The 144,179-nt window shown below is 37.2% G+C and overlaps 1 long non-coding RNA gene across 4 annotated transcripts; it reads left to right on the top strand.

The window, feature by feature from the left end:
• Positions 1–45,211: 45,211 nt before the first annotated feature.
• Positions 45,212–100,394, top strand: LOC124964292 (uncharacterized). Of its 4 annotated transcripts, none has more exons than XR_007104917.1 (8): positions 45,212–45,340; positions 47,453–47,526; positions 94,473–94,621; positions 95,254–95,370; positions 96,008–96,106; positions 96,921–96,973; positions 97,732–97,913; positions 99,878–100,394. It is a non-coding gene; the product is annotated as an uncharacterized LOC124964292 (long non-coding RNA). The 4 variants fall into 4 exon arrangements; XR_007104915.1 differs by lacking the exon at positions 94,473–94,621 and adding an exon at positions 76,170–76,785; XR_007104914.1 differs by lacking the exons at positions 94,473–94,621; positions 95,254–95,370 and adding an exon at positions 76,170–76,785.
• The last annotated feature ends 43,785 nt before the right edge of the window (positions 100,395–144,179 follow it).

Raw genomic sequence — 144,179 nt, 5'->3', positions numbered from 1 at the left:
TAGGCACTCAGTGAATGAAATTAAAATGAATGTATAGATAGAAATAGTGTCTCGTTTTAGTAAGCTATCTGTGTATTTTCAGGGTAATGTAGTATTTAAAAAGAGACAGTGGTAACACATTTCTAAAAGTGAGGAGATGACTAATATATTTAATACTTCTCAAGAAGAAATTCAGCCTCTCACTTGGTCTAGGTTTTCAATCACAGAAGCACTGAGAAATCCTTATGGCTGAATATGGGTGAATCTTTAAGGTATTTTGAAGGCCCAGGCTGATCTTATAGATGTCAATATTCCCCAGGGCACTTTCCATAAAGAAAAGTGTAGGCTTGATGTTTTTTCCAGAACTCCTAGAATTTGGCTGACTGCCTGGTTTGTCCCAGGACATTAGTCAGCCCACAAATCTCACATTTGTTTATTCAGTCCAGAGCAAGTGAATGCTGCCATTCTTCCATCCCCTTTGTCGGGGAGAGCTTTGTTACCCTGAACTGAGTTCCGCCACACAAAATGAAGTGACTAATCTTTTGGGGGTTCTCCCTTCTCAGGTTCTTGTGTGAGCAGCTCAGTCTATAGACCACACACCCCAAGCTGTCATTTTCCTCACGCTTCCCTTTTTTTTTCTGATGGTTTCACATTGCACTTAAAGAAACCAGTAACTTCCAGAGTGTGACTGAACTGGCACCATCATTAAGAAAAGGTTACTGGAGTTCCTGGTATTGTGAGAAAATGTTAGAAGTAAAGGGAGATGAGGTGGGCTATTTCTACTTTTATGGTCTTCTACCATGCAAGTATAGTACTCACTGCCATCTCTCTCAAAAGCTTTCGGGTGCGGAATATGTGGGTCTGAAAGTGCAGGAAGGAGGACTGTCGATATAAAATAATCACTTTGGATTATTGCACAGTTAATGTGTGGAATCTGGAATATGAAAATAACAGAGATACATGTTTTTCTTTTTTTAAAAAGTCACTGGGCTAGTTGTCTATCTACAAATATCTATAAAGATTTTGATTTCTTAGCAAAATATTGAGAATCTATGTTTCTGAATATACATTGACTATGAAAGACAAAGTGACTGTGGAATTGACTATGGAAGACAATTTTGGCACAGCATAGTGCAAGACAGAAGAGGAGATAAAGGAAACCATAAGGCTTACCTTTTTTTGGCATAAGCCCTCACCATTTTTATCGCATGTTGCACATAGTAGCTTGGCAAAAATTCTTACTGATCAGTAGGCTTGTGGAAATTCTATTTGTTCATAAAGTTTTGACTTTGACATAGTTATAACTGATAACTGTTTTTCTCTCTCCGCTTCCTCCAATACTAATCCAGAACTACTTTCTAGTTCTTTCTATCATTCTTCCCCTCCCCATTGTAAGAGACTGTAAGTGTGTGGTAATGTTGGATACAAAAACATTCAAGAATTTCCTTATTAATCTAAACTTCTAATAGAAATTTACTGGTATGGAGAATAAAAAGGAGAAATAAAATAACACAAGTTCACTTTAAACTCAATTGCTCTTTTCTTCCTGAGGCCTTTCCTGATGTTTTTGTAGACTGTCTTTGCTAATTGTCATAGCCACCAAAGGGAAAAATAAGCATTTTTTACCTAACACATAACAAAAGATGAGATGACATAGTGAAAAAGCACAGGTTTGGAATCAGGCAGACTTCGATTTCAAAAGCAAACCAACCCATGGCCAGGGATAAGTTACTTACCTCCTTTAAAAGAGGATCAGGTTCTTAATATATGCCATGGAAATAATAATCACAACATTGATATTTATTGTGCACATACTATATCTGGTGATCAGCCATTTATATGCATTGTTTTCTTTAATCGTTAGAGCAATTTTATGAGATGGATACCTTATCGTTTCCTCTTTACAGATGAAGAAACCAGACTTAGGGAGAGAAGCTAAGTAACCTCCCCAAAGTAACACAGCTGGAATGTGAACTTGGCAGTTTGATGCCAGCGTGTATCTTAGTCACTGTGATACCTATAAATCTAGACCACATGAGGCTAACAGGAGGTGCTCATCAGTATGTGATGACTAGTTCTAAATCAGACTTTATAAATAATCACTAGGCAATGTTTTAAAGGCCACAATTTCTTAGGACTTGTCACAGTACAAAGAGCTGCATCTTATGAGCCTACCTTGTGTTGGGCACTTATTTTAATAGTAATTTGTTGAATCATTATTAAAGAGAATTATTCTTATCTTTCTTTTTCTAATGAGGAAACTAAGGCTCAGAAAGGCTAAGAAGTTGTTCAGGATTACATAAACAGCAATTCCAGAGATATCCTATGTGAAAGTTCACTTTTTTTCTGCTCTGCTCTTTGAGTTTTTTTTTTTAATGATAAACTCATATTATGTATCTGATGCTTCTGCCACTTTACCTTTTAGACACTTTTTTATTAAGGTATAGTTGAAAAAATTGTATATGTTTATGGAGTACAATATGATATTTTGTTATATGTATGTATTGTAAAATGCTTAAACCAAGTTAATTAACGTATGCATCCCCTCATGTACTTATTTATTTATTTTGTAGTGAGAGCATTTATAGGCCTCTCTCATAGCAATTTTTAAAAATTCTAACCCAAGGTTTGGATTAGGATGGTCTTTGCAGCTTGATAATTTGGAGTTTAGGGATCTTAAAGGATGTTTCATCCATGGGACTTTTATAACTTGCTGTATTTTCAAATGTGAGATTTGGGGGATACATTACTTTAAATGGTTTTAAAAATAATCATTGGATTAGGACGTAGACATATGACAGGACATTGGCCACATTACCTTGTTTTATCTGCCCCCCCCACAGTCTTTGAAAAAAGATGATTTTTAAAAATCTTAATTTTTTAAACAAAATTGCTCTGATTATTTTTCTATAGAGGGTCAGGAAAACAGATAAATAAGTCCTGGGCTTGGTGTAAATGATCCACGGGCTGGCAAACAGAAATCTAAAATGTTTGAAGAGGCTGCCCTTTTAAATACACTTTGCCAGCCATGAGAGTTATACTTTTGAATTTGATTTAGTGAAAATCCTTGTTGAGCACCTACTGCATGCCAGACATACTGCTACATTATGAGGGATCAAGTGCCTGTAATATAGTGCAATTGGGATACACAAAGGATGCAGAAAAAATATGCATAATCATAGAACAAAGCAGAATAAAATTGAATAGACAATGGTATGCCAGATACTGTGGAGAGAGAGCTTATTTTATTAGTGGAGTCGGGAAATGCATTACAAAATTGAGGCATTATTTTTGGATCTTAAAGGGTGGATAAGATTTTGACAGATAAGGAGGCATCTTAAAGAGCAAAGGCACAGGGCTGAGAAAATGGAATGGAACCATGAGTGTTGCCATTTAGGGTACAGGCAGGGAAGGATGGCCAAGCAGATGGTGACTGGAGTGCCACATGGGCATGGTTGACCGTTTCCTCCTCTTGAACTACCGCTTACTCCAGAGTCACTATGCCCACCTGGCTCCTTGCCAGTCTGCCTGGCTGTAGTTTCTCAGTCTTCTTTCCTAGCTCATCTTCCTTGGCCTGGAGTCCTGCTGTTAAATGATGTCAGCATTGTTTTATTTTTTTCCCCCCAACTCTCTTCTGCTAAGGTGATATCATTTAAATTTGCTTAAATATTGTCTGTGTCCATGACCTTCAAACTTCAGAGTAACACAGGTTAGCCATGACCTGTGTCCTAAACTCCAGAACATTTATCAAAATGCCTTTTCAACAGTATCATGTTGTTGTCTTAAGTTTTTGTGTCCAAATTGTAACTCTGGAGTCTTTGCTTTCCTCTGTCCTCTGGAAAGACTGCTGTTCTGTCCCCCACCCCTGCATCTTAGTCAATGGGCCTGTCACCTACCGAGTTGCTTAAGGTCCCCCAACTAGGAGTCGTGCTAGATTTAGCCTTTTCTCTCACTCTTGTCATACCATAATTTACCTTGAGTCCCCTTCTACCCAACCCCAAACAGGTGACTGGTCTTTTGTTTTAAGGTAGCACTATTTTTTCCAACTGTACATGGATTACTTTAATGAAAATAAATATTAAATTAAAAAGATTACTTTTATAGAGATTGTATTCTGATTCCTTTCCAGAAGCTAACTTATAAGTTGTCAAGATCAGTCATGTATTCTTTAGTTTATGTGTTAGAATTTTCTCTCCCCATTTCGCAAGAACCTGCGCATTCTTTTGTCTAGTAGCTGACCCATGCCCAATAAATTAGATGCAGAATACATGTTCCTACGTATCTGTCATATTGTGAAAGTAACAATCTTTGTTTGTCATCTTCCAAACTCATACTTTTAATCAAAATTCATTTGAAATCCTGAACTACTGAATAGAGATAGATGTCATCTCTAGTGCAGGTGATATTTGGCTAGTCACACTCAGGAAGACAAAAAATATCTCTAGAAAGATGATATAGTATACAAAATGAATTCTATTTACATGACCTTTCTTGCTTCATTGTTTGCTCTTTTCTTTTTGGAGGCAGGGATACTAGGGATTGAATGAACTCAGGGGTACTCAACCACTGAGCCATATCCCCAACCCTATTTTGTATTTTTATTTAGACAGGGTCTCACTCAGTTGCTTAGCATCTCATTTTTGCTGAGGCTGGGTTTGAACTTGCAATCCTCCTGTCTCAGCCTCCTGAGCCACTGGGATTCATTATTTATTCTTAAGATTCAAGTAGGTTCACTTGGGGGGTGATACATTTCTTAATTTTTTCCCCTTAGAGTCCTTTCCTCTCAATCTCTCCAATGAATACCTTCACTGACATCAGAAGTGTAGAGAGAGAAACCAGAGAGAAGCATGAACTGAAAAAAAGGAAAAAAGGACATTTTCTAGGAGGACTCTACTTTCCTTCTGAATTTGACAGTGAAGGTAACACAGAAGCCCACAAATAAACAGGAAGAGGTTGAATCAGTCAGGATAAACCTTGTGTTTTAGTTAGCTTTTGTGTGGCTGTCACCAGAAAACTCTACAAGAACAACTTAGAGGAGTAAAGTTTATTTTGGCTCATGGTTTCAGAGGTCTAAGTCCATAGATGGGACCAAAGTGAGGCAGCACATCATGGGGGCAGAAGGTCCCTGCAGGGTAAGCTTCTCAGCTCATGGCTGGGTCAGGAAGCAGAGTGTGTGTGTCGGAAAGGGTCACAGGGAAGAACAACCCTTCCAGCGAATGCCCCAGTGACCCACCTCCTCCAGCCATGTCCCATTTGTCTACGATTACCACACAGTCAATTCATTCAAACTAGAATGGAACAATTAGGTTACAACTCTCATAATCTAATCCTTTTACCTCTGAATATTCCTGCACTAAACGGAGTTTTGGGGGGGACACTTCATATCCAAACCATAACACCAAGTTATGTGGAGGTAAAAATCAACCTCAAAATCTTTGTTCTTAAAGAACAAAGGATAAGGGGTTGAGGGTGTAGCTCAGTTGGTAGAGTGCTTGCCTCGCATGCACAAGGCCCTAGATTCAATCCCCAGCACCATCAAAAAAAAAAAAAAAAAAAAAAAAAATGTGTGGCATGGATCCATCCATCTGTGATCTGCACGGGACCTGGTTCCCTGAAGTCACTCGGGAGCTCAAGCTGATGGAGCAATCACCTTTTAATCATTATACTATGGTGATTAAAAAATAAAAAGGTTTGGAGAGTCTCATACTATAATTTATGTCTGGTCTGGAAATAAACCCATTCCTTTACTACAACGGATTGGTCAGGACTAGACACATGGCCCTACCCAACAGGGTCTGGGGGAGAATTGAGATATTTGAAAATAGCACCTATGGTCATTATAGTTGTAGGCTCAGTCTGTCACTCCTTCCAGGCTTCCCATTTCTGGAACTCTGGAAACAACCTATATATCTGAAGATATTCTTTCCTTTACTAGCCAAAATGGAAAACAATAAAGAAATTAACTCAATTTCCTTTCATTTTATATTTTAAATCTGAAAATGAATTCTATGTTTTTAAGGAAGCAAGAATTGAAAATCAAGCCTATTGGGCCACAAACATGGATTATTAATTAATACATATCTGAGCCGGATGTGATGGTGAACACCTGTAATCCCAATGACTTGGGAGGCTGAGACAGGAGCCTCCCGAATAGCCTGGGCAACTTAGCAAGACCCTTTCTCAAATTAGAAAATAAAAGGGGATGAGGACGTGGTTCCGTGGTAGAGAGCACTCTTGGGTTCAATCCCTAGTACTGAAAAAATGGCAAACAAAACAAAAATATAAGTGGAATTATGTTTAAAACATATCAAGCCTGTTAGCTATAAAGATTCATCTGTTAAAAAACATCTAATTATTGTCAGGCTGGTAGTAGTTCTGTGTTTCACAGCATGTTTTATTTGAAAACAAGAATTAAGAATTGTATAATGAATATTTTCTACTGTATTTAAAAATTAGATGTTTACTTCTTTCAACCTATACAAGTTGTATGACCACAGTTATTCCCCCTCTACCTCAGTTTTCTCCTGTTTGAAAGGGGGGAAATAGTAGCATCACTTACATTGTTGTTGGGAAGATTGAATTTGTTTGTTCATATGAAATATTTAGCCTTGTGCTGACATTTAGTAAGTGCTCAAAATTATTAGCTATTATTTTTTGTCTGATTATTATGATCCAACACAGTACTCTTATCATTGAAAGTGAAAGCCCTATAGGAACTCATGAGTTAAATGAAGATAGAGAATAACCCACTAGAGAATGAATTTTAGAAGAGTTCTTTGAAGTCTCTAGACATTTGCCACAGATGTTCTGGGTGAACTGGCCTGTGGAGGGTGTCTCCAGCAGGCCCTGGTATTTCTGTATTTCTCTCTTTCTCTGTTCCAGGACTGGTTCAGATGTTTCCATAACATCCCCGAGCAATAAAAATGCACAGCATTCTTGTTAGCATAGTGAATGAGTTTCTCTTTGTTCAGGAGACAAAAAGAAGTTTCAAAAAGATTCTTAGGTATGGAAAGGATACTTCTTGAAAATGATAACTTAACTGCACACAAGCCCTAATCCCAGTACCTCATTTCTTGGCACATCTTGATTTGGAGGCTTAGTCTGTGGTCTGTCAGAAGTAAATTTAGGTTGACATCATGTTTGGGTCTGGCTCTGCTGAAAGCCTTACTCCTCTTCTGAGACTGGACTGTGTCACTTGTGACTGGGCGGTCCTTACTGGTGCTAGATGAGGAGGTTCTTCTTTACGAGGCTCTAACCATCCTTTCCTTGGGTTTGTGGCCATCCTGAAGTGAGATCGTCTCATCTGTTTCTGGGAGATATCTTTGGCTCCAATGCCTCCACCAAGTGAGTCTCTGATTTCAACCTTGGGTTTTGATGCAAATGGGAGTTTGAGTTGGCTCTGCCACCTACTTGCTGTGTGACATTGTGCAATTTCTCAACCTTTTCCAGCATTAGTTTCCTTATTTGAATAGGGTCGTTGTTCATTATCTGAACAAAGAAAAGGGATTGGACTTCAGAGAAGGTTAGGAGTTAATATTGGTAGATGATATCGATGAATTGGGTGAGGCAGAGGGACGGGACAAGGATGACTACCAGGTTTCTATCTCAAGCACCTGTGTGGTGATATCTTTTGCTGAGGGGGAGATAAGGGAAAAGATCTGAGTGTGTGTGTGTGTGTGTGTGCATGTGTGTGTGTGCATGTGCGCAAGACAGAGAAAAAGAGATCAATTTTGGATGTGTGGTTTTGAAGTGCTTTTTTAGAGGATGTGGACATTTTTAGTTGAAGTTTTAAGGGTGCTTGGTCTGGATTGGTAATAGAGATTTCAAAGTCCTTTATGTATGTGAGGTAATGTGACCTATAGTATCACATAAGGAATACCTCTGAAACTGAGAAGCAGTACATAGGGTAAGCTCTGAGAACATCTTTATTTAATGGTCTCAGAGGGGTAGAGAATTCTTTAGAACCACATCTTAGCAACTTGGGAGACTAAGGCAAGAGGATCTCAAGTTCAAGGCCAGCCTCTGAAACTTAGCAAGATCATGGTTCAAAATTTAAAAAAATAAATAAAAAGGATTGGAACTATAACTCAGTGGAAGTGCCCCTAGACTTGAAAAAAAAAATAGCTCACTTTCAAGACACCATAGTCCTTTTACTTTCCTCTTACCTCTGAGAATATCATTTTCTTTTTTAATGAAGAAGAAATTAAGTTGTCTGTTTAGAATAAAAGGGACAAACTTTTGCAGGATTCCTTAATACATATGTATAGATTAGAAACATCTATCTAAGAGAGTAGAGAATATAGTTGGTCAAGTAACAGGATTGAGAAGATTTATTGCAGCCCTGAGATCAGACACTGTGTTTGTTGTGACAATAATCTGAGTGGCTATAACATTTTCCTTAGGAGTGGTCATCTTTGTAGGTGCCAAAAAAACATTGATCTTGTGCTGGGAGTTTGCCAAGAGAGTGCAATAGAGAAACATTAATGAATTTGTAGGTGCTAGTGGGTGAGTAGTTCTGATGGCCAAATACTTGTAGTGTGTTTCAAAAAAGACTGATAGCCTGTGGGGAAACTAGAATCTAGGAGTTGGAGGACTCGATGAGCTTGAAGAGCAAGTGTGAGCAACTGAGGGTCCTGAAAGCATAGGAGGAAAGGCAGCTGGGTCAGAGAATGGAATACTTGCAGTTATGATTTGGGCTGTGAAAAACTTCAGGATGTGTCCCTGACAGTGTGGAAGTGTACAGTGAGTGAAGGTTAGATTTGTTCCAGTCAAGGAGTCTTGTAGGTCAAAGAAAGGGATTGTGGGTGTTGGATGGATTGTGCATGAAGATACCAAAGTTTTCTAGAATGATGGCAGAAGTAGGGGTGGAGAAGAGAGAGGACTGTTAGGTTTGGAATGTGACCAGAGTGTCAATAGGTGGTAAAAACACAGATGCATATGTGGTGGTATAGGCAGGTGGCATGGAGTATCACATGTGGAGGTCCCAGAGTGGCATTAAGGATCCATAAATTGTTATCTGTTCTATGATACATGAAATATAGAGCATTATGTGGGGGAGAGGATGTTGAACTTACAGGGGAGTATTGCTCTTACATACAGGAATAAGATACCAGAGGGCATAAAGGTTTAAAGAGAGGAGAAGTCAATGGAGCAAAGAGAGCAATAAGGGGTTAAAGATGGGCCGTAAGTCAACTTGCTTCTGGCAAATGAAGATAACAGGAATGAAAGCCTTAATTAGAATTAGTCGACCACAAATATTCCAGAGATGGAGTGAGTCACTTGGTGACAAAGATGTCTGAGGGTCTGAGGTGAGATCCTGGGTGGGCCTGTTGTATGGAGACACATGGGCTCTTCCTGTGGGCAGAGTGGAGGGATCTGGCCTGATCTCCCTGGGGTGGTCTCAGGATGTGCTGAGTGACCACATGGAAGATAGTTTCATTTAACATCTCATTTCTAATCTCTTGATATTACTGAAAGGTGGACACAACAATAATGATAAAATATCTGCTTTTCTTCCATTGTTGAAATTATGAAAAGTCAACACAATCATGTGTGGGAAAGCACTTTAACAACTGTCAATCACCCATATGTAAGCTACATTTTGTTGTTACATCTTCGATGCATTTCTCTGTGTGTTCCTCAGTGTATCTGTAAAATGTTTCCTAGGATAATGAGGATTTCCCTATAACACAGCCAAATGGGCACTTGGGAAGATTTTCTTTTGTGATTATGTGGTCTTGATGTAGACTGGCATCTTTCCCTGGGATTTGAGCACCTCTCTCAGCAGCTTTTCATGACCAGAAGCTTCATCTCTGTCTTCATATTACAAAGCCCAGACTTCCCATCCAGGCCACCCACCAGGTTTCTCTTCCCAGTCCTAAGGATGTCTCCAGCCTCTGACTCCTTTGCAGAATGCAGCTGACTGGACGTGCTCTAAGCAGCTTGCCGTGGTCTAGTTTTCCAGTTTCCCCTTGATGATTCAACAGGAAGATATCCTCTTGACTTTGAAAAATGCACTTTTACAATGTCCAAAGCCTTTCAGACTTTCTTGAAGACATGTGGATTGGATTAGAACCATGAAATACAAATTCCTTTATTAATAAGCTTTTAAAATTTCACTGAGACTATACTTGAAATTTTGGATTTTAGATTTTCTTGGAAGGAAGAAGTTTTTGTTATGGAATGACTTTTTTTATTTTTGCTTTGTAAAAGTGGTTCCCAAGCTGTTTTATTAGCTTTTTTCTGTCATCACTATTTTACTGACAGTGATTTTTTTTGTTTATTTGATTTTTGATATATGGGTTGGGTCATAAAGACTGTTCTACAGAAACCACATCCCTTGGAGTAATTGGGTGAACCTATCTCCATTGTTCCATGTGACACAACACACCTGGTCATACTAAGATGCCCTTACAATATATTTAGTAAAATGTGATTCGATCTTGGGAGGAAAAAAAACTATACTGTACATCATCTATCATCACTTGATTTACAATGTTGTGTGACAGTGTCTTTCTGCTCAGCCTTTTTGTGCTCCTGTCTCTTTATTCTGAGCCCAAGCGTCACTTTTTGGCTTCAGGTAGAAACTTTGCCCCAGGAACAGCCCCTGGATATGGACATTCTTTGATCTTGCGCTGCTTTTGTTTGGGGCTGTAAATGCTTCCCTGGGAGGCTGATTTTCCTTGCTGCCTTTTTCCTCTAATAGCTCATATTGAATTTCTTCCAGTTCTCTGATTTTATCCATTTGAATCACCCCAAGCTCCTTACATGTCTAGAATTAGCACCCTCTGGGTGATGAAGAGCTGACATCCTCCATAAACATTAACTTGTTTAAAATTCTTGTTCATCTTACATTTTCTGCCTTGGGGAATGCTATTTCCTGACTTCTTGAGAAGTTCCCAAACTCTGTTTATCCTTTATCATATCACTCCAAACTCCAGGGACATCCTTAATAAAGCATAGAGATTTGAGAGGAAAGAAGTCTTCTTACTGCCTCCCTCTTCAGAATCAGCTTCTTTTAGAAAAACCCCAACTGCCAAAAATAAATAATTTTTTGGAATCATCCTCCTTTTTTATTTTTGATTGTTCAGCGAAAACTTAAATATGAGTGTTATTTGTGGAATTGCTCAGGCTCTATTATTCATATGGAGATTAACATAGTTTTCCCTACCAAGGAAAATAGATCTAGAATATTTTATCTTTTATTCAGGAGACTGAACTTACTCACTGTCATCTCAGGACTCAATGCTGCTGCCAAGATGGTGTGGTCAGGACCAGGGTGGGATGTCAAATAAGTGAGGCTCTGAACATGAGTGAGAATGAGTCATATAGGCAATTCTCAGTTCTCCTTGCCTAACTCAGCACCAGAAGGTGTTGGGATGACAGCATGCTGATTTAAAGGAGAATAAAAGGATGAACCCAAGGAGCTTTGTGTCTTGGAAGGATGTGAAGAGCTAAGACCCGAGAATGAACTAAGACATCTCTGAAAATACACAGCCTATGGGGATTAGCACGGTGCTGGCGACATAGTACAGCTTCCATAATTGTTCTTTGATTGAACTCACTTTTAAAGAATATAATGATGTACTAAATTAAGAGCCCAACATGACTTCATAAATTTTAAGAAGTAGGTCCTTATGTTCCATATTCAACTATGAAACACAAAACTAAAAGCAGATGCCAGGGTTCAAATAAGGAAAGCAAAAGGAATCAATGAAATCTGCAAATGCTCAAAGTCCCCTTTCTCCCCAATTTGTCTCTCCCTCATTCCCCGTTTTCTATTTCAGAATCCAAATATTCTGCTTCCTCAGACTTGTTCTTTGACTCATGTAAGATTACAACTACATTGATTAAGCCAGCAACCATGTCTTTGCAGCCCCCAAACATCATAGTTCCGTTCCTGACACATAAGAGCGGCTTAATATATATTTAAAAGTTAATTTTATCCTTGGTCATCTTTCTTTTTCAGATACTTCCCCTTTTCTATATTTGTATAAGCATAAAGAAAACTTCCTCTTCATTCTTCAAAGCTTAATGAGACTACTCCATCCTCATACTTCCTTGTTCACAGCTGTTAACAAGACAGAAAGGGTCCTGGACCTCATACACTTTATACCCAATTAGTAAAGGCAAACATTGTAAGAATAACTTCTGATGTGATAAGAAAAAGTTCAGGATTCAAGGGGGTATATCTAACCCAGGAGATCATGGGATGCATCCCTGGGGAGTTGTGAAGGAAAAGTGAAGTTGACTAGGAGAAGTTGAGGGATGAGGGGGGAGAAAGTGTCTCAGGAAGATAGGACAATATATGACAAGCCTAAGTTTAAGAGATAGCATGGTTCACTGAAGGAAACTAGAAAGTGTGGATTCTGTAGCAGAAGCACAAGAGTGTTACTCTTTGGAGAGTTGTGTTGAACCTTTTACAGTGCTGTCATCTGTGGTCTCTAAGTGACTTTGCAACGCTAATAACATCAGTATTGCAATAGTGAATTAACTCTTTCAGTTAACATAGATACATGCTTTCTGAATCTGTTTCCAAGTTATGAGCAATGAATTAAGCAAATAAGACATCATCAAATATGGATAGTATATTAGTCAACTTGTTATTACTATAACAAAATACCTGTGTCTGGATAACTTTATAAAGAAAAGAGATTTAGTTTCACTCATGGTGGTGGAAGTCTGAGCTTTGGGGCTACTCTACTGCTGGTCTTTTTGCTGTGAGAGTCCTGCGGTGATGCAGGACATCACATGGCAAAAAACAAGGAGTGTGCATGTATTGTATGATCTTTTTCCCTCTTTTTCCTCTGATCTTTTTCCCTCTTCCTATAAAACAGGAACAATTCGTCAGACTCCTCCCTGGTCATCAGGCTCTTCTTTGATGATTTCATCTAATTCTAATCACTTCCTAAACTCCCCACCTCTAAACATCGTAATTGAATTCTATCCTTTTAATACCTCACAAAGCAGATTAAATTTCAACACGTGAACCTTGGAGACATACTCAGGTCCAATCCAAACCACAGCAGATAGTATCTTCTATGAAGTTCATTGGTCTTAAACAAGACTGGCAGTGAACTGGTAGCCAATTTGTTAATTAGACTTTAATAAATAGTACCCACCTCTGAGCCAATAGTATAGCCTGCCTGGAAATTATCCCAGTGACCCATGCTTTGGCAGCTCTGTGACATCAGATGTACATTTACACATTACTGTAACCAAGACAAAGGCAATGGCCTGCTCCTCCTCACTGCACGTTACCTTTCTTTTCCTTTTCTAGGCCTTTTCAAACTCCTTTTTCAAAATGTATTTCCCTGTATAAAAATAATAAGGTGGGAACAGGTGGGGGTACACAAAATGATAACCCCAATCTGAGTCTGTGTTTTTTAGCTCCTATAAGTTGTCTGTTTTGATATCTATATTTATCTTTCTCTCTTTCTGTTTTTTTTTTTCTTTTCTTTTGCCATACTGAGGATTGAACTGAGGGCTACTCTACCTCTAAGCTATATCCCTAGTCCTTTTAATTAATTATTTCTTTATTTTTAATTTTTTCCATATTTTTATTGGTCCATTTCAGTTTTCACATAATGGTGGGATTTGTTGTTATATATTCATACATGTGCATAATATAACAGTATAATTTGGCCAACATCACTCCCCAGTATTTCCCCTTTCTCTTCTCTCTTCTCTCCCTCTGGTCCCTTCCCTCTTTAATTTTTTTATTTTCACACAGGGTGTCACTAAGTTGTCTAGGCTGGCCTTGAACTTGCAATCCTCCTGCCTTTGCCTACCAAATCACTAGGATTATGGGCATGCACTATCACATCTGGCTATAAGTAATATTTTTGATCCTTTACTTTTTGGGCATAATTACCTCTGGCAAACCATGGGTAATAGAAGAATAGTAGGAATATTATGATTAGTTACCAAATTCCCAAGGCATACAGACTTTTCTTTTCTCAAGTTAACCACCATAGTAGAGGAATTTCAGCTAGTGACACAAATTGTACATGCATCGAAATGCCGTTAAAAGTTTTCCAGAATTCTGACCGAAGACTCCAAGACAATGATTCATTGAGATATACATGAATGTACAAGAATTGGAAAGTACATACTCTATGGCCAGGTTCCTCAGATTTAGTGATAATGAATTCTCATCCATTTTATGACAACCAAATAAATACTCTTGTTCTCATGATAGACAGCAAGATCAATTCTACTTTGTGAAAATATAAGAATGCAAAACCATTAATTGTTGCCAGGTAGTTGGAGTAGAGTAAAAGAGGCAGATGCATTGTTTGAAATTGCATTTTGGGTGAAAGAGTGGAAGTCAGTCATGTTCCAGTTAAGAGGAACTGGAGTTCACTGATTACTTGATTGATTTTTTTTTCATATATATTGAATGCCTGCTATATCAGATACTGTATTTGAGCCTGGGGATGCATCAATGCACAGCTCCTGCTCTCCATGTGCCAACAGTCTTTGAGAGAAGACATGTAAACAAATGAATATGACATAGTATGATACATAGTTCAGTTGAGGTAGATAGGAAGGTTTAAGAACAATTCAGTATCAGTTTCACTTGAGAGGAGGACTGTAATCAGGGATGATTTACCAGGGAAAGTGATGGTTGGGTCAGTGAGTAATATTTTCCAGAGAGGCAAAGAAGGATAAAGGCATCCCAGGTAGAGTCAAGAGTGTGTATAAGGCAAAACGATGTGGGACAACACAGTACATGAAGGAAACTACAATCAGGCAGAGCTGAAATGTTGGGTACATGACCAAATTCCAATCAAGGCAGTTGTGTGACAATTGTATGCCTCTGGTGCACAGAGAGGTGTTAAGCTTCCTCAGAACAGTTCAAATGTCCTTATAAGTTAACACAGACATTAATAGGAACACACAGAATTAAATTTTGCATATGTAAATGACCTGAGAGGCACGTTCAACTAGTGCAGTAGATGTGGGTGGGTTTTGCCCAACTCAAAGAACTTGGACTTGGAAGGACATAGACCCCGAGAAGCTGGCACCCTCTGTGACATGTAGGCCCTGAAAGCAGAGCCAGTGTTGAGGAAAACAGCTGACAGACTGAAGATTAGGGCCTGTTGATGTGTTTCAAGCTACTGGTTTTATGCCACATTTGAAATGTGTCTATTTATAGACTTTTCAGTTACAAGAGATATGTTAGTTTGAATTCTTAGTTGAAGTCAGTTTGATTGTTTTTCTTTGGTCAGTTGCAACCTAACTGATGTATCTGGTCTCTTCATTTTATGATTTAGGAGACTAATACCTAGTATAGCAAAATGACTTACCACCAAATGGCTAGTTAAAGTTTGAGACTAGTCATTGAGACAAACCCAAGTCTCTTGACTCAGAGACCAGACCTAGAAGTATTCAGCATTTTTTAAAGTGCCTGCATGTGAGGGTCTAGATATACAAGTACCTAGATACCTATTTTGCAGTAACCACATACTTAAGATTTATTCACTGTGGATTTTATACACTGCTAACATATCTTTTGAATTATTTTTGATATTATTGAGTTCAGCTCCCTAAGTACTTACTGAACACCAATTATGGGCTTGGTGTTGCAAACGCGAATGGTTAATTTATTTGGCTTCTTTCTTACTTTCGTATTCTCTAGTGCATTTCATATTGTTTGTAACCCCAAAGCATTAAATAATGTCTTCTAATTCTGGGAATGTGTGATCACAAATAAGAGCAGGACTAGAGAGAGGGTTAGACTGCCATTTTACATCACTCTGAGAGGCAATACTGTAAGTGTTCAGCAGCAGGAAAAGGAATAGGAGCAAAATCCTAAGAAGTATAGGTGGATCAGGAACCAAATATGTGCACAAGAGCACATTCTTGTCTAAATAGAATTGGATTTAGATCATAAATCTTCGGAAGATCTGTGGCTTTGTGTGGGTAACGTGTGTCCACTGATAGTGGGTGCCTCAGGATAACAACAACTAACAATTTTCTCTGCATGACCTTGTAAACATTAAAGTACTTGGTGAGTTCTTTTGGCTAATTTTTTGTAATGTAAAAATTAACTCGATTCATGAAAGCAATTTTCTATCTTGTGTAAAGACCAGCTCTGGTCTATTTCTTAGTCTGTTTACATTTGAGTAACTTCTTTCTTGGAAAATGACCCTGGAGCACTACAATCTCACTTGAAAAGTCTTAGGAAGGGGCTACAATGCTGCCTCAGCAGTTTACTAGAACCAGGTGCTACTTCCTCTCTACTTATTTTTACCTGTGTGACCCTTCACACATAATTTAAGCTCTCTCTATACCTTAGTTTTGTCAGCAGTAAAGTGAGAAGAGTGATATCTCCCTCCAAGGACTGTCCAACCTAGTAATTATTTATTGCATAACCTACACTATCAGACAATGTACAGTAAAATTTTCTTTGTACTGTGTGATGTATTAGGTTCCAAAGAAGCAAAACATCAAGAGCATTACAATCTAACTTGTAATGTTGATATCCAGTATGAAGATACAACACAGATTTATAATTTCAGATGAACACAAGGTGAAGTGGTAGGATTTGTGCCTGGAAAATAACTGTATTTCTTGGTAATTTGGGGAAAATTAACTTCTCTACACTCATATTTCCTCACGATTAAATTAGGAATATTATTCTCACCTTATTTCATGGGAACTTAAAGGAGATAATAAATATGAAAATCTTCATGAGAACAGAAAACACGAATGTGAAAGTTCATGCTAATGTGGTACAATTGACATTGGAAGTTAACATTATTACAGATCATTCCTTTTTTGCATGGTATAAATTATTTTATATCCATACTTGCCTCTGTAACATATTAAAACATTATTATTTTTGTTAATTTCTGTGAAACTAATACTGCCTTAATAGTTTGTAAAGGGACCTAGATAAACAATACTTGTCTACTTACTATTCCAGGCAAATGAGTAAAAAGTAATAACTATACTATTGAACATTGATAGCTAATTTCAAGATTTTTTCTACTAAGAAAATAATTAATTCTCTATAAAGAATTATTAATCTTTAGGTCAATATTTTTACTATTCAAGAAAATTATCTGAGCATGGGCAAAACCATTACTTACCTTTGCAAAATATTTCTAAGGGCATTTGTTTTTCTGATCTGGGAAAGTATGCAAAATTAGCAAAAATCCCCTAGCATTTTCACATCAAGCCACGTGCAGTTAATATACACCACCTCAAAGAGGAAGATCTCCACCCAAGCACTGTTTGGTGATGGCAGACAGAGAAATTTCTAAGAAATTGTTAACTCAAAATGATTGACAGTTCGTGGAAACTGTCTCCAAAATAACCTGCTTGTAGCGCCCTTAGTTTTATTTGCTATGAAGAAAACTTAGTCCATTATGTAGTTAATCCATTTGACTATCAGAAACCAGTGTACCACCCTAACTGCCTAAATCCCTGTGAAAATATTAAGCAAAATCTGTTTGAATTTCGTTTTTTTAAACCAGTGTTTATTTGACTGCTTTTACTATTTCAATTTAAGGGTTAGTTGAAATAAGATCATTATAAGTGAGAGTACAATGTAGTGTAGATCTAAAGGCATTGTACATAGTGAAGGGACTGAATAGTATTTGAGGTCTTAGCGTATTAAGATTGCATTTATGAAGGAAGGAATTTCATTTTATTTCAATTGGCAACTTATTATGCTGGCAAACAGTAATCCCAAATAAGAAAGAGGACTTGAAGTAAAAGTCGAACTGAATTAATTTTATCTGGAGAACTTGGTTTAAGGGGGAGACTATGAGTCTCTCCCTAAATAAATTCTTTTGTGAAAGGGATGTGGAGAGGTGCAGAGAAGCCCTTCAGAGATGTATCTGGTCCCTCCAGGATGCATAACACACTGTAATTAAACTTCTAATATCATGGGTTTATTTCCTAGTTAAAATTTTTATCTGGGACAATAGTCTCAGTATACTGTTCACATAGATGCCTCTGTTGAGAGATGGAAGCTGGGAGTACAGTGGGATGGGGAATGAATTTCTTGGGACCATTCTGCTTTTCTTGGACATTACTGGGTACAACCAAAGTAGAGAAACGGACTTTGTGACTCAGTAGTTTGCGAACTTTTGAGTTTTAATTTGGTGGAGTGAGGGTGAGAAGAACCAGCTTATCCATAACTTCATTCCTCAAACAGGCTTGTAAGTGTGTATTGCTTGATGCTTATTGTTTCCCCGGCAAAGGAAGGAAGGAGCAGTCCCACCCATGAGCAAACAGCAACAGCAAAAGAGGAGGAACACCTAAGGGATCTCCACCTACAAAATAAAGGAGTAGGAATGAGAAGAAATTTATTTTGCATTAAATATATTCCAGAAATGCCCCCATTTTATTGTCTGGAGTGTCTTAGCACAGGGAACCTATGACATGTATTGAGATGCCTTGCATTCTTTTTTTTTCCACATAAATATTTGGCATCTGGTGTGTATTTTCTTAAGCACATATCAATTAGGACATTAAATTGTTTAAATAATGTTAAGATTTCATAACATTTGCAGTTGAAAAAGTAGGTTCATATGTCCAAATTGTTCTCAACATAAAGTTGAGAACATAAATAACTGAGTTGAGTCTCAGATTAATAATAATAATTAAAGTTAAATAAAAGTAAAATTTCAGTTTCTATTAGCCATGATTCAGGTACAGAACAGGCACATGAGGCTAGTAGCAACTTTATTTGAATCACAGGGTGGAAGAAAAAAATCAAAAATTTTTTTTTTATTGATCATTCTTAGGCCCCCTTTTTTTTTTTTTTAATTTTTTTCCCAATAAAAAGATTTATTTGTTCCTTTTGGTTATACTTGACAATATAATGTATTTTGACATATTATACATACCTGGAGTGTAACTTCCCATTCTTGTGGTTGTACATGATGAGGAGGTACACTGGTCATGTATTCATATATGAACACAGGAAAGTTATGTCCGATTCATTCTACTGTCTTTCCCATTCCCAACCCCCCTCCTTCCCTTCATTCCTCTTTGTCAAATCCAAAGTACTTCTATTCTTCCCCCCAAAGTACTTCTTTTCTTTCTTATTGTGTGTTAGCATTTGCATATCAGACAGAACCTTTGGCCTTTGCTTTTGGAGATTGGCTTATTTCTCTTAGTATGATAGTCTCCAATTCCATCCATTTACTGGCAAATGTAGATCCTTTCCTTTCTTGATGATTACAAAGGTAAGAACTGCTCAGGAAGCTGTGTGATCACAGTGCACTGGACAAGGGCACAGAGAGTTTAATCTACACCAAGCTTCATCTCGATGTGACTCTAGGGTGTTTTCCTGTCCTGTAATTCGAAGAGGATAAGACTTGCTTTCCTGTAGTTTTGGTTTTTGCTAAAGTTACTTTGAAGATCTAATGGGATCTTTAAAAAATGAATTTCTCTATTTTTTTTTTTTTTTTTTTTTGGTGCCAGGGATTGAACCCAGGGGGTCTTAACCACTGAGCCACATTCCCCAGCCCTTTTTATTTTTATTTTATTTTTTTGTTTTTTTGCGGTGCTGGGGATTGAACCCAGGGCCTTGTACTTACAAGTGAAGTACTCTACCAACTGAGCTATCTCCCCAGCCCCCTTTTTATTTTTTATTTTGAGACAGTGTTCTTGCAGTTGCTTAGGGCCTCACTAAATTGCTGAGGCTAGCTTTGAACTTGTGATCCTCCTGCTTCAGCCTTTCGAGGTGTTGGGATTACAGGTGTGCACCACTGCACCCAGAGGTCCTTGAATATCTTGATCAATGGTTCTTAGATGTTTGTCCAAAGACGAATTTTTGCACATGAACACTCCTTTATAGATTTAGACTTTTTTCATCAACTCTTTTCTCCAATGGGCTTAACCTCTCCAAGTTCTTCAATTATTTCATCCCTCTGGGGAGTCATGGTTTCAGTTTCACTCTGCTGGGCCTTCTCTACTCGACACGTTCTCGTGTGTCTCTGTCCCTCTTCATTGTGATGTCTTGAGCTGGCTGTGCTCCAGATATGACGCCACAGTGTAAGTTGAGTGGGGCAGGCATTTTCCTTGACCTGCACCGTGTTTCTCTTAATGGAGTCCCTAGCTTTTGTATTTGCTTGCTTTCAGTTTTTCTCCCATTTTAGGGGGTAGGCACAGTCACTTGACAATATCAAACTCATCAGTGGCTGAAGCTTCCATTTACTCTCTTCTTGTACTTTTTGGACTAGTGTTGTTGCACTTTCTTGAAATGCCATTTTTCTTTGTGGGCAGGGGGCAAAGAAAAGCTGGTCCTAGCTCTACACAGTATTTGGGGCAGTTAGGCCATTTTCTTATCCTGTGTATCGTTTAAAGCCATATTGCATTCATTTTGAGCAGAACGAGTAGAAGCCCTTGAGGAATCTTAGTGAAGTGTGTCAAACATTAGTAAGCAGCAACTCCACTGGGGATCTTGTTAAAATGCAAAGTCCAGGGAAGAGTACAAGATTTTACATTTTAAATGACTTTCCATTGATTATATTTTGAGTAACAAATTCTCAGTGTGTCCAAAGGATTTTCTTAAAATTGTTACTGCTTCCATGTTTTCTTCATTATCCAGTTTAACGTGAATTTTTTCACTTTGTAAAACCTTCTGAGATCCTTTAAAATCTTAGCCGGGTTTTACTTACACAGAGTTTTGGGACTCTCATCTTCAGAGAAGGAGCCATGTATCATTTTCTGTGGGTTTCCCCGTGGTCTGGTAAGATGAAGAGTGTTACTGAATGGTGCTGATTTTGACTTGCATTTGTTTGCATCTTCTGAGACATCTGGAAAAGACCACAGTTGTGTGAGCCTCATCAGGCAAAGAGGAACAGTCAATTCTGAAGCCCTTGACAATCTGAAAAATGTTTTCCCAATTGACCTTGAATCAGATTTCATTTCCATTTTATTCAGTTCTGATAGATTCATGTGTCAACGTTAAAAAGAAACCAGTGAACAACATAAACATTAGAGATTATTTCATTTTATTGGAGGAAGACTGAAAGAGAGTGGGTGGTTCCTATCCTAGGTAAGAAAATTTGTGGAGAAGTGAATATAGGCCTACTAAATGGTTTGGGCCCCTCAACATTGTTTGCATCCTCAGAGGAAGACCCAAAGTGGGTCAAAAGTGGTTTTACAGAACAGAAATTTATTTCAAATTTTCTTACCCTTTTCTTCATTTTTTTTTTTTTTTTACCATTCCAAGGTTGATGTTCCTCTTAAATGCCCTATCCCTCCACTATCATTAGTTTTTTTCTTCTAATTTTCCTGTGTTCATTTGGCCTCCTATTTTATTTGTCACAGTTCTTTGAAAACGACAGTTTGTCAAAGTGTCTTTCTAGTAATTCAGATACCCCTCAACCGACGCCTTTCATGTGGTTTCAGTACAGTCATATAGAGCCACATTGCTTTATGGAAATGAATTAGACTGAATCTGTCTGTTCACCAAAGCAGGGGTAACAGGAGGTGGGAAAAGGCAGGTGCCCCACACTTGGAGTTCTGAGAGGAACCCTCTGGGTTCCTAGTGCTCACAACATCATCTCACAGGCAGTGCTGAGTTAATTACGTAGAAGGCATGAGATGTTAAAGAATCCCAGCTTGTCTGACTCTGTGCAGTCAAATGCAGCTGACCCTGTTTGTGTGTGAAAGAATTGGGTTTTCCCCAAGCCCTGGGTAATGTTGCAAGAACAGACTTTCCCCTCCCTGGCTCCCTGGAGTAAAATGGCTGCCAAGGTATTTTGGAACAGAAACGTAAAAATGTACTGATCACTGGAAGACACTAACAAGGGTCCTTTGATACTTCCCATGTTCATTGTGATGGTGCTGGCATCTATTTCCTTCTTAGGTAAGGATTCTGAGACACCATTGGCTGATGCAGGCTGGTGACCTGAACACTTCTGTTGAGGATACACTGTGGTGGGGGGCATTTTTATTTGGATTGGCTGTCCTTAAGGAGCAGCAGTTTTCAGATAAGTACTTGTGAAGTCCATTAGGGAGAAGAAGGAAACAAACACAACCAGAAATATTTAACAATTAAAACCAGCCCTTGCCTGTGTGGTCCTGGGTTTCACCACATCACTCTATGGAAATGGACTGCTGGGAGGAAATCTGGATTTTTGACAATTTATAGAGCCAACAAACGTGTTAAAGTCTATTTATAAGGTAGTGAGGAAAATGACAAAGCCCTCAACACTTCAGAGAAGTTACTTAACAGCTCTGATGACCACAGGCCACTAGACTGCAGTGTCATGGAATCATAGCTACATGACAAAGAACATGGGGGGGTGGACTGAGTCAGACTCAGAAACAATTCCAAAAATGCACTACAACTTTCCAGGGAGTTAGCCCTTTTTATTGTTTTAATAATAAAATTTTTGTATTGAGAATTAAAATGCTCATTAAAATTATCATAAAGTGTCAATTAGTAAAACCAATAGTAAACCTCATTCTCACCACCTAGAATCAACTCCCATTCATACTGTGATACATTCTTTTCTTCTTTTTGTTTTTTCCCCCATGCTTCAAACAAACAAACAAAAAAATCATGTGTATATGGTAGATGTAATTTTGACTCCTTTTAAAACTATCATAGTCCATTTCTTGTTGTTTCCAAGTTCCATGTTGGTTTTGTCGTGCAATTAATGGCTGCTTTTGTGCATTTGTGCCCAAAGCTATGTATTCAGTTCCGTGTTGCTAGGTAGTTTGTTGTTTAGTTTTTTTTTTTTCTTTGTATTATAACTGATGAAGGAATGTGTCTTGAGTATTTTGGATTAATTCTCCAAAATTGATCCTTAGGAAAGTTCTTTACTGAAAAGGGGATAGAATCTACTGGATTTAGGAGTGAATTCTTGTATGAATTGAAAGGATAGGATTATCCAGGCCAGTATCAGAAGTGGTGATATCAACCTAATGTTGATACTTGAGTCATTTAAATCCTTCTTGGCTCCAGCTCCATCTGTAACTAGCAAGCTTCAGCTCTGCCTTATCTGAATTGGTTTTTAAATAAATAGGAACTAGATGCTAGTCTGAGCAGTGTGCAAACAGATTCAAGTGAGTCCTTGGATAGGCCCATATTCTATGAGCTAAATTACTCCTCCAAGGGTTTCTTGACTGGGTCCCTGCCTGGGGGTCTGCTTACTCATTGGGTATTCTTGGGCAAGTCTTCCCAGGCTCAGTTTGCCCACCCAACACCCAAGAAACCTCTCGTAGAGTTGTGGTGGTTGTAAGAGAAAATATAAAAGGATTACCATAACACCCAATTCATAATGCATACTTAATAAATCCTAGTGATAATCATTATCATTATTGCCAATGTGTCCTGTTAATCTGCTTTCACAGGAGTTTCACTCTATTCCTGTCCTCCAAACACCCTAGCCACTAACTGTCATTCTGCTGCAACCACAATGTACCTTTCTTGAATAAAAATATTTCACCTCCTGATAAAGATATTGACCTTTTACTGAGCTGGCCCACCAGATCCATCTACCCTGAGAAATTTCTTCTCTCTGTAGAGTTCTCAGGTCTCTAGCTTCCTCTAAACAATTCAATTTACATGATGAGTCATCTTCCTTATAGACCAGTCTAACTGTGGATTTATTTTTACAGTTCTGGTCTTACTGGTTTGATTATACCTTTCTCACACTATTGCTCTTACATGTATTGGAAGCAGTGATATGTCATGACATATCCATCACTGTCATTATTGTGATTTTTATAATAGCAGAAAAACTGTTTACCAAATGTTTCTTTTGTGCTAGACACACAAGTGTACTAGGGTACCTCAATCTCTTGAGGGAATATTATTTCCTCCTATCAATAAGATGCATGGCCCTCTATGGAGACTCACAGACATCAAGTACCATGTCTAAGATCACATATGTGGAAAGTGACAGAACCAGATTTGGAACTGAATCTATAATACCTATATCCAACTGCACACCAAATTTGTTAAATAGAGGAATGGAGGACCATATCATTATTCTGAATTATAATATTTACTTATGTCTCAGCTTAAACCACAGGTAATGGTAAAGTAAAGAGTCACTCAGAACTTTATTTTTGGGAAAGAACATATAATTTTGTGTTTCATACTCCTGGTAAATTAGGCACTATACAAAACATGTAGAGGACAGTGTTTATTAACTCCACTTAGAGGTAGAACACTTGTTAGTTGAGAGTTGGATAAGTCATACTTTGGCAAAAGGTAAACCAAATCAGACTCAATATTCCCATTTGGCTAGGCCACATAATCTTGGCAGGCCTTGTGTGTGATCCATTGAAAGAAATCTGAACTGACAGGTGCAACCTCAGAGGATGCTTCACAACAGTGATTCTTACAGGCCAGAGAAAGAAAAGTGAATCAGAAATGCCTAACTGGGTGATTTGCTCACTGAAATGGAGTCTGGTTGCACAAGGAGGCATGAAATGTAAGAATTACGTAATTAGATTTATGTTAAAGCCTGAATTCAGATAAATGAATTTGGTCACCTCAGAAGAAAAGATTAACGTGGTAGGGTTAGGGGAGACTGGATATAAAGTACCCATTTACAGAGTGATTTCAGTTCAAGAGAGAAAAAGAGAAAAGAGAGTCTGAATTACCAGTACTACAACAGGGGAGAGGAAGGCAAATAACATACATCCCAACAGTGACTCCCAAGTCGCCCTAAGTATCCAGTTCTCATGGAGTTTTATTTTTTAGTGTAGATTCTATTGGCATACTAAAGGGTTTCTGAATCAGAATCTCTGAGATAGGGCTTGGTGTTCTTACAGAGCACCCTAGGTAGTGCTGAAGTTCTTCCAGGTCAAGAACTGTGTGTTCAAGATCATCTTTATTGTCCTTAATTTAGGTGTTTGGGGTGGAACATGAGATAGAGAGGGAGGACTTTAGGATAGCATCCAGTTTCTGAATTTTGTGACCTAGTGAATAGTAAGCATCCTTTAGTAAGCTAGAAAATAAAAATAGACGTGGAGGGTAAGGTTCAGAGTTCAGTTTTGAGATATTGAGATGGACTGGACTTGTGGATAGTTGGATAACAGTCTAAATCTTGGAGTAGAGGTTGAGAATGAACATCTAGATATGGAGAGTATTGATATTTGGGGGATAACTGCTCTATATTTTACATGGAATTTGTGAACTACCCAAACTTTCAATTTTCTCTCAATCACATTAAATACTCACTCTGCATTTTAAGTAATTGCATTTCTGACCCTTGATTCAGTTTATTGCTTTAAACTGAATTTCTTTATAGTACCATTTCTTTATAGTACCTTTAGGGTCATGCACTGTTATTAGTACTTATTTGGACCATCTCATTATATTCAAATCAACAACATCTTAAGGTAAAATTTATTATCCTTATTGTTTTAGATGAAGAGATTTGGAGAGGTCATGTAACCCACTCAATGCAACACAGAATTGAGCCAGGAGATTATCTATCTATCTATCTATCTATCTATCTATCTATCTATCCTGACACTGGGGATTAAACTTGGGGCTTTGCCCATCCTGAGAAAACACTTCTATCACCAAGCTATTTCCCCAGCTCTTGAACCAGAATTTGGACCTGACTCCAAGCTTGAAACTTGTAGGCTATATCATCAGCTGTTCCCAGGTCAGGCAGTCAACATTTACTTCTAATGTAAAGGAAGCAGTGCAACAAATGGCCAGGGCATTTTGCAGGGTAATTCCAAATTATTTTAAATACTGGAAAAATTAATTTGAAAATTAGTTCAATGCTTTTTTAGAAATGCCTTGCTTAGTAAATCATATTTAGCTAATGAGTTTATATATTCTTCCCAGGGATTTGTAGGGTCGAACTGATCAAAGAAGTTTTCTACCTTTGTCCAGCAACAAGTAGGGTAGTCTACATTTTCTATACTTTCTGAGAAATGGAGTGGGAGGGGCATGGAATTGGTGTTTTGTCTCTGAAAATTCTCTTGCATGTTTTGGTTTCCCAATATGCTTGTTTGCAAGGCATATCCAAATTTGGGTTAGAACTAAAATGTGCTCTTGGTAAACCCAAATTGAGAATATGGCTCACTAACCCTGTTTTTATTTAACTTTAGATAAATACAGACATCTCCCATGTCTTCTTGGTAGCTCTGAAAAGAATAAGAAGGACTGGTGAAAAATGTGCCAACAATTATGAAAACTAGCATGTTAAAATCAGTACACTAAAAGAATCTGAGTTCTTTTTCCTAAGGTGATTCACACAGTTGAAACTTTGTGGTGTCATCTAGACCAACAACCAAATAATGATACTTAATCTCCTTAAGTGACAGATATCTAAGATAATGCAGAAACCCAGATGACAATTCAAATTATACTGGCCCAGCTTTTTGGTGTGAGAACAGAAAAAATGTTAATAGGATGATCATTTTTGCAAAGGAATTTCAAATATGGTAACACAATTACAACTTCAGTAATTACCAATAAACTGTACTTACTATCATTCATGATAAAAAAAAAATAACCTCTATCAGCATATAGAAATATTTAGGCTATAATCAAAGAGAAAAAAAAGCCTAACAGTTAATTAAGAGGTGGGTAACTACTTTTCTCCCAGATTTATGTCAGTGTGAAGTAAGAGGAAACCTCTCAAACGACTGCCTTACCCTAGAGGTAAGCTTTCCACACCCCACCCTAACAAATGCTTTCCTTATTCCTCACATTACCTGTTACTCCCATGTCCCAACCACTCTTACTCCCTGTTGTGCCTCCATACAAAGAACATATTAAAAAGTCTTCTTTTTAGATTTCAGTGTATCTTGAAGTTACATTGGTCCCAGATCATCTTCCCTTCCCCTACCATGTCTAGACAGGCACCCACTCACTTGTCTATTCTATGCTTGGCACATAATAGTTGCTTAATATGCAGATTTTGGATTTGTGTGTGTGTGGTGGTGCTGTGGACTGAACCTAAGCCCTTGTGCATTCTAGGCAAGCCCTCTATTACTGAGCTGTATCCCCAGCTTGTGAATTTGATTTGACCCTTATTTTACTATTCTTCACATCTCTAAGCCTCAATACCTTGATTCCACCTCATAACCTCTTGATTTTGCCTTACAGAATTCACTGCACAAACTCTCAGGGATCAGGATTGTTTAATGGAAAGAATATAGGCCATGGGGTTAGAAAGGCCTGAATTCAAATCTTCACCCCACTAATTACCATCTTTTAAAACACTAGCAAATTGTTCTGCTTTTTGGTCCTTAATTTCCACATCTTTAAAGTCATCACAAAAGGCCAGGCACAGTGGAGCACACCTGGAATCGCAGGGTTGGGGAGGCTGAGGCAGGAGGATTGTGAGTTCAAAGCCAGCCTCAGCAACTTAGTGAGAACCTAAGCAACTGATCAAGACCCTATCTCTAAATAAAATACAAAAAAGGCCTGGGGATGTGGCTCAGTGGTAAAGCACCCCTGGGTTCAATCCCTGGTACCAAAAAAAGAATCATCACAAATATCTCTTTATCATATTATTTTTATTGTGATTAAAGTCAGAATAGATACAAAGAGTTTGGTACTCCTTAGGTGCTCAATCAATAATTATTTAATGACTGTACCCTCATGCCTCAGAACAGATCCTTCTCAGCCATTTATTTGAATCTGTTTATTCTCAACTGGGGAATAAACCAAGAACTATGCTTAGAAAACATTTAAAGTATAAATAACTGAAGAGTTGAGTTGGAGGTTTATATCCTGCCTCAATTGTTTTTTGAGCAAAATTTTCTTGTCAGGGTCATATTAGAACAAAGATTGTTATATTTGAATTTGTAATTTTCCTCCCAAACTCACATGTTAAAGGCATGGTCCCAAATGCAGCAAGCTTCAGAGGTGAGGCTTTTAGGCAATGATCGGGTCATGAGGACTCTGATGAGTCAGTGTATTAATCCATTTGAAGGAAAAATCCATTGATACTAGATGGGCTACTGGAAGGAGGGACCTAGTAGGAGGAAGTAGGTCCCTGGGACATGCCCTGGGCTTATCTTCTCCCCACCATCTCCTCTCTGCTCCTGGACTGCCATGAGCTGAGCGACTTTCCTTGGACACAACCTTTGCCATGATGTTCTTGCTTTTCCTCAGGCCAAAAGCAATGTGGCCAGTTGGCTATGGACTGAAACCTCTGAAACTGTGAGCCAAAATAAATCTTTCTTCCTGTAAGTTACTCTTGTCAGGATTTTGGTTGCAATGATAAGAAGCTAACAACATGTCCTGTGCATGAGGTGAGATAAAGATACCCATTCAGATATCCCACATGTAAATTGATTAAAATAAAAGTAAAATGTCTAATAAAGTCCTTATTTTTTTCACATAATGACTTTAAAACACTATCAGATTCTCCCCCCCCACCACTTTAGTACCAGCACTTAACCACTGAACCATATCCCCAGCCCATTTTATATTTTATTTAGAGACAGAGTCTCTCTAAGTTGCTTAGAGCCTTCCTAGGTTACTAAGGCTGGCTTTGAACTTGTGATCCTTCTGCCTCAGCCTCCTGAGCCTCTGGGATTACAGGTATGTGCCACCCTGTCCAGCTAAAATATCAAATTCTTAAAAACAACACCTACTGTTTTATTGCTCTGGTTTCTCCTTTTGCATCTTTTTCCTGTTTGAAGGATCCGAGCAAGCAATGTGAATTGCCTATCCAACAGTCATTCCCTTCATGATTCCTTGCTAAGGGAACCCTGATATTTCCCTTTATTAAGCCCACCATCTTCATTGGCTTCTGCTTAACCCCAATAGGTAAATCAAGATTAATCTAAGGTAGTCCTGGTAATTCCTTTTTTCTTGGCAAAGTTTGATTGAGTTGTGACTAGCAGTGCAACCTTATTTATGAAGTGGGAGGGAAAATATGGGAAACTTTGGGGTAAACTTCCTTTGCTCTTGGAAAGGGGAAGAAAGGGGAAAAGAGAGTGGTTCTTACTTTCATGAATCAGGTCATTGTTGGGGGAAGAGCTGGTGCCAAGGAAGAAAGAGACCCTGAGGAGACATGTCTGTGGACATCACTGACATGCTAAGAATGGCAGAAGAAAACATGGCAAGAACATGTGTCCTCTATGCAGTCCTTGAACTACTGACTGAATCTGCCCTGGAGCCGTTGGAGGCAGTCATTAACAATTATGATATTTTTCGTTGTGTTTTCTATTACAAGAATCAAAAAGCTTCCTAACTAACCAATGTCAAGTGTATGTCACACACTTTATATTTATCTTTTAGAAATGCTTAGTAGAAGCTTCTCTTGCTGGCTATATTTGTTCTAAATAAACTGAATTTTCCCAAGACTGTCAACGTCTTTAGAAAAGAAAATGTGCCTTGACTGGCAATTGTTTATTCTGTGTTTCTCAAATTGCTATCATTACATACCACTTTTATAATTTTGTCATATCCTTATATCATCTGTACTGAATTTTTCCCTTTTACTTTTAAAAGATCATTTATTTTAAAAAGAAACTTTGTAAATTGAAATCCAATATCATTTGCCTTAAAGAGAAGATCCTCAAAAGAAATACTATGAACAAAATAACATTATTAATTCTTGTCAGAAAACATTTACCCAAGAAGACTTTGAGCTTGGGGTTTGTTCTTTATTGAAAGAGGAGACCAGGGAGTGTCACAGAAGTGGTAAAATGAACCTTCCACCAGCTGGGTCTATTTCTTTGCCGTAATCAGAAGAACTAAAAGAACATGTCAAAGAGGAATTTACCTACATATCATGTACATTCTATCTAAACTCCCCTGGTGTACCACCATTGCTCTGCTTTCTGTGGAACTGGCAGACACAGAGAGACCTCTCTCCAGGGCATGTTATCCCAATCAGTGCCTACCAGAGCAAAGCTGAAAGTAATCCCAAGGAAAGGACTCAGGCCTAAAAATCAGCCCTTGATTGCTGGGGTTATAGGAAGTCATAAGAAGTGAATGTTGAAATGTTTTATTATACTCGATAGAAAAAAAAAAGATAGTCATTTATTATTCTCTTCATGCCAGTGGTGTTTCAATTTTTGGAATCATGTGCCCCTTAAGAATTTCTGGAAAGCTATGGTTCCTCTGTTTAGAAGAAAGCACAGTTCTGCTTGCACACACACACACACACACACACACACACTCACACACACAATTTTCACAGAAGTTCAGAAGGCCCATGGCACTAGGCTAAAAGCCAGCAGTCTGTGTGTTTTACATGTTGCCCTCCCACAGTTCACAGTGTGATTCAGTTCACTGAAAACTGTGGTTGAGTGCAAAACATGGTTTTTAAATATATGTATTGATGAGTAAGAGTGAAGTGTTAATTTAACTGTACTAAACTGGAGAATTACTTTCCCCTCAACAGCTGCTTTGAATAGTCATAAGCTTCACTGATATTGCCTTCCAGGAGGCTTTAAGACATGAGATCAGACTCTATAAAAAGAAAATCAACCAACCCTATAAAGTCATCTTCTTGAACTTTGAAACACCACTGAGTGTACCTAGTAAAATTGTCCCTGGGTAAGCAGACTCTCAGGCCTGGGTGGAGTTCACATGGGTTCCTTAGCTAAAGTAAACAAAAGTGACTGAGACCTTTGGATTGCCTGTGTCTGAATTTGAGTGTCTGGGTGGATCGGCAACAGCAGCTTACCACACAACAGCTTGTCAAACCAAAGAGAAACCCAAACAGGTTCTTGTTTCTTACATTGTCAACTGAGCAAAAATATCATAATTGCAATTTATGACGACCCATTAAGTCCTTAGGAATACTCCCTCACGTTTTTCCAGTTAATTGATTTTTTTCCTTGAAAAGGCATAGGATGAAGTAGCCTATTGTTGGATGAAGTAGCCTATTTTTAGATGAAGTAGCCCATTTTAATCTCTAATTTTGAAAGATAGCATTTAAAAATTCAACTGTAGCAACTAACACATTATGAATGTAATTAGACCCAGAATTTTTTTCAGAACAAATTTCAATGGGCTTATGAAATCACAAAGTTGATACATTTCTTAAATTCTTTCCCTTTAAACTTATTGGATTAAGCCAATATTTAATTTCAAACATTTGTAAATGGCTAATTTCAAACATATTATTTCCAAACATTGAAAAGAAAGCTTGAATTAAAAATAGTTAAAGTAATGTTGAAAGAAAACTTTTAAACTGGTGATATTTGTGTGATATAAATCCCTATATAACCAATCTTAGAAGAATATTAGAAAAATTGCTTAGAAAGTCAGATGTTCATTATTTTCACATGAAGGTACTTGTTTTATATTAGGAAGCACCCACCATTTTCCTCTGATTTCTAGTTTACTCATGACTTGGCTAGAGATATCTCAAAATTATCAAATGTCACAAAAATGCTGTTTTAAGGCCACTAGTGATGAAGTTATCTGCTGTACTGGGTTGTGAGTTTAAATTTGTCTCTGGAAGTGTTTTTAGATTTAATTTGCTAATAATACCATGTAGCAGTAGTAGCCACAAGTGAAATATGAACATCTTTTTTTTTTTTTATCTTTGAAAAATCTTTTCTCCAAAAGCAAAAAAACAATGGACCAAATTTAGTTGATGGGAGGCATTTTCCAGTGATTTGGATGCAGAATCAATTTGATGACAATTAAGTTATGTTGACTTTCTTTATGGCCTTTCTTTTTTTCTTCAGCTTAACCTGTGACGTGGGACCATCCAGGGGTAAGTTTTCCTTAATAATACTGGCAATATCCATTGGGTGAACTTTGTGAAGTACATTAAAACATTCCTGAAGAACATGTGAGGAATATAGTGTGAATAAAACAAGATTAGCTCTTTCTGGGTTATAGGAAATACAAATTCATTATCCTGTATATAACAATTGGTAAATATTTGATGTGACCAAGCAGAGACTAAAATTTAAGAATAGACTATGTGAGATCATGAAAACAGATAGAAAGTTCTTTTATGGAAATTTCCAGCTACAGAGATGAATATTCTCATGTGTATATGTATACATATGTATCTGTGTGTGTGTGTGTGTGTGTGTGCATGTGTGTGTGTGTGTAAGGAGTGTCTATTTTATTTTCAATAATTCCACTGTGGGATATTTGCACAAATGCTTTTAGATGGTGAGCACCCATAAATATTTCCTAAATAAATAATTCCCTTAAAGCAAAGGTCACTAAAAATTCCACTTAGATTCTTGGAAGTTGCATTGGTTCAAGATAATAAATACACTGATTTGATCCAGTGCTTTAGTGTGGTCCTGAGGTTCCCAGTTTAAACTCACACTAGAGTCAGTTTAAAGTCTAGTTCTCTGGCTCTTGAGACCAGACGACTTTCTTATTGCTCAGAATTTCTGAGTGTTTCCCTGCTATCTGAAATTTTTTGTCTCCCATATTACTTTATGCATTAGAAAAGGGAAACCATTGTACCCAAGGTTAGTGTCTGGAGAATCAAATCATTTTCCTCTTGAAATAACAGTAAATAGCTTTTCCATTTCTAAAAAACTTGCCATCATAACCCTTCGTAACTCCTTTTTCCTTATCTCCAGTTTGTCAATAGCTGCTGCTATTTATTGAGCATTTACCATATGCCAAGCACTGTGCTAATTGCCTCTCAAACATGATCTCATTTAACCCTCACAAGGAGTTTTATGATTGCCAATTTATAACACAGAAAGCAGGAGCTACAAGTTCATATAGCTGGCACAGCACAGGACAGAGAAGTAAACCATAAGGTTTTCAGTGGTGACTCTTCCATGGTTGCAATGACCTAAAACTAGTCACAGGAGTAATTGGGTGGAGGGGAAAGAGAAACAACACTGGCACTTTCAGCCAACCAGATTCATTACATGGGCAGTTATATTTGCTGCACTTAACAAACTGTGAAGTATCTGTTTCTATCTTCATATTACAGATGTTAAAACTGAAGCTTGGCAAGTTTAAATAACCACCCACAGTTACACTGCTAATGACAGAAAGGATCAGAGAAGACCCCCTTTCCTTCTTTTTCCTGCTCTTCCACCAGATCTCAACTTTAGGCAATGGGTTAGACTATGTAAGTTAAAATCGCCATTCTGCCACATGCTAGTTTTGTAAGTTATGGCAAATTATTCAACTTCTCTGGGCCTCAGTTTATTCACAAATAGGGATAATGTAGTATGACTGTCAGACTGTGTGTATAGAATATATCACTTAAATAAATGTTTCACAAATATAGCACCCTACAATATCAATAATTATTAAACCTTATGGAAATTAGATGCAAAATGTAAAATGAGTAACCTTAGGGAAAACTGAAAGAGAAAAATTTCTAGTGTTTTTTCCACAAACTTGTTGGAAGAAGTGAATTGTGTGCCATGTGATGTAGGACAGGATGCTGGTAACAAGAATTGGAAAAAACCCTTGCATATAAGGAATGGTGGTCATGATCAAACTCAGGAAAAAAAGATGCTTGGAGAAAAAGAACTCACTGCATGGGGTGTTGAGTTCTTGTCTATGAAAAGAAGGGGATGGAGAGGTCACTGCAAAGATTCAGATTCAACTATTGCTTCTAATTTAGAAGCTAAGAAAATCATGATTATCACTAGAAAAAAATGACAATGAAACAAAATGTTACCCCTTATTTGTACAATAATAGAAAGTGTGTGTTTGTCTCTAAAATACTATATATGGCTTTGACCTCTATAAGATTCCTACAGGATAGTTTGAATAAAGACAGGATCTGAGGGGCAATTTTAAAAATGACTAAGTAGCAACTTCATTAGACTCAAGACTTAATTTGCAGACATGAAAGTTAAGAGGACAGAGAGGAGATCACAAAGGCAATGGAGTCCATGAATGCAGGGTATTCACCAATCCCCAAAGGCACATGCTAAAGGTAGCTAGAGATGATTTTAAAACACAAAAATGAAGAACTGCTTAGAGTAGACCATGAAACCAAACAACTGCAGATGTGATAAAGTAAAAATAGATTCAAGAAATAAGACAATTAAATTTCACAAAGACTTTGAGTGTCCTTTATGATTTAGATCTAGACTGGAATCCAGTTCGAAGAATCAAATTGAAATGGTCTCTGTCCTCTAGAAATTACAAATTCAGAACTATCTACAAAGAAATTATGATACAAAATGTGACAAATGCAATAAAACCCTTATATGAGAAGGTGCATAAGCAAAACCAAGGAGCAAGTGGGTTGAGAGAAGTCTTTTGTGGGCCAGCATGGCAGTGCAGGGCATTGGAATTATAAAAGGCTTCCCCTCAGTGAGTAAAATCTGAGCTGAATGTTGAGACATAATTGGAATTCACAAGATAGACAGGAGATAGGGACATGGAATTGCAATCAGAGGATATAGCACACAAAAGGCAAACTATAGTGCATTTTGGAGAACCATACAATTTTATTGTTATAGGACATGTCTTGGGGAATGTTGGAGAGATGAGTCTGGAGAGTTAGGCAGAAGTTAGCATTCATCGAACAGACCATTATCCATTACCTACAGTGTGCTACCTACTGCATCAGCATTAGAGAAAAAAAGAAGAATGAGATTGTATACCATTCATTCATTCATTCATTCATTCATTCATTCATTCATCACTATGTACTGGAAATTACATGCAATAATGAGAAAGCAGACTTGCTCTCGACCTTCATTGAGGTTACAGTCCAGAGTGGACACAGATAATGCCTAAGGCACTCTAATATGGGAGGTCTTATGGAAACAACACTGAAATTCATGGACTGCACACCTATGAATGACCTTTCTACTACTGAAATAAATCCTGCAGTGGCTTTTAGTAGTGGCTTCAGGTTAAGATCCAAGATCGGCAGCATGACCTCACAAGGTCCTATGTCTTCCAACTCTGACCACTTTTCCAGCCTCTTATCAATACTTTTTCCCTGGCCTGTTGTTCATCTCCTATTACACTGAACTCTCTGGAGTTATGAAAGTGCCCTGTGTTAGTTTGAGATTTAAATATTTAGTGACTTAGCCTCTGCCCTTCTTCATCTGACTATCTCCAGTGCACTCATGAGCCTGTGAGACTCAGTCCTCATCTATTTGCCCTTATGATACTTCATAGTCCGCCTCACTTTGCTGTACTCACTGCCTCTGCTTGCTGGCTCTCAGAGCTCCCTGCACTTCCTTTTCTTTGCCTGTGGGGTTTGTAGTACTTATGGCCTGTGCAATGTAGGAAGTAGATGTAGGCTCCCACTTCTCTGGGCATGTGCCGAGGACAGACACAGTTCTGTCTTTCATTTCCATTTAAGACCATCAGAATATTCCTGTCCTATCCCCTTGCCCTTTCTCAATCTTCCTGACAATTTTTTTTGCAATTTGTATACATGACAAATTGAGTCTGGGTGACAGTCATTTGTTGAGTGTGAGGTGGCGGACCTGTTGCCTGAGCTGACTGACCCATTGGATTTCTCTTAATTAATTTGTTTCCCTGCCCACATTCTGTAGACATGAAAGTTAAGGCAATGACAATTTGGAAGTAGGGTGCATAGTGATAAACTGGGACTATTCAGATGTGAGTTTAAGGACTGCAGGCCATTTATTTAGGTGATGACTGAGAAAAAAAATCAAGAAAGGAAGAAAGGGAGAGAGAATAAGAGAAACCTGGGCCATAATCAAACTTGTCCACAAAATGAAGATCTATTGTTCTAATATCCATGTTTGCTAGACCTTTAATACCCTGTACTTATAACTTTATCGTTTCCTGCAATCAACATAACTGAAAGAATAATAACTGTTTAAAGCCCAAACCACCTCCTTATACTACCTGCTTTTGATTTTTCTATACAGACATACTTGAAAAAAAAAAAAGAAAATACCGCTCTGTAACTGAGCCACAACTCCCAGATGGAACTTGTTTACAATTCTAAAATTAATCTTTTCTTTTAAAGGTGAAGTCTCACTGGAGGCATGCCTTTTATGTGATGAAAAACAGGTAGGAAACAGTAGTGCTGGAGACTTACTCATCAGAATATTTGTGCTCTGTGCAACGTTTGTCTGATTTCCAGGCAGTGTACTGAGATAAGATCTTTGCAGCCCTTCAGCCTGCTTGCCATTTTTTTTTTTTAACTGTGGCCTGATATAACTCTCCAACTCTCTTTCACTGTTTTAGTCATGAAGCTTCTTTGTGGTTCCCTTTAGAAAGAGCTGAGGCTCTGAGTCAAAGCTTTTACCTCTCACTTATGGGTCAGATGGGAAGCAGTAAGTAAAATCCCTCTCTCCATGTACTTGTCTCCTTGATTGGAATCCTGGGAAAATTCAGAGGGTCACAGAGTCCATTTAGATATTAAGAAAAAAAAGCAGCATTCATTACCATATACGTGTAACATGGTGCATTTTGTGTTAAAAAGAGGAAAAATATGTCATTGTGTGCTTGTATTTATTTGAACAATAAAACAAACACTGGAAGGATCTAAAAGAAAATATTAAAAGCAACTACCCACAGGGCTTGGGGTGATGGTGTGAGCAAGAATTGGGAAGATGTGCTTTTTAACACATTGATTTTTTTTTTTTTTTTTTTTTTTTTTTTGATACCGAGGACTGAACTCAGGGACGCTCAACCACTGAGCCACATTTCCAGTCCTATTTTGTATTTTATTTAGAGACAAGGTCTCACTGAGTTGCTTAACATCTTGATTTTGCTGAGACTGTCTTTGAACTCTTGATCCTACTGCCTTAGCCTCCTGAGCTGCTAGGATTATAGGCATGTGCCACTGTGCCCAGTTAACACATTGACTTTTTTTTTTTTTTTTTTTTGGTGTAGTGCTAGGGATTGAATCCAGGGCCTTGTGCACACAAGGCAAGCACTCTACCAACTGAGCTATATTCCCAGCCCTACACATTGATTTTTAAAATATGATATGTATCATTTATTTTTCAAAAATAAAGTAAAAATAGAAAAACAAAGTCCGCTTGGTATTGCAACATGTGTTGGTGGTGTTTGATTTCTGGGTGCACAGAATCCATTCTCCAGTACAGGACATCCCAGTCACTCTAGTGAAAGCAGCCATGTTTGGAATACCAGCTCTGCCAGTTACCTTAGATCTTTTCTCCCATTTATTCTTTCATGAGCATCTTTCATGAACAGCAATACTGTCCATGTTTTTAGATGAAGAAACCAAATCTTGGAAACATTAACTAACCAAATGTCAGAGAGTAAGAAGTGTCAGTGCCCATATCTGGCCCCTTCTGACTTCAGAGCCAGCGTACCTTCCCCTATACTATGTGGACCACACCTTCCTTACTGAGATAGGTTGATTATATCCAGGGGCCAAAGGACACATTCATTCAACACATAGCACCAAATGCTTATCATGTTCCAGGCACTGACTGACAATCCTTTGTGATGTAAGAAAAATAAGAGTAGTGAAGACAGGCAAGGAAAGAAAGAGGCCTAATACTACGGAAGACTTTCTCTGGATAGAATTAAGCAGTGAGGGTGGCAGAACAGAAAGGACATTTCATTGAACTGGGGAAGTTCATGGCAATTTTCCCAGAGATGGGTCTTGGAGGACAAATGGTATTTAGCCAGGAGGAAAGGGAGTCAAGTGTTTCCAGGCAGTAGGAACAACATGTTCAAAAGCACAAAGTTTTAAAAACCTCTCCATTTTTGTGGTATAGCCAATGGTTGGGCTTGTCTAGAACATAGGGTAGTAGAGAGAAATTAGGCCAGAAATGGGAAGCAAATTGTATGCAGAACTAAGTAATTTGGACTTCATCCTGAAGCAATGGGAGACAACAGCGATTTGAAGGAGAGGAACAAAGAAGAATGAAAATCTAGAATCTAGAAAAATTACTCTGGCAGAATAGGAGACTATGACTTGAAAGGGAGCTAGGCTTGATATTGGAAAACTGGTTGGGAGCCTGTTATTATACCACATTTGATAGTTTTTAGATGCACATATGTGTGCTTTATTAGCATTTTTTGAAATTATTATGCATTGTGCAATCAGTGGTTTGTCAAAATGCAATTGGCAGCATTGTTTTTCTTTTAATGGCCCCTCAAATAACAATGTGTGCTATAACTGATGAAATCTCAAATTGGATAAAGTACACCAGTCCAGGAAAGATGTGCTCTGAGTCTCACCCAGTGTCTCTGAAGTAACTGGTAAAGAGGAAAAATATTTGAGCATAGTTAGATCTTTATATTGCATTGATTATTAAGTAAAAAAGAAAAGAAAAAAAAAGGAATGTGTATAACACTCCTGCACATTTATAGTTTTCTATATGCTGTTAAAGAAGAGGTGTGTGAAAAAAAGTGTGTGTGTAGAATATTCATCTATGTATTCATAAAGTTTATGTGGATGCATACAATGACTCTGAACAACACACAGAAACTAATAACACTGGTTGCATTTAGGGAGGGCTGGGGGTGGCAGAGAGAATAACAATTGTGTCCCATTTTGTGTATTTTGCTTCAAAATCTATGTGCTACACACTTAAAATATGTAAAAATGTAAAAAGTAAGATATTTGGTAGGGAAAATTGGAAAATTTGTGGGCTGATGTTTAGGAGTTAAAGGAGAGTATTTTATAGGGCATGTTTCAGGTATAACTTACATAGTACAATTTTAAACACACAGTCCAATAATTTTTAGTGAATTTAGTAGTGTGACCATCAACACAATAGTTCTAAAATGTTGTGTCATTATCCTAATAAGATCCTTCATGCTCACTGAGTTAGTCCCCATTCTCTCCTCCAGCCCCGGGCAACCATTAATCTACTGCCCTTTTTTATGCCTTTACTTGTTTTGGACATTTCATATAAATGGAACTGTATTAGTGGAATAAAACAGATGGAATCAATATGTGGTGCTCTGTGTTTAGTGCCTTCCCCTTGTATGTTTAATATGCTAGCAGATGGATACAGCACATTGGTTTTTCCATTCACCAGTTGTTCTTACTTTTGAGCTTTTATGAATAAGGCTGTTATACACATTCACGTTTAAATCTTTGTGTGGAAGTATTTTTCTTCTATTGGGTATACACCTAGGAGTAGAATGTTGTATGGAAAATTAATATTTGACTTTCTAAGAAACCATTCAACTCTGGCTGTACTGTTTCACTCTCCAGTCAACGATGCTGGAGGGCTCCCACTTCTCCTCAACCTTGCCAATACTTGTTGTTGTTGATCTTTTTTACAGAGTTAAACTGAAGTAATACCTCACTATGGGTTTGACTTGCATTTCCCTAATGACCAGCAATGTCCAACGGGCTGTCTTCCTGACTCTGTCATGAACTATCTTTAAAACTGTTAGAAGGGTTAGTTGACTTCATATGCTACAACTGGCCACTTAGATCATAATTCAGTCCTCAAACATGTTCAGTTGTGCTCATTAAGTGCCATTTGGCTACTTGGTTTTTGAATCAACATGTAAAATGTAGAAGATATAAAATAAGAGTTCAATAAAATGGGGATGACTTGGTCATACTGACCTCATGTTTTCCCATGGTAACAATAGGATGAATCAAAGTGATGGCATTTATTTTGCTTAGAACATCAGTTCTCACTTTTGCTACATACTATTTGTACTTTCTGTTGTTCCTCTGCCTTTGACACTATCATTTTTAGTAATGAACAATTACATAAGAAACAAAAAGCAGAATTTCCCAGGCAGGTGGTTTGCTAATTGTGTTATGATTATGATTCCTTACAAGGCATTTGAATTTGCATTTGTATTCATTTTTTGTACCTATAATAACAAATTACTATGAACTTGATATCTTTGAAGCAACAGAAATCCATTCACAGCTCTGGACTCAGTAAGGCCAAAGTCAAGATAGCAACAGGGCCTTGATCCCCAAAGAGGCTCTAGAGGAAAATATTCCTCACTCTTTGAGCTTCTGGTGGATTCAGGTGTTTCTTGACTTGAGGATGGCTACATTACTCCAATCTTCATGTGAACTTCTCCTCTTCCTTAGTGTCTCCTCTGTGTGTTTCTTATAAGGACACTTGTTATTGGATTTATTGTTCATCTGGATCATCTAGAAAATCCAGGTCCTTAACTTTTTCCAAATAAAGTCACATTTACAATAATCCCCAAATAAAGTCTGGGGATTAGAATGTGAACATATTTTTCTGAGGGGGCAGTCAACGTTAGCCCACTCTATAGCAACCAGACTGGAGAGTCCTAGAAAACATTCAAACAGAACAGGGAGTTGAAGTTGGTATCATTCATTAGAATAAAGAAATGGAATGAGAACAAGACAGCAGAGAATTAATCATATCTTAAATCTTAGTGTGCCAAGGTTATCAAACAGCCTTAAACTCTGGAACCAGCACATTTTAGTAAGTTGAATGAGGAAAGACTTAGTTTCCATGAATCATCAATTCCATCTTGGTTTAAAGTACTGTAATTGCTGGCTTGACCTTGATCATAGTCCTTACCTGGATATAATATTGCTTATCAGCTTATTGCTTTCAATTGCCTAAATCCACAAGAACCATGTAAAAGATGCTACAAATATGAACATTTTAATTAACTTGCAGCTTAGATCTCTTTTCTGCTAAATGAGGAGATGATGCAGAGAGTAGGAAAGGGGATATGAAACTAGGTGGTATACAAAAATAGATACAGAGCTACACCTGAAACTGTGGCAGACAACTTTGTCATGCCTCACGAGCATGAGGAAGTCAATCCTTTCAGAGAGTTCCTAGTTATCTAAGTTCATGGAATCATATAAGACCCCAGAGACAGTCCTGGCTCTCATCTGAGACTTCAGATGGAAAGGTCAGAACTGTGGGCGAATTGAGGCAGATCAGATAACCTGGAATATAAAACACCACACAACCATTCTGAATCCAGAAATCTTGCTCATGCCTGTTGACAGATTACTTTCTGCATTCTGGTGTTTTTTTTCTAGAGAAGTAATGTGTGTACATGCATGTGATGGAAAGGGGCACCCACATAACCATACCTAGTCTCCCACATACCTGACTGCAACTGGCCAATTATACTGCCATCAACAGAGTGTTCCACCATATAGCTGAAAGAAGTTAGTGATACTATGATAAGATTTAGATTTTCTTTGCTGGAACATTGCAGCCAGGGCAGCAAGAAGTCCAGGCAGGAGGCTGGTCAGAGGGTAAACCCAAGCAACTTTGCTTAATTCTGGGTTACAGCTAGGGTTGAGGAGGGGAAGGAGGGTGGTTGCCAGAAAGTGCCTGACATTCTTGCATGTTGACATCAAACTTTCAAGCTGCTGTCTCTGATGAGTCAACAGCAAAAGGCTCACATCGTTCGAGAGCTGCTGCCCAATCAGAAGATGTGGTGCCATGCCTCAGAAATCTTTCCAAACCTCAGCATTCTGCAGGCTTCAAACAGCTCCTTCCGAGAAAGAATGTAGAGATGATTAAAGTTACAACAATCACAGAACCTAGAATAATAGCAACAATAAGATAAACTCCACATTTTCTTTTAAAGCAATTTATGGCTGTAGTTAGCTAACTCCTTAGACTTTACTCATTAAAAAAATATTTTAAACTTTTTCTTTTATGTGGAGGCAACAGGGCATCTTGAAGCACTAATTGATACCCTGAGATATACTGTTGAAATTAAGATGTACTGGAATGACATTGATGTACTGGGTAGCATTAAGTTCTAAGACTTACTGCAATTCAGCAGACATATCTGTAGTTGACTGTTATCATGAGACTTTGATGTATAAGTATGCATATATGTAAATTCTATACTGAAATAAAAATTAATTGTAGAATGTCTCTTCTCATTTTATTAAAACCAAGATGGCATTGCTGTTCAGTGATTTCTCTATTTTTTTTTTTCCCATTGAGTAGAAACCAGTGAGGAAATAGTGTGCATTAGGTAAAAGGTAAATTATTTGCTTAGTGTAGCACAAACCTGCTCATCAGGTAAGAGCAGAGTCCCTTCCATAGCATTGCTACCATATGGTATTGCCATATCATGGAGTCCATAAAGGGGCATGGCATTGTAAAGATTAACTAGATTTTACTTGGCAAGGTCAGGCATCTGGATGCCATGCTATAAAATGGTTAGAAGTGGAAAGGGGCTTTATAGTTGGAAGCCATATGAGATTTTGGCATTGATTTCCTTACAGTCCTGCCACCTGATTTGAATTGACAGAAGCAAAGGGGGATTGACTCAACCAAATGGGGATGCCCTGTGCATGGCTTTGAAAATGAGGGGGTCTAATAAATGATGTCTGTGATAGTGTAGCACCCCTAGGAAAGACAGAAGAAATAGATCAGATTGAAGAAAAGCATACAGCTAGAACCAAGGTTGCTTCTGTAGGCCTGGAGACCTCTACCATCTTATGTCTCCTACATGCAGGATATAGATTATGGCTGCCTGTTCACCCATCTGTTCACTCATTTGCTTGTTCATTTATTTATTCATTCAAAAGTATGTTTTGTATATTCTAGGTACCAGGAATTGGGACATATTCTAGGTAGTAGATATTGAGGATATACTGTTATTGTTCTCAAATGACTAATGGTTCAAAGGAGGAAACAAAGAAATAGATATTTGTTTATTGAACTCTTATGAAACACCAAGAACTTTACTAGGAACCATAAATTAATCTCTGCAGTATGGCTAGAATGGAGATCTTACTATTACTCCCTTTTGGAAGAAACAGAGGTCTAAAGAGATTAAGACCCACAGCTTGGAAGATGTGATCAACATCCTCCCACTGAAAAGAATTAGATATTCTGACTTGAAGTTTGGGTCCTTAACCACCTACTTGCACATTTGAGGAAAGATGACTGAAATTGCAACATCTACAATGACTCTTAAGTGCAAAGTGACTCTAAATGAGGGTTGCAGATGTTGGCTAGGGTACTGAAGGCTGACAGTGACTTGCAGGTAGAGGCAGCTGCACATGTGAAGACCATGCACCGTGTATCATGGGGGAAATGAAAGCGATTAATCAGTGTTGGAGGTTTTCGTGGGTTTTCTGGTTTTCTATTACTGCATAACAAAACACTCCAAAGTTTTGTGGCTCATTTATTTAGTTCATGAATTGGAAATTTGGACGTGGTTTGACTGAGACAGCTCCCTTGTGTTCAATATAATGTCTGCCAGGTCTTCTTGAAGGATGGCTGAACAGCTGGACCTCTTTGTGCCTCTCTGTCTTTTTCTAATCTCTTCACATGGTCTCTCAAGCATGGCAGCTTCAGGTAGCAGAGCTCCTTATGTCACAGTTTAGGCCTCCAAAGGTGCATGCTCCAAAAGGGTGAGCCACACAGAAGTTATGTTGCCTTTGTGATCTCCTAACCTTAGAGATCACGTAGCCTCACCTGTGCTGGACTACAGTGAGGTGGCTATAAGGATCTGCCCAGGTATAGGAGGGGCATAGAGCACACCTCTGAATAAAGAACTGGCAAGGTTCTGGAAAAACATGCATGACCAGAAACACTGTTGTAACAATGCTCTTGGAAATCAGGTGATATGAAGGCAGCAGAGCATAGTCATAAAACAGATTGGGAATGTGCTAGGCTTTGATTTCAACCATGGGCTCTATCACTCACTAGCTAAATTATTTCGATCAAGTGACCAAAGGCTTCACTTTTTTGAATCTCACTGTCCTTATCTGTAAAATGAGGATACTAGTATTGATCCTGCAGAGCTGTTAAAGATTTAATAATATATATAAATTCCTCTAAGGAGCTGGCACAAAACACTGTACTTCAGATGCTGAAATTATTGATAGGCAAGACTGGAGAAAGAAAGAGGACCAAACTGTGAGAAGCTTTTGGAGCTAATAATAGTAAGTTAGTGAAATAATAGTAATTATAACCAGAAGTTACAAAAATAAGTGCAGTATTTAAGTGCAGTATCTCACTGAATTTTAACAATAAACCTATGAAGGACTATTATTACCCTATTTAATAGATGATATTTAGGAGGAAAGAAGTTAAGAAACTTTCTCACGTTGGTAAGTAGCAAAGACAGGATATGAACCAAGGTAATAATTTTATCAGAACCTGAGCTAGAATAGTCTGCATTTTATTTTATTTATTTATTTATTTGTTTTATGCAGTGCTGGGGATTAAACCCAGGGCCTTGTGCTTATGAGGCAAGCACTCTACCGACTGAGCTATATCCAGCCCTAGTTTTCACTTAAAAAAAATTTATTTGTTCTTTTTAGTTTTATGTGTCTGTGGAAAGTATTTTGGCATTTTATACATATATGGAGTGTAACTTATTCTAATTAGGAGCCTATTCTTATAGTTGTACATGATGTGGAGTTACTCTGTTTGTGTATTCAAAGAGAAGGCTAGGAAAGTTATGTCTGATTATTTCTACTTTCTTCCTATTCACCTCCCCCCTTTGTTCCCCTTTGTCTAATCCAATGGACTTCTGTTCTTCCACTCCCCACACTCCCTTGTTTGGGGTTAGCATCCACACATCAGAGAAAACATTCAGCCTTTGTTTTTTTAGGGATTTGGCTATTTCACTTAGCATGATATTTTCCAGTTCCATCCATTTACCAGCAGATGCCATAATTTCATTTTTCTTTATGGTTGAGTATTCTCTTACATTGCTGGTTGGACTGAAAATTGTTGCAAACACTATGGAAAACAGTATGGAGATTCCTTAGAAAACTTGGAATGGAACTATCATTTGGTCCAGTTATTCTACTGCTCAGTCTATACCCAAAGAACTTAAAATCAGTGACACAGCCACATCAATGTTTATAGCAGTTCAATTCACAATGGCCAAGCTAAGGAACCAAACTAGGGGATTTTCAAGGGATGAATGAAGAGTCTGCATTTGAAACTGAAAACTATCAGAAGCCATTAAAAAGTTTGCATAGGGAATTCCTGTGGTCAACCTGGTCCTTTAGAAAGCAATATGGCATGTGAATCAGAGACTGACAGCAGGAAATACAGAAGATGAGAGATACAGCAATATCTGAATTATTGAAGCAATCAGTACTGCGGAGGAGGTGAAGGGGGTCTAGGAAAGTAGTGGCAGTCATCCTTGATTCCTACTAGGTGTGGAGAGAGAGACAACATCTGTAGCCATTAGTCAACTTTGACACTGACATGTGCATTATTACCCAGGGCTCTAAGTGGATGAAAAAAACAACCCCAGGGTGTCTTCTAGCCTGAAGCATATTTCCTAAGCCTTTGCACTCTCAGTCTAGACTAAAAACAAACAAAGCAGACTCCTCTGAAATGCTGGAAACCCTCCCCACTTGAAGCTCTCAGATCTCTCACCTTGCAATTCTAACTTTTAAATTCCATGCAGAACTTCCTTTCCCACACCCCCAGTCCTTGTGCTGGGGATTACAATGATCATTGTGTGTCCTAGATGGTTGTGCCTTCCACATTAGGGCCTTGGGAAGGTGAACTACAGCTGCTTTCTCCTGTTCTAATTTCTTCCACCCAGCACTGCAACTACACATCAGTCGGCTGGTTGTTGTAGGAGGTGAGTGACTAGTCATCCCAGTCTCCCAATCCCATCAGAGATCGGTGCCATGGTCTGGTCATCAGGCAGCCTGGGGGAATCACCATATGAGGTATTTGTTGACTGTATCAGTTAGTTTCATGGTGAATTTAGGAGGACATTATTTAGTGAGAAGGACAGAGCAGGAACATGCACCATCAGGTAAGGCATTCCATGTCTCTGATGAAGACCTATGATCTATTGCCAGGTCAAAGTTGAGAAACAAAGCAGTTGCCAATGGGAAAGTTAACTAAAAGAGCAAAAAACCCAACTGATAACCCCAGATATCTAGTTTTTCTGATTTGATATTTTCTTTTTAGATTATTTTCTCTAGCTGGTATAATTCATGAGATTAAAAAAAAAAAAAAAAACTTCTGTGACTTTGTCTGATGGATGTATTTCCTGTTTTTTATTTGTATGTATCCTCTCTTATCTCATATGCTTTTAATATGGATTGATCTCTGAAAAGCAGTTTTACTTTATTCTGATGCTACAGTTTAAATAAATCACTGCTTCTCCTGTGGGCTCTGTTTAATCTCCAAAAATAATTGAGTTTAGAAGGGAGTTTTACTTTAATAGTTGACATCTCAGTCTATGCACATTAGTCATTCAACAGTTATAGAATCTCTCCTTTGCAGTTATAGTCTCTGCAATTATAAGCTAGTTGTAGCCAGGTACACTTACTTAGTCAGTCTGGTTACAGTCCTGCTCGAACACCCCAAATTTAACCTCCCTTCATCAGCGGGGGTGTTAAACTTGGCTTTGCACACTGAATCATTCCTTTAGAGAAATCATCTGCTAAACCTCAATTACAGCCCAACTTTTTCATATACAAAGGGGGAAGGAGAAACAGCAGATTTATGATTTAGAAATTCATCAATTGATTATATTTAATCAGACATTTCCAAAGAAGCTCACTCAATAGGTGAATGGCAATGAGTGAATAACTGATGAGGTCATACTTTCTTGTCATGGGCTACTACAAATACTGTGGCACAGCAACAAATTAGATTATAAAAGTTAGAGAAGACACGGGTTTTATTTGGAATTCTTTTTTTTTTCCCTTGTTAAAGAGGGTCCAAAACCATTTGATATTAGACCTAAAACAAAACAACAACAAAACAAATAATCCAGAGTTTAATCATCTAAATTTCTCTTCTGTTAGTTAAACCTTGTTGTGAGGAGATTATTTTTCTTTTTTTTTTTCTCAGAAGGAAGCCTCTTGCTTGGAAATGCTTCAGCAATTTAACCACAGTTTCCAAGTATATAGAGCAAATAAGAGGCAATCATTTGTCAGTCATAAAGATAAGCCAAGGAAGGGAAATACTTTTGTAGGTCACGTCACCTGACAGAAACTTTGGACTGATCCTTTCCTGGTTCAAGAGTTCAGCCATAAGACCCACTTTCCCTATCAGCTGGCTTGAACTGATTAGGTCCTGAAGTAAGCAAACATTCTTTATAAACTTTTATTTAATTGTCCTTGTGTCCTAAGAGTTGGTGGGATTAGTCTGTACAGAGTTACTTCTGGTTGGTCCATTTTCCTTTCAAATAAATCTCTCTCTCCTGATTGGACAGGGTAAATGGAATTCATTTAAAAACTTTTCTTCAAATTCCTAGTATAGAGTTTTTAATCCCTAAAGAATTTGTAGATTTTTTACTTGTGGAAGGAATACTTATAAACTTAGCATTACGCTGGTGTTTGGCTAGGGATAAACATGATTTAAGAGCAGAGAATTAGGTAAGAGCAAGTAATGTATTTTATGTCCAACAAATGTATTACATGTAGGTGATGGACATGAGCATGGGGTTGCTATCTTCTCTTCAGTATCACCCGGGTCTATATTCTTCCCAGGAATTTGGTACAAAAGGGGTTTATTCAAAGTGTTCCCCCAAAAAGTGGTCTGTGAGGGCAACTTCAATGCATCACAGTGGTTCTGGTCCCTTGACAGAAACTGAGTGTTGGATCTTCCATGCCTGATCTCACTTGCTGTTCCTTCCACTCCCATCTACCTCCCCCTACTTTCCTTCTACTCTGTCTGGTGAACATCAACACTAAGACACTTTCTGCAGCTTCCATCCTGATTTTTGTTCTAGTGCTGACTGTGCCTCAAACTCACTGTTGACCTACAGGAAGTCAGTGATGACCCAGGGCCTTAGCTTCTTCTTCTGTAAGTAAATAATTGAATGAGGTGATGTCAAGTATTCTGAATGATAGTCAAATGAAACAGATATTATTACCTCATGTGCATATATGACTGCATGACCAAAGTGATCGTACAATATGTATAATCAGAAAAATGAGAGATTACATTCCATTTATGTAAGAGCTATCAAAATATATAAATGCATTCTACTGTCATGTACAACTAATTAGAACAAATTAAAAAATTTTTAAATGTCTACAAAAATTGCATTTTGTAGAAGTTCTACATTTCTATCATTTATAAATAAGCCCTTTTAAAAATAACTGGAAGTAGGAATTTGGTCCTGTGTGTTATTTTCTCTACTAAGAAGAGTAATTAATTGATCATTATTTTCCTTAAAGACTGGTCTTAATTCTCTGATATTAGGCATTTGAACACTTCATATTTGTCAGTGCAGATATCTAGAGGTGCTTGATATTTGACTAAGTTGAGTTTTTTGCTGTGGCTGAAAATCTAAGTGTCCTTGCTTGTACTAGGCCTTTGGTGAGAATAGTCTGAAAACCTTCAAGTTGGGTTTTCTAATGACACTGTGGGGTTCACATTGATTCCAAGAGACCTTGGGATGCAATGGCATAATCAGACAAAGATATACTTTTTGGCATTTTAAATATCTATATCTCATAACTTCATCATTGTGGGTCTTTAATTGACAGTTTAATATGTAACTGCTGCTAAACATGTAGAATCTTAAATGAAATTAAACCCCTATCTCTCACCCTGCACAAAACTCAACTCAGAGTGGATCAAGGACTTAGAAATTAGAACAGAGACCCTGTGCCTAATAGAAGAAAAAGCAGGCCCAAATCTTCATCGTGTTGAATTGATACCTGATTTCCTTAACAAGACTCCTAAAGTGGAATAAATAAAATCGAGAATCAACACATGAAGTGGATTTAAACTAAAAAGCTTCTTCTCAGTAAAGGAAACAATCAATATTGTGAAGAGAGAGCCTACAGAGTGGGAGGAAATCTTTACCACACACACTTCAGATAGAGCACTAATCTCCAGGATATATAAAGAACTCAAAAAACTTAATACCAAAAAACAAATAACCCAGTAGATAAATGGGCTAAGGAATTGAGAAGACACTTCACAGAAGAAGATAGACAAATATACATATATCAACAAATACATGAAAAAATGTTAAACATCTCTAGTAATTAGAGAACTGCAAATCAAAACTACTCTAAGATATCACCTCACTCCAGCCACAATGGCAAGGATCAAGAATACAAACAACAATAAATGTTGGCGAGGATGTGGGGGAAAAGGTATACTCACACATTGCTAGTGGGATGGCAAATTGGTGCAACCATTCTGGAAAACAGTTTGGAGATTCCTTGGAAAACTTGGAATGGAACCACCATTTGACCCAGTTATTGCACTCTTTGGTCAATACCCAAAAGACTTGAGATCAGCGTACTACAGTGATGCAGCCACATCAATGTTTATAGCCACTCAGTTCACAATAGCTAAGTTATGGAACAATCTAGATGCCCTTCAATAGATGAATGGATCAATAAACTGTGGTATGTATGCACAATGGAATATTACTCATCCATAAAGAAGAATAAAATTATGGCATTTGCAGGCAAATGGATGGAGTTGGAGAATATCATGCTAAGAGAAATAAGCCAATCCCAAAAAACCAAAGGCGAAATATTTTCTGTGATATGTGAATTCACAATAAGGGAGTGGGAACTAGAGAAGAACAAAGGTACTATGGATTAGAGAGAGGGGAGTGAAGGGAAGGGAGGGGTTATGGAAATAGGAATGATAGCAGAATAAATCAGACATTATTATTCTATGTGCATATATGATTATACGACCCGTGTACATCATGTACAACCAGAAGAATGAAAATGTATACTCCATTCATGTATGATGTGTCAAAATGCATTCTATTGTTATGTATAACTAATTTTTTAAAAAGGGTCAACTGAGTTTTTTAAATTATTTTTAGTTGTAGATGGAGACAACTTTATTTTTATTTATTTTAATGTGGTGCTGAGGATCGAACCCAGTGCCTCACACATGCAAAGCAAGTTCTCTGCTACTGAGTTACAGTCCCAGCCCATGTATAACTAATTTGAACAAATAAAAAATGAAATAAAATAACTTGCCTAAAGAGCAGAGATTCATCAAAAGTTTGTCTGACCTATGCTTTCTATTTTTTATTGTCCAAAGCAAATTTTGTGATGAAACATTAAAAAATTACATGACAGTTCACACTTGGCATTAGTATCTCTTTTTTATGTGACCAGACATAAAATGTGAAAACTACAAATTTTTACCCTCCATAATATATATTTGATATAAATTTATATCATTGTTCTCCTTAAGAATATGAATTGAAATGAAAACTGTATTTACAGTGAAACAGATCTCTTTCTTTCTTGTTTTCTTTTAAAGTCCGCCAGATCTTTTTAACAATATGTAATACTTGTAGACATTTCATTTCAGTTCCAATTAAAAATATTCAAAAGTCATTATAATACCTAAATTATGCCACTGACAAACTATTGTGCTAGCATCAAGATAACGTTAACAACTTACAAGTGTCTGCACAAAGCATTTGGGAAGGAGCAGCTAGTGTAGTAAGCAAGAGCCACACCAGGAGTGTGGCAATCAGTGTTAAATCCCTGCTTTTGACTTAAAAAGAATAAAAATGGAAGCCCCTCTGAATCACCAGTGTCCTGGATAAACTTGGATGAGTTTCTTGGCCAGAAGTTTTTCCCACCATATAATGACATTTTCGAAGGAAAACAAAATAAAATTTCTCTGTTTTATGAGTCACAACTCTGCTGGATTTAAGTGACTGAAACTCATTTTGAACTGGCCTAGGTAAAAGGAGAAAACTGCAGGTTCATAGAATGCCAGGAAGGGCTGAACTATTGAGCCTCAGAAAGGATAGGGATGCAGCTGGACTTCAGAACAACTGAAACAAGGATCCGGACCCCCTTGGGGGCCTCTTCCCAGCTCTTGCTCCTGCGTTTCCCCCTGGGATGGCTCCCTTCTCTTTCACTGTAGATTGGCTCCTTGCATATGGCACAAAACGTTGTTGCCAACCCTGCCCAAGTTCTACATCCTATGACATTGTCTTCCACACATGACGAACTAATTTATGCTTTCTCTGGTGAAAAGTTAAAAACCACCAGAAGAGTCAAATTGCTGAAGTTTGGAGATATTGCCAATCTCTGGATATGAGATTATTTAGATTTAATATTTTCTGGGTATGATGGGAGTCTATGGAGATTTTCGTGGAAAATATCTTCTTTTGGTCTTTTATTAGTTTTATTTTTTTAATTTTTAAGACTTTTTTTTAGTTATAAATGACAGTAGGATCCTTAAGGACATAATTATAAAAGCATGGAATAAATAAATCTTGTTCTAATTTAGTCCCCAGTACCTCTCCTTCCCATCCCTCCTCCGACCCCCAGTTCCCTTCTCTCTACTAATTTTTCTGCCATTTACCTCTAGCTATTTTTGTAATTAATTTCTTATAGATGTACATGATGGTGAGATTCACTGTTGTATATTTATATATGTTCATAGGCAAGTTATGTCAGATTGCAAGATATCTTGAATATTGAATCGACTGGGGAAATCACATTCTCAAAAGAAAAGGGGTGCATTTTACAGAAGGAGGTAGAATGGACAGGTAAAATAGGAACTCTTCACTAGATTGCTCAAATAAATCCCATGATATTGTCAGTATATTATCAAAAGGGCTTTAAAAATGTTCCTGAACTATTACAACAAAATTAATCTCATAATACTTTTTCTCAAATCATTATATTTATAATTTACCTGAAACGTTTTCAAATAAGCAACCAGTGTGAGAAAAGGAGAGCTCTGGCCTTTTGGAAATTGAGATCAAGCCCACAGACTCAGAACCAAAGAACACAAAGAGCAGAGAATACAAAGAACCAAAACACAAATATAATACAGAGAACACAAAGAACCAAAGGTAAGGCCTAAATAAATCACTGTAAGAAAGTTAAAATTCTACTCAGAATTGGACTAGCAAAGCTAGAAGGTAAGTACTGTACTTTTTCAGTTTACTGGGTTTATTTCTGTTAGCATTGTTAAGTTTAAGGGGCTGTGGTGAAAATAGTGATAGAACCAGAAAACTGGTGTATTCGTTTTCTGTTGCTGTGTAACAGCCATGTGTGTCTTGGCTAAAAACAATGTCCATTTGTCATCTCATACTTTCTGCAGTTCAGAAGTCTGGGCAGTGTGGCTCAGCTGGGTTCTCTAGAGTCTCACGAGGTCAAACTTTGGGCAGGAGCTGTAGTTATGACCAGGAGCTTGGCTCCCCTTGGACGCTCTGAGGTTGTTGGCAGCATTCATTTCCTTCCAATGGTTTTACGTGGCCCCTGTGTTTCTAAGACAGCAATGACCCATCAGATCTTTCTTGTGTTTTCAAACTCTCTGACATCGCTTTCTGCCACATTTTCTCTGACTGTGTCTCCTTTGCTCTTTTGCCATGAGCAGAAAAGGCTTTTAACTGCTTATGTGACTGGAAGACTTTCATCTGAATAGGTCAACTTGCTGTGTAACAGAGCCCACGTAGAGCTCAGCCAGGTCCCATCACATATCAGGGATTAGGGTGTGGAACCCTGGGGCCATTCCTACAAATCCTGCCTGCCACAGTTTGGTTCCAGGTTTCACCCACTTACCATCTAACTCCCCGGACCTCAGTTTCATCACTAGTAAAAGTGAGTGTTAATGCTATCTGCCTCCTTTACTTCACAGGGTTTGTGTTAATTTCAAGTGTAATAATATGTCAACATTTTTTTTCAATTCAGCTGTAAGAACATTACTGTTTCTCATTTGGGGAGACGGAGTTTCACATACTTGAGGATGTTGAAGGAATATAAAAATATGTTATTGTCTTTATAAGAAGCATGTTACCATTGGCTGAAAAATTTAATATCTGATACAAATGTACTCTTTTAACTTTTCTAGTTATGTAAAAACTTTATAATAAGAAACCTAAAAAACTGCAAGCCACATACCCCTAAAACTAAAGTTTATAGAGTCTTCTCAACAGGACTCTATAGAATCTAAATAAAAATATAGAGTCCTTTAAAAAAGATCCAGAGTGTATATATCAACTGTATTATTAATGTTGCCAAAAACATTGGAATATCTTTGGATTCTCTAATTGGCCTTGGAAATTAGTGGAGCATCAGATATACAAAGGAGTAATTTTAGACATAATACTCTCACCTTCACCCCCACTATCATAACCACTTCTGACATGACCTAGTTATTCTCACCAAGTTTCCTCATATCTGGGTCAAACTTCTTTTGTGATTACCAGAATCTCCCTCTTCATCTTGGACCAAATTATCTTAAATCATTAAATGGCCTAATTCTTCCTATCTCCTAAATATATATTCAATTCGACCACTGTGTAAGTTCAGAATCTTTGTGAGGCAGATAACAAGATGGGAAGAGTTATATGAGAGATTTGTTGAAGAAAACTTTGTGGGAGAAATTACAGAAGGAATAGGATTAGGCTGGGTAGTCCATCAGACCACCATGCAGACCTGAGCCCTGTGAAGGAGGGAGAGAAGGCAGGCCTTAAGGTTTCCATTAGAAGAAACTTTTGGCAGAGTTGACCAACTTAAGCCAAGTTGGTCAGTCAGGAGAGTCCTGCATCTTGTAGGAATGGGCCTGCCTTGGCATTCTGGTTGTCCTTGGTCATTGACTGGGAGCAGCCACAAAAACGTGGCCTCAGACCAACACTGATAAATTCCAAGAAGAAGCAGCGGTGACCATCAGTTTACTACACTCCCTGAAGTGGCTGCCATAAAGACTACCAGATCATTTATGAGATAGTAGTCTTCTCTTTCATGCCTTTAAGTGCCAGTTTATTGGAAGGGCTAATTATTCAAATTTATGCTGCATCCCTGGCTGCATACTATATTTTTAAATAATTTTATTAATTTCCCTGATGGTATTTAGTTAACCTAATTCATCATTACCATTCTGAAGCCTTTTCAGTCTTCTCAGTGTAAACATTTTTGAAATATATGCAAGATGCCTGATCTTATATATTTTGCAATATATGTAAAATACTGGGATACTACCCTTCTATCAATAGTAAGTTGTGATTACAGATTCCAGACTGTAGAAATACATCAGGAAACCTCATTAGGATGCATCAAAGTTTGAGTACAAATACTTCTGTGACCTCTTTAATGGATAAATTGGACAACCACTGATCTGAGTCACAAGGACTCCTTTTCTTAGGTGGCTTGAAGTTAAGCTAGAAGGTGATATTTATCATGGTGTCTCTGACTTCTTCAGTTTGAGTCCTGTTTGTCCTTTTAAAGGGAAGAAGGGTGGAGAAGTGATCATAGATTGTACAATGAAAAGAGGCCATTATTGACACTTATATCTGTGTATGTGCAAAAACTAGGATGGTCCTGAGAAGGTGGGGATGTTGGTCAGTCTGGGGTCTCTCCTCTCAAGAGTGAGGGAGACTTACATCTCTTTCTCATCAAGAACATGGAGCAGGGGGAAGAGAGCAGTGAAGTGATTCAAAAGAGAAGTCTGAAAGGATAGAATTTTAGCTTTCTCCCTTTCTCAAAACTTCACACCCCCTTCATGTGGAATTGTTCCAGAGCTTTTCCTCCTTGGGGTGAAGATGAGGGCAAATGGGCAGACGGAAGGGGTGGGAAGGGCTGTGTTCCCTTTAAGATTTCTCTAGAATCAGTTCTAGATGACTATCTTGCTTGGACCACATATTCTTGGGGATTCTTGGTGGTTTTCCAGGGTAAACAGGGCACATCTTCTTGGAGGGCACATTTTTTTCTCCAACAGTTTCAGGGTAAATTTCTTTCCTATTAAATCAAACCCAGATATATAATGGACTAGTATTCAACATTCATTTGAATTTTAAAAGTAAATCATAGGACTTCAAAGATTTTGTCCTTTGGCGGTGGGGGGCTACCTCAGATCCCCCACTAAGAATTATTATTCACTATTTTTCAGCTATTAGTTATATCTTATTGGAAAAGTTTGAAAAGAACTGAACAAGGAATTAGCAAGTACTCAACATTCTCTTTCCTCTTTTGTCTCTTTCCAAAACTGGATCAAATGACATTGGACACTATGAACTTCTTACTGTTTTGAAAACCATCTGAGGATATCATGGTAATTCATAATTCAGGCTGGATTACCCAGTGTGTAAAAAGTCCTAAGGCAGCCAGAACTCCTTTTGATGGGGAGAAGAACTTTAAGAGTAAAGATGAGGCAAGATTATTCCTTCAGCAAGTATTTATTGAATGTCTCCTATGTACTCAGCACGGTTCTGGAAACCATGATACAGCTCTGAAGTGATAAAGCCTTTCTGTCTCATGGAGAGTACAGATCTGACGAAAAATGAATGTTCACAAAAGTTAGCAAATAAGAAAATAAAACAAGAACATTCAGATGGTAATGTAATTGTTAGACTTCAAATGGAGCAGAAAATCTTTCCAGCCTGTTTGGTATGAAAACAGAGGTTGCCTCTGAGGCGGTGACATTATCCTGAGGCTTAAATGAGGAGAGGAGTCAATTGATGGAAGTGAGAGAAGTAGCAACAGCAAGTGCAAAGAATGCAGGACAACTTGGCCCACTGGAAGCACAGACAACGCCAGTGAGGGACCACAGTGAGTGAGGGGGAGACTGGAGTTACAGGCAGCAGAGAGGCCAGACATGGCTCTGTGGCTGGGGAAAGAAGTTTGGTTACTAAGCTAATGACAGAGAAGTAACTGGAGAATGTCAAAACTGTCCAGAATTAGGCAAATAGTAAAACCAATTCTTCCTGAATAACTTGGCTAAAAATTATATTATGGCTATGGCTATGCATGGAGATTAAGTAGGACATGGGAAAAAAAATCAAATAAAACTGACCTCACTTAAATATGGGAGGAGGACCAAATGGGGACTGGGAGTATTGAATGATGTAAGGATAATGTCTTTTAATAATGAACAAAAGGCTACACTTTATTTTGAAGAAAATGTTATGTATGTTATATATACAAAAAGAATTCCATTTAAAATAATTAAAAAATACCTTGAGCATTTTAAGTTTTAAAATGATTGATTTTTTTCTTGGGGAGAAAAAGTTTATTTGGGGCTCAAACTTTCCTAGGTCTAAGTCCACAAATGGCTTGTTCTGGGCCTAAGGTGAGGCAGAACATCAGTGCGGAAGGGTGTGGTGAAGGAAAACAGCTCAGAACATGACAATCAGGAAGAAGAGAAGAAAAAAGATCAATCATTTAAGACACATAAAAGTGCTGACGATATAGCCCATCTTGTAGGGTGCTTGCCTAGCATGCCCAAGGGCCAGGGTTCAAATCCCCAGCACTGTGGGATTAGAGAAAAAAAAAAAAAAAAAACAAGACACATAGAAAATTCACATATCCAGAGCTTGATTTCCCTTTTTTTTTTTTTTTTAATCTTTATCAGTGCTGGATTTTGAGCCCAGGGCCTTGTGCCTGCTAAGCACATAGAGAGCTTGATTTCCATAGAGCTCAGACTTCATTGTATATTATATATTAAGAAATTTTGTGTATTTATAATTCAATCTACTTGAGTCCAAAAAACACAGGGACACATTTTAGAAGTATGAACAAGGCTTTAATGTGGCCATTTAAAAGCTTCCATAGTTAAGAACATCAGCACAGTGTTACTTTGATATGAGAATTCCTTCTTCAGGAGAATTTAAATGAGGGGGGAATCTTCACCCTGAAGTGGAAGACTGATACCGTGTTTCCAAGGGAAGAGAAGGGTAACAGGGAAAACAAACACCAAGGCATCAACCCATTAGGAAGTTCAAGCCGGGAGATAGGGAAGAGTTCACACATCTCAGACTGATTTGCCTCCACAAGCGAATCATTAAAATAGGAAAAAAGCAGGGACTGACTCAGGTCCATCCAGCTCTGCCGTCCCTGCCCAGTTCTACAACTGGTGTGGCCCCTGCCACTCCCTCCGACCTTGCTTCCCTCCTCCTTTGTCACTGTGGAGAAACAGGAAGGACTGTTTATTAAAAAGGCTGACTGGGGTCACACCCACAGCACTATCAGATTTTTAACCTCTCCTGGCCTGGGAAGAGGTTCAAAGATCAAGCCCCAACTCCTGGTTAGAGAGGCAAGATCAAACCTCAGAGAAATAAACTCACAACCAGCCTTCCACACAGGCTCCAGAGCTGGGCCACAGCAGGCCTGCCTGTGTGAGATCTCATCAGTTCCTCCAACCATCTTGGAGGCAACTGGAGACTCAACACAGATGGTAGCTTGCCTATGACCCCAGAGACGAGTGCTTGGATCCTGACCTTCTGACCCCTAGAGCTGTGCCTCTTGGGATCATCCCATGCATACCTCCCTGCAGGTATGTGTAACATAGAGGAGAGCAGCCCAGGGTGGGCTGTCCATCCCAGCTTCCCGCTGTCGTGAGCTGCTCTCCCCAGTTACCTTTCAGTTGCACCATAGAGTTACCTTCGATTAGCTCCAGGAATGGGTCACCCCTTAAGTGACACCATAGAGCTATACTGAAAGTGGGAATGAAGAGACAGAGGAGGAAAGAATCTCCTATTATGGCAGGTTCCCTGACCCACCCTACTCCACTCCTCTAGAGGGAGAAAGTACCCAAAAAATTATTGCTATGAAGGGCATAACCAGGTAAATGGGTGTCACCCAGTCTGAAAAATCTCAGAGATGTCAATAAGCCACTTGAGACAACAAGGTGCATGCCTTTCTGTCTTCATTTCTTATCAGTCCTTGGCTTTGGGAAGTGGGAACTTTCTGGAACAAGAAGGACCTCCATGGAGTTAAGAGGGAAGGTTTGTGCACTATAACCTCTGAAATCAGTGACAGTCATTTCATAGGCTGAATTTCTTCTTACCAGTGCTTTTTAATGGTTATTTATCTCAAAAAGACTTGGAGAACAAGTAATAATAAGAGCAAAACTTATCCTTTAAGTATATGCCTCATAAATTAACTCAGTGCAGTTCCAGCTCAAGTGTGGCCTGTGATCCAACAATGAGTGACTGTTGCTGAAATTCATATGTGTGATCACCAATCACAGGGTTCATTTCATCACATCAACTGTTTGATATAGGATTGTTTAAATGGATTGGGGAATCCATGATAACAATTAAACACATCTTGTTTAGTGGTACATACCTGCCTCTCTCACCATTTTTCAGAGGCAATCAGAAACTTACCTTGAGAAAGTGTCAGTGTTGGAGTCAAACCACTGGGATAAGAATTCTTATGACACCATTTTCTTGTTTTTATTCTGTGACATTGGGGAAGTTACATAATAATCCTATGCCTAAATTTCCTTGTTATATGGGTTTATATGAGTATAGATATGTATGTATGAGTATGATAACTGTGACTATTTCTTAAGATTATTGTGAGACCCAGTTGTAATAATACATTATATACCATGCCTGCCATAAAGTATCTATTAAGATGATGATGAAGGTAATGGAGATGCAATTAATTAACATGTAATAATGATTTTTATTATTCAGGGCTCAATATTCTAATTTAGCAGAGTTGTTCAAACATAATAAGAGCTCCTGGATTCCAAGACTGTAGCTTTATTTTTCCCCCATTTTTGTGCTATTTTCTTTGGAGAGGCAAGTGAGTTCTGGTTGACCGGCTAAGACTTTTTAGCAGTGTCTATTATGCTGACTTTTCTCTCACATGCCCTCAGGGCTATAATCCATCAAATCAGGGAAGTACAGAGTATGTTGGTGGAAAATAAATGAGGAAGAACAAGGAGAAAAAAAGGGTCATATGCTTATTCACTGCCAAAATGTATTACCTGGAACAATGACCATGCTTCAGATGTGTTTGTTCTCTGTTGTACTGTAGATACTGAAGAATTAGCACTGCTTAACAGCTGCTTCAGTCACTCACCAGGTAGACTTGGATTAAAGCTTTCACGTGTGCCAGCCTGAGTCAGTCATGATTAAAAGATACCGCCATCTATAGGCTAGTTGTTCGTAATAAAATAAATTCTTTTCCCACATCATGTTCTTGGTAACATCAGGTAAAGCTCTTCAGAGGGCTTGAAGTTTAGTAGTGAAGTTAAACCAATAACCAATATTCCAATCCCAGTGGATATTAAATCTCAATGAGGAAGACTGGAACTTGAGCTTCAGGGTTAGCCAGACTTTCATTCCTGGTTTGAACTTAGTAGCTGTGTGATCTTGGGCACTGATATTTTTTTATTAGAAAACCATCTCTGAAACATGGGCACTTAGTTTGCTGTGAGGAGTCAGTGAGATTTACATTATAACAATCTACATTGCAGAGGCTTCATAAATAGAAATGCCTTTGTTTTATTCCTTCCCCATCTCTTCCTTCCCTTCTCTCAGGATGGTTTGGGAGGCCAGTTTTACAGGCAGGTCTAAACTGTTTTACAGAAAGCAAGTTAGACTTTCCAGGAGGCACAAGCTACTCATAAGCTACTGAGGACTTTGAAGTTTTCTTCGAATGGAGCTGGGACCAGAGTCAGTCTTTATACTTTGTAGCACCGTGGTCATCTGTACCAGCAACTCAAGGTCTGCTGAGAACACAGGAAATAAGGAATGTGTCTGATGAGTTATGGTATATGGAGTACTTAGAGTGTGTCAAGGGCTTGAGGATTAAGCAGTATTACCATCACTATTGTCAGGATGCATGCCTTCCTTTCTCATTTTAGAGGCTACAAAATTGCAACCTGGAAAGACAAAAAGTGATTTGCCCAAGCACATAGATCAATGTTCATGCAGAACCACACTGGAATATATCTATACCTCTCAATCCCTTGCTTTTCAAAGAAATGATCTTGTTATTATTTTTAAGTTTCAAAAATATTACACTCCCTCCAAGAAAGGTAGACATGTGGATAAGCCAAATGGAGAAAAATTAAAATTACCCTGCAATGATGTGTTGGTGTATATTCTGCTAGTATTTTGTCTTGTATTGTTGTGATTGTTGTTGCTATTATCATGGTCGTCATAGTCCTCATCATGATCATCATCATCACCACTGAAGCAAACACATGGCACTTACGTAGTGCCAGGTGCTGATGTAGGCATTTTACATGTATTTGTATTAACTCACATAATCCTTATCAGGTGGTTAGTGTTATCCTCATCTTACACATGAAGAAACAAAAGCAAGAAGTCACACCATTATTAAGTGACTGGGATTTAATCTAAGTAGTCTGATCCCAGAGTAGTGACTTTAACAACTGTTCTGTATGCAGACACATTTAAAAAATGAAACTGGATTCAGACAATTAATGCAGTTCTTTTGTTTAAATGTTATAGTAACTTTTTTTTTCACTTTGCAATACTTCTTGATTAATTTCTTAACCTTTGAGAATGTTTTTAAAGATTGGAACAATGAACATTAAATGTATTGATTTCATAAACTAATGATTCTAAAGTCAACAAAACCAATCTGGGGATAGTTTTGAGGTACTCTTCTAGGGGATCAATGACGGCAGGGGCAGAGGACAGGAGAGTAGAGATTGTTCAGAAAGCTGGATGAGATATTTCTTTCGTAGTCAAGCTGATGAGAAAAATGACAACAGAGTAACAGTCCAGGAGCAGCTGGGGAAAGAGATGGATTTGTGCTGAGGAGGTGAGAGTGAGAAAGGCCTGAGTCAGCAGGTGCTGCTGCCAGGGTGGCCACCGACCCAGAAATCATGATGAATAAGAAAGCGAATAAAGAAAAACAAAAGCAAATCAACGAACTAGACAATGGAGACTGTTTAGCTTGAAGAAGAAAAGAATCAGAGAGATATGAATGCCTACTTTTAATATTTTAGGGGCTATTATGTGGTGACAGAAATAGATGTATCTTTGTTGTTCTTCAGGACATAAATAGTACAAATGGGGGCAAGTAGGGTGAGGAAGATCTAAAACCCAAATGGAGAAGAACTTTCCCAAATCAACTATAATGACAGTCCATGATAGCAGTGGAAAAAACCATGTCTACAATATCTAGCTCTTAGTCACATGGACAGAGGTATAAGCAGAGGCTGGATAATTATTTACTGGAAATGATGTAAAGGGAAATTTTAAAAATGCAGAACAATAAATATTGTATTAATTCACAAAACATATATATCATCTGCATATACAAATATAACAAACAGATAAACACTTGTCTTATTAAACCTTTATTTTTCAGATTTTCATGAGCATATATTACTTAATTTAGAACTTAAACAGTGATTTTTTTTTAATTTGGAAAAGCTTAGGAAGCTTAATTTTATTTTTTGAGGTCATGACTAAAAGCCAAGATTTGAATCCATCTCTGTCTGACTTAAAGCCTTGTCTTTTGTTGGGAAACCACAATCCCACATTTTAAGGGATTAAGAGAAAAATGAGCAGACAACATGTGGAGGTAGTAGGTGTAGAATACAGAGTTATAAGAGATTAGGAACTTCTAGAAGAGTGAACAGCCTATTTGGGGAGTGTCACTGAAAAGTGACAAAGAGGACAGTTAAGTCAGTTGGACCCAAATTGTGACAGAAATATAGCTATTGGAGAATAAGAAGCCAGGGTGTGGTCATTCCGGCAAGCAGCAGATGGAGGATCAAGATAGATTTTCTCCTCTTTGTGCCTCTTTCTCCTTCTCTTTCTACTTTCAAAACCCTTTACAACAAACAAAAATGTCCCCAAATATGCTTATTTTTGTCTTCTGAAATATTTTTATGTTTCAGCAATTTCTCATCACTTAACAATCTAAATTTTCTCTTTTATTTTTCTAGGTCAGACAGAAGTATATTTATTATGTGTGACTAGAAGTGGTCTGTACTTGGGCAGAGTGGAATATAGCCATGTTAGGGTCAGAAGTCGTCTTAGCTAAGTTAGAATCTGACACCATTATTTACACAACAGAATGGTCTGCCTCCAAGAGAGAGTTAGGTGTTTTACAACCACAGGTTTTATGAGTTGTAGCTATAAAATAATCAATCTTTTAAAGCAAACATACCACAATGTCTACATCCAAATGGGAATTGTCCTTCAGAGCTGTGACCTTGGGAAACTTTTCACAAATGCTAGTATGAAATTTTTCACTAGAAATATCCTCAGACCCAGTTTCTCTGTCTTTCTCTCATATACACAGATTATTTTAGAAAACAATTCATTATTAACCGAACACATTTCGTCTAGCTTGATAACTAATTTTATTTGCTAGATGATTTGGCAGTGAATGCCTTTGGCTATCAGAAAAACCAAATCCATTCTTAAAAGATAGTATTACCACTACAGAAGTAGAAAAAGAGTGGACAGGTGACTCCAAAGACTACACTCAAAGAAGAGCCGCAGAGACATTTGGAATATTAGTAGTAGTCTTAGAAGAGATAATGACCTTCCAAGATGCTATTTTAAGGATGTGTTTAAATATTTTATTACTAAAATATTTATAAAATTAAAATTATCCAAATCTACTTCAAATCCCAACTTGTGTGTAACACTCCTTATGCTACCACTTCATTCTGAGTTTATGGTCACTACCTACTGTCACCCCCTTATACTGAACACATGACTAACAGTTCAAAAGCAGCCACACCCAGAAATAAGGAAGATAGATGGTAAATATTGTGTTGATGAATGTATGCAGAGGCAGCCACGTTTATACAGTATTGGAGGAAATGGAAATTGGTTAAACATTTTGCAGAATAAGTAGAGAGTATAAAAATTCAAAATGCATTTTTTATTTTGTTCAATAAATATGAATTGAGCTTTTGTTTTATAGATATGCTTTCAAATATGCATAAACATAAATGCAAAATTATGTTATGGCAGTATTATAATAAGAAAATAGTAAAAACAAACCAAATGTCCATCAGGAAGGAAATTGTTGAATAAATTATGTTTATCTGAAGAAATAATGAACTGCGTTTGAAAGAATAAAATAGAATATATATGCAGATCTGCTAAGATCTGTAAGATATACTGTTAAATGAAAAGACCAGGTAAAAGACTATACAAATTTCTCTTTTGTCCCTTATCCCAAGAAAATTCGGAAAAAAATATGTATCTATATGCATGTTCATGCTAAAGTATCTGGAAGATTAAAATAAGAAAAATGTGAATAGTAGTTGCCTTTAGAGAATGAAACAAGTTCTGTTATAGGTGAGAAAACCTTTTATTGCATACTGTCTTATAGATTAAAAATTGTTTTTATCATGTGCATATATTCTTTCCAAAATTATAAAAAAAAAATTAGAAAGATAAGATATACAATAGGGGAATGTATTGACTAAAGCGTGGTTGAGAAAAAGCTTTTGTCTTCTGTCAAAAGAGATGCACTGTGTTGATTCTTGCTCTTTGGTTTTGCCCAAGTGGGGATTGAAAGAGCGAGTGCTGGGGATTACTGAGAAAGTGATCAAATTAGAAGGCGGGGAAGGTGTTATAAACTTTTTATTTGTAGGTGAAGTTATTAAACCTAGAAGAATGACACTAAGATCAAATCTGTCTTTTATATTGCTTGATATCTTTTACTTAAAAATGAAACAAGACTTTGACATTAACCAATGAGTAGCCTACTGAAGCTAAATAAATATTTTCTTTCAAAGTGAAATGAGTACTTTTAGATGCATTGTCACTTAGTAGTTCTTGAGGGAGAACTAGTTTCATTAAATTGCTTCCCTTTCTCATGGCTGGTGGACTGGCAAGACTCTGGGTTTATGAGAGTTTTAATGGGGGAAGGAAAGTAGTTCTTTTAAGAGGACAGAGTATTTGGGGGAGCTCTGTTTTTTGTTTCTGGAGGGGAACTTTGAGTCCATCCAGTATTTTACCTAAGTACCCTGAGGATCTTGGAACAGAGACAAAGGAGGCAGAAACAAGAGTAAGAAATGGAGACAGAAACAACCCAAAGACCAACACTGACTTCAACATGGTCACGACAAGGGTGTCTTCAGGAAGGGAAAGATTGTGGATTCATTGTGTGATGTAGAATCATGAAAAGTCTGTGAAAACTCACTTCAGACTGACCCTTCCAACAGCAGAAGCCTTCTGTCTACTTCTCTAGTACTAAAGAGAAGGCATGTATCTCAGTGAGGGAAACAGTCTGCCGGAGCAAGAGCATGGGCTCTGGGGTCAGGCAGACTCTGCTCAAGAGGCTTAAGACACTACAACTACTTAGCCTTGGGTGAATTCTTTAGTCCTATGCCTCCATTCCCTCATCTGGAAAATGCTGATCACCTTGTCATCTATTTGTAAAGATTACAAATAAGATTAAAAAATTTCTGGCTACTGTATAGTCCATTGGATCAAAATATATTTTGCAATAAAGAAAAAAAACTATTTGAGTTAGTGATTGTTTCATAAAGTGGTATTGTTTACTCCTAATTTACAATTATGACCATTATTATTACTGTTATCACTATTGTTCGTGAAATGCATAGTAAGTTTTAAGCTTTGCTGTAGTACATCACATGAAATATTTCTAAATCTAACATCGGAAGTAGATAGGTCATGTTGTAGATGGGAAAACTGAAATCTGGAGAGGTAAGGTTAGCAGTAAATAGCTGCATGATTTCACTTTCTCTTCCAAATATCCAAAACATAAGGAAATGGTCCAGGTTCCAAAGTGACAGAGAGGGCATCAGCATGGCCAGTAGGCAGCAAAGCATGAAGCCACAAGAGCACCACATACTCCAGTGGTGAGCTATGGCAGACCCTGTGGCTAAGTAGTACTGGAGAGAGGCTGATGTGTGGCTACTAGACAGAGTTGAGCCATACCATGCTGGGCAAGAAGAAAATCTCAGAGATTTCTTAAAGTTCTTAGGGTTAGAGCAGCTTCACCTGCAAGGAGACTGGCTGGGGTGAGGGACAGGGAACCTCTCAAGTATGCCTGGTAATTTCATGGTTCTCATTCCTAATTCTTCAAAATTCTTTTCATTATTATCTTCAGACGTTACATTTCTTATTGCTCTGTCAGACTTTCTTTTCTAATTATAAGACTAAACACTATGATTTCATTTATAGATGTACTTCATAGAGTACTTTAAGATTTCCAGTGTTCCTGGGGTTTGCCATCAAGATCCCTGCCTTACTACTTCATATTTCCATCCAAAATTACTGCCCATCTTGGAGATCCCAGAGAGAGATTGTGCTCAGGGTACATGGGAAGAGTAATTTTCTGAGAGCAAAGAGCTTCCCTTGTCTGGTTTCTGACTCAGAGAAGCAAAGCATTGTGCTTTCATGTGTATCATATTTAGAGCTGAACTGACTTTTAAGACAGATGACGTTTCTCTTTTATCTCTAATAAATAATGGTGTTAAGAGCAATGTGTGTTTACTGGTAACAGATTCCACCAATGGGTGTGGTATAAAGTTGAGTGCTTGTGGACTGTGCAGCTTCTACTATTGTCTACAGCATTTCCTCTCTTGTCTCAGAGGTTCATACTTTCTCAGGCAAGGGTCGTTTTAAGTCCAGATAAATGTCTGGGTTTTCTGACTCCAAGGGTGAGGAGGGGGTGGTGTTGGGGTGGTGGTGGTGGTTGTGGAGTTGTTTTGTTGGCATGGATTCCATTGTGGGGAAAGTCTGTCTCTCTCTCTCTCTCTCTCTTTTTTTTTTTTTTTAAAGAAACTGGAGTAACTAGTCTCATCAGTTCAATATTTTCCTTTTGATATGAAGTGAGGAAAATAGGAATAACATTTGAGGGAAAGAAACTATAAGGATATAAGGAAAGAAGGACCTGGACATTTAGGAAGACTTATGAGACAAATGAGGTGCAAAGGCAGATAATTTTCAAGTTGACATGGAGACCTTAAGATAATCTCTTCTGACTCAAGCAAAATAAATTCCGTGTGTCTGTTCTGCTCTGGGAGCACCGTTGGTTATATTGAGTCCCCAAATAAAGATAGCCAACATATAACATATATAAGTGTTCCCTGCTCCCACTGCTAGGGATTTCATCTAAAGCCTTATACATTCTAGGCAAACACTCCACCATTGAGCTACATCCCTAACCCAGTCACATAAGTCTTTTAAATCCCATCTGGTGGTAAAAGGCTTGAAAATTGTAATAACCAGGATCAAAACTCACAGTGTATGTATAAGAGGTGGTGTCCTCAAATAGGATTAGAGCTGTTCTAGTCACCTTCTGTTATGGGTGCTGTTTCTTTGTAAATATTTGGTATCACATGAGTCTACTGATTTTTGAGAACTGCTGGTCATATTTGAGAAAAACTCAATCTAAGCAATGAAAAAATATATATTTGTACATTTAATTTGCATACAGCAAAGCCCCTGACACCACAGAGAGTTTGGGTTCTAATTAATGGCAGTTTCTCCTCTATTCCAACACATTAGGATGATGGTCAATGTGGTCCCAAGGAATGATTGTGTGGGTTGTTCCATTTGTGTGTTTCTTCCTGTCATCTGGGTTTTAAGTTACCTGAGGATCTGTGTGTATGTCAGAGTGCTGGGTCACATTTGCATTGTGTGTGTTTATTAGTCTTGCTTGAATTGAAGCTGATTTTCCACTTGAGATAATTCTATATCCTGTGGTTGTTCAGAGTCTAATGTCTTAAATGTAGACTCTAAACCATACTTATAGGTATTGTGTAGGTTATTTCTTTTTCTAGCTCTGAATTCTCCAGACATGTGACATGCTGGAAGTTTGGTTCCTCTGCTCTTCAAGGGTGGCTTTCAAAGCATGGTGGCCAATGTGCCAGCACAGGTTGTCTGTGGCTAGGGCTGTTTTGGGGAGGGCTTCACAGACATCCACAATTGTCAATGGAAAAGTCAGTTTCCTATTAAGAGTCATTCAGTCCTCAATGCCTGTTTGTTCCCCCATCCCTTGTTACCTCCGGGACTGCTTGGCTATGCTGAATACTGTTCTTTTGTGGTGTAGTAAAGACTTAGCTTTTTATTTGGAAATATTATATTAATGTGTGGTCATGTACAACACACACACAATGTGTGACTTGTAAGCACAAAAGGTAAAAACTTGAATTTTCACTGGAGAAAAATCATCATTATTCATTAAAATCTGGTATGATGCTTCTAAAAGTGGAAATTCATGAAGAAAGTTTATTCTGTAGTATTTACTAAATGTGAGGAACTTTTTTTTGGTCAGTGTGTGTGTGTGTGTGTGTGTGTTTTATTAGAGCTTTAGGGTTACACATAGTAGTTGGGTTCATCCCAATAAACTCATAAATGCATTGAATTCTATTTCAGTTCATGATCCCTGCTTTTCCCTCCCCCTTTTCCCACCTGTCCTTCTCCCCTCTCCTTCTCCTTCCTCTATTAGACTTCCTTTCACTCATCTACTAATTTGTATTTGGTTGGTTCTTTATGTAGTCTTATACTTCCCTCTCCCTTTCCTTCCGCATATGAGAGAAGACATTTGACCTTTGAATTTCTAAGTTTGGCTAACTTCACTTGGCATAATATCCTCTATTTCCATCCATTTAGAAGCAAATGTCATAATTTCATTCTTTTTAGTTGCTGACTAGAACTCCATTTTACACACACACACACACACACACACACACACAAGTTGTTTCTTAATCATTCATCTATTGATGGGCATTTGGGTTGATTCCATAATTTAGCTATTGTAAATCATGCTACTATAAACATTAATGTGGTTGTGATACTGTAGTATGCTGATTTTAGATCTTTTGGGAGAATATCCAGAAATGGGGTAGAAAGGTCATATGGTGGTTCCATCCTAGTTTTTTGAGGAATCTCCAAACTGATTTCCAGAGTGGTTATACTAGTCTGCAGTCCCATCAGCAATGTAAAAGTGTTCATTTCTGCCCACAACCTCACCCGCATTTATTGTTGTTTGAGTTCTTGTTCATTGCCATTCTGACTGAGATGAAATCTTAGTGTAGTTTTTATTTGCATTTCCCTGATTGCTAGAGATGATACAATTTTTTCATGTATTCATTGGCCTTTTGTGTTTCTTCTTTTGAGAAGTTTCTGTTTAGTTCTTTTGCCCATTTGTTGCTTGGGTTATTCAGGTTTCTTTTTATTATTGAAAATGTTTGAGTTCTTTATATATTCTGGATATTTATCCTCTATCAGAGGGGCATCTGGTCAAGATTTTCTCCCCCTCTCTAGGCTCTCTCTTCATGTTCTTGTTTCCTTAGCTTTGAAGAGCTTTTTGGTTTAATGACATCCCACTTATTGAGTGTTGGTTTTATTTCTTATGCTTTGCGGTTTTAAGGAAGTTTGTGCCAGCACCTATATGATGGAGTGTTGACCCAGTGTTTTCTTCTAGCAGTTGCAAAGTTTCTGGTCTAATTTCCAAGTCTTTGAGAGTTAGGGGTCTAATTTCACTTTTATACATGAATCTACCCAGTTTTTCCTAGCACTACTTCTTAGAAAGCCTGTCTTTTCTCCAAGACATGTTTTTGGCAACTTCGTCAAATATCAGATGACTGTAGGTTTGTGGATTTGTCTCTGTCTTCTATTCTATTCCTTTGGCCTTCATGTCTATTTTGATGCCTACACCATGCTGTTTTTATTACTATAGCACTGTAGTGTAATTTCAGATCATCAGGTATTGTGATACCTCCTGCTTTGCTTTTCTTGCTTAGTATTACTTTGGCTATTCTGGGTCTTTTATTCTTTTAAATTAATTAAATTTAATTCTTTTAAATTAATTAATTTGTTTTCACGAATTCTGTGAATGCCATTGGTAATTTGATGGGGAATTACATTGAATCTGTATTTTGCTTTTGATAGTATGACCATTTTGACAATATTAATTCTGCCTATCCAAGAACATGGGATGTATTTTCATTTTCTATTCTTCAATTTCTTTCATCAGTGTCCTGTAATTTTTATTATAGAGTTCTTTTACCTCTTTGATTAGATTAACTCCCAAGTATTTTATTTTATTTGAGGTTGTTGTGAATGGGTTGGACTTCCTGATTTCTTCCTTGACTGAATCGCTGTTGGAGTATAGGAATGCTATTGATTTATAGGTGTTGATTTTGTATCCTGCTACTTTGCTAAATTCATTGGCAAGCTCTAGAAGTCTTCTGGTGGAGTTTTCTGGCTGTTCTATATATAAGATCATATCATCAATGCCAGGAACTTTGTAGCAGCATTTCTCATTTAATTTTTAACAAGTTTTAAAGGTAGGGATGCCTTATATTGAGAAGAGGTAATTGGGGTTCTGGTATATGAAGTAAATTGCCTAAGTCACGGTAAAAAGGAGGTGGTAAGGAGATGCCACGTACCTGGTGTCTCTGGTACTTGAGATCACACACTCTGAAGGGGGTTGCCATTAATTTTCAACTACTAAGTACATTAAATCCATAATCTGGTTCTTTTCATAGTAAAGCAATAGTAATTTCACAATTATCCGCTGTGGCCTCTGGCCAAGATCATTTGATTCCTACCTGAAATCCATTTGCATAATATATAAGTTGATCAAAATTAAATAAAGCTAGTTGTCATATCTGAGGAACACTGCACTGATCTCTGCTTAATTAGTGATATATCAGTTTATTAATTTTACATATTTTAGTCAGTCTCTATGCCTATCACTGTCTAAGCTTTTCAAAGTGAAAGAATTAAATTGACTTTTGCAGAACTCCTTCACCAAGGATAAGAAATGATCAGGTATCTTTTTCAAAGGCAGAATCTTCTAATATTCCCCAGTACCTTGTGTCTAAGCTGTCTAAAAGCAGCTGAGCTTCTTGTATATTAATAACCTTTCTATTAATAATGTGTGGTGGCATTGGATATGCTGAGATGTATCTGGTGTTTTAGAGAACTAAAAAAGTTTCCAAAGTTATATTTAAAAAGTGTTTGGAGTTTCTCAAACATGTTATATAATTAGCAACTGAAACTACCGCAGGAAGGAAATGCACATGCGTTGAGCATCTATTATTTGCCAGGCAAATTTGTAGGCACTTTACATACAGTAACTTTGTAAAGCTGACATTAGCATTATAGGGATTAAAAAGTCAAAGAAGGGCTGGGGATATGGCTTAGTTGGTAGAGTGTCTGCCTCGCATGCACAAGGCCCTGGGTTCAATCCCCAGCACTGCAAAAAAAGAAAAAAAAAAAAAAAAGTCAGAGAAATTAGTAATTTCTCCCCAACTATGCAGACAGCAGGACTCAGTCTAATTTGTCCTCCACTAAAAGTCTTCATTCTTTTCTTCTCCCTACCTCCATCTAGTCTGACACGTCAAACATGTAGCTTCTCTCTCACTGTAAGTAATCTCTTAGCAACTCTTCTTCTCATGAGCTTCCCAAGGTTGAAGAGAGGAACCTTGAGCATTTTTCTTTTTTCCTTTTCCTTTTCTGTCTCTTGGTCACATATAAATTTAATGCCTTTTTATGATGGAAAATGTCAAGCATACACAAAGTAGAGAAAATAGTATAATGAAAAATTGGATACCTAAATCTGACTTGAATAATTTCTTATCTAATTTTGTGCTCTGTACTTCTCTTTTTAAGCCCTAGTTCTTACCCAGGTACAGGATGGATGTTTTTCTTCCAATAGAAAATCTCTAATGGGTTATTAGCAGGCACATTTTTAAAAGCCCAATAGGAGAGACAACAATACATTATCAAAATAAGATAAAGTAGGGATATAAATATTTCACCTTGGAAAAAAATCAAAATCAGAAGAGTGTAAAGATTATGAAGATTAGGAACAAGAAATTAAAAGGCCATTGGGAGCCATTCTGTCTCCATAAGTGTGTGTGTGCTGGTTCCATTCAAGGTTGGCAGGGGCAATAAAAGAACATAAGCCCCAGATTGAGACAAGTGGATTACCTCACAGACACAGGTAACCTTTGCCCCCATGGAGTGTCTATTCTAGGTATCATAACTCAGGTGCTCTGGGAGAAATGGAGATTCAAGAAAGAAAGTTATGCTGTCGTTTTTCACTTATCCACATAAATGCTTCGAAGCAAGAGCATGTATTAGAAAATATGGAAGATAATAAAAACGACTTGTATTTGACTTTGGAATGCATTGTGATACAGGTATTTGTCTAGGGGGTGTGCCCGCTCTGGCCATTTCTTTAAAGAAGTCATCTGTTGTGATCCGACCTTGTAGGATCTGCTTGTTTGTTCTATAAAGCTTAAAAGTTTCAGCCACATCTCTCTCTATGTCTCTCTCTTTCTGTCTCTCTCTCATAACCTTAATGGCAGAGTTTTAAAAGGTTATGGTCCTTATTTAATATAAACACACATTTCAAATATTGACAAATTTGCAGTTAAGCAGATGAGATTCTAAGAGTTAAATTGGGAAATTCTAAAACAATTTTGTTAATAGACTTGAAAGCCCTTGTCAAATTCATCTTCAGATACAATCACTGAAGATTTTAGGGCACCATAACCCTTCTGTCCCATTTTTTCTTTGTCAACAGGAGTCCTAGTTTTATCAACTGCTCAGATCCAGTTTTCATGTGATAAGTCTATATTTTCCTCTGATCTGTTTTCTGGCCCCTCCCTCCTGGGATTAGGAAGACTTTTTGTTTTTTTGTGTTTTTTGTGTGTGAGTGAAGCTGTAATACTGGGGTGAGATAGCATGAATAAGGCAGGAAGGGCTAGTCAGGATGGCTCTCAGGCCAAGATCAGGGAGAAGGTGGCAAAGGAATTGGTAAATGGTGGTAGAGAGGAGAGGATGGGTGGCTAGTGAATTAGGCAGATAATCATAGTGGGGGGAGATTCTTGTATTAAAAAAGAGATTGGACAAGGGATAACAACAAAAATACCCACTCTCAATATGGATCACTTTAGAAGATGGTTTATTGCCTTCTTTTTAATAGTAACAATAGTCTCAAAAAGATGAATGGAAAACTATACAATTTATAAATTCTGAGATTCCTATGTCTCAGATAGATTAGAATTGGATTTGAACTTCCTTTCCTGATGCTGTTATTTGAGAAATTATTTTCCTGTTAAGTTTTTCTTTCTAAACACCCAAGACTGATTGAGGGGAGTGAACCCCACCTATGCTTTTGATTTTGGTGAATAATAGTTATTGCCATATCTTACTAATCAGAAGTTCTCCTTTTTTGAAATCTTATTTGAAAGCTCATTCGGTAGGCATATAAAGGTGGTAACCTTGAAAGTATGAAGGTGTCCTCTGTAGTTAATCCTGTGATATTTTATAATTTAACTTGTAGTCAACACATTTGATAAAAGGTTTTATCCACTATGGTTTTATTGGAATAGATAACTTATCTTTTTTAAAGGTACATTTCACCTTGGTACCAGGTGAGACACCAAAGTAAAACATGATACTTAAAAATATTTTAGATAGGAAAGAATAAAGTTTGCATACAGTTACCATCACATATACTTGTATTTAGGGTATTTAGAGTTGACTCATATTTTGAAATATACTCTAAAATGTAAAAACTATTGCATTTAAAAATAACTTTATCAAACTCTTTAATAATACCTGTTAATCTTTAAAATCTTGATCTAGTCCACTGGGATTCCACTGGGGACAAATTAATCTGTTTTTCATTATTAAGCCTTCTTTTTATATGAATTATTTTCATATTTAATTGTCATATAAAACATTTTACTTCAAAGAAAAAATTCTGTGAATTTATAGCACTTTTAGAATTTAAGAACCTGTTTCCTATTTTAAGACAGAAAAACATTGATTATGAATAAAAAAATGCTATGTTGAAAAGAAAACTAAGGATCCTGATGTTTCTCTGCCAGATAGTACAAAAAACTAAAAATACCACAGGAATTTTTCAACATTATTAACCTCTTGACAATGTGTGGGTTGTATAAAGGACAAATGAATGTTTTGAGGGGCTGAGAACGCCAATTTTAACAGACTATCCAATCACTGTGGACAAATATTTGTTTTTCTGGGGATTATTTGATTTTTATCAAAGCAAATTGAATTGGAAACATAGCATATATTAAGTCATTGGTACTTATTGTCTAATTCTTTTTCCCATAGAAGTTTCTCTGTGCTAAAAGAGCACTAAGTCATCAGTTAGACATACCATGTAATGATCCTTATCATATCCAAACAAAATAAAAGCCTTTTAAGAAGCTACTTCACAAGACAACTGCATAGCTTTCCTCACAGGAGCTTGTTAAACAAATAGTGATTATTAAAGAGATTGGGTCAATCTCTTACACCAGTTTAATGAGAACAATTCCAAGATGTCTAGCCCATTCCACATTCCATGTGACTAGCTATGGTATCCAGAGCATGGAAAACATTCAGGCAACTCACAGTGGCTTTTCTTAAATGCTTTATAGATACTGGCATTTAAGGAAAGTGATAGAATTAGGTTAACAAGAGGAGGATATTCAAGGCATACCTACTATCATAGACCATTTCTCTGAATGGTCTAATTTGTATCTACAAGTGGTTTAAAAGTTCCCAAAGCTGAAACCTTGCAGATTTAGTGCCTATCTGCACTGAAGTTGGCAAATGCCTAAATCCTAATTGTTGACATGGAGATTGATGGTATTCTTGGGGCAGATGCCCTTGCAGTCTTGCACAAGCTGCCAAGAGGCTACCACGAATGGCAGTGATTAGCTTTAGACATGTGTTCATGTCTAAAGCACCCTTCTGTGCTTTAGTCATGCCAGGGTAGGTGTGGAGAGAGAAGAAGGATTCAGAGTAGGAAGATAGGATAAGAGACAGGAAGGACAGAATTTGAGACAAATAAGGATTTTCAGAGGTTTGTGGTCAATTCTGTAGTTGTTAACTAAGGCAAATAGGAGCAAAAGCTATTATAGTATTCAGTACACAAGAGGTCAAGTTCAGGAAGAGTCAGGGAGGAGGCCAGTTGATATTCTAGGTCCTTATTTTATATAAACAAAATCTGGAAATCAGAACTTTGGCGCTAAGTCAAGAACCCAAGATAAGAGACTTTAGAATAAAGTGTCAGTAATCGAGGCAAGGGGCCCATGCACCAGCACTACCAGTGACCCAGGTCAGAATTTCTATACTTGCTGCTTTGTGACCAAACTTGGGAAGATTTTTGGAAGGCCTGAGTTAACAGATCTTTTTAAAACTCAATTTATATTTATTAGACATCTATTACGTGCTGGCATTGCATTAGTGAACTAGCTTTACTGGTATGTTTTTATAAATGAGATAGACAATAAACCATAGAGAAGTGAACAAATAACTCCAAAGGGAAAGAAACAGGGTGATGAGTCTCATATATGGTGATGTTTTAGACAAGATAGTCAGTAAATCCACTCCAAAGACATCATGTTTAAGAAATGAAAAAATAGATTTGAGAATGAGCAGGTATTTGAGGAACTGAAGGAATCTCTGCCTAGGGAGCATAATTAGAAATTACTGGAGGTGAGAAAGGCCTAGATCTTGCTTTAAGGCTCACAAAGAACTGGGGTTGGATATATCGACAAAGGAGAATGGAACAAGAGTGAGGACAGATGGCAGGAGCCAGATCATACAGTTGGAGGGGAAAAGCTACTTGGCTGGAGTAAGGGGTGGGCCAATTAATCTGTTCTAAGAAGAGATATGAACTAATTCATTGTTTTTATAGTTGCAAACTGGAAAACAGATTTCAGGGACTAAAAATTCTGGTAAGCAGTCCATACTTTGTAAAGAGTCTGCTAAGAAAACATCTAAAACAGTAGATGGAAACGTAAGTCAGACCATTTATGCTAAATTGTAGTGTATAAATTAGTTTCTGAAGGTCCCAGATTAAAAAGCAGCTTCAAGGCCAGACAGGGCAGTCCAAGAGAGTGGTGGTAGTAGCCAGAAGGTTTTTCCTTTGGGTGATGAAATGGTTCTGCAATGGGTAGGGGAACAGGGTAGTGAGTCACCCAGCGTGGGCTGGTTTAAGACAGAGCACTGCGTGGGTGAGCCTGGGAGGTACTTGAAGAGCAAGACAGAAGAAACAAACGCCATCCTTCTTAAGATTTCCTTTTTTCCAGAGTGAGCAAAGTCATACATTCCCTGAGGTCTTTAATTGGTTAATAGTATGTCATACTTTTCCTTTGAATATTTTTAAAGAAAACATGAAAATTTGTTACCAGTAATAACCAAACAATAATAGCAATATCTTGACCCCTATTACGGGTTGAATTGTGTCCTCTGAAAAGATCCACTGAAGTTCTAATTTTTAGTGTGTCAGAATGTGATTTCATTTGGTAAAGGGACCATTACTGATGCCATTAGTTAAATTATGATGAGATGATACTGGAGTTGCATGAGCATGAGCCCTTAATCCAAATGACTGGTATCCTGACGAGAAAAGGAAATTTGGAAACAGAATCACACATAGTGGAAAGATGGTCAAGTGGAGACTCAGAGACACAGGAGAATGCCACATGAAGCTGGAGGCTGAGATTCAAGTGACGCATGCATAACCCAAGTAATGCCAAGGACTGACAGGCATCATGTGAGGTTAAGAAGGACCCATGTAAGAGATTCCCCCTCAGAGGCAAACCCTGCTAGTAACTTTATTTACCCTAGACCTTTACTCTCCAGAACAGTGTGACAATAAATTTCTGTTCTCTTAAGTCACCCAATTTGTGGTACAGCAGCCCTAGAAAACTAAACCATTCCTTCCTAGTCCTCTGGCCCTTTTATTTTCCACAATTTCTTTTCCTTCATACACCATGGTCCATGAAAACCAAATGATTTTCCTATCGCTTGTGCTCTTCCTGTCCAGAATTCCCTGCTTCTTCTCTTTTTGTCAGCCATCTGTTTTAAAATAATTTTTTCGATCATGAAATTTTTAAAGCATATACAAACAATAGCATATCAGACAGTAGTTCTTCCAACATCTGGATTCATTAGATGACTACTTTTTGCCACATCTACTTCAAATCTCTTCTTTTTACTCTAAAATGCAAATATTACTGATAAAGCTAAAGCCTCCTCTCTTCCTACCACCTTTCACTCCAGTTTTCATCCCTAATTCTTACTTATTTTTAAAGGAGCACCCTGAACATCACTTTGGTTGTAAACCTTTCCTGATATCACCCAAGATGAATTAATTCTTACCTGTTCCCAAATATTTTATACTATATACTTACAGCAAATAAGCTTATAGCAATGATCATATTCTACTTCAATTATAGTCTCCATAAGAAAATGAAATGGCTGGGTATGGTGGCACATGTCGATAATCCCAGTAGCTCAGGAGGCTAAGGCAGGAGGAGCACAAGTACAAAGCTAGCCTCAGGAAATGCGTGAGACCCTAAGCAAATTAAAGTTGGACCTGTCTTAAAATAATAAAAAAAAAAAATTAAAAAGGAAGGACTGGGAATGTAGCTCAGTGCTTAAGTGCCCCTGGGAAGAAAAAGAAGGGAAGAAAATGACTTGGTCATTTTCAATTATTATCTGTTGCCTATGCAATGCCTAACTCTTGGTCAAATTGAATTTTAATTTAATAAAGTTGATATGAAAAATATTTGATCCCCCCATAAGAGCCTTGGCACAGACAGGACTAGAATTTTTATTTTTTATAAAATAAAAGCTAAAGCTTTATGGGATTCACTTGTTTAAAGTGGCAACTTATTTTCCCACAATTCTTTCTTCCCTGTTCCTTCTCACCATGGTATACTGTTAGTAGTCTATTTCCCTGCCTTCCTGATCTTGGCCTTGATCATGTGTTTTTGTTTTTTTTTAGGCCCATGGAACATTAAGCAGGAGTGAGGTCATGCCAGTTCTAGACTGAAGCTTTAAGAGGCCCGTGTGTTTCTGTTCTCTTCTTTGAGCTCCCATCATTCATGAAAACACACCCTGAGCAGCTGCTGGTTCCAGAACGAATTTCACAATGTAGATTCAACTTGAATCCAAACTGAAGATTGAGTGTTGCCAAGACTAGTAGAGGCACAGCAAACCTACAGATTTTTAAACAGAATAAATGCTTTCTGATGACAGTTACTGAGATTTGAGGTGATAGTAACACAGCATTATCACTGTAGAAATCTCACCAAGACACCTAACTAGTTGACGAGAGAGCCAGAATTAGGACATAATTGTCTGAATGGTAATCCAAAGTCTTTCAACTAAATTATTCTGCACATTCAACAAATATTTAATTTATATGTACTATGGACAAGAGAGTAAAACACAAACCAAACTATGGACTCTGCCCCTAGAGAGAACATATTTCTAGCGAGGGAAACAGACCAAACAAATAAATTTAAATCACAGAAAATGACAACTTCTTATAATAGCACAAATGTCCTTCTGAGGGATAGAAATGGGTGGGAAGAAGGAAAGAAGATGACCACTTTAAGGTGAGGGGAGTGGGGTTCCTGGAGTGATAGAAAAACTAAGCAGATGCTTCTAGAAAGTGGTAAATCTTTCCCTCCCTGGGATACTCTTGGATAATAGCTTTGGTTTTCTTTATTTTTGTATTATCAGTCCAACTCTGTGCCTTGCTAGCTAGTTGTCCTTGGTTTGCATCCTACATATTCAGAAAGCTATTGGGTGGTTTTGTAAGTTCCTAGAGTAAGACTGAAAAAGGCTCATTTTCCTTGGTCCAAAGGGAGTAATTACATACACACTAGAACAACACACTTAAGCCCTAGGCTGTGAACAAAATCTGATTTCTTTCAGGTGAGAGGTATTTTGTATATGGAAAGTTCAGAGAAAAATGTGATTTTAGCAATACTGTAGGGAGCTGTGGTCAGCACTGAGCTGATAAAGGCTTTTGTTTCCCATGTTTTGATTGGCTGGATGAGAGGCCTTAGCCGCTCACACACCCATCTGCATCCCTATTAGTGGGACTGAAAAGTGCTGACACAGGTTGCAGGTCAGTCCCTGTGGCTTGCCAGGGTAAACTTGTGTAATGCGCTGTACATCCCCCCTAACAACAGTGGTTCTTTTGTCACTTAAACAGAGGCTGTTAAGACCATGAGTCATTAAAAAGAGCTTTAGAAAAGCAGGCAAAAATTTCCATAACCATGTCTTTAGGTGATCTTCATAAAGTATCAGAAATTCTGAAAGAAGGGAAGCAGTTCACTAATAACTAATGATAGAGTAGAATCAAAATCTGAATTAGAAAAAAGGAATATTCAAAGTATAATTTCTAAATGTTAAAAGAAGTCCATTTTTATGGAGAATTGGGTGAAAGCCAATTGAACTATTTTTAAGAATATTTTTCTCTATAGATGGACACAATACCTGTTTTGTGTATTTAGTTATTTTATGTGGTGCTTACTCATGCTAGGCAAATCGCTCTACCATGGAGCCACAACCCCAGTCCCTGAACTATTTTTTTTAAATCTACATGATTATCACAAATAAGGATGCTTTCAAATCTTAAGTTGTCCTGGGAAGCTGTAGCTTACTGATAAAAGCACAAATCAAGGAAACTGGTTTTAGAATTCCTCCTTCTTCTCCTCCTCTCCCTCCTCCCCCTCCCCCTTCTCCCCTTACCTCCTCATTTTTTTTCTTCTCCTCCTTCTTCTGAGACAGGGTCTGGGCATGTTACTTCTTCTGGCCTCAAACTCCAGGGCTTAAGCAATCCTCCTGCTTTGGTCTCCCAAGTAGCTGGGATTATAGGCATGTGCCACTGTGTCCAGCTTCTATTTTTTAATACATAAAAAAATTGCAAACAGAATGATTGGGAAAATTATTCCACTCTTTAGAGAAAAAGCTAATTATCATTTTAATGCTGTTTCTGCTAGCATTTTTTCCACAAACACTTTTTATGTAGTTGAGGGCCTACAGTGTATGTAACTGTTTCGTGCATTTTCTTTCACTTTTGTTATTCTTTCCTCGGTGGTTAGAAAAAATGGTTCAGAAGCCAAATCTGGCCTACAGCTTGTTTGTTGAAACCAGTCCCACTTACTTATTTACGTACAACAGCACAAGTGGTTGCGACAAAGCCTGTGTGGCCCCACAAACCTAAAATGTTTACTTTTGGGCCCTTTACACAAATAGGTTGTCAAATTCTAGGATAAATTATTAGAGTCGCATGTGAACAACATTTTTAAGGATCTTGTAAAGATATATTAAAAGTTTATGTGTCTATTGATACTTTCACCAGTATCATTTGATGAAACTACCTACATATTTTATTGCCTATAATCAGATATATGTGTATATAAAACAACTATATGTATATGATAACCATTTATACGTATATATAGATTACATGTGTAATTTTACTTTTATATAATACATATAATTTTGGAATTTAATAGACATAGAATAGTCCTATATTTCTTTTTTGTTTTAATTTTTATTTATTTCTTTGAGTAGCAGTTAGACAAAACAATTCTACAATTCTGGGTTTGTTCTTTTCTCAATTGCCTTAATATGTTCTTGGCCACAATTAAATAGTGATTTTTTAAAAATTAAATTTGTAAGGGCTCTATATAGATTCAGAACATTAACTCTTATTCTTTGTTTTTACTTGGAATATGTTTTCTCAGGCCTTTTTATTTCTTTTTTTGCCTTTTAATTTGGGAAGTTTTTTGAAACTTGAAAATTGTGTTTTTTTTTTTTTTTTGAGGTGCTGGGGATTGAACCGAGGGCCTTGTGTTTGCAAGGCAAGCACTCTACCAACTGAGCTATCTCCCCAGCCCTTGAAAATTGTTTTTTAAAATTTTCTTCTTTTTTTAATTAGAATATTCTAGTTAGACATAGTAGTGGGTTCATTTTGACAACATTATACATGTGTGGAATTTGATATGCTCCCTTTCAGTTCCTGTTCTCCCCTTGCCCTGTTACTCTCCCTCTCTCCTCCCTCTCTCTTTTCTCCTTCCTCTGCTGTACTGATCTTTCCTTTATTGATGGATTGATTGATTGATTATACCAGGGATTGAACCCAGTGGCTCTCCATCAGTGACATCACTGAGTCACACCCCAGGTCTTTTTATTTATTTTTTATTTTTATTTGAGACAGGGTCTCACTATGTTATGTAGGGACTAGCTAAATTGCTGAGACTGGCCTTGAGTCTGTGGTCCTCCTGCCTCAGCCTCCAGAGTAGCTGGGATTAGAGGTGTTTGCCACCCCACCTACTTATTTATTTTTGATGGTGTTTTCTACATATGCTTAAAAGTGAAATTCCCTGGAAACTGTTTAATCCATATAAAATCTCCTCTGATTTCTTTCAAAGCTAAGTTTGATAAGTGAATGATGATATATAATGGGGGTGGGGGTGAGAGAAGAATGAAGGAACTTTAGATTACGTAGAGGAAAATGAGAGGGAGAGGGGTATGAAAATGGTGGAATGAGACAGCCATCATTACCCTATGTACATGTATGATTACAAGAATGGTATGAATTCACATCGTGCACAACCATAGAAATGAAAAGATGTCCCTATTTGTGTACAATGAATCAAAATGCAGTCTGTAAAAATAAAAAAAATAATTAAAAAAAGAAATTTATCTAAAATACTATATTTAGGAACTATTTTATTTTTAATTTTCAAGTGTATAAGGATTGATATTTTGTCAAATACCTATTCAATGTGTACTGATTTTTTAAAGTATGCTTTATTTTTTGTAACTATTTTGAATTTACAGGAAAAAATTGAGAATATAATAGTTTCCATATATATCGCACCCAGTTACTTGTATTATTAACATCTTTCATTAGGTTTGTATATTCATTACAATTAGTGAACCAATACTGATAACTTACCATTAACTAAGGTCTATATTCTGCAGGAATTTCCTTAGCTTTTGTCTGCAATACTTTTTTCTGTCCCTCTTGGACACCACATTACATTTAGTTCTCATGTCTTCTTAAGTTCTTTGAGGCTTGTGACAATTTCCCAGACTTCCTTTTTTTGATCATTTGTATAGTTTTAAGGAATATTGGTCAGGCATTGTGTGGAACATCTACCTATTAGCCTCGGTCTGGTACCTTTCTCATGGCTGTACTAGGGTGATGGTAATTGGGAGAATGACCACTGAGGTGAAGTACCATTTTCATCACATCATATCAAGGGAACATGCTGTCAATATCCTTCATCCCTGTTGATGTTGACCTTGGGCTCTGACTGAGGAAGTGTTAGAAGACTTGTGTTCACTCTTTGTATTTATTTATGCAATAATTTATTTATGTTAATATTATTTATTTTATAATTTGGGTTATAATATGATACTTTATTTTAAAGTCAGCTGTTATGGTTTTGGCCTTTGGGAGTTCTTTCAGTTGACTCCTGTGTCCTTTTGCTATCCCTCTGGGAATATGGGGTTTTGGTTGTGTTCCTTTTCTTTTCTTTTTTTTTTTCTCTTTCTTTCTTCTCTTTTTTTTTCTTTTTCCTTTTTTTTTTTTGGTACTGGGGATTGAACTGAGGGGTGCTTAACCACTGAGCAACATCCCCAGCCCTTTTTACATTTTTTAAAAATTTTGAGACAGAGTCTCAAGTTGTTGAGGGTCTTGCTAAGTGGCTGAGGTTGGTTTCGAACTTTCGATCCTTCTTCCACAGCTGAGATTATAGGCACGGCCACCATGCCTGGCTGGTGTGTGTGAGTATGTGTGTGCATGCATTGTGTTCCTTTAAAACATTTTTTCCCCCGTTTAAGACACTATAAGTGGCTTCTGGCTCATCTTGCATTTTTCCTGGCCTAGTCCTAGAATCGGCATTTCTCTTTTTTGGTAAAAAACAAGATCTGGACACTAAGTATGTTTATTGTTACTAGAATACAGTTGTTTCTAGGCCTTCTCATCTGACCAAACAAGGAAACATGCATATGCTAAGCTGTAGCTGTGTGTGTGTATGCACACACACACCTCTATATGCAACCATCTGTGTCAATATTGAACTAAACCTGAGTTCATCCTGATGTCCCTTGACCCTCGTCTCATTTTAGCCTTGTTCTCTGGCTTATTTGTAAATTCTCACTCCCGTGGTGGGAACCTTGCTCCTACCACCTATCAGTTCCCAATACAGGTAAAACAGGATCAGCCCTGTGGTAACAACTTTATCATCGGGAGTACAGTGCTTACATGTAGCTCCTTTTACTTTTAGTCTCAGAGACTTGACTTGATTCCAGAGTTATTTAGTGCTGTTTACTGATTTTAGGTTCTATTTTATTGCATTTTACATCAGGGTTACATCCTGTCCCCAGTTGTCAGTCCTGATGCTGACACAGTGACAAAGGGAACAGGTGGTATATATGAGAAATTTCAAATTCCTTGAGATCATAAGATGTAAGTTATGTGCATATATTTAAAATAAAACCTTTATCAATCAGAAAAACTAATAATTGCATTGCCACTAGCAAATAATGTGAAAAAGGTTATGTAGAATTATTACACCTTCCAAGGTACATGAAGAAGAAAGTTGGCTAGCAACTGTGGGCATAATAATAAAGCATTTCTCTCTCTTTAAATTTGCTGCTTGTCTGTTCTCAGCAAAATAAATAACTTCTGTACCATTAGCTTTCAGCTGTGCTTGCTCTTGGGAACAAATATTGTATTGCAAATGTAAAGGTATATGTGGGATTTTTGTTTCAAAATTCAGGTAATGCACATATAAAAGAAGAGATAATATCACAAATATCTCGCGATAACTCACCTCCTAAAATGCTCCACAGGACTTAGGCCAAAAGTGGAGCATCCCGTCTTCCTTGGGGCGTCCTCACACTAAGAAGGCTGATGGGAAGGAGTTTGAGCACAGGTGATTCTGAGATAGCACGGTTCAAATCAGACTCCCTGATCCCCTGTTCCACTTCTTGCCCTCTTTACTCCTTATCTTTCTTCTTGCCTCAGTTTACTGGCTACTTTTCTTGGATGAGTGTCTATTTGATTATTTAGAAGTAACATACCATCTTCTTTATCAAGTTCATAAATTATTAGTTGTGTATCTCCATTAAAATAGTTGCTATACCTAACTAAAAACATTTTGATGCTTAAATTTATGCTATACAATGGCTGAAAACACTTTTTAAACAAAATGTAGAAACCAATAAGCAAAAAATGTCTTCAGTTCATTGCATACACACAACAGTGACTCACACTGCTGCCATATTATTTTTGAGTCACAAAGCACACACAGAGCTTGGCATATATTAGAATAAGAAGGGATTCATTGTGGATTGGCTTAATAAACACATGTATGAGTGAATGGTATCTTCCTCAGCACTATTAGGCAGCACATGCAGTATCTTTCTGTTTTAGTCATATTTTTGTTGCTGCAATCAAAAGATCTGAAAAGAACAATTTGAGAAGGAAAAGTTTATTTGGAAGCTCATGGTTTCAGAGGTCTCAGTCCATCAATGGCCAATTTCATTGCTGTGTTCGAATATGAGGGAGAACATCAAGGCAGAAGGGCTTTCTAGAGGAAAGCAACTCAGTACATGACAATCAGAAAGGAGAGAGAGACATTTCTCATCAAGGACAAAATATATACTCCCAATGACCCATCTACCCTAGCCACACCCTACCTGCCTACAGTTACCGCTCAGTTAATCCCTATCAGAGAATTAATGCACTGATTAAGTTAAAACTCTCATAATCCATCATTTCACCTCTAAACTTTCTTTTATTGCTTCACACATGAGCCTTTGGGGGACACCTCATATTGAAACCATAATACCTTCCCTCTTTAACAATGAAAAGGTTGAAGCTCAGAAAGATTAAGTGAATTATTTAAAGTTAGAATATTAATTGTTTAAGTCAGAACACAGATCTAGGCCTAATCATGAGAAGGGTATGAACCATGTCCATGTTACTAATGATGGTATCAACACACATGCACTGTGGTACATAGCAATTTCTCATTAAATCCTATTGAAAAAAAGAAAAACCAAAAGGGAAATACTAGGAATTTGGAGGAATAAAAATTCTACAAAAGAGAAGAAAGGTATATTTATTCAATAAGTGTTCAAATAAAAGCTAAAGAGATATGGAGACTAGCATGAAGACATATCAGAAGTGAGAAACTGAAATTATAGGATTTTATAGATTTGCTTCCAACTTACAACACTATTGTGTGCAGGGATAGACTGGTGCTTTCATCACTTTAGTGTCATTTGGTTTGCTCTTTCAGAGTCCTTTCCATATATTACTTTTTATTTCCCTTTATGTCATTAAAAAACATCTTTTTCAAGTGTACACTACATTTTCTGGACATAAGAGACAGGTTGGGTTTTTTTTGCATACATGTGTCCCTAAGGAGGAAGTTCTACTTCTTTTTAAATTTGAAGGTCTTCATTTCCTTCCCTAATTTTTGAAGCTAATATTGACTAACATCTTCTTCTGAAACATAAAGTCACAAAATTAATTATCCAAAAAGTGAAACTGAAAATTACATAATTTACCCACCCACAGTTAACACATGAATTAATTGATCGATCAATTGATTTCTATGCATGTGCTGTGACTGACCTTATGAATCATGCATTGGCCTAAGTTTGAAATCACACTGATTCAATCAATAAATTCCATACCACCTACAAATTGTCAGGATTGGCTAACTTTGACACTTTGTTTTTGCAATATTTTTGGGCAAATTTACAAAGTGAAGCTTTTCTCAATTTTTCCCTATTGATTCAATATCAGAACTACTCATTACATCATTCCTTCCCTCATCTCAACCTGATTTACCTTAGTGCTCCATCAGCTCTAGGTGAAATCTCCAAAATGATCTTCTGTACTTTACTACCCCAGTTTCTGTCTTTGCAAAATACAAACATAATTAGGTTGCTACTTTGTTTAAAAATCTTTAATACTTGCTTATGTTTTACCAAATTAAGTCCAAACTCCTGGAGGAGCTCAAACAGGTTGAATCGGAGTCTGTGTTGCCCTGACTTACACCTTCAGGGCCTGACTTCAGATTCCAGCCTGCGTGCAATGGTCATTCGGGGTTCGTCTCATACTGCAACAGAATCTTCTCAGGTGAACACCATGTCCTGTTCACTTTTTACCTCAGGGCTTCTCCAGTACTACAACTGGGAGTGGGATTCTAATTACTAAGCTTATACATGGAGTCCTAAAATTTATGGAAGTAAACTGACAGCAGTCCTCAATAAATGAGGGATAGAATCTTAGGGATTAATGCTTTCCCAAGTTGTTCTAGCACACAGCTCTGAGATACATTCTGTATGTTCCTTATATACCAGAGTTAAGCTGCAGTGTCCCAAGGATGTAATATAAAAATGCGCCTTTGGTAGGCTTTTCCCCTCTTCTATTCCTGTTGTGATCTCTAGGGTCATCTCCTTGACCAAGGCCTTGTTTTCTGGTAGAATCCAAGCTAAGACTTACAGTGCTGTACTCTCACTGGAAGTGATTTAGGTTGAGGAGATGAGATGTTAGAAATTGAAACTCTGGGCAACTGCAGATAGCTAAAGCACTGGCAAAATATGGCTTAAGCATGTACTTCTCAAAAGAAGTACAAATGGCCAATTAATCAATGAAAAAATGCTCAATATCATTAGCCATCAGGGAAATGCAGATCAAAACTACAGTGAGACACCATCTTACTCCATTTAGAAAGGCTATTATAAAAAACCAATAACAATGAAACCATAACCAAAACCAAGTATTGGCGAGTATGTGGAGAAAAAGGAACTCTTATACACTGTCGCTGAGAATGCAAATTAGTACAACCACTAGAGAAAATGGTTTAAAGGTCCTTCGACAAACTAAAAATACAACTACCATATGATGCAGTTCTACCACTCCTGGGTATACATCCCAAAGGAATAAAGTCAGCATACAAAAGAGATGTCTGCATGCCCATGGTTATTGTGGCACTATTCACAATAGCTAGGATATGAAATCAGCCTAGGTGCCCATTCACAGATGAATGGATAAAGAAAATATGGTATGTATTCAGAATAGAGCATTACTCAGCTATAAAAAGAGTGAAATTCTATAATTTGCAACAAAAATGAATGGCACTGGAAGATAATATGATAAGCAAATAAGCCAGACACAGAAAAACTACAATATGTTCTCTCCCATGTGTGAAAACTGAAAGAAAAAAAAAAAAAAAGACTTGAAAACAGAAGGTTGACTACTGGACCTGGGAAGGGTGTCAGGAGCAGAGTGAGGGTAGGATAAGGGTGGGTGAATCTGATCGGCACAGGCTATATAGAAACATTGCAATGAATTCCATTAACTTGTATAATTAATATGTATTCATAATAAATCATCATGAGAATTACAGAAATGAGAGCCTTATAAGAGCAAGGTAACCATGGGCTCAGGTTGAAGGTCTGAGTTGGCCCATTAGGTAAGAAATTCAGACAAGTAGACACTGGCTGAGTGTGAGGCAAATCTAATATGGGCGGTGGAAAAAGGAATTGATAAATATGAAATGTAACTTCAGGACCAGTTGTAGCATTGAAGATATATCTTTCTCTATTAATATTTGTCTATAGTCACCTGTAGAGATTGTGACTGACCACCATCTTGAAGACTTAGAGATGTATGGGATTTACTGTCGAGCACAGGGACAACTGAGTGGTACAGAGCATGGATAGTATGAGTTGTTTTTGGCTTCCTGACTCATATCCTCTTGGCCTCATCTCTGATTACAGAATAGAAGCAGTGGGTAGTTTGGTTTGCGTCATGCTGATATTTTTCCTTGAGCACTAGATGTTTTGTAATTTTGCCTTCTAGTTTTTCCAGTGCAATAATTACTATGGGGATGCCCTCGGCTCAAATGGGCATGGTCATTCTGGAAGTATACCAGAGCTTCCATCTGAAGGCAATCCTAAACTAATAAGGGATGTATCCTGATGGACAAAAATGGTCAACTCTCAGGTAATCAATTTTAAAAGGCAGTCCACCTACACTATAGAAGATTCCAGACTTTACTGTAGGTTGTCCACAATGGTGATGTTAATAATGCATTTATGTATTTGCTTTTCCACTTCCCTCACTCCTCTCAGTTTCTCACTCTTGCTCCCCCTTTATAAGGTTTTTTTTCCCTCAGGTTCTGCTTTTGGGAAAACTCAAGCTAAAACAAAAGACCTTAACTCCCAACAGCCTTCTATTTTCTGTTCTCTATTTGTGCTGCTTCTCCTTGCTGCTTCCGCAATATGTGCTGAGTAAATAAATAGAGAAATAGAAGGATGAGACTTTCAACAAATAATTCAGTAGAATTTCCAGAAGGTTTTATGCTACCAAATTGAAAAGGTCCATTTAGGGCAGGCCTAAAATGGCTATAGATAGACTCCCTTGTTGAGGCCCAAAATGGCTATAGATAGATTCTCTTGTTGAGGCCTAAAATGGCTGTAGATAGACTCCCTTGTTGAGGTTTCTAGTGGACTATGTTTTTAATGGGTCCTTGAGGTCATAAACATTTGCTTGTGAGCATGTCCCTTCTTATGTAACCTGTTGGCAATATACCTTCTTTGTCTAGCCTACATATAAAAAGGCCTATGGAAAAGACTCAAGGGGCTAAATGGAACTGACTGGGGCTGAAGCTGGAGCTGGGGGCTGGCTATGGGTTACTGCTCCCTCTGAATAACACATGTCTACTATCCCAACTGTGTCTTGAATCTTCTTCCATCTTCTGGGATCCCAAATTGATTTCCTGGGTCTGAGCCCCCACACCACATAGACCAATAAGTAGCTTGGAAAGTGGTTAAAAATGTTATTTTGTAGTTTTTTTTCTTTATAAATAGACTGTTTTACTCTACATCTGGTGTACAGCTGTCCTCCTGAAATGTCCCTTTACTATTTTCTTGGGCCAAAATTTTTATTTTGTATATTCCATGCTTTCTTTATTGGAGCACCTCCCATAGAAAGTAATTTTTAAGTGTTTTTTAATTAGTGCATTATAATTATACATAGTAGTGGAGTTCATTTTGACATAATCACAAATGAATGGAAAATAATTTGCTCAATTTCAGTTCCCAGAACCTTCCCTTTCTTTCTCCTTCCCCATCCCCCTGTTTCCCTTCCTCTACTCTGCTGATCTTCCTTCTATTTATTTATTTTCAATTGATGCTTTGTAGATATACATAAAGGTGGAATTCACTGTGGTATAGTCATATATGTACTTAGCATAACTGGGTTTCATGCCACTGTGACTCCCTTTTCCTGTCGCTCCTCCCTCCCCTTCAATCCTCTCCCTCCACTTCACTAATCTCCCTTCTATTTTCATGAGATTCCTCCATTTTTATTCCCTTTTCTCATTCGAGCTTTCCCATATGAGAAAATATTTGACATTTGACTTTCTGAGTCTGGCTATTTCTCAGCATGATATCCTTTAGTTCCATTCATTAACCACAAGTGCCATAATTTCATTTTTCTTTTTGGCTAATACTCCAATTTCTCATCTGTTGAAGGTAACTGGGCTGGTTCCATAACTTCACTATGGTAAATTATGCTCTACAAACATCAATGTGTCTGTATAGCTCTAGGATACTGATTTTAGTTCTTTTGAATAAATAACAAGGAGTGGGATTGTGGGATCATATGGTGGTTCCATTCCTAGTCTTTTGAGGAATCTCCATACTGATTTCCAAAGATTGTACTAATTTGCAGTCTCACCAACCATGTATGAGTGTACCTTTTCCTCATATCCTACTTAGACAAAACCAATTTTTCTCTCAAATACCCAACATAAAGGGTAATATACTTTTTAAAAATAATGATATGAAATAAATGTCAAAGATGAGATAATTTTTGAGACCTTGAAAACCTGAAAAAGTCTTCATTTTTTCTTTTTATATGATTGACTAATACAGAATTACAGGTTAGAAATAATTTCCTTCAAGTATTTGAAGGCAAAATTTTCTTATCTGCAGTGTAGCCGTTAGGTCCCTGAGGAATTCTTTTTATAATCCTGTATACATGTTTCTTTTTCCCTCTCTGGAGGCATGTGGTTTTCTTTATTCCCCAGTGTTCTGAAATTTCAAATGAATTATGTCAATAATGCTCTGTTATTTTATTTTTGACCTCTATGTTAAAAATTTTCACAGATTTTGGTAATTCTTGAAAGTCTTTAAAATTTCAATTGTATTATAAATAAATTAAAAGAAAAAATTTTGAAGCCATCTTTGTATTTACTTCTGTGTATTTGCCATTTCTGTTGTTCTTCATTCAGCAAGTGTCCATCTGATGTCATTTTCTTTGACCGAAACAATTTTTGTTATAACAAGTGATAAATTTTTCTCAGTTTCCATTTAGTTGAAAAAATCTAATTTACCTTCATTTTCAAAAGGTATTTTGAACTATGTGGGATATAGATTCTAATTTTTGATGGTTCTTAAAAATTTGATTGTTTTTTCACTTCAGTACTTACATTTGTTTTATTGTCTTTTGTCTCTGTTGCTTCTGATGAGAAGTCAGACTCTGGATCAGTGTTCTTTGTGTGTCATATGTTCTCCTTGCCCCCCCAGATATTTTCAAGATTCTCCTTTTATCCTTGTCTTTTATTTTTTCCCTCTATAGTTTGAGTATTGTTTTAACCATTTTTTTTTTTTCCCACTGTGACCAAAAGACCTGATGAGAGCAATTAGAGGAGAAAAAATTTATTTGGGAACTCATGGATTCAGAGATCTCAGGCTACAGGCAGCCAACTCCATTCCTCAGGACATCATGGTGGAAATGCATGGCAGAGAAAAGTAATCAGGGACCTGGAACTAGGAAGCACAGAAAGAAACCTCTTTTCCTCACAGACAAAATATAAATCCCAAAGTTATGCCCCCAATGACCCACCTCCTGTAGCCACACCCTACCTGCCTACAGTTACCACCCAGTTAATCCTTATCAGGGGATTAATGCATTTATGAGGTTAAGGCTCTCATAACCCAATCATTTCACCCCTAAACTTTCTTGCATTGTTTCACAGATGAGCTTGTCGAGAACATCTCACATCTAAACCATAAATTTCTGCCCCTGACTCTCAAAAGCTGATCCCTATTCACAAAGCAAATACATTTAGTCCATTTCCAAGAATCCCCATAGTCTTAACAGTTCCAGGTTTGCCAAAAGTTCAAGTCCAAAATCTCCTCCAAGACTCAAGGCAAACTCAGTGTGAACTCCTGCAAAAATCAAAAACAAGTTACATGTAACCAATATACAAAGATACAGAGTAAACATTTCCATTCCAAAAGGAAGAAATAGGGAGCACAGAAAGAAGGGATTGGGACCACAAAGACTGAAATCCAGCTGGGTAAAACAAGTTCTGTAGCTCCACATCCAATATCTTGGCCACATGACATTGTGATATTCTCTTCCAAAGGGCTTCTGTAGTGCTGCCCCTGTGGCCTTGCTGGTTCCAGCCCACATGGCCTCTCTGTTGATTTGTCTCTGCTTAATTCCTGCCGCTTTCCTCAGCAGACTTACCATGGTACCAGCACTTCATCTCCGGGGTCTCCACAGCAGCTTGGGCCTCCTTCTCACGTCTCCACACATGTTGCCCTTTCAAGGGCTGCCCACAGGGACTCTGACCCTGCTGCATTTGGCCTGGCCTCCCAGGCCTTCCTTTGAAATCTTGGAAGCCTCCATGACTCATTCCAGCATCCTGTATTCCTGCAGAATCAGTACCATTTGGTTGACGCCAAGGTCTGCTGCCATCTCAAGCAGTAGCCAAGTTTCCAGGAACCCTGGTTGAAGCAGCTTCCACATGCCTGGGTGATTAAGCATGATGAAACCACTAACTAGGTCACTCTGTGCAGGCAGGGTGACCCATGGCCTCTTCCCAAAGGAATTTTTACTTTTACACCCTTGATACAGAGATGGGAGTGGTCTTGCTAATTGCTGAAATGTCCTCAAGCTGTCTTTACTATGATTTCTGGGTAAAGTATTTAACAGCATCTCTTTTGTAGCTGTATTGTCTTTAACAACCGCAACCTCCTTAGCCCCGATTTTATTTGCACTTTTCAAGTTCAAGTTTTTCTAATCTTTCTGTTCTGCTTTCTACTCCTCATTATCACATAAACTTGATTAAAAGCTACCAGCAATATCCATAGCATCTCCTGAAGGCTGTGCTGTTTTGAAATTTCTTCTGACAATTTATTTTGTCCATTGCCTTTAAATTCAGCCTCACAGAAAATGTTAGGACTTGGGCAAAATTCAGACAACTTCTTAGCCAGAACATAACACAAATGGCCTCTAGTCCAGTTTCCAATAAAGTCCTCATTCTCCTCTGAAACCTCATGAGCTCAGTCACACAGTCTTATTGGCATTCTGGTCTTCTGAACTCCCACCAAAATTGCCCATTCAGGTTCACTTACAACATTCTTTTTCCAGCTTGTATTGCTAAACTTTTCAAAATTCCTCCCACAAATTCCAAAAAGCTTCAAAAGCTTCTGAACCACATGGTCAGGTTAGTCACAGCAATGACCCACTTCTCAGTACCAATTTCTGATTTAGTCAGCTTTTTCTTTGCTGTGACCAGAAGTCCTGACAAGAACAATTAGAGGAGGAAGAGTTTATTTGGGGGCTCGTGGTTTCATGGGTCTCAGTCTATAGATGACTAACTCCATTCCTCAGGGCCAAAGATGAGGCTGGACATCGTGGTAGAAAGTATGGCAGAAGAAAGCATCTGGGAACATGGTCAGCAGAGAGACCTCTTCTCTCTACTGACAAAATGTAAACTCCAAAGGCAAAACCCCAGGGGCCACCTTCTTCAGCCATACCCTACCTGCACACTGTTACCACCTAGTCAATCCATTCAAGGGGATTAATTCAATGGTTAGGTTAAGGCTTTTATAACCCAATGATTTCACCTCTAAACCTTCTTGCATTGTCTCACATATCACATCTATCAATAACAAGTGTGATGTACTTAGTTTTCTTTACATCTATCTTGTTTATATAGTTCCCTAGAATATCAAATATGCAGATTGATGCTTTCAACAAGTTTGTTAATATCAGGTCATTATTTCTTCATATGTTTTCTCCCTCTTTCTCCCTTCCTCATTCAGGACTCTAATTCTATGCACATAGACCTGTTGATATTTTCCACGGTCAAAAGGCTTTGATCTTCTTTTTAATAGTTTTTTTCTTTTTGCAAGTAGGTCTTACATTCATTGTCCCCCTCTTGAAAACTCTAATCTGTTGTATGCTAATTCAGAAATTTTTCACTTCAAATAATATATAGTGTATATCCATTTTGTTCTTTTTGGAAAATTTTTTCATTTTTTTGTTTTCATTCCATATCTCTTTCTTCATTACAGCTATAATTTCTCTTTTGTTTTTGAGTACATTTGTGATAGTTGCTTTAAAGTTCTCTATTTTTTTTTACTAGTTATGACATCTGTATCATTTTAAAGTTCTTTTAACTATGTTGTATCTTGGTTATAGGTCACATTTTCTCTTTCCTTTCAATTTCTAGTGATTTTAAAATTATATACAATGCATTGAAGAGAATTTATAGAGATCTTAGAGTCTGTTGACTACCCTGAAGGTTGTTGATGTTTGTTGTAGCAAGGGGACATCAGTCAAGGTCCGTCCAGTGTTTCAGCCTTTTGTTGCCAGGCTGTTTGGAGTCTCCTCTGTGAATTCACAGTTCAAGGATTTGAAGGAAATTTATTTGCAAATTTGGCAGCCTTCCTTGTCTGTGAGTTCCTCCTTTCATGGATTTGTCTGTTAAGTATCCAGTTACTGGATTCCCTGAACAAATTCTCTCCTCAAGTCAGAAAGACAATGTCTTTTTACATGGATTTTAGCTACCTTGAACCATGTGGCATGGAAAGTGCTCGCAGGAGAAAAACTACATAAAAACAAATCTTACCCAACACAGTTCCCATTTACTAAAAATCAAATCACCTCTTTTTGGGAGACATGTGTTTTTCTTGAGTAACTTCAAACAATTATTTTGATTACTAGGTCAGAGTTTATCATTGTTATCTGAGGTAGGGGGTAGTCTAACACAAAGTAAGTAAGCTGTCATTTCTTGAAACTTACTCTTGATGTCACATGCCTTACCTTGTCACATATCTCTCTAACAAACTTTCCTGGTTCTTCATTGTCGACAAAATAAAAAATATCTTCCTTAGATTGCATCCATTCTATTTTTCATTGTTCTCTTGTATGAATGCAGCAGACCTACATTCCACCTGAACCAAACTGTTCTCCAAATATTTCATTTCGCTATGCTCCTAAGCTCAGGCAATTTCCCGCCCCATCCCCAATATCACTTCTTCTGTATTGGAATGTTCAAGTCCTTCAAGTTCTGACTACAAAGTCAACTCCTCTGTGAAAATGATACTTATCTTCCCAGTTTGAAATGACCTAAATTTCCATTTAACCACTTTACACTTCACTGTTTTGCAAATTTAGTAAGTTGTTTGGCATGCCAGAAGCCATGGGAAGCACAAGGGATTAAGAGATGGATAAGATATAGTTAGATAAGTTATAGTGCCCACCTGTGAGAAATCTCTGCTCTTACAGTGGTAGGGAGATTCAGTTCTAAGGTGATAAGTACTGGGAGTGAAAGCAGCCAGGTGGGGGAAGAGGTCTTGAAGAGGGAAGGCCAGTCTAGAAAGAGCAATCTAGAGAGACCAGGGGCAGCTTCTTGAGTCAAGCATTCCTAGACCCCATTCTTGTCTCTCTCTTTCTTTCTTTCTCTCTCTCTCTCTCTTCTCTCTTTCTCTCTCTCTCTCTCTCTTCTTTCTTTCTCTCTCTCTCTCTTTCTTTCTTTCTCCCTCCCTTTCTCTCTCTCTCTCTTTCTTTTTCTTTTCTTTTTGTACTGAGGATTAAACCTAAGGCCAGTGGCAGGCATTGTACCAAAGAAGTACATTCCAGTACCTTTTTTTGGCACTAGAGATTGAACTTAGACATGCACTACTATTGAGCTACATCCCCAACCCTTTTTACCTTTTTTTTTTTTGTTTGTTTTAATTTTTGAGATGAGATTTTGCTAAGTTGCCCAGACTGGACTTGAACTTGCAATCTTCTACCTTAGCATCCTGAGTAGCTGGGTGTGTATACAGACATGCTCTAACAAGTTCAACCACCTCAGCCTTGAGCAATAAATTATTCGAATTAACTTTGTGGACCAGGAGAAGAGGAACATTCCTGAAAGATAAAAATGTAAATTTTAATGCAGAAAGGTATGAGTGAACACTGTCATTTTAAGAGAAGTGCAAATGTTCCTACATAATTTATAAGAAGTGCTGTATGAGTGAGTAAAAACAAATCTGGGAGTTGTCATTTTCATTCTTTCTCTTTTTGTTGCCTTCTGTGTCAAATTTATCTTACATAGATTTAATGTTTATGTCCCCTGAGAATTCATATGCTAACTCACTCCTCAGAGTAATGTTTTTGTGAGTTGGGACTTTTTGGAAGGTGATTCAGTCATGGAGGTAGCATTTATGAATGAGATTAGTGCCCTTATTTAAAAGACCCCAGAAAACACCCTCACCCCTTCCACCATGTGAGGTCACAACCTGAAGATATCCATCCGCGAACAAGGAAGTAGGCCTTCACCAGAATCCAAACAAGCTGCTACCCTGACCTTGGACTTTCCAGCCTCCACAATTATGAGCAATAAATTTCTGTTGTTGATAAGCCACCCTGTTTATGGTACTTTGTCATAGCAGCCAGAACAGACTAAGACATAGTCTGTTCTCTTAATTCCCTGGTATTGTCTTATTCCAAATCATTGCTGATTCTCTGGACTTCTGAAACACCCTTAAAATTGGTCTTCCTGCTTTCATTCTTATGTCCTCAAACTTTACCCTTTAACTGCAGTCTAAGGTGATCTTCAGAATATGTAAACAAAACAACATTATTTTCCTGCAACCAGTAGTTTCCCATTGCCCTAAAGTAGGGCCACTTCTTTAAATTATGATCCTCTCCATGATTAACAAATCTGTAAGGTGGAGGCCCTGCGTGTTACTTTTCCCAAAAGCACCTCTCCCTAAGACATTCACAATGCTGTTCTTCCTTCCCAGAACACTCCACTTCTTTAAGGAAGATCTTCTTTAAGTTCTTAGCAAGAATATCATCTCCTCAGAGGGGCCTTCATCTCCTCAGTCACATCTTTATTTCAAATTCCTCAAAAATGCTTATAATTATAATTATATTATTTATTTGTTTGTGTGATAGATTTCTCATCAAGGAATCATGTTTTTAAAAGCAAAAGATGTGCTATAATTCCTCATCCTACTCACCTCTAGAAGTTGCTTCACCTGGGCTTCCTTGCTCTCCAGCTTCTAACGGCATTCAACTCTGGAGATGAGAGGACTGGAGGAAAGGTTTGTTGGTGACTGCATGCTCCCAGAGAACCCTTAACTCCTTTCAGATGGGCCTCTCCTACAGCTCAGGCTGTGTAACGATTTGCTCTGCCTGATCATTTGGGTCTAGGGCGGGTAAAGCTCAGCTACTTGGCTTCTCTCCCTGATCCTTTTCACTGTGGTGGCATTAGGGCGCTTCTGTTTTTCCTGGTGGTGTTCACACCTTTCACGAATTCAGCTTTCATGAGACTCTCAATTATCTGTGTCAAGTATGCTACATCTTTCTTCCTTTCTGGGACCCTAAATAAATGTTCTTCAAAGTATTGCCAGTACCTACCACAGAACCTTTACATGGTAATGTTCAGCATGTGTTGGTTGAACAAAAGGGTGACTGGTTCTTTGCTCTTCGACCTCAGTTCATTAAGCTGTAAACTCCCTTAATATTTTAAAACCATGATTCAATCTTAGAAGTTAAGCTTTTTAAGAAGTTGTGTCTATGCCATTTAAAATTCTCAGCATAAAATTCAACGAAGATAGGTATTTTCTTAAAGAAAAGATTGTATGTTCAGGTTTTAGAACGATGATGTTATTTTTAATATTTTCTATTTCCTGAAATCTGCATATACCATAAACATATGACTTTACAAATGAAGAAACTGAAGACCAGGCCTGAAGAGCAAGTTGTCCAAGGACACTATGGTACTGCAGACATTGGTGTCTTTCAGGTTTCTTCTCCCTTGATGTGACTAGACTGTTTCATCAGTCACCAAGTGAGTTCTTTTTTTTTTTTTAACCTTTTATTTATTTTTATTGTAAACAAATGGGAAACATGTTGTTTCTCTGTTTGTACATGAAGTAGAGGCATACCATTTGTGTAATCATACATTTACATAGGGTAATGGCATTTGATTCATTCTGTTATTTTTTCCTCCCCCATCCCTCCTACCCCTCTTTTCCCTCTATAAAGTCCCTCCTTTCTCCATTCTTGCCCCCCTCCCACCCCCCCATTATGTGTCATCATCCACTTATCAGCGAGATCATTCGTCCTTTCGTTTTTTGAAATTGGCTTATCTCACTTAGCATATTTTCCAATTTCATCCATTTGCCTGCAAATGCCATAATTTTATTATTCTTTATGACTGAGTAATATTCCATTGTATACCAAGTGAGTTCTTAGGTAAGACTTACTCTGCCCTATTACCCATCTGCTATAGTTTGGATCTGGAATATTTGCCAAAAGACTATGTGTTAAAGGCTTGTGACTCTATTGGGAGGTGATAGAACCTTTAAGATGTGGACTTAGTGAAAGAAAGTTTGATCATTTGGAGGTGTGCTCTTGGATGTGATTTTGGGACCCCAGTCACTTCCTCTCTCTCTTTTGTTTCCTGGATGCCATGATGGGACCAGCTCATCCTACCACACATACCTACATTGATGTACTGTACTACCATAGGCCCAAAGCAACAGACCCAGGATACCATGAATGGGAAGCTCTTAAACTATGAGGTAAAATAAACCTTTTATCTTATTAAGTTGATTGTCTCAAGAATTTCATCATAGTGACAGAAAGCTGATTAACAACCTTTTTTCTACTTGTACTATTTTGCCATTTCATTCTCACAACCAAAGTTCTTTTATAAAAAAATAGTTCAGTAAAGATTTGGTAGCTATACTGACCTCAGACTTTTACCCACATATCCTACCACTGAGGACTTAGTTAAACTTGATTGCATCAAGTATTCTGTCTTCTGGTATTTTGACCTCTTAGTAGATGCTACATACTATGGTAATTTATCCCTGCTTCATTCCCCACCTCATTATCTGCCAGACTTCTGCAGGATCTGCTCTTCCTGGAGTCCAGCTCTTTCAAAGTACCTACATGTTTGCACAGAATAAGTAGATACCAGGATCATTTGTAGAGTATTCTTTTCATTCTAATTAATTGGCTGTCTGTTATGTTACAAGCTGATTGTGGGCTATTTATTAAATGCTTTGAATCCTTAGACCTTAGCAGAATGCTTCAGTACTAAATAATCAATCATTTAATTCTATTGAATAAAAGAGGAAATTATTCAAATCATGAACTACCAGCATTGTCAAAATGGCAATGATTAGATAGCTCATTCTTAGCATGCTCTTGGTTGTGAAACATAAGAATGAATCTAAACGCTTGGAATAAATTCCATAAAATTTCACATCATGGTTGCAGAGATGTAGGTATGTGTACAAAGGAGAGGGAAGAACAAAGAGAATTGTAAATAGATTGTTTCAATGTCATAAAATTACTGAATAATTTTCACTATGCTTCTATTTTTAAAAGTTACTTTAAATAAATACAAGATGGGAGAAAGAAAATGTGCGAGAAAACTACAGGTGAGTAACAATGATGACTGGAGAGTTGTGAACAAAGAGATTTATGAACCAAGTTGTTTCTGACTTGCAGAATTTAAAAAGAGCCCAGTGTGAGGAGGCTGATCTATGAAGAATGATGATGATCTTCATTAGGGACCAGACAGGAGGCAAGAGGCTTAAGTTGCAGCATGAGGGATTTAGATAAGAGAAAAGGAAAAATTTTCAGACAGTGAGGTTTGATAGACACTGGAATGTGTATCTGGGGGAGGCCTGTGGAATTTCCTTCTCTTGAGGTCTTTTAAAAATAGGACAGTGTCTCATCTGCCTGAAGAATGGACTCTATTTGACCTCGAAAGTGCCTCCTGAGTCCAAAAGGTGTTCCACACCTTGAGGAAGAAAGAGCTCAAATGATCTTGGGTAGCTTGAGTAATGAAAATAAGGTGAACACTTTTCATATTTAATTTGATTCATACATGTCATATATGTAAATTATAACTTCCACAGTTCTTTTTCTTTTGCTCTACTGTTTTCATTTTTAAGGCCTGGAGATTAGGGTTTAAGTAAAAAAACGTTATAGGGAGTGGAAGAGGAGCTCTTTAATCTTACTTTGGAGCATATTTTTATAGGAACAGAGGGAAGGAAAAGAGGATATTTTGGACATCTCTGATTTTGATTTCATATCCTATTCTAAATTTAAAGTAAATATTACCCTTTTCATTGGCTTCAGTATTTTAAAGATAAACTTTAAAAAATTAATTTAGTCTCAGTGTTTCTCACAGTGTTGTTGGCAGGACAAGTAACCCAAACTGGAAGAGGGTCCCTGCGTTCAATTTCCTCTCAGGAAGTTTTACCTTCAGAAGTCCAAGTAGAGGTCAAACTGTGGGTTGCCGGAAATAGTAATGTCCTTTACCGTCTGAGCGCCAGACGACACTTAATGAAACCTCCTACTTTGTGGACATTGGTAAGGATTAACATGCTTTAGCTGCTTCCTTTTCTTTGTGATTGATGATTTTTCTATTCAGTCTCGTAAAACTCAGAAAGAAAATTTTGTATAAGTAAGAGGATCTCTATTCTTTGGATTCAGTTTTCAACTGCAGATTTCTAGTTATAGGTGATGACTACCTTTTATTTTTTTCTTCCTAAAAACCATAATACTCCAGACCAAAAGGGATGTAAATATTAGAACTCCTTATCTACTTCAGGCAAAATAATTCCAGGGTTATTCTAGGCTTAATTTCTTCCAAACTCTGTTTTAGTTGTCCTGGGGACACTCACAGGTTAAGATACATCATCATATAACTCTGCATATTTGTCAGACTGCTTACTAAACTAATATCTAATTTGATCTTTAAAATAAAAAACACCCTGTGAATGTCAGGATGTTGTACATGAGAAATGGAATCTCAGAAGAAGATATAATTTGTTCAAGATCACAAAATTAGAAAATATAAAGATGGAACTCTGCTGGCTTCAAAGCCTGCATCTTTTCTCTGTACATGACTAGGCTGAAAATCAGATTTCCTAGGAGTTTATTAATTTTGTTTCACTATTAAGGAGTGTTGCTTCCTTCATCCTGAATAAAATGTTAGGTAATATGAAACTAAAGTCATTATTGCCAAGTAGAAAGTTGTGCTAGCATTTTTATGGAACAAAACATAAAAGGCTTTCAAAATATTTTCCCATTCTATGTAATGTCATGTAAATTTCTGGTGAGATTCCAATGAGATTACAATCTATACTAATTCATGACAGATATTGATTACTAAAAGGCATATTTTATTTCAAAGCCTATTTCAATTATTGCATCAGTTTCTGACAGAACATTGCTTGCAACTCCCACACTCCCTGGCACTCTGTCCTGGGTGTCTTTGGGGTACAAGTGGCTTTATTTCCTTCCCTAGCAGTTCGGAAGTTTGTTTAATACTGACTCAGAGGAAGCATTCTAGCTGAGTCCTCACATGGTCTTGTTTACAGCTCCGGAGTGTACATAATAGATAAGCAACTGACTTCCACAAGACCCCTGTACTTCCTGGGTGTGTGGGCGTGTGTGCTGCTTGCGCCTGTGAATTGTGGTTGTGCAATCTCCCTGCTGGCTGCATCAGGTTGCAAAGTCATTTCACATCTCTTAAGTATTCCTCTAGTGAGCCTCGTATTTCACAAGCTGAAGACCACTGTATTCCATGAGGGGTGGGCTGGTAACTAATGATTAACATTGAAAAGCCTACAAATTCATAGCAAGATCAAACCTGATATGAGGCAGAGTATAGGGAAATTTACTTAAGGAGATAGTGTAAAATACAGCTGTAAATGGCCTCTAGGATTTCTGTTTTGAAATCTAAATTGAAACTACTATTTATATAGAACATCATCCCTGGTAAGAATTTTTATTTTTAGGCTTGCATCATTGTATTTGATTCTAGTGGGGGTCTTCAAAGGTAAATATAGTACGTTGACAGAGGGAAAACACCAGAGAATTCAAATAACATGTCCTGCATTGCACTAATATCTCTCTTTCATTTCTTTTTAAAATATCACTTTAATTGTAGGTTACATAAGGTATAGTAGAGCTCATTAGAAGAACTACTTCTGAATCTTAGGAAGGAGAACTGAGGATATGTCCATCAAACTCTTGAATGTATCAGAGAAACTGGATCAAAATCACAAATGTCACAGAGACACTCATTAGTATCACCAAGAGAAGGAAAATTAATATACATGAGTTGTGTGTCATGCTGGAATGATTAAATCCACTGAGAAAAAATATGGACTATTAAACATTGAGAAGCAAATTTTCTTCTACCAACTTTTTTCATTAAAATTAGGCAGCTTTTATCATCTCCAGATAGTACTTAATGCATTTAGGAATTCTTTGTAAATCTTAGTTTTAAAAGGCATCATAATTCTTTCTTTTGTTTCTCTTTCCAGCTGCTCCTGCTGAATTATGAAGCTTGCCATGCACCACTTCTGCAGAGGATAGCTTTGTTTTTGCAAAATGCATGGAATGGAGTTTGTGGGTATATAGATTGCAGGCAATGAGAGACCTGAATGAATATGTGAGAATGACCACAAGCCACCAGACGTGGGTGTTTATCCGTTTGCCTCATTACTAAGAGTTTTTAGTTCTAAAAAATATCCGGGAGGATTTAGCTTTGGGGAAGTAAATGGGGAGAGGGAATAGAATAAGATTTTTTAAATTTAAAACATATTTTTTGAGCTTCCAACTGATATATTCCAACTTCTTTACACTTGAATCAGGGTTTCATAAAGGGCAGTAGAGGAAAGATTTTATCAGTGCCCATAGGCATTAGAAATTGATTTTGACAGGAATCAATAATTGGGATAGATTCAAACTAAAAAGCTTTTTCTCAGCAAAGGAAACAATCAACAATGTGAAGAGAGAGCCTACAGAGTGGGAGAAAATCTTTGCCACTCACACTTCAGAGAGAGCACTAATTTCCAGAATCTATAAAGATCTCAAAAAAACTTTATACCAAGAATACAAATAAACCAATCAATCAATGGACTAAGGAAATAAGCAGACAGTTCACAGAAGATCTACAAGCAATCAACAGATGTATTAAAAATTTTCAACATCTCTAGTAATAAGAGAAAAACAAATCAAAACTACCCTAAGATTTCATCTCACCTAAGATCTCATCTTAATAATAGAAAGTCTATTATTAAGAATAAAAGCAACAATAGGTGTTGGTGAGGATGTAGGGAAAAAGGCACACTCATACATTGCTGGTGGGGTTGCAAATTGGTGCAGCCACTCTGGAAAGCAGTATGGAGATTCCTCAGAAAACTTGGAATGGACCCACCATTTGACCCAGCTAACCCACTCCTTGGCCTATACCCAAAGGACTTAAAATCAACCTACTACAGTGACACAGCTACATCAATGTTTATAGCAGCTCAATTCACAATAGCTGGATTGTAGAACCAACCTAGATGCCCTCAATCAATGAACTGATAAAGAAACTGTGGTATATATACACAATGGAATATGACTCAGTCATAAAGAAGAATAAAATTATGACATTTGCAGGTAAAAGATGGAGTTGGAGAATATCATCCTAAGTGAAATAAAAAACCAAAGGTCAAATGATTTCTCTGATAAGTGGATGATGATACAGAATGGGGGGGGGTGATGTGTGGGGAGGAGGCAAGAATGGAGGAACAATGGATTGTATAAAGGAAAATGAGGGGTGGGAGAGGGTGGGGGGAAGATAATAGAATAAGACAAACATCATATTACCCTATGTACATGTGTGATTGCACAAATGGTGTGACTCTTTTGTGTACAACCAGAGAAACAAAAGTTGTACCCCATTTATGTACAATGAATCAAAATGAAAAAAAGAAGAAATTGATTTTGAAATTTATTTAGTATGTCAGTAGGACGAAATCTGTTTGTAATGAAGCTGAGGGTTGGAAAGTTTAGATATAGACTTTTAAAGCAACAACTAAGACTTTTTGTGGGCCTGGACATGTTTTTGTCTTATTGGCATTTGCTCCATTTGCACACTAAGCTGTTGATCCACTTCTATCTGGTGTTCTGCTCCTTACTCATGAAAAATGAAGTCCTTTTCACTTTTTTCAGAGACAGCATAGGACAGTGGCAAAAATATTTAGTTCTGGTGTCCAACTAGTTGGGTTAAAATACAGGTTCTGCCTCTATCAAGATTTGTGATCTTAGGCCAGTTAGTGAAACTCTCTGTGCTCTAGTTTCTTCATCTGCAAAGTTTGGATGATAATGATATTGTTCCCTAGGTCATGGGACTAAAATCAAAGAATGATTTTAATGAGCATTTGGTGATAGTGAGACAGCAATAAATGTGATTTTTAAAAATTTACATATAGTATTTACTTTTTTTTTTTTTGGTAAACAGTTCCTTTTAATATAGGCATAGATTACTGTAACAAGCAATGTAACAACATAACAGGTTGCAGAATAATTTCAATACCGCAAATAATTCCTTTTGCTGTCTGTTCACAGGCAGACATACCACTTACTAGACCAGATCCTTGTCCCTTGTTATCACAGATGGGTTTTCTGTTCCTGGAGTGTTGCCTTTTTTGGAATGTTGAATAAATGGTATCCTCTTGTTTGTAATCCTTTGAGACTGGCTTCTTTCACTTAGTACAGTGCCTTTCACTAGTGTGGTACAAACTGGTGTCCTAGAAACTTACCTGAAGTTCTGATTACATGAAAAAGAAATTTGAGAGAGTTTTTCTTTTTGTTGTTGTTGTTTTGTTTTTGTATTATTAAGGGAAAGAAAAAATTCAGATAAATTATTATCCAAAAGAAGAGTTCGACTTAGTATGATAGAGGAATTCTTTTCAGTGTTATCGAACTATTAAATAGGATGTAGCTTTAAGAGGAAAGCACCTCCCTGTCCACAGGGTGTTAAGATATAAGCTAACAAGTCATCAGGAAAAAAAATCAAATATAAATTAACTGAGAAAAAAGTGTTGTTGATGGTGGCGGTGTATGGTAGGGAGGTGGAATGGGGCAAGGTATGAGATGATAACAAATAATTTCAAATAATCTGTGAATTTAACCACAGAAAGTGAGTTTCATCTGAGGACAACCTACTTGTTGTTGGTTATGGTAAGGACTTGAATCCTTGTCTCCTCCTTTTGAATTATATGAGCAGAGAGTTAGATAGCAGATTATAAAGGAGAGAGAAATGACCAAGTCTTAACCAGGACTAGGCGAGGCATGGTGGAATGCCTCGGACAGAGCAGTGGGGGAGGTTGAGCAGCCAGCGGGGAGAGAGATGTAGTTGAAAACACTGCATATTTGATTCAACAATAATAATCATGATTTTTCACTGCATGGTCTCCTAACCTGTATTTGTGTCTAATAAACTATATTCACAGTATATGTGTGAATGGGTTTTTTATTGAATCCATCTTTAATCTTCCAATCAGATAACTGGCTCACGAAAAGGCACAAATTTACCACACCGGCTACCATATTCTGGGCATGTACTAGAGTTGGCTTATCCTTGCTCCAATGCTCTGTGGGAGCAATTATTCTTCCCACTGCATAGAGCAGGCAACTGAGGACCTGGAAGGTGATAGTAAGTGCAGGCAAAGGTAGGAGTAGCCCTATGGACTTCTGTTCATTTTCAGAGCCCAGGTTTCTGATTTTATGGGACTTTTGCATTTACTTTCAGCTTGCACATGGTGGTGAGCATGGCTGGATTTTGATTCTTCTTTTTTCTACTTAAAACCAATGATCTAAGTTTAAATATGAGAGGAAACTGTATTTTATGTTATTTTATTTCATTTTATTTATTTTATTTTATTTAGGTACTGGGGATTGAACCCAGGGGCAATTTACCACTGAGCCACATCCCTAGCCCTTTTTGACACAGGGTCTTGCAAAGTTGTTGAGGCTGACTTTGAACTTCTGATCCTCCTGCCCCAGAAACTATATTTTACATGTTCAAGTACAAAATGATATTTCTCCTTATGTTTTGTTGCTATTTGCTGAACTTAGTGAGGGATTTAGGTAAAGAAGGCCAAGTGATGGAGCAGTTTTAGAGGACTAGGCTAAAATTTCAATTCCTCTCGTTAAAGCTGCTTGACCTCTTTCAACCTTGTGTTCTTTGGTGAATTTGATATGTTGTTATCAACTTCCCAGAGTTATGTGGTTTAAGTGAGAAAATTTATGGACAAATGCCTAGTTATGCTTATCACATGTTAGGCACTTAGAAATTTGAGATCAGAAGAAAATATAACTAAGTTGCTTATAGTGAAATATAGTTAATGTCTAATTTCAAGACAAGTATATGAGAAGAAAAGTCTGAATTTATTTATTTGAACTGAAGTTGGTTTAGGACTCTGGTTTGTTCTTGGTGTCTTTTGAAGAGGGTATACATGCCAGTGTTTTGTTTAATTAATTCTTGCTTACAGATATGAATCCAGTTAGATCAATGGGGAATACACTGAATGAATTCAATTTACATATGGGGTGGTATACAGATTCAGTTTTTTAATGATAGCTTACACCTACATAATATTCACATTATACAATTTCTCCTTTCAATTGCTCTCATTTTAAGAGTAATAAACTCCTGTGGAGATATCATGGCTGAAAGCTAAAGAAGTCAACCTAGGTTAGAAGTTATCTGTACCTGCTTTATTGTTGCACATGTTCTTTCCTCTGAAACCTCCTCTCTCAGATCTGAGAAAAATGCCAAGTGAGGGGTTAGGGAATGGTGCTCCGCTAGAACTCAACCTCGGCACCACTTACTGCCTGAGGTTGCAAGGTCTCAAAGTGAGATTGGCATTTTTCACTTTAGTTTTTTAGTAGCATTTTTTCCCACTATTCATTTGCAATTCAGTTCTGTTCATCAAATATGTTTATTGAAAGGGTGTTCCTAGTCATGTGCCAGGTGCTGTGTGCCTCTTGTTGACACAAGGATGAAGCCCAGCACAAGAAGGGAGGTCACAGATGTTGGGGAGGCCCATGAGGAGTCAGTGCCTGTTTAGATTGGAGAGGGGAGAAGCCAGTGTGGCAGAATTGAGGATTGATAGTCACAGGGGAGCAGGTGCTGAGTTATAGGCAGTGGGGACATTGTTAGAGCAGAGGAGGGAGGGCTAGCACTTCAAATTACCATAGGAAGCACGGCCACTGTGGTCCCTACTGTGTTGCAGCCCTCCTTGTTGCCCTACTGTGTACTCCTTCTATCTTTGTAAGGCACAGAGCACAGTTTCTGATAACATCTGCCCAGGAGCACAGATCTGTTGGAATCAACATCATTTATTCAATGTTTTCTTGTTGAAATTACTTTTAAGTACTTATTCTCAGCATAACATCTGCCTTATTTGCTTATTAGTATGGTGAGGATTTTGTTCTTTCTACTCATGATTTCTCATTATTCAGGTGAATCCAAGTTGGCTGTTGACAAAGTTACAACATAGTGAAGTTAGATTTTAGTCTATCCCAAGCTTCAGTCAAATTCACCACATAGATCTAAGATTAATTGCAAGAAGTCTTAATTCCATTAATGATGCACAGCTCCCACAAGCTCAAAGATCTTTGGCATGTTTTAAACTCCTTTCATCATAGCTGACTTAAAAGCAAACATCTTTATTGCAGAAATCACTGAAAAAGACAAAGGAAACATCTCCAGGGTCTTGCTAGTGAACTTATTGTTTAATGCTCCCTTAGCCCCCATATCATGGACATTATCAAAATTTCTGTTTAAAAAATGAAAATGTACTGTTTTATTCCTTACAAGGATTTATCAGCTACCTGTTATTTGTATTTGCACCTTATAAGAACCTCATGAAATAGGTATTATTTTCATTCTGCAATGGAGGTGACAGGATCAGAGAAGTTACGTGCTTTGTCCAAGAATGAACGGTCATTAAATAAATGCAACTAGATTTTGAATCATTGTACACTGACTCCAGAATCTTTGTTCTTTCTCTTAGAGCACACAGTTTTTGTATAACTACTGATAAATTATTGGGTGATATAGAAAATGTATGCTGAAATGTATCTAATGTTCATTCAGTCATAGACTCTTGTCCTCTCCTTGATTTTACATTTCCTATTCTAGTTTAATAAGTCTATTTTTTTTCTTTTTTGTGATCTCTAGTTTAGAGAGGAGAAACTGAGGTACAGAAAGTTAAGCAATTTGTCCCTGGTGCCATGGCAAGTGAACAGAAGAGGTGGAGTTATACCAGGCTGTCTGCTCTGTGCCTGTGTGTTTTACCACTAAGTTACGCACATTTCATGGTTCCTTGAGCAAATGGCTTCCGTAGCTCCACAACATCCTGTTCCTCACAGAAGAAGCCCCTCCTGGTCCAGGTCCCTTTACCTGTGCAACTACAAATAAAGGAGAGAGGTGGGCTACTCCATCTTGTTAGAGGCCAAATCTGGTGTGGCCTGATCTGTCACGACCCCTCCCATTTGAAAAGAATATTGGCTCTTGTGTTTATTGGCTAGATAAATTTATGGGTAATTAATTGCTTTATTGCTGGCATGCCATCCTCTGGCAGCTTACCCGTCCCTCATCCATGTGGGTCGTGACTGAAACCCCCACACTAACATGCTGGAGGGTAGAAGACAAGAAGGAAAATTTGAAGACATTTGTCACCTCTCTTGACCTGGCAGAGGCAGCTGATCAAAACCCTAAGTAGCAAGCTACAGCAGAAAGACCAAACACTTTATTTAATACCAGCCTATTCTACACATAAATCTTGTCACAACCATGTAGCAGTTATGGAACCTCAACAAGCTACCCATCTTCTCTGAGCTCTGTCACCTACTCTGCAAAATTAGGTTAAGAACACTTCCTTCCAAGATTAGCATGAGGACTTGAGTAAGATTCATGTGCAAAACAACTTGTACATAACTGGTACATCCTAAGTACTTTATAAATATTAGTTCCTCTGCAAAATACCCACTTCTCCTTAACTTCAGCTAGCACCAAAAAGGGACCTTGAAATTTGTTCAACAGGTCTATAGTAGAACAAAATAAGTGGGTAGATCTAGAGGATTGTTCAGTTCTGAGGAATAGAAACTTTCCGCAGTGTTCCACACTGAGGAGCAGAAACTTCCAGACTTCCATGGCAAGTTGAGCAACAGTTATCTCAGATGTGCACCGTGGTCTCACTAATGTTTCTGGAAGGAAAGAGGCAGATTCTGTGACTCCTGCCTGAGTCACAGAAACCCTTGCATCTCCCAGGAGAGAGGAGGCTGGGGCTGCAGTTGGGGGACCAGTGGAGGCGCCGGACCTGGCAACCTCAATTGTGTTTATTTAAGCAAGGCTGGCTTCATGCCCAGCCTGGTGTGTTGCAAGGGTGGATGAGTGGAGGTGCCCTGGGAAGTGGGGACAGGGACAAAGAGCAAAGACTTGGATAAAGAGAGACATCTCTTTCTTATTTCTTTCAGCTTGCATTTTAACTTACTAGATCCCACTTTTAAAGCTATTTGGGCTAACTGGTATACTGTGTTCCACATCACAGTTTCTTCAACTAAAAGGTGGGTACTCAAAACATCAGGGAGCCCTCAGAGGACTCTCCATAGACCCATCTTCTCCAACTCCTGGAGTACAGCACGGACTGTACTTACCCCTACAGAACAGAACAAACAGAAAACCACCAGTGAGACCCCAAGACTCCCAGAGACTAATGAGACGTTGTCTCTCTAGGTCTAACAGGTCTATTTCTATGAACCAGTACAAAATCATCATAATATGGTAAACACAAAATTTACCAATTTTTTTATCAAGAAGGTTGGAAGTATAGCATAATATATAGAGATACTTATTATGTGTCAGGTGGTATTTTAGATCAGGAAGAAAAAGAAAAATAATTGTTCTGGTATTGTAAAGTAATAGAGTTATATCCCATTTGACACCATCAGCCACACACCAGAATGAATTTCAGATGGATTAAAATGTAAAAGTAAAAATTAAATTATCAAAAAACTATAAGAACATGAATAAATACTTCTGAGAGTGAGAGTAGACTTTTTAAGAAGAAAGGCAATGAAGGAAACAGACACATCTATAGATGCGCAGTTATGTAAAAAATTTACTTTTGAACGTTCATACCATGCTAAAAAAGTTAAAATTGAACAACATTAGAGAAAATATTTGGCATCAGATAAAGGAGGGTTGGTATTTTTAGTATATAAAAGCCCTTACAAACTGAAGCCAAAAAGAAAAAGAAAACGAAAAACTCAGATGAGTCAGAAATGGATTATGATTAAAAAATTTCAATCAATTTTGTAAAGAAAATATTAATTAAAATAAGATACTTTATCAAATAGGATGAATGTTTCAAAATATATATTCAATTTTGGTGATGCTGTGGTGAAATTGACACAGACATATTCTTGGGGCTATAAATTAGTGCACTTTCTGAAAAATATTTTTAAAATAGTTTTGAATAACTTCAAAGAATTTCATGCCTTAGACTACATAATTGTCTAGAAACATAGTCTGTGGTTTTAGTAAAAATTTCAAACAGACATATATTTAAAAAATTTTGCATCATATTTTAGAAAGGTTTTTATTGTGGAACATTTTACCTCAACATAAAAGCAGAGATGGTATTATAATAAATCTGTGTACCTATTACCCAATTTCAAAAATTACTGACATTTTTCTAGGCTTGTTTCATCTGTTTCTGCCTGTCTCCTCACTCTCTTTCTCTCTCTCTCTCTTTCCCTCTCTCAGTGAGCATTTAAAGCCAATCCAAGGCATCATATTATTTTATTTGTAAAGTGTTCTGTGTGATAAAGGTATAAAACATAGCCAAAGGCCCTTCTTTGAGTCTAAGAGATTGACCTAGCTTTGTTCAAATTTCTTAATTGTCTCAAGGATGTCCTTTTATAATCATTTGCATTAAAAGCAAACAACATCTATACACTACACACAGTTCTCCCTTCTTTCTTGCTATTTATATATTATAAATGAACAGGATCATTTGTCCTATAGGATGTCTTACATTCCAGATCTAGCTGATGCCTGCTTCATGGTATCATTTGACTTTTTTTCTTTCTTATTTCGTGTATATTAATACGGTGAGATGCTTGATTGAAATCAATTTTGTTTTTATTTTGATCTTTTGGCAGTATGCTATGAGTGTGATCTTGTATACTTGTATCACATCAGAATGCATGCAAGTTTTGGTTGTCCCAATTTTAGTGATGCCAAGATTGGTTAGTAAGTTATGGTGACTTCTCAAGAACAAGTCTCTCTTTGACGTTTTACATAATGTGATCATAATATTCATCAGTGTTGATTGCCTTGATCTATTATTTCATCAGAATTTATGAAATGTTATTTTTCTATTTTTATCAATTCTTTATTTGTTCATTTGTTTGTTTCTTGGTACTGGGGATTGAAGCTAGGGGTACTTTTCCCCTGAGCTACATTCCCAAGCTTTTTAAATTTTATTTTGAGAACTACATTGTTAAAGCTGGCCTCAAATCTGTAATCCTCTGCTTCAGCCTCCTGAGTGGCTGGGGTTATAGGTGTGCATTGCCACTTCAGGACTATTCTACCAATTCTTTTGCACTAACTAATTGGTTACTTTTTGTAACGAAAAACTTGTCCTCTCCAACGAGTTGATTCCCTTTAAAAATCTCATGCTGGAAAGGCATGAACAAACTTGATTCTTCCTCTTATTTATGAATTTTCAGAGTAATGGATTGGTGCCCTTGCAATCGCCATCCCATTGGTTTATAATGGTGAAAGCTGGTAACAGCACTACTACCCAAAAATATACTGTGGTGTGTCCATGATATAGACCCATATTATAAATAGTGTGCCATCTTTAAATTCAAAAAATGTTTAATAGCAAAAAGTATTCAGGGAGAAATATTAAATGAAAGAACAAATCAAGATGTTTATACAATGTGATCCAAATATTATCTAAAACCCAGACTTGTAAAAATACTGTCTCAGCCTTAAATACTGACATGATTACCATAGGATGGTGAGTTTTAGGGCTTTCCAATTTTTATCTTTATTTTAGGCAGATCCTTCTATAAGACATATCACTTTTATAATTAAAAGGAAATGTAAATTCGTTTAAAGGAAAGGTCTCTTGTCAGATATGGTGGTATATGCCTGTAATCCCAGTGATTTGGGAGGCTGAGGCAGGAGGATTTCAAATTTGAGCTTTGATAATTTAGCAAGACCCTGTCTCAAAAACAAAAATAAAATAAAAAACTTGGTGAGGAGCTCAGTGCTAAAGCACCACTGGGTTCAATCCCTAGGACTGAAAAAAAAACAAGACAGGTCTCTTGACAAGTCACACATAGAGAGATTCATGCACGCTGATCTTGGCTCAGGGATTGGCTTCCTTTATTACTTTGGTCCCTCTCTCCTGTGTTAACATTAGTCTTTATGATTCTAAAAAACCAAAGGGATTGAAAACATCCTCAATTCTTTAGATACTGAGACATCTTTTTCACTATGCAGAACCCTCTCTGTTGACTCACAAGATCAACAAATCAGGGTCTTTTCTAAGTTTGACCAGTTTAAAAGACAGCTGAATTTAATCGTCTTTGTTTTGTGAGTATGCGTGTATGTGTGCGCACGCATGTATTTTACCAAATGGCCCACTTGTCCTTATCAGATGAACAGATGGACCACAATATAAAGATTGGTTTTCTTGTCAGGGCCAATTTAATACAACCAAGCCCTCTCTTTGCTTCGTTTCAGGATGGAATAAAAGGGAACAAACACACTGACTTTGATTTTCACCAATTATTGGTGATCCCCAAGACAACTATTTGATTCTCTAAAAACTTCATAGAGGCGTACTTTTCTACCTCTGTAAAATGAAAATCAGATGATTTGACTCAAAAGTTTGTTTCTGGGGAAATGTCTGTGAAATTCCTGGTACGATCCTTAGGAAATGATGGGTTCTCGACAAATTATAGTTTTCTCTTTTCCCAAAAACAAGGGAAGCAGTTTCCCTCCATTTTTCTTATATTCTGATATTAGAGAGCTGATTCCAACATCAGGCCATCTAGATTCAAGTCCAGTTCCATTCTTGGCTTTGGCCAAATGATACAAATAAGCTCTTTGTGCCTTGGTTTCCTTATCTGAAAATGAAGAATACTAATGGTGCTTATTTATAGACTGCCACACACATTAAATGAGCTAGTAAATGTACAGTGTTTAGAACTTTTCCTGGCATAGAATGCATGAGTTTAAGCTACTATCTTTATTATCTGCCTAATGGAATGAAATTTCCAAGCTCAAAGTTCAAGGCACTTCCCCTTTGGATGATGCATGCGATACACTGACCACTTCTTGCTCTTTACTTCTCTTTTTCTAGGTCCTATACAGACCCTCTTCCTTCTGTTTATACATTTCCTTCTCATAGCTATGCAATCCAGATTTTGCTTAATTAAGTCAAGATTTCTTCCTGTTATTATAGGTGTCTTGCATTATATGAAGATTTTCCCCTTTCCTAGTGGCTGTGTGTGTGTGTGTGTGTGTGTGTGTGTGTGTTGTGGTCCTGAGACAAAAGAATACTGTCAACCTGATACATTTAGGTGCAACTGAAACTTCAGACATCATTTTATAACTAACTCTTTCTATAGATTATGGCTTCTGTAATGTGACATTTTACTAACATGTCTCTTAAAAGGTAAATATTGTGCTCTGCTTGGTGAAGGGTGGGAACATGATGACCTAAGCTCTTGAAACTATCTTGAGAGCAGAGGGATTATTAGACAGATTAAGGAGATACTGCTGAATGACTGAGTTAGGGACAGTTCACATGATCACATTACTCAAGGAATCTGGTGCCTAATCTGTGTACAGGAAGCACTGGATCCCAACTGAGGACATTACTTTCAGATAGTAGGAGCTGGATTAGAAAACATTTCCCACGCGAACTGAAATACAGATAGATCTAAAGTGGGTGTAAGGCACTTCTCTGGGAAGTAACCTAAGAGACTGCAAAATATGCTGCTGCTGAGTCCAAGTTGTCCCTCCCATTGAGTCACAGGCACCAGGTATTTCTCAAGTCCTGTCAAAGTGATCAGGCACACACTTTAGGAAATAGGACAACCGATGGTAATGTATTGTCACCTTCCATCTGGAAATGGAGTTTAGAGAACTAAGCACCAATGGCTAAAACCTTCTTTGAAGGCTGTAGATCTGAGCAGAAGGTGATCTGATCTGAGGCCCCAGTTGACAGGACAGAGCCCGTAGCAAGGAAAAAGACAATCCACTTGGATCCTCCACAGATGGACACTGTTGATTAGGAGCACTGATACCCAGCTGTTTTAACTCTGTGCTCACAAAGGCACAGGCTGAGGCGCACTTTGTTCTACTGGTTGTTCATACCCAACAGGAGGAAGTGATTTGTAGAAATATGTCTGATGACTGCAATCCTGTCAGATGAATCTTCTATCTGGGGAAGATCACATAGAACCTTGTAAGTCAGGCTAAGGATTTTGGGGATTGGGAAGCCATTTGTGGGTTTAAAACAAAGAAGTGAGAGAAAATGTGCTATTTATAGATTTAGAAAACATGAAATTGGAAAAATCATCTACTTGAACTATTTTGAGTTATATACAGGGTCACTTGCTTTCCACTCCAGAGCTTTGGACAGCATATTAGCATTCTCCACAGAAATAGAAACAAATGGACACACACCCCCACACACTGCTTCACTGTGATTGTGAAGGGTGAGTCTGCAGGCTGGAAATTGAAATGAGTTGGTGCTATAGTCTTGAGTCTGAATTTTACAGGCAGTAGGCTGGAGACTCAGGGAGGATCTCTGTATTGTAGTCTTGAAGCAAATTTCCTTTCTACTCAGGAAACCTCAGTCCTTGCTGTTAGAGCCTTCAAATGATCGACTGAGGCCTACCCACCTTATGGAGGTTCATGTGCTTTAAATGAAGTCTTCTGATGAAATGTTAATCACATCGAAAGCATAGCTTTATAGCAACATTTTAACTGTTGTTCTAACAAACACTTGGCACCATAGTCTAGCCAAGTTGACATATAAAATTAACCAGTGCGATAATGAAGAATTTATGATCTTGTCTTTAGTTCAGAGTTTACTTTATTAGTCCAGGAGTCAAGGGAACATTTTTGCTTTAGGTCCACAGTCAGTCAGGGAGAGATCTCTCCTTCTCTGCTTCACATTTGGAAAAGCAGGCTAAGGGAACTAAAGCATTTTACAGCCTCTGGGAACTGCAAGGTGATAAGCACCTCTTTCTGCACTATTCCTTTTTTGATTTTTGTCGCACAATCTTTTGTATTGACAACCTGGTGATAAAAGCTAAGGCCCCTTAGCTTCATGTTCGACATTACAGAAACCTACTAATTAATGTCTTATTAATTAACTGGAATTTGCCATTTTTCAAAAAAGGGAATGCCTCCATTTCTAATGACCACACTTTTCTTCTTAGGAGACAATATTTACAAAACTCCAACGATCGTGTTTAAATAAGATGAAAACAGACTGGATTCTGAAGGATTCCTAACAATTTGTGTTGACAGCAGAAAAAAGTGGGGTTTTCTTCCTATTTTCTAGCTTTAAAAATCTTTCCCTTATCTGTATGATATGTTGAAATATATTTTACTGTCATGTATAACTGTCATGTATAAAAAATTCAAAAATTTAGGGCTGGGGATATAGCTCAGTTGGTAGAGTGCTTGCCTCACAAGCACAAGGCCCTGGGTTCAATCCACAGCACTGCAAAAAAAAAAAAAAAAAAATTCAAAAATTTAAAAGAAAAGAAACTTAAAAGAAAAAGGAACATGTCAAAATACATTCTACTGCATGTATAAATATTTTTTTTAATTTTAAAAATTAAAAGAAAAAAATAAAGAAAATTCTAAATAAAGACAAAATGGAATGAAATTTAAAAAAAATCTTTCCCTATGCATTTTGGAGCCTTGGTGATAAATAGACCAATGAACAGAAGAATATGTGTACTGTCCCAAGCTCATTAAATATCATCTAAGAATGACAAGACAAAAATCTAGTTTCTTAGGGGAAAAATGTCTCACTACTTTGCTTAATTACAGGAAATTTAAAGGACACTTTATGGTTTTTTTTCAAAGTAAAAACAATCAAAAAAATTTGTTTAAGCTCTGACTCTAAAACTCTTTCAAATCAAGTTTCAACAACATGAATATTATCAAAGGTAAGTCATTTATTATAAATTGTTAGTGTTCAATGCTAATGACAACATAGTTGTAATTGTTATGGAGTCTGTAGGTGCTCAAAAATGTGGATGCTTTCTTATTCATGTATTACCAGATGGGTTTTACTGGACTGAAACATTACATTGAACTCAAAGTCTTGATTAAACTAGTCATTTCCAATTGTACTTTAGCAAACTTTTCACCACAGCATCCATTATTCTCTTCTCTCCTCCACTCCTCCACCTTCCCAACTGCTGGAAGACACGTTAACAAACAATGAATCATTTATAGTAGGACATCAGTGGCAGGGATTGCTCATAAGTTCCAACTCTCAGTTAGAATTGGTTCTCAGTATATATACTGTTAGGATTATATAATTGCCTATTTGTATTTTACATGTTATTTATTAGTTTTCAAAATATAGGCTCATTTTCTATAAGATTTCATAAGTTTATAGGGATTTTTCAGTTCTGCAGTGAAAATATTAGCAGCTCTCCCTGATAGTGCGCTGTGAGAATTAAATAAATAATATTAGACAATTGTGCTTAGCATAATGGAACTGTTAGCATTCAGTAACTTAACTATGATCACTGACGGTTACATTTCCAGGAGTCTGAACATAATATGTCTATCAAATATTTTCTGAATGGAATAGACTACTGAGGTCACAAGGACAACAGGTTTCATGAAATAGTCGAGTAGTTGGAAAATGATATTTCAAATTACACAGTGGTTGAATGCAAAATAGGGGAAAAGGAGTGAGGTTCAAATCAGGTGAAAGAAATCAGTTTTTAAAAGAAGTTAGTCAACTTTTCTGGTCTGAATTTGATTATGTAAAGTTAGAGGTTATTGACTCAAATCGATCTTTTGGTTTTAGCTTCAGGTTTACGTTTTACTCATTTTCCTTCTTGTCAAGGAGTGCCAGCACTGAGAGTGTGAGGGGGAAGTCACACTTTCGAAATACACCCAGTTCTTAAGGTGCTGCTTTGCTGTCTCCACAACTGTAAATAATGCCCACATCCTTTCCTTCTGGCCAAGGTGATAGTAAGAACACACCAGAAAATACGTTTTACAAGCATTTGTACTATAAACCTTTGTCAACGGGACGTTGTTGTGTTAGCTCTATGTTCAGAGTTGGTAGATGAGATAACTGGAACTCTGTAGTCTGAGCACCATCAGGTACCCAGGTCTAATTCTATTTGTTTTGGGGTGTTAGGAGAGGGGAAGAAAGTGGAAAGTTTAGAAAGACTAGGGGTGGGGAATTATGTGGAATTCACTAGAATCAAGGTTAAGGCAGTAGAGAATAACTGAAAGCATGATGAATCAAGCTCTGTTGGGGAATTGAGGGCACAATCACTAAGGAAAGAACTTATAAAGCAGGCCAGGCAAGGATGAAGACCAGTTTAAAGAGCTGAGAGGTCTGGGTTGTGGCTCAGTGGTGGAGTGCTTGCCTAGCACATGTGAGGTGCTGGGTTTGATCCTCAGCACCACATAAAAATAAATAAATTAGAGGTATTGTGTCCATCTACAACAAAAAGAAGTTAAGAGAAAAAAAAAAAAAAAGCTGAGCATCTGGAGCAGGGTAAGGACTACAAGAATGTAACAATCAAACAAGTTCAGTGGCCTCAAATCCCGTTGTGTTTTCAGGTCACACAAGCAAATCTGCCACTAAAACAGACCAATTGACTTTAAATTCTAGCCAGGGCAGCTTATCTACTGAGGTCTTGCCCTATGTAAGCTGAAGACTCAGATCAGCTTGAAAGTGATGAGGCATTTCATGAACAAGAGTTTCATCTTTTATGATAAGATATTTCTGCACTGCCTACCCATCCCAAATCTATTGCAGAATGAAAGTCCAAAATTAAAAGCACCCAAGCGAAGTATCCCATCCCATCTTAATGACCTCTCAATCCTGTCCTTAGCTGTTGGCAACAAGGATCTTATGACAGGGCACACCATGGTAGGAGCAATTTGGAGATGGTACATTTTGTAGACCATTATTTACACCAATTATACAAATAATTGTTTATTCTCAGCTATCACTGATAGGGAGGACTTACTTGTTTAATTAAAAAAACTAATAAAAATATAAAGTGTAACCATGACTCTGTATTTCGTTTAAAAACATGTGAGGTTTTTTAAAATCTTGATTTTTCATCATGACTCCTGACCTACTCCTGGAATTGATGTTAGTAGAAAGGAGGAAAATATGAGGAGTCTAGAGGAAGGGAGGTGACTCAAAAGGCAGTATTGGAAAGCAGGTGATATTTTATTCTTTAATAGGAGAAGGGATATTGAGAAAAATTCTACTACCTTTCAAGGCATCATCCTGTCTTATATCTCTAAGACAAAATCTATCTGTAAAATACAGTATATTTATTAGTAGCTGCCAAAACTATTACATTGGCATTTTAAAATACTTCATTGTGAAAAATATATAAAACATACACAAAAATAGAAGTTAAAAATGTAATAAACTTCCTTAAGCCTTTATCAATTTTAAGAATTAGCAATATTTTGATGAACTTGTTTTGTTTTGTCCACCTTTTGGGAGGGCGTTAAAATATTTAGGTAAATTCTAGACATTTTGTACATAAATACTTCATTAGCATTTCTAATTGAAAGAATATGTGTTAGGTACAAACCATATCTTTATTATAACTTACAAAATTACTAATATTTTAATATGATCTAATATTAAATCCATATTCAAATTAACTTGATTGTCTCATATTTTCAACAGTATATAGCATTGATTATAATTAAGTAAAGATGATATGGGAAGTTAGTAACTGGAAATCACAAAATATGTTTATTTAAAGAAATGTGTGTGTTACATTATGATATGATATGATGATGATGATAATAATGCTAGACCTGTGATCTATTGTAGCAAAAAATAATTATTGTTTCTTAGATCAGTTTGCAAAAATCCCCAGTTTTTAAAATTTGTTCTATTTAGTTATATATGACAGCAGAATGCATTTAAATTCATTGTACACAAATGGGGTACAACTTTTCATTTCTCTGGTTATACACAATGTAGAGTCACATTGTTTGTGCAATCATACATGTACATAGGGTAATGATGTCTTTCTCATTCCACTGTCTTTCCCACCCTTCTGCCCCCTCCTCACCCCTCATTCCCCTCTGCCCAATCCAAAGTTCCTCCAATCTTCCCTTACTCACCTACTCCATTATGTATCAGCGTTCACTTATCAGAGAGAACATTTGGCCTTTGGTTTTTTGGGATTGGTTTATCTCGCTTAGCATGATATTCTCCAACTCTATCCTGCAAATGCTATGATTTTACTCTTCTTAAAGGCTGAGTAATATTCCATTGTGTGTATATACCACAGTTTCTTGATCCATTCATCTATTGAAGGGCATCTAGGTTGGTTCTACATTCTAGCTATTGTGAATTGAGCTGCTATAAACATTGATATGACTGCATCACTGTAGTATGCTGATTTTAAGTCCTTTGGGTATAGGTTGAGGAGTGGGATAGTTGACTCAAACTGTGGTTCCATTCCAAGTTTTCTAAGGAATCTCCATACTGCTTTCCAGAGTGGTTGCATCAATTTGCATTCCCACCAACAATGTATGAGTGTATCCTTTTCCCCACATCCTCGCCAACACTTACTATTGCTTATATTCTTGATCATTGCCATTCTGACTAGAGTGAGATGAAATCTTAGGGTAGTTTTGATTTGCATTTCTCTGATTACTAGAGATGTTGAACATTTTTCATATATTTGCTGATTGATTGTATATCTTCTTCTGTGAAGTGTTTGCTCAGTTCCTTAGCCCATTCATTGATTGGGTTATTTGTATTTTGTTGTTAGGTTTTTTGAGTTCTTTATAAATCTTGGAGATTAGTGCTCTATCTGAAGTGTGTGTGGTAAAGATTTTCTCCCACTCTGTAGGCCCTCTCTTCATGTTATTGATCATTTCCTTTGCTTAGAAAAAAAAACTTTTTTAGTTTGAATCCATTCCATTCATTGATTCTTGATTTTATTTCTGTGCTTTAGGAGTCTCATTAAAGAAATCTGGTGGTAAGCCAACATGATGAAGATTTGGGCCCACTTTTTCTTCTTTTTGGTGCAGGGTCTTTGGTCTAATTCCTACATCCTTGATCCATTTTGAGTTGAGTTTTGTGCAGGGTGAGAGATACGAGTTTAATTTTATTTTGCTGCATATGGATTTCAGTTTTCCCAGCACCATTTGTTAAAGAGGCTATCTTTTCTCCATCGTATGTTTTTGACACCTTTGTCTAGTATGAGGTATTTATGTGTGTTTGTCTCTGTGTCCTCTATTCTGTACCATTGGTCTACCTAAGAACCCCAGTTTTAAGTCACACAATATTTTTAAAAAATTTTAAAGTTATTGCTTTTTAAAATTTTTATAAAATTTCATTTGTTTTGCTGAGAATGTTGAATAACTTATTTTTGTTCTTTTGATTTCTATTTTATATTTATTTTTCTGGTTGCGAAAACAATATGTGTTCTTCATTAAAATCTTGGAAAAACAATCCTGATTCCGTGACCTAGTGATGACCACCAAATCCTGGAATACTTCCGTCAGGCATTTGTGTGCACAGGTGGATATGACATAAAGAAGAGTGCACTATGTGTACATGCTCAGGGTTTCTTTGTAACTCACTTATTTCAATTTACGTTTTATTTTATACTTTCCTCAAGTCATTGGACAAATCTTAAGATTTGCATAAACCCTTGTGTTAATTCCTATCTATTCCATAGCATAATTCCCTAAATTATTATGATAAAAAATATAAACATTTTTACCATTTTTAGTATATATTTTCTGATTATCTCCCAGAAATTGTCTTCAAGTTCAGAAAATGAGTACTTATTTTAATTCAACTGTATCGGTATGAAATATTAACATGTTACTATTTGATTATGTACAAACATTGAATCTAATGGTTGGGTGCCTGTAATCCCAGCATCTTGGGTGGCTGAGGCAAGAGGATCGAGAGTCCAAAGCCAGTCTCAGCAATTTAGTGAGGCCCTGAATAACTCAGCGAGACCACATTTCTAAATTTAAAGAATATACAAAAGAGCTGGAGATGTGGCTCAGTGGTTAAGTGCCCCTGGGTTCAATCCCCAGGACCAAAAAAAAAAAAAAATTGAATCTCTGTTTTCCTTTCCTGTCTTTTTAACTTTCTATGAGAATTAATATTCTTTTCCAAGTGCTTATCATCATAACTCTTTGCCTATTTATGTTTGCCCAAGTATTATTTCTGGGCTCATCTTTCTGTAAAGACTTATCTACAAAAGATACAAATTCTATATATCTTAGGTTGTTGAATATTTTCCTACCTTTTTCTTTTAAAAACAATTTTTAAAAAGAATTTTGTAGGGGCACTGAGGACATAGCTCAGTTGGTAGAATGCTTGCCTCACATGCAGAAGGCCCTGGGTTCAATCCCCAACACTCCCTCCAGAAAAAGAATTTTGTAGGGGTTTTAATTGCTATTTCTTTCAAGGATTTAATTTAGAAAGTCCTTCCCATTCTAAGATAATAAATGTATGCTTATATTTGCTTCATGTTGATTTGTGATTTAAAAAAAAATTTACCTCTGTGTTCCTTCTGAATTAATTTTGTGAATATGGTGTTAAGAGACACACTGATAATTTTTCCAATTATTTCATTTCCAAATCATATGGTGACTAATCTTTCCTTTCCCTACTGATTTTTAATAGCAACTTTATCATACACAAACTTTTGTTCACTTTGGCATATAACAGTGCATTGATTTGCATGCAAATAGGCTCTCTGTTTAGTCTTTCCCCAATAGAGTGTTAGTCTTCTATATCCTACAGTACTTAGAACACTGCAGCCATAAAAATTTATTGTTCAAAATGAACGATTAATGAGTAATTGATACCCCTGGAAAACTATTAACTTAAGATAAATAAATGCTCTGTTTTGACTGGTTTAAATATTTGACTTTTGGAAAACAAGGGTGCAGGGCCTGACGGGTTCTTTAATGACCTTTCCAGTTTATAATCCCTTCACTTAACTATTCAGACACTGTCACTTCCTAAGTCAGAGCATCAAGTTACCTTTTTATGGGCCTTAGAATCAGGTCCAAAATTCAGATCCAAGGCATTTTAGTTCAATATGCTTTCAAAACAGATGGAATGCAGCAGGAGCCAGGATTTCTCAAACCCTAGTAATGCAGACACCTTTTGCAAAAAACCTTTGAAGATTGGAGTGTCTTGTCAATCTACCAAGATTTCTACACTCCCCACCCAGGTCTGGAACCTCTCAATAGCAATTCTCCTAAAGTATTTGCTTCTGGAAGTTCTCTTCTAGCATTGACCCATACAGTTATTTTTATATATTTGATATATATTTAAATATACTTATATATTTAATTCTTATGTAAAATCCACTTCCTGCAGAACTGCATACGCTGTGCAGCTGCTTGTGGCAAGAATGAGCTCTCACCCCCTGTAGTCTTCTCTCTCTCACTGGCTGCAGAACCCATCTCAGGCCTTGAGGCCACCTTCCTGCTTCCAGAGGTGGCAGAGTCCCACAATGTTGGCAGTCTCTGGGGCTCTGGGGCTATGTTCAGCCAGACATGTCTAGGTTCTTTGGGGAATTGGTGGGGACTCACTGAACTCAACTGAGGGCTGAATGTGAAGAGGTATCTGAACAGACCCTTTTCCTGATTCCCTTCCTCTCCCCTGCCTAACCTTTGCAGTTTGACAGGATGGACTGAAAAAGAAGTTTTGGTTTATTACTTGATTAAGTAACTCCATCGCCTCATAGTGGAAGTCCATGGTATATGACCCTTAATTGCCTTTAAATCCCACAAGGAGACTGAATAAATGGAGGTTTTCAAACTGGAGTAGAATCCCTAGAAATGAAAAGTAGCCTCAGGTAGGGACTGCTTAAAACAATCTAAACAAACAAAAATCCAAACACTCCAAAATCTGGTAAAACCACTGAGGCAGGAGATCTTTCAGCCTTTTTTAAGACTAACATGCCCTGCGTCGAATTTTTCTTTGTTTCACTGTCATTTCAAGGCCTAGAAACAACAAGCTACTTGTGTGTGTGTGTGTGTGTGTGTGTGTGTGTGTGTGAGCGTGTGTGTGTTTCTTTTTCCAGATGTCATGATTTTCACAAACTAAGAAATTTGCTTCAACAATTTTGTAAAAATATACTTTTGGTAATACCGTGTTCATCATTAGCTGATTAAGCATCACAAAGATTCTGTTCTGGAGAAAAGTCTAATCAAGACCAAAGACTAGAGTTTTAACTCCAGGTGTGCCAACATTTTATGCTAAGCAATTCATTTAACCTCAGTTTTCATTTCTGAAGAACATGCTAGCAGAGACAAATGAAATCCAGGCCTCTTTCCTGAGTTGTTCTCCCCACAACCACTGACATCACCATGTTTACTGGTTGGTACACAGGCTTCAGGGGTTGGGTATAGGTTTGGCCAATTAGAGGATTCCCCTTGGACTTTGGTCACTCCTTTTTTCTTTGAACTTATCAATAGGAAACAGTTAAGTCACTTGCTGCTAGGTTGGTAGGGTTTGCAGCATCCTTCCTGATGCCATCAAATCTAGGTTCCAGAAGGGAACCGTGGTCTCACCCATGGGAGACCGTGGACATCCCCCTTCATGATTAAACCATTCTTCAAAATCCACTAATCTATTAAGGCTGCTAACTACTGTTAACAAAGAACTGTTAAATATAGAGCCAAAAATTTTAATCAAGTGATAGAATGCAAAAACAGAAGGTTGCCTGGGGTGAACAAAAACCAACAACTGGAACCTCCTTATATGGTCAACTTCCTTGGGTTTAAAAAAACAAAAAACACTCAACTATTCTCAAAGAGGTCAGAAAAAGCATTAATGACAAACCTGCAATTTACACATAGCCTAGAGATTTTCCTGAGTACTGTCTACCTAATCCATAAAAAGACTGTTGAAGCAAAAGACAGATGTGTTCTCCAGTTCTGCTTACAGTTATTTATTTCCTAAATAGTTTCTTCAATGACATCAGTATAAACAGAATAGTACATATCTAAGCATATAGTGACCTTTTTGATATCCTAAAACCCAGTAAAATAACAACTCATTCTTGTTTTGAATTATAAAATTGAATTCTTCAAAGATTTTTAACAAGTTATTTGCCAAAATACTCTATGAATTTGATTTGATTTAAAAATATTAAAGTTGAGAAGTCTTACATACCATGAAAAAGAACTTGGAAAGCATTTGATGGTCTTTAATGATTAATAATTTATTTAATGATTGATTTTATTTTAATGATTTATTTATTTATTAATCATTTATTTTAATGATTAATAATTTATTTTTAACAGCTAATTGAAAAGTTTTAGTTTGACCAGTTGAGTGAAGACTGGTGTTAAACAAACTGGGTTTCCTGGTCCCCAATAGCATGGTATTAGAGACTAAAATCTGGGCAGTACATGTGTTCATTGCTGCTATGATATCTTGTTTAGGTCTTTCGGTGGACAGAATTAAGAGATATATGCCGGTGTAAAGACATCCATGTATATGTACTTGCTGCGTACATATTTATACATACATTTATATGTTCACATATACGTGCGCGCGCGCGTGTGTGTGTGCGCGCGAGTGTATGTAAATATTTAGTCCATCCTTATACTACCAGTTTGGGTCTATACTCACTGGCTTCTTGCCTTCCCATTTCACATTAATTTGTCTTCTTCTCCACAGTGAGAAAACTCTGGCTGCCAGGAATTTTGATACACTTATTTATTTGTTCAATCTTTTTTTTTAACATCCATTCTTTTATTTACATACAATAATATATTGAATAACCAGAGTGTTTGCATTAGAAAAAAAGGGTACCGAAAGAGTGTAGCATCCATGATATCACATAATCCAGATTAAATCACTATTAATAAAAATTTCTACCAATAACACAGGAATTAAATCTAGTATTATTATTTTTAATTAATTTTATTGCTACATTAAACTTATACATAGTACTGGAATTCATTGCTCAGTACTGGAATAGATCTAAAACAATTTCAGAATTGCCTCGCTCACCTATTAAAAAGGTGTCAGGATGTTCTGTTGTTTTCTGCCCCCTACCCTACACTTCATCTCATCAAGGCTGAAGTCATGTAGTCCAATGCTATGACCCTACGTTCCTCAATCATGCCTCCAATGCCACCCTATCCTGGCAGATTTGTCACATTAAAAAAAAAATAAAACTTTGGGTTCATTGTTACAGTTTGTTTTCAGTTTGAATTCTTTCCTTTTCTTATCCTTTTAAAATTTTTCTTTACTCTTTGAATATGTAGAATACTGTGATAATTTCAGGTCAAATTATCAGAAGAAATTATCAAAGAAGTGTCATGCCTTCTGTATCCTTTTCCCTTTTCCCCTCAACCCTTCAGATTTCTTCTTCCTTGTTGATTTTTTTTTAAAGATGTGCAGGTATATGAGGTCTTATGTCTTCATCTTGCTTACACAAAAGGTGGCATACAACATATATCCTTCTGCCCTGTGCTTTTAGCCACTTAATGTTCTGAGAAATTATTTCACATCTGTTCACAGAGATCTTATTCTTTTTTTTTTTTACAACTGCATGGAACTTAGAGAAGAGTAAGCAAGCAAGACATTCAAAGAGAGAGGGAAGCTACTGCTGCAGAATGTGGGAACTTGGGGGACAAAGATGAATAAAAAAAATTTGAAAGTTTTTCTCTGGTTTGTGAGGTACAATTCTACAATTCACTGTACTTCCCCATTGCCTTAGAAATGTTCCCAAAAGGTCACTTTTTCGTTTTGTTGGTTATATCACTTAGGTGAAGTACGTTTGAAAGTAGAACAAGAAGTTTGGATTTGAGTTACAGAAGACCATCAGCAATATCATATTGTGAGTCATGTGAAAGTCCTATTTCAAGTGTGGTTAAGAGGTAGAGCATCCTTCCAGGTCTGACTGGATTGCATACAGAGGGATTGCATATAGAGGGATTGCAGATGTCCAAATCCCTGTCCTCTGGGGATTTCCAGACTGACCCTAGGCAGGGAGATTTTTTTTATCCAGAGCAGTGGAGACTACAAAATTGGCCAAGTAAGCAGGGCCATGGAATCAGCAAAGCATAAAAATTTCAGTGACAGCCTGGGACCCAGAGGGTTAGGTACAGACGTCAGAGCTGGGTTATTATGCCAGAATCTGAGAACTAAAGATGAAAGGAGGCCCAAACATTGTAAGAGTCAACAGGGAGGGACTCAGGATGATCTTACAGCTAGAACAAGCACTACTGTTCACGGCTTCTTTTGAAGTTCTGCCTAGGGTGTGGTGGGTCAGCTCAGTGTAACAAACCTGGACACAAACACGTAGAAACTTCACTTCTGTATTTTAGAAAGAGATCTAAAATGGGATGCGATGAAGCAGCCTTGTTAAACAAACAACAGAACACCCAAACTCAAACTCTTCTGTAGAAACACCTGAAAACTAATTATATTTTAAATGTCAGAAGGAATTTACTTCCTCGCAAACTTGGAAAAAAGACCAAATTTCCAATATAAATTCTCAGATGAGTGAGTTGAAATTAACAAAGAGAAAGTATAGAACATTCAAATATATTTTTTTCTTTTTGGATAAGACAGGTGGTAAGAGTATATAGCTCCATAAATTGCAAAACACCTCCCACTTCTTCTTTCTCTCTTCATTCTTTTCCTCTTTCACTATTAAAGTTTTAATAAACATCTAAAATAAAGTCTGAAAGTCAAAATAAAAATATCCTTAGTATAACTTGCTAAAGGACTATATTTCAGGGCTAATTTTTAGCATTAAAAAATAAAAGGGAAAACTAATTTTGATTTAAAAATTTTAAGTAGCCATTACATTATATTTTGAGTTTAAAATTATAATTAAAATGATAATTGTATTTATTTATGGAGTACAATGTGATGTTTTGATATATGCATACATTTCTGAGTTTGTTTTTGGAGTATTGTTCTTAAACTTCTTTGTGTCATGGATGACTTTGTTAGGTGAACCCTAGGGATGCTTCAAAGAATAATTTTTAAATGGATAAAATAAAAAAAAAACGTAAGATTACAAAAGCAATCAATTACATTGAATAGTTACCAAAAAATGGAAGTAAAACCATTGTGATGTAGTAATATATTCACTTTTTAAGATGAGCACATTAAATAACAAGGAATCCAACCTCTAGTTCTTTTATAATTAGTAACATGATTCTGATGAGCATAAATAATATTTGGTCACATCTGAAATAATTGTTTTCTGATATGAAAATATCTGAGATTTATATAAAAGAAAAATCAGAGTTAATCATGACTATGTGTTGTACACTATATTTGAAAGAAAGGCTAGATTTCAGTTAATTAAAAAAAAAGTAAATTTTTCCTGTTCAAGTTCACAAACCATCTGAATTCTAGGTGTTAGGGGACCCACTTAACAAACTTTAAAGAATTTTTATATATCTTAATATAAAAAATAATGGTCCAAGAATACAAGCTGTAGGTTTGTAGAAAATAAACAAAGCCCTCCAGTGTTAGTCAGTCAGCACTGCAATGCATTTCTAATTTCAATAATAACATTTTTAATTTCTAGGAATTTTATTTTATTTTTAGAAATATAGATGGTAGATTTGTGTCTTGTTTCCGATTATATATTTATACCTATTTATTTCTGTAAAAATTTATCACTTTATATAATACTTTGTTGATTAAAATTTATTATTTCCGCTGACTTTCATTAATCAGGGCTGGTTTCATTATGTGTTCTATCAGTTTTGATTGTCATTGTAATATCCATGTTTTAAGTGAGAAAATTCTCAGAAGTAGATCAATTCTTTTCTTTTACTGGCTCTGCCCCATGCTGGTCAATTCCTTTTCAGGGTTTTATTTCATTTTAATCAAGTCACCTCATGAAGTCCCAGCATTTCAACTTGCCACAGTGGGTCCTGTGAGCTTTGCAGGTGTCTCCCTTTCATCTCCTGCAGTATTCTTTGTAGAGATTAGCCACAACAGAAATGTGATCTTAGGCATTTCTTCTGCTGTGCAGCTGACCATGAAGCAAAGTAAAAGGGCAAACTATTTATAAGTCAGGCGGTTACAGGTGCAGAAAATAGATAAGAGTTCAGCTCTGTCCAGGTTGGGAGACCATTCTTACTGAATTTCCTTGTTTGGGTTGTTGTAGTGTAGTGTCAAAGTTACTGACAGGTCTGGGGTTTTTTAAAAAACATGTACCTGAGCTGATTTTGCTCCTAAAGAAGCTGCTTGAGAAATCTCATTATCAGAGTTCATACCATTGGTTGATTTTTTTTTCCCCATTCAACAACTGTTTTAAAAGTACCTGCTATTAACCATGCCAGGAAATGACAAAATTGTCATGGAAAATAAGGATATCAATAATACAAAAGAATATTTGCTAGGATTGACACGTGGAAACGGCCTTGGGAATATCCAGCAGAGAATAGTTGCCTCTGGTGTGAGCAGAGATAGCTCCATGCACTTGATTTTGAGTTGGGGCTGCTCTTACCTTCCCCAGGTACCCCCGAACAATCTTGCCAGACAGTCTTTCTCAACACTTTTTTCTCTATTCATACTTTTCCTCCAAGTCTTGATTTATGTTTACTATTAATTCATATTACTAATTATTGTTTATGCTGAAGAGCCTTTTGTTTCCCAGGGGGAGAGAGGTCTATTTCTACCTCCTCCTTTGTCCTGACCATCAGTTGTATTACTTTAAGGTGTTTCCACATTCATGTACCCAGGAGTCCAAGTTTTGTTCCTGAAATGTTCTATTTAATATATTCAAGTTCCAACAGTTCTTAGCTGCCCACCTACTTTTGTTTGTTTGCTTGTTTATTTATGCCCTTAGTTGCATGTACTTTTATTTCCCAGGGACTCTTCTGCTTCTCACATTAAAAAGATAACAAATAGACCAGTCCTTTGTAAATTACTTGTTTGATCCTCCTACAAATCCACTATTTTTTCTTGAAAATTTTTGTTTTCTTTTTAATATGTGAAACTTTTCCTAAGTCTTTTGAGTGCAAGGATTAGATTTTACATAGAATATGTATGTCATTGTACAAGAGTTGGGCTTCATCTATTTTTAGATTTAAGATATTAATACACACAAAATAATATTAATATGCTCAGGTTTATAGAATAAATATTGATTTGCCAGAGGTCTGTTTTTTTCTTTTTCTCCCTTTCCTTTGCCATTCTGCAATTATATATTCATTTAGTTTTAATTTCTAAAGCAAAAAATATTCCAAATTATCTTTGTTCTTGCACTTTACAGGCATGGGGTTATACACATACTCATAAAGTGTGGACTTTGCCATGGAGAATGAGAAAACAAGCAGCTTGAATACATCAAAAACAAGGTCAGGGTGCCAATTTATAATTGAGAACTTTATTTAAGGTCTGTGAATCATCTAGTACTTTGAGAGAACTTTGTTATTGATTCAAATTTCTGCCTTGGAGCCTTGAACTGCGATAGACATGTTACATTTTCAAAAAGCTTGAGTAAGAAATAGTACCTGAACCAAGGCTTAAGGCAGTGCATTTGAGAAAGTTGTTTTTTCTGTAGTGGAACAAGCCACTATCTCCTGACCCCAGGCAAGGGTTTTCGGATACAGTGAGGAAAGCTGGTGATCTTGGCAGCCTGTGATCTCTGAGTATGACTGAACTGAGTTGCGTTAATATTTATTAAGAGCCCACTAAGCAGAGCCTCCAGTTTCTGCAACAGGTTGATCCAGAGGTGGGCTGTAATAATGGGAAGAGGAGGCATCAGAGGAGGTAGGAGTAAACTCACAGGGACAAGAGAACACCAGAGGCTCAGGGGCTGTGTGCTTAGGAATATTTCAGAGTCCTAGGGAAAGGAAGTTGGTAGACAATTTCTGAAAGAGCTGGAAATAGTAAGTTACACACGATCAACATGTCATGTGTACATCTTGGCTTTTCATCCATAGTTGAGTCAGGCTCGGCCGAGGCTCTGATACACTGGGAGTGCTCCACCAGCAGACACAGGAATCCTGGAGGGTAGTCTCCATCTGATCCTGGGTTATGATATGATCAGGAGGGAGCAGTCTGCACTGTGGTGCTCCTTGAAGCCTTCAAGCTGACATCTGCGGGGACAGTTCTCTCCTGGAAGGTTTGAGGAATTGTGAGAAGTCAGGACCTGTCCAGGTCCCCATTTATCCTCCAAATCACAAAACATTCCCATGTGTTTCTTATGGTGCTTCAGGTTACCTACGGAATACAAACACCACGTGGGGACTTTCTCTTTTATTTTGCAAATGATATTCATTGAAGGCAGGAAATAGGGGTTTTAAGGTCCTTTGGCTAGTTGGCTTCAATTTGGAATTTCAATCACTTGCAGAATTTCAAGATAAAGCAAAGACAAAGTGTCATCAATTAACAGAAAAAAATCGTGGGTTGGGGAGATCTTCTTTATGCCTGTCACAATTTTAGTATTTTTATGAAGGTATTGGCACTTATAACTCTAGGAGGCCTTCAATGGCTGGGTCTGAATTAGTGATTTTCAATTTAGGCCCTAACAGGTGGAAGTAGGGATATATAGAGGTGTCAGCTGGAGGTTGGGTACCGTGAATCCTAAAACATTTAATTTATGTTCTCTCTCTCTCTCTCTCTCTCTCTCTTTCTCTCTCTCTCTCTGTCTGTCTCTGTGTCTCTCTCTAACAAATATGCCTTAAGCACCTACTATGTGAGGTACTCTGTGCTCATTCTTGTCAAGAGCTGTAAAAATACATGATCTTTCTTTCTCTGCAATTTGAATATTTTTTCCTGTTTTTCTTCTTCACAGTTTTTTTTTTTTTAAATGAGAGTCTCTGCCGTTTGAGTACATAACAGACAAAAAAAAAAAAAAGTATTTTCTGACTCAACTGCTTCAGACTAGTCCATCATAGTCTTTAACACGGGAAGAGTGAGAAGAGTATCTTATATCGGATGAAGCATGTCACATCCTGTTTCCAGGTAGTAGCTATCATTCTGCAGGCATGGTTTGTTGTCCCTGTTTTGTGTATGGTGACTCAAAGGCGGGGTAACTTCACTGTAGCTGGTCAAGATGCAGAGCCTGATCTGGGAAGGGGAGTCTGCTGTTCTTCCTCTTGCATTGCATTTCCTGCATGAACGTCAGGTGCAGCTGCCTGCTGGCATTCTTTTAAAACTCCAAAGTGACTGCATCAAGGGATTGTTGTTTGAAATATTTTTAAGTTGTTTGCTTATATCCTTCCTCTATAATAAAACGGAAATATGACACATAAGTATAATTGAAAATGACATGTACCTTGATCTGAAAAGACATGTGAAACGTTTGCAGCTATATTGAATATATTGTTAAGTTGTTTATTTATTATGTTAGGGCTGCTTTTAGGGATATAGATTTGAAAAGTCTGATATTGTTGACATTTATTTTGCTTTAAAATTTGCTTTTGGAAAACCCCAGCTCCCTAGTTTTCTTGTATTGCAGTAGTACTTATGGATTTGTTATTACGTGCAAGGCACTGTTACACGTATTACCCTTTTAAAATGTCACAATAATCCTGTGAGAAAATTAATATTATTGCCAGGTGCAGTGGCACATGCCTGGAATCCTGGTGATTCAGGAGTCTCAGGCAGAGGATTGCAAGTTTGAGACCAATTTCAGCAATTTAATAAGAACTTGTCTCAAAAAAAAATGAAAAGGAGTGGGAAAGCAGTTCAGTGGTAGAGTACCCCTGGTTTCAATCCCCAGTACCATGATAAAATAATAAAATAAGTTAGATTTTTATCCGATGTTTATAGATTAAAAAAAATTGAGGCACAGAAAAGTTAAATGACTGTTCTAAGGGTATACAGCTAGCAAGTTGGAAAATTGGAATTTGGACTTGGATGAATTAACTCCAGAGCCTGTTTTTAACCACAGAATAATTATGCCCTGTCTCAGCACTGCACTGATGAGGCTCATAGCCTTTCTTAGATCACTTAATGACTTTGATCTTCAGATTCATTATTCAAAAAACAATGAATGCTCTGGATATTTTATTTTCTACGCAGTAGCCCTTGTTTTCAAGCATACCTTTATTTAATCCTCACAATATTCCTGGACATATATAGTATTATTATCAACCTGATTTTATATATGGGGAAATTAGAACTTAGGTCAAGTACCAACTAACAATGGCATAGTTGGTATAAACACTGACATTTAAACCCAAGATTTTAATCAATATACATTACTACCTTTCCTTTTTAAGGACTTAGGCTGCCTTAAAATTCCATGTATTGAAGTCTTGTCTTTTTAAAGACATAATGGCAATATGTTTGCTTCATAAGGCCTCTCATTTATAGTTCTTCCAAGAAGCAATCTAGTTTACACAAATAATAGCAGTTTTAACAAAGAAACATTGTGCTATTAATATGATATTATTATTTCTTTGAGGAGTCACATGTGTAGCAAACAGGATGTAACCGGACATGTTAGGCAAGCTGTTGCTAACCCTGAAGACTATACGGGATTAAATTCTCGTTATTACTCACAGTTAGTCCCCAAATATCTGTGTATGTTCAGTTTCTCAGTTTCTTCAGTTTGGCAGGAAGTTTTAAAGAATCAAACAGCATGCCCTTCCGTCCTTGGCATATTCATAAGCTATTTTTGGGTGAGTCATCGGAATTCTGTGGTTTGTATATCCTGAAGGGAGAGAGAAGACACTGTATGGTTAGCATTTATTTGAAACAGCTAGTTGGAGGGGTGGGGGAAGTCCTTTGATAAAAGTTCAGCATTAGGTGAGAAATGCCTGTGGAAGGACCTTCATTGTTATAAAGATTCTGCTTGTGTTTACAACTCTGGGAATATCATGTAAATTCAAAAATGCTTGTGCATATTTCAACTTGACCCAGTGGATGCAGGAACACTCACTGATCTGATGTTTAGTTCAGGTAGTTCTCAGAGAACAAACAAATGACTCCTATCCTTAACGTCAATCAATGCTTTAAGTTGGATAGGGTTGTCGGTATATGAAATCATAAGAGGTTAAGCCACACCTCTAAAGTCTGTGGGGTACTATCACCAATATAATCATGGATTGTGATAAAATCATTGTAAAAAGAATAAATGGATGGGAATTGACAGATTCTTCTTCTCATAGGCTCAAGGGAACCACCGAGGATTTCTAATAATCAAAACATAAATATTTTTTTCTATCTCATCAGTAAAAGAAACTGATTATTAATGGAAGATGGAAGAAAACTCAAGTTAGTTTGGGTACTTAGTGTATATCAGATGCTGAACTAGGTCCCCCAAATATTGCAGAGAGCATTGAGATCTGGGAAAAATATTACTTTCATAAATCCAAGGGAGCCTATGATTTATAATATCAATGACCCATAAGACAGGGATACTAGGAAAGAAAGGAGTAGCATTTAAAACCAGTGCTCAGTTACTGTTATCCATTTGATTATGAGCAACTGACTGGTGACCATAGATGGACAGTCGTAGATGACAAATACATATTGTTCCCCAAATTAGGAGAGTTAAAATGAAACCCTATTTATTAATATAGAGACACTACTGTATTGTCCTTAAAATGATTTTGCATGGAACACAAATTGGGCGTTAAATAGCATCAAAATACATAATGAGAAAAATCTTTTTAAATCCCTCTCAATTATCTAATTCTGCCAAGTAGAAAGTTTCAGTTTGGTGTTAGTGAAATTTTGACTCTTCACGGAGCTGTAATATGTACCTAGACTTGAATAACAACTTATTCATAGCACTTCTTTTTTACAGATACATTTTATTTCTGGCAAGTGAAATTGATTTTCCATTTACACGAAGTAGACTTTAAAATGTACTTATATGAAATATAAATATATAGTTATTTTAAAAATATTAACTAAATAATAATGTATGTGGTAAGTTGAGTAAACAGGTCTGCCCTGAAAACTTTATAACTTTGGTGATTAAGAGGAAGATAATTTTGTAAACAAAAACAGAAAACACAGTTGTGTGAGACCTACATATTTGCCCAGAAGAATAATCTTTAAAGCGTGGGGTCCATAGATCAGTGATGATGGTCTATGAACTTTTAGCCCATCTAGAAGGAGATAAGTGTAGAAATTGCAAGTAATCATTTAGAAACTTTTTATAGCTTATTGACATTGTTTTGATATTCAATATGAAATGTTTTCCAACAATTTATTTTCATCATATTTTACAAATGTATTATTCTGTGATGGATTTGGGGAAAGAAAACTTTAATTGTTTGAGGAGCACTGATTTATAGTATATGTTTAGAATAAGAACATAACTAAAGAAAGTGAAATGTAAACAATAATGATAAAAGAATACATGTTGGTGGAAAGTACATGATTGTAATGCATTCTAGAATGGAAGCAAAGAGACTGAATAATAGTACATTTATAAGGACTGGGACTGTCTCAGTTTTTCATGGTTGTATCCTAATGATCCAGCATGGTGTCCAGCATATTGTAAATATTCTATAAATATTTGTTGAGTAGCTAATTTAGTGAATGAACCATGGTGATTGACAGGCATGTCTAATACACTTACCAGAAGATATGTGTTATTATAATGCAACAATTGTTCATCATGCTTTTCTACATATCTCAAACACTATTTCCCTTTGTTCTCCACTTTACATTGTTCTGGTTATACAAATGTTAAGTCAACTTAAGTCTCAATTAGTTTGTCAACATATCCTGACTCCAAGAAGGTGGTGCCTTAATTTAAAACAAGTAATTTAGGATTCAGGACTGTATACCACAACAGGAAGCACAGGCGAAGTGATGTTTCAGTAAGAAACAACTTAAATATCTTAGTGGCTAAACCAAACAGCTATTTCTTTCTTTATCACACACATTCCACAAAAGTTGACAAGGGGCTTTGATTATTGCAATCATCTCAAACTGTTTTCATGGTAACCATAGCAAAGGATGTGGCAAGTTAAACGGCCTCTTAGAGACTCTACCTGGATAAATGGATAAATTTCATTTTTAATGCATCTTTTTCTTCCTTTCTATTTTTTTTTTTTTTTTTGGATAGAGTAGTTGTCCATGTCTAATATCAGTGGGATGAGGAAATGTAATTCTATCATGCAGTAGTAAAGTGAAGAGCCAATAATATTTGGTGGAATATCCTAATAGCCAATATTTACACTCACCTATTATGAATTAAATTTATCAGAGTTATTCCTTCTCTGATCTGCTGTGAGTTTACTAACAGCATTGAGTTCAATTGTTTTTATATCTTTGGACTGAATCCTGAATATAGTGACTCCATGGACATAGTGCCACATGTTCATTTCTGCCTGAGTTATCAGCTCACCACTTTAGCTCCTTTTACTGTGCTTTGTATAATACTGATACTGACCTCTGCTCCTTTGGTTTGAATCCTCTCTCCACCAAATTTCACTGCTAAATGCATGTTCCCATGAGGCGGAAGTTGATTGCCTTGTGTCTTAGCCAGGGAGGTTTTTTTTTCTAGTGCCATCTAAAAATGACTGTGAATACAAACTTTTTGAAAATAGTCTCATGTGAGGTTGTTAGAATGAATCAATTTCCAGGAAGCTGATCAATTCTAAGAAAATCAAGTATATCAGATTTTAGGCCTAGAAACTTGTGAGTTATAGATTCTTCGTGCTATGTGAACTCAACATTATCAATCATCTGTTTATGTCTAAACTATTACTCTATTTACCAGTGCGGTATGTATTTGTATATCTAGTACATACCCAAGCTAGAAAGGATATTTCTTTTTTTTCACTTTTTTTAATTTTTATTTTTACAGACTGCATTTTGATTCATTGTATACAAATGGGTTACAACTTTTCATTCCTATGGTTGTACACAATGTAGATTCATACCATTCCTGTAATCATATGTGTACATAGGGTAATAATGTCTGTCTCAGTCCACTGACTTTCCTTCCCCCAGCCACTCCCGCCCCATTTCCCTCTACACAATCCAAAATTCCTCCATTCTTCTCTTACCACACCCCCGCCAACCCCCCTTGTTATGTATCATCATCCACTCATCAGAGAAAACATTCAGCCTTTGGTTTTTTGGGATTGATTTATTTCACTTAGCATGATATTCTCCAACTCCATCCATTTACCAGCAAATGCCATAATTTTATTCTTCTTTATGATTGAGTGATATTCCATTGTGTATATATACCAGTTTCTTGATCCATTCATCTATTGAAGGGCATGTAGGTTGGTTCCACAATCTAGCTATTGTGAATTGAGCAGTTATGAACATTGATGTGACTGCTTTACTGTAGTATGCTGATTTTAAGTTCTTAGAAAGGATATTTCTGAAGTACATGAAAACTTTTACTCTGTAAAGGAATGTGAAAACATCTCCACCCCTGATGAAATTTTTTTTTACATAATTTACTCCATTTTATGAGAAAAGAGAGGATTTACTTTAAAAAGGTGTCCTTTTCAAAGATACTTCCAACATCGTTTCAACTTCCAAAATTAGTGAGATCTGAGTGCAGGTGGATATAATCTGATAGCACCCTTAAAAGGTACTGACTTTCAAAATTGAAAATCAAAATCAAAATATCGAAGTTTGCCTGTCTACAAAAGACTGAAAGAAGTATGGGCTTGAGTTCTTCAAGTGAAATTGGTATAAGCAGTCAAGTCAGATTACTGAGCTTCTCCAAAGTCACTTTGAAGAGGCTTCCCTCAGCCATCTGAATTGAACACATTAACAGTATCATTTCCAGGCCTTTACAAGATTGCACTGGTGACACAGACTAATCACCCAGGTGAATGATGGGGAGGGATCTTTTATTACTCCTCCATCAGCTGTTGCACATCTAAACATGTAGCTAATCATTTATTGGCCTCTAATTTTGGAGGTTGCCTTCAGATGATAAATCTCATAAAAAGTTAATAAGGAGATGCCTTTGATAAGTCAGTGAATCATTAAATAGAGAAATAACCAGTTGATTTATGATTTATTAAAATACACTGTGAAAGATAAACTTCTATTTCTCTTTTATTAGTGATAGCCCCGCTGTCCCTTCATAAAATTAAATTTGTACTATATGATGTGAAACAAAGACTCCCCTTCCTCCTAGTTTTAGAGATTCTAGGTGTGTGGCAGAACTCAAATTCAGAACTCCCTTACAATTCTGAGTCTTAAGTTCCTTGATATGAGGTCTCCAGCGTCAGCTGCTGTCATTGGCATCGCAGGTACTCTGTTAGTACTCTTTGGCTGTGTGCATCAACCTGTGTTTAAAATGTAAGATGATATAGACAAAATATCACTGAAATATAAGAGGTTAAGTGCATCTTTAAATGTCAAATGTATCCTTCACGTTCCTGTTTCAGGGCCTTAGCACTTGTCATTTCTTCTATCTGGAATCCCTTTCTCTGAGATATTCCTGTGACTTGGTTCTCGATGTCTTTAAACATCTCCTCCTTAGAAGATTTTGCCCGGCCACATTATCTACAGTATCACCTCCCACATTCTCTGGCTCTGTTGTTCTTTACTCTATAAAATGAAGTAGTACTTAACATTCGTCTACCTACATATTGTCTGTATTCTCTATTAGAATGCAAACCCAATAAGACAGGATGGCAGTGTATGAAGAACTTCATATTCTTCGATATACTCCTTTTAATGCCTAAACTATTACCTACATTTTACTCATGAATACTCAATAAACACTTCTCAGAATGAAGGGAAGGATAAATGAATAGATGAGTTGATTAATCTATAAAGCAGAAAAATTACTATGGCTCTTTAATCTTAATTAATATGTGGTAAGATCAGAGACTAAAATAACTTCTTCTCAACTATCTTGCTAATTACTCAGTTCTGGTATCCCATTTCCTCTCAGGATCACACAGGAAGCCAGTGCAGAAATATTTGTGACAATATTTCCATGTATGAAGAACAAGTACCCAGGAAATATAATTTTGTGATAAAATACAATTTACAGTTGTGTTTACTTGAGAGTTCCCCAGTAATACATGTAATTTTGTTATAATTTTTAGTCATGCATAGCAAGTCATTCCTATAAAAGACTATGATTATTATTTATCCTCTTAGGTCAGTTTCTTCAGGGATCAGCTGAGGGGCAAGATGTATGGGGGGAGGAGAATGATGTGTGAAATAGGAATCATGGATTTGGAAGTCACGTGATCTGGGCATGGAGTAATGACACATAAGTGGAATCAGGATATATGTCTTTTCCATTAAACAGTCATCAGATCCTAAGAAAGGCATTTATTCTTTTTTATCCTCATTCATCTTGGGTTTAGAGTAGGGTTTAGCTGGACATAGCATTTCCATTCAATTTAACTTACTTTGGTATATGAATTTCCTTCTGAGACAATAGTATTCTTATATTATTGTTATATGCTGGTGAAAACCCATTACTTACTATCATTATTTTATTTTATAACTAACATTTTTTTCTTCTTTCTAGTTACATAAAAAGTTACTTCAGCTTTTTATGGTAATTTAAAATTTATATACAAAGATTTTAACTTTATTCAAATTTATTCATATATTTGTTCAGCAATTATCCTTGATAGCCTTACTGAATGCCAGAGTGTATAGTTTTGAAAGAGAAATAGGCCTTGCTCTTGAAAATGTTTCAATCGGTCCTGAGTATTTTCTAACTTTAATTAGAATATTTTTATTACTTTAGTTGTTTGATAAAATATATTCATGATCCATTTTCTTATAATATTCTCTTCACTGATTCCAGATATAATTGCATTGAGGACATACAACTTAGCTTGAATTGTTTGCTCAATTTACTGAGATTTTTGTTTTTATGGATTGATGGTGTGGCCAGTTTTCATAAATGTTCTATGTATACTTGATAAAATGTGTTTCCTAATTTTTGGATAGGTAATTTTTATTTGCTAGATAAATTACTAATCTGTTAAAATATTTTATATCTATTATTTTGGTTTGCTTTATTTACTGATTTTGTAGAAAGCGTATTAAAATTCCACCACTAATCCCCCTCTTAGTGGTGGATTTTATCAACTTTTCTTTGCAACTTCGTATACACACACACACACACACACACACACACACACACACACGATGAAGCTATATTGGCAAGCACATACAAGTTTAGAATGTTCATATGAACCTGGTGAGTTGAACTAGTCAAGCCCTACATGGCTGGAGCATTGGCTGACAGTACGTCTTGTGAGACCCTTTGCAGAACTGCTTTACCAAACTGCTTCCAGATTCCTGATGCTTTGGAACAAGGAGCAACTTCGTTTATTTTAAGCAGCTAAGTTTGGGGGTAATTTGTTATTTGGCAAAAGATAATTAGCACAATGTCATTTTCTGCATTTACTCTAATTTGGATCATTAGATCTTTTTGATCTGTCTTCTAGTCTCTTACCCTATCATTTGCAACTCTGCCTGTAAGCATTAAGTGTAATTCAATCAACTTGAGCTCCTTGTTCAGCAGTTCTTTCTTCGGTCCATTTTAATCTGCTATGTAAATCATCTAGTGATTTTCTAATGTTTGGCAATTACATTTTTCATTCTTGGAAGTTGTATTTTTTTTCTCCCACCCTTTTGCTCATTTTTGATAGCTTCTTTTGCCTCGTATTTGTCTGATCACCTGTTTTTGACTACGGAGGGGACTTGAATGAGGATGTCCCAAGTTCCAGAAAAGACCTTTTTGACAAGATTCTGGGGTGTTATCAATCTAGAAGCACATTTAACTTAATACTTTGGCTTAGGGGGGCCCAGGTTTCCCAGAAGAATAAATTAAACCCACCCCCTTCCTGATGAGGATGAGATTTTTTAAATTTCTTGGGAGAAATTTTTCTTCACTGAGCAATGACTTGAGAAAGACTAGTTACAAATTATACTTGCTTACACTTTACTAGGGGTTAGGTGAAGGCTCATTGTAGAGAAACAGGAGTAGAATCTTTCCACTGCCTCTGTGTCTCCAAGAAGGCAGGTCAGTCTTTCTTCAGGCAGGAGAGGAAGGCAGATCTCGGAGTTAGCCTCTTTGGTTCAACTGAAATGCTCACAGGGCTCCTCTTGTACAGCTCTGACTCTTATCAGAAAGGGCAGGGTACTCTGTGGCCAGGCAGCTTGAGCTGAAGAAACATACCATTCTTTTTAAAAAAATATGCAGATAACAGCCAATCACACTTTTATATTTCATTTTGAATCTAGCATTAGCACCTAAACCCAAAAAAGTACTGTTAAATGCAATTAGTTTTATTTTCAAGGCCCATAGGCTTAAGAACTGCAGAAAGTGGTATACTAACAGAAGGAAAATACCTCTTTGTAATTGGCTTTTGTTTAATTATTCTTAGGCTTTCTAAGGGGGACCCAGGGATGCCTATTAAGACCCTTGTGAAGTAAACTGGTGCTTTTAGAAGATATTTGTGGTCCTAAGAGGTCACTTTTCATTTTCTTTAATCAATTCTCTTTCTTCATCCTCCATTTTATTTATTTCTCTATTTTTCTTCTTAGTCTTGGTTTTAATTTACCAAGAACAAAGTTCATCAGGTATTGATGTAATTAATTAATAAATTAATTATTCTTTTTGTGGGCTCTGGGGACTGAACCCAGGGCCTCATGCATGCAGGCTAATGCTTTACCCTCAGCCTGGTGTGATTTATTGCTTCTCTTTTTCCCCCTTGCTAATATTAAGTTTCAAGAGCAGTTCATCTCTGAGTGCAGCACTGTCAGAATTCCAGATTGAGATGTGGCATTATCATGATTTTCTTCTTGAAATATTCCGTTTTGTCCTAAATATTTTTCAAAAAAAAAACAAAAAGTTCATTTAAGAAGAACTGATTCTGGGTTGAATGCAATAAGAAACAGAACTGAAACAGATACAAGTAGAGGAAGGAAACAGAAAAAGAGAAAATGATTAGTTGTAGACAATCTGATATTATGCCCAAATGAAAAATTGCCAAAATTAATAAGGTTAGTTAAAGTGAATCGATAGAAAATAAACATCCACAAATTGATTCCTTTCTTCGATACCAACAGTTAGAAATCAAAAGGGTGCAGAAAAACTCTAATACAAGATGGCCACTGTAAAATTAAAACATTCTGTAGATTAGCTTAACTATAAATATGAAGGAACTATATGAAAGCTACAAAATTTTACTATGAGTTTTAAAAGAAAATGAGAAAATAGAGGAATATTATGCTGATGGGTAAGAAAGAATGCTATGTTTATTTTCAAATATATATTACATATGTGTGTATATTTAAAGTAATTGTCAATCAAAATCTCAGTGGAACTTTTTTTGAGGAAAATGTGTCCAAATGAATTTGAAGCTCATGTGGAAAAATAAATAAAGTTTATTTATTTAGAAATAAAGTTACCACTTCTCCTTCTGGGGAGGAGGAAGTATGGACTGGTTAAGGTGGAGCTTCGATGACAATAAGGTGAGGAGGCAGGCTGGGGACAGGAATTGACCACCACTGGGTTTTGTGGTCTCTGAGCTTTTAAAGTGCTCCTAGGAAACTCCTAGACAGGTCTTTGGGCATCTAGCTAGGGAAGAAGAAAATGAACTTGAGCTTTGTGGAATGATTCTTGAGCTTTATAAGGAAGACCTGCAGACACTAGCCAAGACACTAGCCAAGACACCAGCCAAGAGGCTAACGAAGCAAGCTGGTACTTTCTAAACAGTTTGTCATAAAGGACCAATTGCTTTTGTTTTTGTTTTTCAATCTGTCACACAGACACTTTTGATTGGTTGATGTGGTATTAGAAGAGGTTCTTACACATCCCCAATTTTTGTTTCTATTTCATGGCTGACAGTTAACAAACAATTCATGATTGTCAGAGGCCCTTCAAACACATTTTGAGGTAAAGAACATCAGGGAATGTTTTGGGAATAAGATATAGTAATAGAGACAAGTTGGTTCTGAATGGGAAATGGAATCTACTGGAACAGAATATAGATTGTCTTCTGGAACAGAAAGAAAGAGATAAAAATTGGAGAAGGTCAGAGAGTGTTTCAGTTTTTATTTCAGTTTTGTTTCTCAAAGACTCATAGGCCTTAATCTCAATTTTAGATACAGGTGAGAAATCCCGGACACTTCAGTTTCTGAAACCTCCAATTATTAAAAGTTTAATTTCCCATTTTAAATTCTAATTCAGTTTTTTCTACTTTCCCTGTCTCTAGCTCTCAGGCATGCTCAGGGTTGTGAACAAATTATGTCAGAAGAAATTTCTACTTACTTTCAGTAAAGTTCCAAACCTCTGCTAACTTTAGTTTTCTTATTTGTTATTGGATATTATAATTATGTACACTGTACAGGGTTGTTCAGAGTGTTAACTGAACTAATTGGAGTTCAAGTAATGCTAGCTATTGTCCTAGAAACAAGAATTAGATAGGCAGTTGTTTGTATATATGGTTTAATTCTATATGCAGAGTTTCTAAATTTATTACTCCTGTATATGCTTTTAGAAAAGATCTTGAGTCTTCTTTTCTCATTTTCATACTGACACAGGATGATATGTAATTATTTCTATGGGTCTAGTTAACATTTACATTTTTAATTAGACCCTGTGTACCTGGCTTTCCTCTTTCTCTTGTGGCTTACACTCAGAGATGTTAGAAAGATGATCCAAGTCAGCCTTGAGGGAGACGAAGAAAACAAAATGCCCTCAAAGGTCAGCCTGGGGCTAGAGAGGTGGGCCAGGGAGAGACTCCTGAGAAGCTGGGGATCTGGCTTCCACAAGCAGATCGGGTGCCTTCCCACAGCAACCTCAGTCCTTTGTTGGTCCCAAATAAAGTCATCTTTGACTCATTTCAGTCTCCTGGCCTAGGGAGAAGAAAGCCTCAGTCCTTAGCAGTTTATCCCTTGATTTGGAAACAGTCCCTGACTGTCAGACACAACTATGTCTGCAATTAAGATTAAGGCTTGTGAGTCTTTGGGGAACAAAATGGAAATAAAAGCTGAAAATTCCCCTGCCTACCTTGAAAGGCTACCCTGGAGCGAGCGTTGTTTTGTTGGGTAGGGTTTATCTTTGCAGGTGTTTTGTAGAAGTCTACAGAGTCAGTCAGTGGGTATGAGTCATGTGGCTGTGGTAAGATTAGAAATTCCTAAAACATGATAGAGGAGTCCAGAGTCTAAGGCAGAAAGGTTGAAGGGAAGCAGCCCTCTATGGCTCCTGTCCCCCGCTTTCAATCCTACAGCTTTATTTCCCTTATTAAGTTTAGGATAGGTCCAGATAGAGTTATTTGCGTTCTAATCTTTCACTACCCCTCCTTCATTCTTCTTTTTTCATCTTTCTTGACTCTGCAAAACTTATTATTTCATAGGTCATAGTCAGGAAAATTGATTATTGCTAATTATTATTATTGCTTGTAAAAGTGGGAGACTTAGATACAGTTGGGGAGAAAATGGAAAAGAAGAGACAGGAGAGGTGGAGACAGGGAAAAGAACTTGAAAACAGAGAGACTGAAGGCAAGGGGCTGGGTGAGCAGCCTAGTGGTGAAAAGTAACTGCGGATATCCTTTGCTTAAGTGTGATCTAAAAGAAGGGCTATTTATCACAGATATTCCTTCAAGAAAAAAGCAAGTTAGCAATTCAACTAACTTAAAATTTGTCATTAGATGCTGACAATTTGCACCGAGTTTCCGTTTGTTTGACATTGCTGGGCAGCTGGAGCAAGGTGCAGCTGGCCTCAGGGGGCCCACACACTGTTCTCCAGGCACCGGTAAATTTTGGTGAGGATAGTGTTTTCATCTCCACTGATTGAAGTCTCTTTTAGCCTGCTTTCCTGCAGCAGCAATACAAATCCTAATCAAAAAGGAAAACCAGCAGTTACCGGATGCTTCTTCCTTTATGTAATTTCTTATCACTCACAGAGGTTGGGTGTTCCTCTTTTAACTACAGACCACTCTTTATCCATAGAAGCCCAGGCTCAAAGAGCCCCACAAGCAGGTCAATTCACTTTCTCCAATTGCAGAAGCACGGTCGCTTCTGTGATGACTTTTACTTTGAGGACACCTAGTGGCAGGTTATTGTCTGCGTTCTCCAAAGGAAAATGAAAGAAACTTCAGGATGTAGTAATGGTGGGGCAACCTATTTTTCTCAACTTTTAAACGGACAGCTGGAATTTTCCTTAAGCCTGGAGACAAAACTGCTATGGCCCAGGGTAACAAACAGGCCCTTGCCAGATCATGGGATTGAGTTCTTACTCCTGCCCTTCAGAGAAAATTCCCTTCACAAATGGGTTCCAAGGAGCTCATTGTTTATTCCACAATAAACAAAAGTAGACCTTTTGCAGAATATTCATAATCTGGTCAACTCATCAATTAACGAACAGATATTGGTAGTCCGCTTTGGGCAGACATTTTTAATTTTTTTTAAAGATGTTGATGGACCTTTATTTTATTCATTTATTTTTATATGGTGCTGAGAATCAAACCCAGTGCCTCATGCATGTGAGGCAAGCACTCTACCAATTTCAGCCCCTGGGCAGACATTTGAGGGGCAAAGATAAGCTGAAGATTTAATTGTCAGGGATTTTTTGACCTCTTTGTTCTGTTTGACCTTGCACTTTTGTGGGTATCCTCTTGATTAAAAGAATAAGGCCTGGTCTTCAAATCCTGGCCTGAAGTTTCCTTTCTGATTATGTCCTTGGTGAGTCACCTATTATCTTTGTCTTTTTCCTCATCTTTACCATTGAGCTACACCTCTAGTCCTTCCTACTCATTTTTAAGGATCAGCTTAATTATTGCTTCCTCAGGGAGTTCTTTCCTGACCCTAACCTAAGTTCGTTCTCTTCCCTTATTTCCTTTCTTTTATTTTTCCTTCCTATCACCTTCCATAATTTTATATTATGTGCTTTTATTTTGCTTTATTTATAAATAAAATTATTTATGTGTCTATTCATAATGTGTACTCAATAAGAACAGGGACATGCCTGCTTTATTAATTTGTTTCCTGTGACTAGCAAGGTGTCTGGTTCATACGGGGCATTTGTAAGATTAAGCCCAGCCCTTATAATGATAAAAGTCTGTGGCTCTATGACTCATTTCCACACACTAACATGTCCTACATTTCCCTTGACAAAGATTTTGTTTTGTTCATCAGCCTCCTGGGGAATCCCCTTTTCCTCAGATACTACTTTTGGTGGCTGAGAGTTTCAAATGAACAATAACTGGTTTCTTAGCTTCTTTATAAGATTATCTTTCCAGCATTCAGAAAATCTTTTTTCTTTTTCTTAAAACAGGCAATTCAATTTATGCTCTGCTATACTTTTTTGTGCACACTTTTAGTTGCTCATATCCCATGGGGGAAAAATTCCCATCACAAAGGATATCTTCGTGTAATGAAAAGATTTTTCAAGCCCTTAGTTTGTGAGCTGAGGACTGATTCAAAAGGTCTGAGCCTGATCCTGAGAGTCTTGTCAGTGAATAATGCACAATTCCACAGACCTAACCTTTCACATGTGACCAAGCCTAACCTCTCATGAGTCATTAAGGGAGGTACTAAGGATTGCTAATATCTAGTATCCATACCAGCGCATTAATGAAGTTTATCAAAGATTTGAATTTCTCCTTCTTTTGAAATATCTGACTGGCATGCTATATTGACAATAGTAAAACTCCCAGGTAACTGAAAATTTCAGAGGTATATAGTGCTAACTACTGTGGTGTGGTTTTGAAATTTGTTCTGTGTTTCATTTCCTGCTAATATTGCTCTCTTAAAATTAGAAATTTCTGTTCATTGGGCTTAATGCTTTTCAATTTTACTTTTTGTAAATTGTTTGGATAACCTTACAGAATGTTTTGATCACTATCTTTTCTTAGCTCTAGATACGAGTCATTCTATTTTGATTTGACTTCCCAGAAAGCAGAGCCTGAAAGACTTCTGCACAAGTAGATTATTTGGGGAGTGATTTCAGGAGTGAGGGGAGAAGAAGAGGGTGACAGGAAAGGAGGAATGTTCAACGTGAGGGTGTTCTACAGAGGTTGCTACTGTGATTATCCAGGTGTAGGTCTCCTGGTGACCTTGAGAACTCCCAAGCTCACCTTGGGCAACCTACCAGATGATTTCTTCCATCCCCACCTTCACCGAATTCCCAAATCACACTGTATATGAGGATTGACCAGGGTCTTTAGCACACTTCTGGACTCTGCAATAGAGGATCAATGACAGTCTGAGGCGGAAAGTACAAAGAACCACAGGGTTTTGATGAATCTGGGTTTGTATGGAACAGTCCACTGGAGATGGGCTGAAATCAGAGGTGGTCCCAGGAATTCTGTTGTGGGTACTGGAAGTGGCTGCTAGTTATATACCTCTACTGATAAAATAAATGTATACATAACTAATCCTATAAGTTAGAATGTGCAATAGTTTTCTTGTTATTGAATATTATTTTTTATTAGAAGGTCAGAATAGTTGGTGTAGGAGCCTGGCAATCTTTTGCCCTCAAATGTTATAATTTGCACAACCATGATTTTCCTACAATTGAAACCAGTCAGAATTCCCTTACAGTTGTTGATCTCACACCCCTGGCTTGTGCTATATAATCTTA

The sequence above is a fragment of the Sciurus carolinensis genome, chromosome 14 (assembly GCF_902686445.1).
Source record: "Sciurus carolinensis chromosome 14, mSciCar1.2, whole genome shotgun sequence".
In the NCBI taxonomy this organism is placed as follows: Eukaryota; Metazoa; Chordata; class Mammalia; order Rodentia; family Sciuridae; genus Sciurus; species Sciurus carolinensis.
The sequence above is the reverse complement of the archived record's forward strand: the minus strand, read 5'-3'. Positions and strand labels throughout refer to the sequence as shown.